The 144,179-nt window shown below is 44.7% G+C and overlaps 1 protein-coding gene and 1 long non-coding RNA gene across 3 annotated transcripts; one reads left to right on the forward strand and one right to left on the reverse strand.

Annotated features, from left to right (window-relative positions):
• Positions 1-30,816: 30,816 nt before the first annotated feature.
• Positions 30,817-72,008, reverse strand: MAF (MAF bZIP transcription factor). 2 transcript variants are annotated; one of them, XM_030204502.1, is made up of 2 exons: positions 70,758-72,008; positions 30,817-30,876 (listed from the first exon to the last, which is right to left on the reverse strand). In XM_030204502.1, exons 1-2 carry the CDS (start codon positions 71,867-71,869, stop codon positions 30,843-30,845), a joined length of 1,146 nt encoding a protein of 381 aa, XP_030060362.1. In that variant the 5' UTR covers positions 71,870-72,008; the 3' UTR covers positions 30,817-30,842. The 2 variants fall into 2 exon arrangements, with proteins under 2 accessions (XP_030060362.1, XP_030060363.1); XM_030204503.1 differs by lacking the exon at positions 30,817-30,876 and adding an exon at positions 40,354-40,407.
• LOC115470892 lies at positions 71,870-95,733 on the forward strand. Its single transcript, XR_003942256.1, has 3 exons — positions 71,870-71,941; positions 83,500-83,531; positions 95,554-95,733. It is a non-coding gene; the product is annotated as an uncharacterized LOC115470892 (long non-coding RNA).
• The last annotated feature ends 48,446 nt before the right edge of the window (positions 95,734-144,179 follow it).

Here is a 144,179-nt window from a genome sequence, read left to right on the forward strand (position 1 = left end):
TAGAATTAGGGGGTACGTGCAGATCTGTCTCATACGTATCCTGAAAATCCAAGGGCAAGGGGTGCCTCCAGGAGAGGGTCGAGAAGCAGTCACTGTTCTAATGCTTTGGGGATGTCATACTTGCACTTTCACACCGGTCCATTAGCCAATCTGTTTGATCTTCGGCAATCATTATCCAAGTCTACGCTCTGATTTCCATAGAAGACTCCTTAGAACACGTCAGCGGATTGAATTAGTTTCCTTTCAGCAATGTGTCATCCCCCCATTCTGACTTCCACGCTCAGTTTTGAAATGCACCACACCGGTGCTTTTATTCATGAGGCTCTGCGGTGGAAGTTAAGCTAAAATATAAACCTTCTCTTAATGATGCACCATCTTTCTTGTATCGACAGACTCCAGCGCTTAGATTTATTACACAACTTTAATCAGGCTACAAAATATATATACTGCATCTTTAATTCATTAATCACTTTAGAAAGGCAGTAAACTGATGTTTATTTGTTGGGCTATCCCCCCTCCCCCCTGCCAAAATGGGAGAGCTAGCACACATACGAGCATTTTATCCACATGATCAAAAATCAGATTGACACTGAAACCTGAAAGGAAGGACAGTGGATTACAAGAATTTCCACATTCACAATATATCACACGTAATTAGGGCAACCATATAGTTGCATTATCAGGAGGGATAAGTGGAGTCAGTCTGGATTTTTTGTTTTATCCCAGTGCAAGGAGATGCAGTTCTGATTTCCTCACTACATTCCCTAAGGAAAATAGGGCTACCGCTCCCTTCAGACAATGGGATAAGACTAGGATTGGATCTTGTTTTGACCCTAGAAATTGAGCTATATGGTCACAGTAAACACAATGCATCAGTGGTTGTTTTTTTAGGAGCAGTTTCCTTATTAGAAATGATGCTTGGGCTAATACACGGTTTGCATTACTTCTTACCTTTAGAGACTACAATTCCTGAAAGCACAACTTAGTTTAGATAATATTCTCGTCCAACTCATAACAACGAAACAATATAAGAAGCAATGTACGGATGTTAGTACATAAGTACTGCCACACTGGGACAGACCAAAGGTTCATCAAGCCCAGCATCCTGTTTCCAACAGTGGCCAATCCAGGTCACAAATACCTGGCAAGATCCCCAAAAAAGTTCAATACATTTTGTGCTGCTTATCCCAGAAATAAGCAGTGGATTTTCCCCAACTCACTTTAATAATGATCTATAGACTTTTCCTTTAGGAAGCTGTCCAAACCTTTTTTAAACCCCGCTAAGCTAACCGCCTTTACCACATTCTCTGGCAACAAATTCCACGGTTTAATTACATGTTGAGTGAAGAAAGTTTCTCCAATTCGTTTTAAATTTACTACTTTGTAGCTTGATCGCATGCCCCCTAGTCCTAGTATTTTTGGAGCGCGTAAACAAACGATTCACCTCTACCCGTTCCACTACACTCATTATTTTACAGACCTCTATCATATCTCCCCTCAGCCGTCTTTTCTCCAAGCTGAACAGTCCTGTCCAATGATGAAAATCCACAAGAATTGTGAGATGTAACGTCAGAAAAGTTAAAAATTAATCCTCAATATTGCAAGGGGAGAAATCTCCCTCAGAAACATGCAATGAAAAGTCATGGATTAGATGTATTACACAGTTCCTCCTATCTCGTGTTTATGGGAAAAATGCTTCATACATCTGGTGCTATATTTTCTAGGAGAGCAGCTCTCTTAATCCCCATGTCCTTACCCTAATCAGTTCCACCCTGCCTATGGCTGCTGCGCCCCTTTCCAGATGGTCAGGTCAACTCTTTTACATGCTACAAAATAAAAATCAGATTTCCCACAGCTACGACGCCATGAAAGCAAATCTTAAAACGTGATAATTTATTTCAACTCTGTATAACACAGAAAGCCATTTTCATTACGATGCATTAAAAACACGGCGCAGTATCGTATATTTACCCGTGTCACACTTAAAATTATATTCTGTCCATAAATTATGCTCCTTGACATCAAGTAAGGCAAGTAAAAGCATGTGAAAAAGTGTGACAAGAGGATACCGGCTTTAGAATATCTATGATTAACAGCTGCCTGCAGTCCTAAGATTGTGGTGTGTGCTTTCCAATGACTTCATTTTTTGGCTTAGAAAAGTTCGCTTTGCCTCTGCGTTCGCTTTGGCATTTACGAAGGCCTAAAACCGGCGGCGAGCAACGGAAGGTAAAAATAGCGCAGGAAAAACAAAATCATCAAAGCTTTATTACAATATAATTTTATAAATACCAGGTTTCTTTTATTAAATTAGAAACGCTAGATGAGCTGCATATTTCAGGCAAGGCGGGGAAAAAGACTGTGTGTTTGGGAATTTTAATGCTCTCAGAGCACAGAAATTTATTTTCGGGGAACGGAAAACAGACAGGAGGCATAAAAATACAACCAGAATCCTGCTTGGAAATTTATTTATCAGGCTAACTGGGGTAGAACCCTTTCCAGCAGCAATAAGCCAGAGAGGGAAAAGATGTACCTTTATCTCTACCTTTGGGTTAGCACATCGGTAAAAATGCCAGCCGTCATGCAAGTCTCATAAACATTGCTTCCTAAATGAGCTGCCTTGTTAGAAAACAACACCAAAATTGCGAGGAGAAATCCCACAGTCACCAAGCTTGACAGATCAGCCCAAAATAGCACAGGCTATACACTGCACAGCACAGAAAATGCCAATGCAGGAATGAATTTAAATCATTGAGATTCATTTTCCAGTTCTATTTTTTTTTTATTATTCTCATTACTGCTTTTAGGAATCTGCCTGAGTGAATGCTTTTTACAGGAAAACCCTTATTGCAGGAATCTACCATCCAATATTAGCATTCATTTTATTTCTGGAAAGCCGTCAAGAGCCCACTTGGCTCACGAGCAGAAGCCTCATTGCAATATTTATCACGTATTTATTTTATTACTAAAACCTTGTAGTGGGTTTTACAGTTTAACGATTACCAAACTTTTCATAAATTACAAGTGAGTTCATGGCACACTGCAGCTGGTGTTTGGAAGCTTCTACCTTCCAATCCCCCCCAAAAACATCTGGAAGCAGTGAAGAGCAGTCTCTTCTGGAAAACTGTATTCGAAGCAGGTTTAACCTGGATTTTATAAACCAGTCCTACGGAGGATACTCCAGTGCTGCATGGCCAATACTGTCCCTATTCAGAGTCAGAGTTTGGATAACCACAATGTTTTCATCGTAAGTTTCTTTACTGAACTTTCCAACATAACCATCCATCAATATGTCATGGACATTCTCCATAAATTTATTTATTTATTTGTTGCATTTGTATCCCACATTTTCCCATCTATTTGCTGGCTCAATGTGGCTTACATAGTACCGTTAAGGCGTTTGCCCAGTCGGTTGATAGCAAATACAAGGTGATCGAATGAGGTATATGTGGTGGGTCGGAAGGGATGAAGATTGTGTGTTGTCCAGCACAATCATTAGGCATGCTGTGTTTCGGGTGAAAAGGTTTACATGGGGTCGTTGGGGTAGGCCTTTTTGAAGAGGTTGGTTTTTAGTGATTTCCTGAAGTTCAAGTGGTCATGGATTGTTTTCACAGCTTTTTGGGAGGCCATTCCATAGTTGTGCGCTTATGTAGGAGAAGCCGGATGTGTAAGTTGTATTGTATTTCAGTCCTTTGCAATTTGGGTAGTGTAGGGTTAGGTATGATCTTGACGACCCGACTCTGTTTCTTATTGGTAGATCTATGAGGTCTGTCATGTATCCTGGGACTACGCCATATATAATTTTGTGGACTAAAGTGCAGATTTTGAAGATGATCCGTTCTTTGATTGGGAGCCAATGCAATTTTTCTCGAAGGGGTTTGGCACTTTTGAAGCGTGTTTTGCTGAATATCAACCTGGCTGCTGTATGTTGGGCGGTCTGGAGTTTTTTTGTGTGAGTTGTTCTTTGCATCCCATAAGGTAAGATATCCAGAAAATCCTATACAAACATTGTACTGAAAAACCAACACATAATAACCCAACCATTTCCCCCTTCAGTGGGTTAGTAAAATGGCCCCTGTGTATCTGCAAAGGGGGGTGTGCATGTGGGCATGGGCAGGTCACACACATAGGTGCCAAACTTATAGAATACTGGAAGTTGCACATTTAGGGGTCCTTTTATTAAGCTGTGGTAAAAGGGGGCCTGTGCTAGGGTCAGCACATGTAATTGACGCAGGCTGAGGCCCCCTTTTACTGCAGCAGGTAAAAGGCTGTCTTTGTTTCTGGAAACAAAACGGTCATGTGGTAAGTGAACCGTTTGCCGCGTGGCTATTTTTGGGAGGGAGCACTTACCGCCACCCATTGAGGTGGCGGTAAGGGCTCCTGTGCTGTCCTGGTGGTAACTGGTGTATATTCCTTCCTATACTAGGCCTGTAATATGGCTCTGCTGGCCCTCAGTATTCCTTGCTTTGCTGCCATCAGCATATTTTTAGTCTCTTCCTGCAGCTGCGTTGTAAGCTACTTTCTCAGTAAATGGAAAGTATATGTTACATGTCAAGGTGACACTTAGGAGGAACTGAGGCTATGCAGCCCATATATGGCAGATACTCATGGATATAACCTTGGTGGTGGTGATGAGAGACTGAGGACTCCGCAGACTCCAAGATGTTCCAGTGGAAATATGTGTTCAGAGAGGAAGGACGCCAGCTGTGTTTCATACTTCCTATTTGTTAGCTGGTTTTCCACGCTGTGATCACACTTTACTGATAAGGAATTAGCCAATTGCCACAAAGTACACACTGGGCAGCGCATGGCGCTTCCCGATTACCACTGGGTAAGCACCAGCACTACCCAAATAGAAAATATTTTTGTAGCACCGTAAATGGCACATGCTGGGGGGTGGGGACTACTTCCGGGCTCCTGCGATATCTCCGGATTGGCGCGCGGCAAGCCTGTTGCCACTCGCAAACCCTTTAGTAAAAGGGCCCCTTAGGTACCAATGTTTAGGTGCTAATATTTATACCCACCTTTTATATGATGTAAGTGTTGGTGCCTACAATTAGGCACCCAAATACCAACGTAGGTTCTATTCTATAATGGAATCTGAGTGCCCAGATGTTTATTTATTTATTACATTTGTATCCCACATTTTCCCACATAGCAGTAGGCTCAATGTGGCTTACAGGTTCCGGAGAGGAGAGTACCAACTCCGGGAATATATACAGAGTGGAAAATAAAGTAACAGTAGGTGCAAGGAAGCTGATAAGGTTCCGGAAAAGAGAATACAACTCTGGGACGAACAATATAGTAGCATATAGAGAGAAGTAATCCCAATGAGGCTGATAAGTCTCCAGGGATGGGACTACAGCTTCTAGTGAGCAATACAGAGTAGGATAAGGGTAGAAGTACACTTAATTATAACTGGGGTGGTAAAGTTCGTACAGTTTGAAGTAATAGGATTATGTGGAAGGGGTATTGTTCATTTCTTAGTTCGATAGATGTGATTCATTGTTCATGAATTAGTTCGGGTCTGTTAGGTAGGCATTCCGGAATGTTGTTATATAAAGGATCAAGGATTTGATATACCACCATTTTATGGTTTAACCACAACAGTTTACATTATCATGTGCAGGTACTTTGTGCGCTGACAATTTAAGCTTTGTACCTGGAGTAATGGAGAGTTAAGTTATAGAATATTATCTTGGCTTGCAGATTTTGGGCACCTCTAGGTTGATATTCAAAATGATTTAACCAGCCAGAAATGGCTCCTGAATGGTTAAATCACCTGTTCAGGGCTAACCACTAATTTTCAGTGGAACTTAACCAGTTAGTGCCACTGAAAATAACTGGTTAGTGCCAAACTGAAAACTGGCTATTTGGGGGGCATTCCAGCAAGTTAAGTGCCGATATTCAGCATTTAACCAGCCAGGTTAACCACATAAATAAAACCAGGGGTCTAGCCAGACCTTGAGGTGGGAGGGGGCCAGAGCCCAAGGTGGGGAGGAGCGCATTTTGGTCCGCCTCCCTGCCAACCCCCGCCCCCCCCAACTGCCGCCCTGCCACTCCCCACCCACCGCCGCCGGGGGTTCCCAACCTTCGCCAGCTGAAGCATTTGTTCAGCGCTGGTCTCTGGCGCTGCCACATTGCCTGCCATGCTCTCTCTTCCCCTCATGTCCAGCATGCTCGTTTTAATGAAAGTGAACATGTGCGTATACTCAGTTTCACTAGAACAAGTGTGCCAGATGTGAAGGGAGGAGAGAGCAGGGCAGGCAATGCGGTGGCGCCAGAGACCAGTGCTGGATGAACGCTTCAGATGGCAGGAGTTGGGGACCCCCGCCAGCCAAATCAGGGGCACAGAGCCAATTTGGGGGGGGGGGACCCAGGCCCCTGTGGCCAAGCCACTGAATAAAACTGCCTAAAAGTCAGTCCTATCTTTATGTGCTGCCCCATAGCCGGTTAAGTACTGAATATCGCACTTAACCGGCTATGCGATAGCCAGCTCCGCAAACCTATAAATTCAAAGGTGGTGCCCAGACATGGTCCAGCATTGAGTTTCCGGATTTAATGCCAGCAGCAGCCAGCAAAATGCTGATCGCCGCTAGCTGAATATCGTGCCCTGTACTAAGCCGCGTAAGTGTCTACGCACACCCAACGAGCGCCAAAATCGAGTTACCGCTCAGCTACCGAGTGGCTTTTGTGGTAATTTCATTTTTGGTGCGCGTCCAATACACGCGGCCAAAAAATAATTTCAGATGCGCGTATCGGACACGCGCCAAGTGGCATTTGGCGCACGTAGGTCATTACCGCCCAGTTGCTGTGTGAGTCTTTACCACTAGGTCAACGGCTGGCGGTATGGTCTCAGACCTAAAATGGACACCCGGCAATTTTGATTTTGCTGCACATCCATTTTTGGCAAAATTTTTTAAAAAAGGCCTTTTTAACAGGCGTGCTGAAAAATGGAGCGGCGCATGCCCAAAACCTGCAAGTCATTTTCCAGCGCACCTTAGTAAAAGGACCCCTATGTTTTTGTACCTGGGGCAATGGAGGGTTAAGTGACTTGCCCAAGGTCACAAGGAGCTGTAGTGGGAATTAAACCCAGGCTACCAGGATCAAAGTCCACTGCACTAACCATTGTGCATGCCTTTGCAACTGAAACACAAGCATTTACACCAGCTCTGTGGCTGGCATAACTGCTCTTGCCTAATGTTTATGCACCTATATACCCAGTGGTCCCTATAGGAAAGTAGGCACCTATGGGTACATAACAATAGGTGCACTGTTATAGAATTGCCCTCCTCCTGTATGAGAAGGCACACAGGCAGATCTAATGTTAAAGAGCAAGGGTTCTCGACCCAATCCTTTGGACACAACCAGTCCAACTAGTTTTCCAGATATTCACAAAGAATTTGCATAAGTTAGATTTGCATGTACTAGTTCCTCGATATGTGAAATCTCTCTCATGCATATTCATTCATTGTGGATATCCTGAAAACTTGGCTGGCTGGGTATGTCACACAGACTCACATCCGATCTGCTCAAAAGTTAAGTTTTTTACGTATAAAAGCGATAAATGAAATAAAATTGGACTTAATTGCTTGCAAAAAAGATTGGAAGGTGGAATGTTTTTCAGCCGGTGATGGACTTGAAACAGGTGGAATAATATTTTCCTCCTGTGATAAAACTGAGGCTTTTTGTTTGATTGTTCCTTCTTGGCTGTTGTGTACTCATTTCAGCCGCTTGGCTGTCAATACAGACCTCCTCTGAAATTAAAACTGAGGCTTTTCCTTTCCACCATAATGGAGGTCCTGAGAATTATTTAAACACTGAACATGTGATTAGTGAGGTTTTTTTTGATGTGATGGCTGGGTGTCTCCCAGGGGCGTAGCCACACAACAGATTTTGGGTGGGCCTAGGCAAGAAGTGGGTGGGCACCAAATGTTCTCCCCCACCACCACCAAAAGACATCTCAGCTGGCAGGAAAATGCTTCTTTCCACCTTGGCAGTCCGCAGCAGGCATGCGCTGAAAACTGAACATGCGCAGGTGCCAGTATCGTGGAGAGTAGCGTTTTCATTACCATCAGGGGGAAGTCTTCAGCTGGTAGAGCTTGGGATCTCCACCAGCTACCGCTAAACGTGTGCTGCTGTTGGGTGGGCCTGAGCCCTAAGTGGATGGGCCCTGGCCCACCCAGGCCCACCTGTGGCTAAGCCACTGGTGTCTCCACAGGACTGGATTGATAACCTCTGTTGTAGTATAAGGAGATCACAATAAAACCTGGACTGTATTTTGGGTAGGATTAGACCACTGTACTGGGCAGTTGAGAATTCTCCTACCTGAGCGTTATGATTCTCACATGAATGACTCTTCTCTCTGAGGAAGATTAAACTGGAGCTATCAGAAGTGGGCTTTCTTCTACGCATGCTTATTTATTTAATACAGATTTATATTCCACCCATCAATGACATTTCTGAGCAGGTAACAAAGCAGCATTAGACATTAATAAAACACAAACAGTACGATACAGAACAACTAATTAAATACTAGAAATAATGACAAATCATCACTCATCTTTAGATCAACAAAAAGCTTGGGAAAACGAAACAGCCTTCATGCCTTTACGTCTATGGCGTTGCAAAATTTTGGAATGTACTCCCTAAAGAGGCTAAGAGGATGTAGGATTTGCGAAGTGTTAGACAGCTAGTGGAAGCTGCTTTATTCTGTCTGTTTTCTTTTTCCTCTGTTATTTTCCGACACCAAGCACTCCTTTACATGTTTTCAGAAACTCTGTTTCTCCAGTAGACTCCTTCTGATTATCAGGTGCCATTTTGGATTCACGACCGACTTTCCCCCCCCCCCAGATAACTAAGCTATGCAAAACTGTTTTTTTTTTTTAAATTTTCATCCTGAGACAACGACGATTGTTCAGAAGGTAGTTTGATCGTGACACTTTGCGTTCGCTGATCCTCTCTTTACTAATTTCTAGAATTGATTACTGTAATATAATGTATCTAGGATCCTCTCGCTATTTTATCTCACTACAATCAAGTCATGGCATGTTTTGATATGCTGCGTCTTCAAAGATATTTATTGACGCTGGAGAGATGTGGGTGTTTTGTAAGGACCATGGTCCTGACATTGCATAGCGAAACATGTCATGTTGGTACAGGTCCTAGTCTACTGCTGAAATTGTTTCGAGTTTATTGACGCTTTTAAGATAAGTAAGTTTTTCTGTAAGGTATTTAAATTGCTTTGAGACAATAAAGTTGTAATGCTGTGTGAGAAATTTCTACGCCGATGATGAGATAAGTGAGTCGTCGGGCAGTGGTTGCGACGTGAAATGAATCACTGTCGAGGCTTTTCTCATAGTAGTTTATGTGCATGTACCATCACTTAAAATTCTTTTTTGCGCTGGGTTGAATATATGTATATGGTTAAGAATAGCCCCCAGGGCTGCCGAGAGACTAGGCCGGACCCGGGGTAAGGCCGCCCCCTGTCGCTCCCCCCACCGCTGCCGCTCCCGTTGCTCCCCCGCTGCTGCAATCCGCGGTCTCACCTGCCTGCCTCCACGGCTCCGGGCCCCCTGCATTCAAGGCGGCAGTCGCAGATCGCCTCTCTTCTGGCCTTCCCTCCCTGTGTCCCGCCCTCGTCTGATGTAATTTCCGGTTTCCGCGAGGGCGGGACACAGGGAGGGAAGGTCCGAAGGGAGGCGATCTGTGACTGCCGCTTCGAATGCAGGGGGCCCGGAGCCGAGGAGGCAGGCAAGTGAGACCAGGAACTGCAGCGCCGGCTGCCTGACCCCAGCGCCGGGCCCCCCTTGGAGGCCCGGGGAATTTTGTCCCCCCTGCCCCCCCTCTCGGCGACCCTGATAGCCCTGCATGATAAGGTGTTTTGGGACATTTAATAGTTGATAGAAGTCTATCTTATACATCTTTATTGTGGATATTTTGAAAACCTGATGGGTCTAGGTGTGCCCCGAGAACTGGGTTGAGAATGGCTGGGTCAAAACTAATGTCAGCGGTAAAAAGCAATTAGCACTGGATGAGCGTACACTAATGTCTGCTGAATGCACAGAGGGCTTGAGCGTGGGTATTAAACATCAGCGCTAAATACAAGCTGATGTATGCCACTACCTTCTCTTACATGAGCACGCAGTTATGGAATGCGTTACCCACAGACCTGAAAACAATTGAAGAAATAACTAACTTTCGCAAATCTCTAAAGACATATTTCTTCAACAAGGCCTACAAAGAGAACCTATAACCCCAACAATCCACCTCACCAATCCATCCAGCTATGAAAGTCCACCTTCTAAACTTACCCGCCCAATCACTTCCTTCTTCTTCCCCGTACTTAATCGCTACACATTACTAATTGTATCTGATATCCTGGAATGATAATGTCATAACTAAAAACTATGTAAGCCACACTGAGCCTGCAAATAGGTGGGAAAATGTGGGATACAAATTCAATAAATAAATAAACAAATAAATTTAAATGTATTGAAATGGATGTAAATGGGGTAAGTAACTATTCCTTCAAAATTCACTGACGGTAGCCCTTCAATGAACAGAATGAAATGAAGGCTTTTACTGCTGAGAAATTAAGGCCGGGCAAGGGGCAATGTTAAGGGTTTCGAGGACAGGATTTCTCATCAGCGTTTCAGACTGAACGTCCAGTTTTGTCCTTTTGTACAAGCCCGTGCAAGTATTAAGTGCTGAAGTGAGGACCATATGTGCGAGCCCAAGCAAAATAAAAGCTTATTTATCTGTGCTTAAACATGAACCTTTGAAAAATTAAAACTGCAAACAATTTTTGAAAGACTCATATTTAAGAGTGCAGAAGAACAGTGCCGATGTGTGCTTGCACGTCCGGTTTCCTCTGGACATATGCAAAATCCTTGTGCACATGTGCCAGGCTCATTCCTCTCCTTGCTTTCGGTCTCATAGTGCGAGTTAACCGCATATAAAATGTAAATATAATTAGCTTTGAGCAGTGGCGTAGGAAGGGGGGGCGGTGGGATGGTCCGCCCCGGGTGCACGCGCTGGGCGGGGTGTCGGCTCGCTGGTTCCCTGCTCTTTCTGCCCCGGAACGAGAAAGCAGGGAAGCAGCAGAGCCGACGCAGCTCCCAGTGACATGCACTGGGGGCGGATCGGCCCTCCCGCCTGCCCCCCGCTGAAAGGTAGGGTGCGTTTCGGGGGGTGCACTCCGGAGGGGGGGGGGGCGCTGTGCCCTGCACCCGGGGGGGGGGGGGGTGCGCAGCGGCGACCCACCCCGGGTGTCAGGTACCCTCGCTACGGCACTGGCTTTGAGCAAACCCCTATTCTATTGTGTTCTTGTTGCCTTGTGCTCTGTTGCGTTGTGGGCTTTGAGCATCAGCCTCTAGAAACTTTTGTCTGGAACTGCCAATTTAAAGGGTGGGGAGGGGGGGTTGGGTAGTACGAGATAGGGTGGGTGAGGCATAGCGTTATATTTGTTTAGAGGGGGGGGGCTTCGGAGGGGGAGGGGAGGGATAGGTTGGGTTTAGGGAATATCGGGCTATGGGCTCTCTCTAGAGCACTTGGTTGACGCTGGGTGCCCTCGGTATTGGGGATAGAAGTATGCCGCGGGCTTTAGTCATTAGGAACCAGCCATTCATGGTCGGTGATTTGGAGGGCAGGCTGGAGGTTATAAGAGACAAGGCTTCTGGCCTGGCCGGGAATATGATAGGATGGGGGGGCTCCTATATCGGGTATAATATACATGATATATAGACCAATGGGTCTCTGCCATAGAGTCCAAATATTTTTCATGTTTCAGATTGTGTTATCTTCTGGTTTACTGACTGTTGAGGAACTTTTGGAAATTGGAGAGGATAGAGGGGGGGATTTAGGGGGGGGAATTAGGGAGGGATTGGCGGTTTTGCTATTGTGTAGGTTATTTGTTGAAAGAGTTCTATTTAGTTAACTAATTTGATAATCATTACAGCATATCGGTGGATTGGCGAGGTGATCTAGTTAGGTTATGGGTTCTCTTTGTAGGTCTTGTTGAAGAGATACGTCTTCAGAGATTTACGAAAGTTAGATATTTCGTCGATTGTTTTCAAGGCAGTTGTTAATGCATTCCACAGCTGCGTGCTCATGTAAGAGAAGGTAGTCGCATGTATCAGCTTGTATTTTAGTCAATTCTCACTTTCGCTACTACTACTACTACTTAGCATTTCTATAGCGCTGCCAGGGTTACGCAGCGCTGTACAAGTTTAAACACGGGGAGGGACAGTCCCTGCTCAAGAGAGCTTACAATCTAACGGTAACAGACTACGTAGTCAGTGTAGGTAACAGGAATGGGGAAGGTGGTTAGGCGCCAAAAGCAAGGGAGAAGAGATGGGCCTTGAGTAAGGACTTGAAAATGGGCAGGGAGGGCGCATGGCGTATGGGCTCAGGAAGTCTGTTCCAGGCATAAGGTGCTGCGAGGCAGAAGGGGCGGAGTCTGGAGTTAGCGGTGGTGGAGAAGGGTACAGATAGGAGTGATTTGTCCTGAGAGCGGAGGTTACGGGTGGGAACATACGGGGAGAGGAGGGTAGAGAGGTAATGGGGGGCAGCAGATTGAGTGCACTTGAAGGTCAATAGAAGAAGCTTGAACTGTATACGGTAGTGGATTGGGAGCCAGTGAAGCGACTTGAGGAGGGGGGTGATATGAGAGTATCGGTTCACGCGGTAGATAAGACTTGCGGCGGAATTTTGGACAGATTGAAGGGGGGATAGGTGGCTAAGCGGGAGGCCAGCGAGGAGAAGGTTGCAATAGTCAAGACGAGAGGTAACGAGCGAGTGGACGAGGGTGCGGGTGGTCTGTTCAGAGAGGAAAGGGCGAATTTTGCTAATATTATAGAGGAAGAAGCGACAGGTCTTAGCCATGCAAAGCAGTAAAATGAACAAGGTAAAATCGCTCATATTCATATCAGATGATGCATGGAAAAGAAAAATTACATTTCCTTTCCCTTTCTTTTCAATTTATTTAGTTTATTTTTTTTCCGATTGTCGTTCTCATTTAACCAACGATTAGGAGGTTCCTCAGGTTGATAATTAAGTGTTAATATCTTCAGGCAAGACAAGCACCTTCTTCCACCTGAGGTCATTTTTTTTTTCTTTCAAAAGCCCATCCAATTCCCAATGCTAGCCCCTTCCCTCTCAACAGCTGGAGCAGCTGTTTCCTGCAAGTCTGCTTTCATTTCCTGTGCACGATGATAGGAGTCCTAATGTCTTTATTAGACTTCTGACAGTGGTGTGTGGTTTTCAGCAGCAGGACGGCCACATTCAGCATTTTCAGAACTGTTCTTTGGAAATACTAATTTCTTTTCCTTTTTTTTTTTGCTGATGATTTTTTTTTACAGAGTGGATGAAAATAAAAACTGGCAATAATTTTGAACTCTCAATAAACAAAATTTACTATAAATGTTACCACAGAGCAGTGGTGCTCAGCCCAGTCCTCGGGACATAACTAGCCAGTCAGGTTTTCAGGATATCCACAATAAATATGCAAAATAGATTTGCACAGAATGGAGGTGGTGCATGCATAATTATATCTCATGCAATTTCATTGTGGGTGTCCTGAAAACCTGATGGGCTAGGTGTGTACCAAGGACTTCGTAGAGAACCTCTGTTATAGAGAGAAAAGTAATAGACTTCCCGAGCTTGTATGTCTAGCCCCGTCTTTGGCCATTTTCAAATCCAGGCTAAAAGCCCACCTCTTTAACGCTGCTTTTGACTCCTAATCACTACTCACTTGCCCTGTACCCTCTTATCCCCTCTTTATACCTCTTAGTTGTTCTGTCTGTTTGCCTGTCCTATTTAGATTGTAAGCTCTTTGAGCAGGGACTGTCTTTTCATCTATGGTGTACAGCGCTGCGTATGCCTTGTAGCGCTATAGAAGTGATAAGTAGTAGTAGTAGTAATGTAGAAGCCCAGTGACGTTCCGTGCTTGGCTGACACCTGGGGCGGATCGCCGCTGAGTGCACCCCCCCCCCCCGGGTGCAGTGCAACACGGTGCCCCCCCCAGCGTGGAACGGCACCCCCCCTGGTGTGGACCCTAACCCCCCCCCCCCCGGCGCAGCGCCTCTCACTCCCCCCGACAGTCCCCACCTGACTACCAGCTGAGCTCCGGCCGGCACCTCCAATCTGCAGCGCTGCTGACTTTAAATGAAGAAAACCGTCTCATCGTTGGCCCTTCACTCACTGAGTCCCACCCTCGAGGAAATAGGAAGTTATATCAGAGGGTGGGACTGTCGGGGGGAGTGAGAGGCGCTGCGCTGGGGGGTGTATGGACGGAGCACCCCCCCACCCGTTGACACCTTGGGCGGACCGCCCCCACTGCCCCGCCCTTGCTACGCCACTGTAGAAGCCTGCCCTTGCAGATCAGCAATGTGGCCGCGCAGGCTTCTGTTTCTGTGAGTCTGACGTCCTGCACATGCAGGACGTCAGACTCACAGAAACAGAAGCTTGTGCGGCCGCGTTGCTGATCTGCAAGGGCAGGCTTCTTCATGGAATGTTGCTAGTGGAGGAGTAGCCTAGTGGTTAGTGCAGTGGAACATGGGATGTTGTTACTATTTGAGATTCTGGAATGTTGCTATTACTTGAGATTCTACATGGAATGTTGCTACTATTGAGATTCTAAAAGCCCACCTCTTTAACGCTGCTTTTGACTCCTAATCACTACTCACTTGCCCTGTACCCTCTTATCCCCACCTCTTTAATTCCCTTACCTCTTAGTTGCTCTGTCTGTTTGTCTGTCCTATTTAGATTGTAAGCTCTTTGAGCATGGACTGTCTTTTCGTGTATGGTATACAGCGCTGCGTATGCCTTGTAGTACTATAGAAGTGATAAATAGTAGCAGTAGTAAAGTTCAGTAATAAAAACATAACTTTGGTTGAGCAAATGAATACAGCCTCGCGAGACTTCAACTTTCGGTGGCCATTTTGAATCGGCGCCGAGCTCAGGAACAGGAAGGAGGCATGCAGGGCAGCGCTCCGGGCAGGAAAGAGGGGGCTCTTTCCTACCCCGAAGAGGTCACTAGACCACCAGGGCAGTAGTAAGGTAAGGGGAGGGGGTGACAGGGAGGGGGAGTGACGGGGTGTGTGACAGGGGGGGAAATGTGACAGGGGTGGAGCGAGGGCGTGAAAAGGGGCGGGGTGGGCGTGATAGGGGGCATGGTGGATGTGTGGTGGGGCGGGGCATGTGTCCTTCTTTTGGGGGGACAACATATGGTAAACCTAGGTTGACTAATTACTCAGTTGGGTGACTGAAAGAGAATGTTAGGGATTATCTGAAAGGGAATGGAGAACAAAATTTAGAATATCATTATGCCTCTAAATAGGTCTCTGGTGCAGAACAAAACGGGCGATAACAATGGTAGAGAGGATAGAGCACCTCTCATGAGGGGAACTTAAACAGTTTAGAGCTCTTCGGCTTGGAGACAAGATGACACAGGAGATATGATCCAAGCTTATAAAAACATGAGTGGGGTTGAATGATTAAATAGGGGCAGTTCTTGAAACTTTCAAACAAGATAAAAACAAGAGAACATTCCATAAAACTAATGACCAGTCCTCCTTGCTACTGCTCCACTGCAATGGCTGCTGAGACATCCTGTGGTAGCCTCGTAAGACTGCTCTGAGAGGTTCTGGCAGCCATTTTGCGATTGGAACCATCATAAGCTGCCGGTGCAGGTTCCAATTGTAAAATGGCTGCAGGGACTTCCTGTGGCAGTCTTGCGAGGCTGCCACGGGAAGGCAGCCATTGTGATGGAGCAGTAGCATGGGGCAGGAACAAGTGTGGTTTGTTCCTGTCCCTGAAGATACCACTAGAGCACCAGGCCTTCCTATGGGTGGGACTATGGGTGGGGTGGGGGGGGGGGAGTGATTGCGGGTGAGGGAGGTGGAGAGAGAGGGGTCAGCTCAGGATGAGGAGTTTCTTATTCAGGTATAGGAGAAGGATGGGGGGAGTTTCATATATGATTTTGGTTTCTACTGAAACTTAGTGGCCAATTTCAGTCGCAGATTCGGTTTTGGCAGAAACGGGAAGATCCTCGGTTCAGTCGGGTCTATTTTTGGGATCTGGACTAGGCCTGGACTAGGCTCGATGGATGTTGGTCTGACTCAGCATGGCTTTTGCTCTGTTCATATATCTTTTTGTTTTGAGACTAGCCAGTTGGGTGTTGGAACTGGTCCCACAGAAGGCAAAAGTAGAGACCAATAGACGATTCACTTTTGCTCTGATAGTTTGTGTCCAGCATTTTCTGTTTAGTGCTATGTGATTAGTGAGTTGACAACACACATACAAGTAGGACTCCTCATTTTGCATTCACTACTTGGTGTATTTATTGACCCCTGATGCAGACGCTTTTTTAGCGTCGAAACACGGCCTGTGTCGGGTCGTTATCTTTGATATAATAAAGACTGTTGGACTCACGTCTCCAGTGGTGAATCGTCTATTAGTCTCTACTTTTGCCTTCTGTGATTCGTCATCGTAGAGAACTTTTCCTGTTCTATATTTTGGAACTGGTCCCACAGCTTGATAGGAATGCTGTAACTTGGCAAAACTGTTGTGCTGGGTCTGTCTCTGTGACTTGGCATTCCTGTTGGATGCAGCCCAGTTATTTGGCAACAGTAGTGAGTAGTGAGGCGGGCCTTGTGTTTGCAGAAATGCTTGTACTTACCACCAGCACTGGCCAGTGGGATTCTGGTCATCATAAAGATGATACACTTGATCCCAGATGTAAGGACAACTGCAAATCACCAGGACAACATCCAGGGGCGTAGCCACGGGTGGGCCTGGACGGGCCCAGGCCCAGCCGCTTTTGCTCCAGGCCTGCCCAGCCTCTTTTGCCCGCTCTCCCCGTCCGCGTGGTCTGCTCACTTTTACTGCCCTGAAGCGCTGTTCTCCCTCCAGCACCGGCGATTCCCATAGCCAGCCTTCTGCCAGCGCGCGTCATCGGAGCCACTTCTCAGGCGCATCCTGCCTACTCTGCAACTTCCTACACCCCACCTTTGCGGAAAACAGGAAGTTGCAGAGTAGGCGGGATGTGCCTGAGAAGAGGCTCCGATGAAGCGCGCTGGCAGAAGGCTGGCTATGGGAATCGCCGGTGCTGGAGGGAGAACGGCGCTTCAGGTCAGTAAAAATGACCAGAACTGACCATATGCAGGGGGCTGTCACGGGGGGGGGGGTAGAGGGTGGAGAGAAAATGTGGCGGCGGCGGGCGGGGGGGGGGGGGGTAGCGGGTGGAGAGGAAATGCGAGGCCTGTGCCCACCCAGTCCACCTACAGGCCCATCTAAAAATTAAACTCTGGCTACCCTACTGACAACATCTACTGACAAAAAAAAAGCACTGAAAGTTGAAGCTTCGGGCTTCCCTCCCAACTAGATCTATTATGAAAGTATATCGGGCATGGCTGTTAGAGGGAAAGGGATGAAAAAAGTCACTTTGTGCACACCATATTATGATAATGTGACTTTATTTATTTAACTACCTTTCAAAATCCAAGCTTAAGCTGACTTACAAAATCAAGTACGGAGGAGTAGCCTAATGGTTAGTGCAGTGAGCTGAGATCCTGGAGAGCCGAATTCAATTTCCACTGCAGCTCCTTGTGACCCTGGGTAAGTCACTTGACTTTTCATTGTCCCAGGTACAAAAAAAAACTTGATTGGGGGTCCAGTAGTGTCTGCATATAGGACTCAATTCTGTAAATGGCGCCCAAATTTGGGCACACAAAAAAAAAGAGCACTAAGCACTTTTCTATAAACAGCACTCAAAGTTGGGCACCATTTATAGAACAGCGCTTAGCGGCAGGATCCGCGTCAAATCTTAGGTGCGGACATTTACACCAACTGAAACCTGGAGTCAATGATCACGCCTCAATTAGGTGCAAATCAACCTTATTCTGTAACACTGCATGCAAATTCAAGGAACACCCCTGATCCGCCTATGTTCCTCCCATGGCCATGCCCCCTTTTCGGATCTGTAAAATTTACGCACAGATCTCGGCACCTACAGATGCATGAGTAAGTTTAAATTGATGGCAATTAGTGTCTAAATGATTATTAGCATCCAATTATCAGTGCTAATTGGCTCATTTGTCAATTATATTGCACACACAAATTGGGTCTGTGCCCAAATTTGCATGCGCAATTTTGAGTGCCATATATTGAATTAGGGTGATAATGTGTACAGCCAGAGACATAGCTACCATTGAATGAGCCTGGCAAAATACCCAGGGCCACCCACCCGCAGCTAAACCCTCTCTTGCTCTCTTCTCTACCCCCCAATCCAGCTCCCCTACCCCTACTTCTCCCCAATGACCAGGTCCATCACCCCACCCACCCACCAGTCCTGCATGCCAGGGGCGTAGCCAGACTTCCGTGGGAGGGGGGTCCAAAGTCCGAGGGGAGGAGGCACATTTTAGCCCTCCCCCCGGTGCCGCCCCCCCCCCCCCCCCGCCACCATTGCCGCCCCCTCACGTCTTTTCCGACCCCCCTCCCGCCGCAAACCCTCCCCCGCCGCCGCCTACCTTCACTTTTGCTGGCGGGGGACCCCACTCCCCGCCAGCCGACGTCCTCTCCGTCCTACTCCTGCTCTTGTTGCATGCATTGCTGACGTCCTGCACGTTGTACAACATGCAGGACGTCAGCAATGCATGCAATAGCAGGAGCAGGATGGAGAGGACGTCGGCTGGCGGGCAGTGGGGTCCCCCGCCAGCAAATGTGAAGGTAGGCGGGGGCGGGGGTGGGTTCGCCGGGAGGGGGGTCCAGGCTGGAATCTCAGGCCCCACGTAGCTACGCCACTGCTGCATGCACTGCAGTGGGTCGTGGCAGAGAGCGTTCTAAAAGCTGCTTCTCTCTGGCAGGTGTAGCCTTACCTCAGGTTGTGGAGTGGGAGGAGTAGCCTAGTGGTTAGTGCAGTGGACTTTGATCCTGGTGAACTAGGTTTTTGATTCTCATTGCAACTCCTTGTGACTCTGGGCAAGTCATTCAAGCCTTCATTGCCCCAGGTACAAAATAAGTACCTGTATATACTATGTAAAACACTTTGAATATAGTTGCAAAAAAACCCACAGAAAGGTGGTATATCAAGTCCCATTCCTTTCCCTTGTTTCTGTTTTTGGCACTTTCTCTGCTGTGACCTGCCACAGAATTTGGAGGACTGATGGGTGGATGAGGAGGTGGAGAGATGCTAGACCTGGGGGGGGGGGGGGGGGAGGAAGGAGAGAGAGAGAGAGAGAGAGAGAGAGACCTGGACCAAAGGAGAGAGAGAAGATAGGGGGCAGATCCCGCGGGAGGTGGTGGAGATGAAAACGGTAATGGAATTCAAAAATGTGTGGGCTAAACATAAAGGAATCCTGTTCAGAAGGAATGGATCCTCAGAAGCTTAACGGAGATTGGGTGGCAGCGCCGGTGGTTGGGAGGCGGGGCTATTACTGGGCAGACTTCTACGTCTGTGCCCTGAAAATGGTAGATACAAATCAAGGTCAGGTATACATATAAAGTAGCGCATATGAGTTTATCTTGTTGGGCAGACTGGATGGACCGTACAGGTCTTTTTCTGCCATCACCTACTATGTTACTATGTAGATCCTGGACTGTGGGGTGGAGAGAGAATGAGACCCTGGACCAAGGAGGGAAGGAAAGAGAGCAAGAGACTTCCTTAATCAAAGAAGGATGGAGTAGGGGACAGTGGGATAGAAAGACCCTTGACTAAGCTTGGACTACGGAGGGGAAGAGAGAGAGAGAGAGAAAGACTCTGGACTAAGGAGGGAGAAAGAGAGAAAGAGAGAGAGAGAGAGAGAGAGATCCTGGAGCAGGGAGACAGGGAGAGACAGAGACCCTGGACTAAGGAGAGAAGGAGAGAGACAGAAAAAGAAGAGATGCCGGACCATGGAAAGGAGGGTCGGGGGTGGGAGGGTCAGGAGGAAGGGGAAAAGAGGAGAAAAATGTGGACATGGGGGAAGTACAGGAAGACAGAGAAAAGGTGCTGGACATGAAGGGAGCATAGAGACAGGAACACAGAAGGGTGATGCTGGGCAGAGTAAGATAGGGATCTTGAGAAGATATATTGAACAGAAGGGAAAGAATAGGGATAGAGAGAGGGACACAGAAGGAAGGCAGTGGATAGGAGGGCTAAGGATGCAGAGGAAAGATGGACAATGGACATAGAGATAGAAGAAATGTCAAAAGGACAGTAGTCCCTGGAGAGAGTTAAGAAAAAAAAAAACCAGAGAAAAGCAAGAGGTACTGGGACCAAAGCAGTGCTCAGACAGCAAAGGTAGAAAAATAAAGTACTTTTTGTTTCTGAATTTGTTAATTATAATATGTCAGCTTTGGGAAATGTGCATCTCTGATATATGTCTACTATTGTGACATGGTGGGCCCGGGGCCCATTCAGTCCTAGCTACACCATTGTCTACAGCACTCTGTAGGTCTAGTAGCACTATCGAAATGATAGGGCTTACTATCGACAAGGTAGATTGAACACAGTATTACACATTGGGGGGGGGGGGGGGAAGTTATCAAGCTGTGTGAGGGCTTTAAATTATTATCTTAAAGGGGCCACTGGGCTGCTGTTAACTCCCTCCATCACGCCCTCCGATCCAAGCTACCCCTGCAGCTCCCCCATTCCAAGACCCCCAAAGCCCCTTGATCCAAGTCTTCCCAACCTGCCAAGCCCACCCCCCTTCAGCGAGGGCCTCTAGGCCCTTTTCTGGTGATCCCGTGGGTGACAGACAAGAGTAATTCCTCTTCGTTTCTGCCTGGCGCCCCTAGTGGTAGTCTTTAAGATCAGGCCTGGGAGCACTGGTCTACACATAGAATAATACTGCATGCGAAGTGGCATGTAAAGATCATTATTCAACAACCTGTGGTACTGAGATACTACAGGTTGCTGAATCCCATAGTACATCAAGTTGCAGTAAAAGCTTGCCTTTTACCCCACCTTGTTAACTTCCCTTCTCGTAACGTGCTCTAACATCCATTATTCGATGCAAGGGCCATTAGTGTCAATAAGGCCTGTGTACTACTACTACTACTACTATTTATCATTTCTATAGCGCTACAAGGTATACGCAGCGCTGTACACCATACACAAAAAAAGACAGTCCCTGCTCAAAGAGCTTACAATCTAGATAAGACAGGTAAACAGACAGAACACGTAAGGGTAAAGGGATAAATAAGTGAGGATAAAGGACAGGGCAAGTGAGTAGTGGTTAGGAATCAAAAACAGTGGTGAAGAGGTGGGCTTTAAGTTTGGACTTGAAAACGGCCAAAGACGGGGCTAGACGTACAGGCTCGGGAAGTCTATTCCAAGCGTGAGGTGCAGCGAGACAAAAGGAATGGAGTCTAGAATTAGCAGTAGAGGAGAAGGGGACGGATAAGAGAGATTTATCTACAGAACGGAGTACCCGAGGGGGGGGGGGGCGTAGGGAGAGACGAGAGTGGAGAGGTACTGGGGAGCGGCAGAGTGAATACACTTATAGGTCTACTGTGTACTAAGAACAAGCAAAATTCTGGCTTCTCAGTCAACTGCACCACTCCATGATAAAGTCTAGGAAACGGTTCAGGTAGTACTGCTTATACTACTGAAATAAAATACAAACTAAAAATTTTTTCTGTCTCAGAGCTCATCTGTGTAATGTCTAGATAACCGGATCGAACATTTTTATGAAATATTTCAGTCCTTACTTGAAATATCTATCTATCTATATATCTAAAGCTATATCTATCTATAAATATCAGAAAATCAACCATATGTTGCTAAAAAAAACTTACCCAGTTATTATTTATATATATCAAAGGCTAAAAAGCGTTCAGTCAATAATTTTCCCTTGTAAAATGTACCTTTTCTGCTACTGTCAAAGGATGCTTCATGAATTGCACACTCGCCCACACCTCTCTTAATCAAACAGACATTTTCAAGATAAGGTAAGCAAGCCTCGAGAGAGCATAAAGTCCTAAGCTTTTCATATAACGGCTTATGATTCCTAATCTCTCAGTAAAACTTTCCTAAATTGTCCTTCTCCTTCCCAAATTCCCCATCTGACCAGATGTCTTTCTTTTCCTTTCCCTCACCTGTCAATCATGCTCACAGCTGAAATTTGATTTCTCTCCCAGCAGTAACCTGAGATGAAATATCGCCACGGGGTCAGGCCAACATGAACTTTACTGTAAAACTGCATTAACTCTTCCTAGCTACAGGGCCCATTTATTTCATCGTACCAGGCTTTCCTTCTGCTTTTTTAATAAAGACATTAGATCACTAGAGTCATAGAAATTTAGCCAGCGTGTTGGCTGTGTCCATGTCTGAGTGGGAGGTCAAAGACGAGAGCGTGTGGGAGTGCCATATTTTTATGCATATACCCCCAAATTCTATAAGAGTCGCTAAAAGTTGCACAAGCAAAATTTCGGCATGTACCGAGGGGCCCTTTTACGCCCAAAATGCAGTTACCGCCCGGGTACCGCATGGCTCTTGTGGTAATTTCATTTTTGGTGTGTGTACGATACGTGCATCCAAAAAATAATTTTTATTTTCTGGCCCGCTTAGCGGACGTGCGTCAAGTGGCGTTTGACGCGCGTAAGTCATTACCACCCGGTTACTGCGTGAGACTTGACTGCTAGGTCAACAGCTGGCGGTAAGGTCTCAGACCCAAAGTGGACAGGCGCCAATTTTCATTTGGCCGCACGTCCATTTTTGACAAAAATTTTAAAAAGGCATTTTTTTACAGGTGAGTTGAAAAATGATTCTGCGCATGCCCAGAACATGCGCCTACACTACCCCAGGCCATTTTTCTACACACTTTAGTAAAAGGAACCGTAAATTTCTGTGCGGAATTTAACTGAATGACAAGCAAATTAGTGCTGATAATTGGCTTCTTAACAAGCAATTATCGGTGCTAATTGGATTTAAATAAAAGTTATATATGCAAATTTATGTATAGGATCCAAAAGGTGGCACGGCCATGGAAAGATTAAGGTGTTCTCATGATTTGTACGCGTTGTTATAGAATAATGGGGATCCGTGCCTAATTTAGGTGTATGGATTTACACCAAGGTTTCGTTGGAGTAAATGGTCACGCCTAAATGTAGTCATGTTTCCCGTGCTAAGCTCTATTTTATAAACAGCGCCTAATTTTAAGCGTCATTTATAGAATAGTGCCAAGCATTACTTTGCCACAAGGGCATAGCCAGACTTCGGCGGGAGGGGTCCAGAGCCCGAGGTGAGGGGGCACATTTTAGCCCCCCCCCCACCGCTGACACCACCACCAACTTTGACCCCCCCCCCCCCCGGCGACGACCCTCTCGACCACCCCTTCCACTGCCAACCCTCCCCCGCCATCGCCTACCTTTGCTGGCGGGGGACCCCAACCCCCGCCAGCCAAGGTCCTCTTCTTCCTTCGTTCTGTTTCTGAGTCTGACATCCTGCAGACAGCGACGGCTGGTTGGAGGCGGGAGGGGGGGGGGTCAAGAGGGTCGTCAGCAGGGGGGGTCCAGGGCCAAATCTACAGGGGGCACAGGCCCCTGTGGCCCCATGTAGCTATGCCCCTGCTTTGCCAGCACCAATTTTTTAGGTGCCATTTATAGAATTTAGTCCATAATATGCACTTTATGGACTAGATTCTATATATCACGCCTAAAACTTCAGCGCCAAAATGAAATTTGCCTAAGCGCATTCTATAAAGTGTGCCTTAATTTAGACATGCTTTATAGAATATGCCCAAATTTCTGCACTGTTTATAGAATACACTGAGTGCCGGTCCAAGCAACTAAATATAGTCACGGGCAGTTACTCCAAGTAAAACCTGGTGCAAATGCCAACGCCTAAGTTAAGCATGGACAGGGTATATTCTATAATAACACACATACGTAGATTCTAGAAATGTCCATGACCCGCCCATTCCACGCCCATGGCCATGTCCGCTTTTCAACTATGTGACTTGGAATTTACGCACAGCACGTTATAGACTACACTTAGATGGTTCTGTGTGTAAATTCTAATTAATGCCAATTAGTGCCAATAATTACTTGTCAATTGGCACTTAGTGCTGATCCGCTTGCTAACCAATTAGGTTATGCGTATTGTTATGAAATATGCTTCAATTTCCAAACAGAAATCTCGGAGCGATATAGAATCTGGGAGTATATGTGTTTTTTTTACAAACCATGTGCCCCCCCAAGCTACATGCATGAGCACGCTATACCAGTTTATTTTACATGTTTTTGCATGTTGTTACTTACTGTGTAAGCTTAGCCCCAAATCCAGTATCTTTCTTTCTGATCCCCTCGCCCCCCCCCCCCCGCAAGTCCTGCATCTGTCCCTCTCACTTCCTCTCCCCCTCCCCACATCCTCTGTACTTCTTTCCCATCACAGGTAGTATCAGCGATTCATACAGGCCAGTGGCGTAGCTAAGGGTGGGACTGGGTGGGCACAGGCCCAACCATTCTTGCCTCAGGCCCACCCAGTCAGCAGCCCATGAGATCCCCAAAACTCTTCAGTGGTAGCGCCTCACTAGTCTCTCTTCCTCTTCTCCACTCTTGACCTGGCATATGCCCGTTTCTCTCTGAAACCCCCCTCCCGACCTACCTCAGAGCTACTGCTGGCGGCAATTCCTATAGGCATCCTGCACCGGCCCCGCAGACTTCTCTCTATCATGTCCTGCCCTCAGTGATGTCACTTCTTGTTTCTTTGGCGGGGACGTGGTAGAGAGAAGCCTGCAGGGCCAGCGCAGGTTACCTATGTGAATTGCGATGGGCAATGGCTCTGAGGTTGGACCAAGGGAGGGGGTTCACAGAGAAACAGGCAGACGTTGGGTCATACTATATTGTATGTGTGTACAGGGGTGGGGGTGGGAAGGGCCCACCCAGGTTAACTCTGGGCCCACCCAAAATGACAGATCTGCCTACACTCCTGATACAGGCAGCCTGCTACTGGCATCGGAGATTTTCCTCTACAGTGGGAACAGGATGCTGTGTTAGAGGAGGCGGGACAAAACAGAGGAAAGGCTCTGATGCTGGCAGAAGGCTGCCTGTCTGAATTCCTGCTACTGCTGGTGGCGAGAAAGAAATAAAAGGACTCTTACGAAGGGAGGAGAATGAGAGATGCAAGACTCAGTGGCGTAGCCAAGGGTGGGCCTGGATGGGCCTAGGCCCACCTACTTTGGGCTCAGGCCCACCCAGTAGCAGCACACCTATGATGTGTCTGGCAGGGATCCCCAAGCCCCACCAGCCGAAAACTCCCAACAACTGCATACCAGCCTTCCCTCTGACGTATTCCCGCCTATGCGGAAACAGGAAGTTGCATCAGAGGGAAGACTGTGGGGCCAACATGAGCAGTGTGTATTAGTTGCTGCTCGCTGCCGGTGAAAATCTGCTATTTAAAAGGTATGCGGGGGAGGGGGGATGTTTGAGAGACCATATGGCATGCAGGCGAGAGAGTGAGAGACCAAATCACTTGTGGGACAGGGCGGAGTTCTTCTGCCCACCCATCTTGGGCCCAGGCCCACCCAAATGTGGGTGTCTGGCTACGCCCCTGGCAAGACTCATGGGGGGGGGGGGGTGCGAGGATCATGCGTACCTGCGTTCCGTCAGTTTATTTTTTCATAAGTATGCAATTTCCAAATATTATATGGGTGTGTACATTATATGCATAAAAATACTGTAAATTATTAGGCAATTATTGAAATGGTGAGAGGAATCTTGTGAGCCCTGGCCAGTAGGATGAAATTCACCTATCGTTTTCCGCCATGTTGTGCCACTAGGGGAAAATGGTAATTCCTTAGCAGGATTTGATTCACTGTTTCAGGTTCAGAATGGTCTCAGCTGAGATGTTTCTTGACACTGCAGGCAAGGGGGGTGATTGTATATGGAGGGAGCCAACATCTAGGTGCCAAAGAACACACATAAATGACCAGAATACCAGCACGTGTGTATGCGTGTGCATGCTGATATTTCTGGTACGTTCTATTCTATACACTGGCAGCTAAATGTAATGGTGCATAGTTTGATGGGTGGAGTCTGGGCGGGGCCTAGTTGAGATGCACAGTTATACATTTAAATTACAGAATGCTATAATTTACACATGCATTTTTTAACCAATCTAAATATGAGCATTTACACTAGCTCTTTGGTTGCTCTAAGTGGCCATGCCTAAAATATGCACATATATATGTCTTGACTACAAAAAGCTCCCGACAGGCACCATCTTGACACTTCAATGTAGATGTCCCTTTATAGAATTGCTTTCAAGAAGTCTTTGGGTTGCCAAAGCCTTATGTTTCAAGTCTTCTCTTTAAGGTAGCTTTTCTTCAATGGCTATCCATTAAAACACTGCAAAATGACACGTGTTCTACTGAGCATGCTCAATAGATTCTTTGCCATACTAGCAAGAGGAAGGATGACTGGGATCATGGGGGACCAAGTTTTGTATGTACTTATTTTCTTTCTTGCTTCCAAAACATGTTGGGGTTGATATTCAAAGTGATTTAATCAGCCAGATATGGCTCCTAGCCAGGGCCGCCGAGAGACTGGGCCAGGCCCGGGGCAAGGCCGCCCCCCCGGGGCCCCACCCCTGCTGCCCGCACCGTCCCGCCCCCCAAGGTCGCCGCTGCCGCTGCTCCCCCCTCCACCACCCCGAGTTCGCCACCGCTCCCCCCGAGATCGCCGCATCCACTGCTCCCCCTCCACCCCCTGAGGTTGCCGCTGCTCCCCCCTCCACCCCCCCCCGAGGTCGCCGCCGCTGCTGCTCCCCCCTCTGTCCGCCACTGGGCTGGGCCCCCTGCATTGAAATTGTAGTCTCACCTCCGTGAAAGCAGCGTTGTAGACAGCAGGACACCTCCCTTCGGCCCTCCTTGTGTCCCGCCCTCGCGGAAGTTACGTCAGACGAGGGCGGGACACAGGGAGGGATGGAGGGCCGAAGGGAGGTGTTCTGCTGCCTGCAGCGCTGCTTTCACGGAGGTGAGACTGTGATTTCAATGTAGGGGGCAGATGGTCGACGACGGAGGGCGGATGGGACTGCGGCGCCGGGCCCCCCTTGGAGGCCAGGGCCCAGGGAATTTTGTCCCCCCTGCCCCCCCCTCTCAGCGGCTTTGCTCTTGGCTGGTTAAATTGCCTGTTTGGGGGCTAACCACTAATTTCCAGCAGCGCTTAACCGGTTAGTACAGCTGAAAATAACCAGCTATTGCTGAACTGAAAACGGGCTATTTGGGGGGGGGGGTGTTCTGGGGCTGGAGTCAGCACTTGGCCAGTTAAGTGCCGATATTCAGCACTTAGCGGGGTCCTTTTACAAATCTATCTTATGTATATTCTTTGTGGATATCCTTAAAAACCCGAAGGGACTAGGTGTGTCCTGAGCAGTGGATTAGGAATGCCTTGGGTCTCAATTTACAGAATAAGTATGCTCTATAACAGTAGTTCTCAAACTGTCCTGGGGTACCACCAGCCAGATGAGTTTTCAGGATATTCTTAATGGATAAAGGTGAGTTGGTTGATAATGTGTATCTGGATGTTCAAAAGGCATTTGACAAAGTACCTCATCAAAATCTCCTGAGGAAATTAGAAAGTGATGGGATATGAGGTAATGTCCTATTGTGGATTAAAAACTGGTTAAAAGAAAGAAAACAGAGAGTAGGGTTAAATGGTCGGTATTCCCAAGGAAGAAGGGTAGATAGGGGACGTTCCACAGGGGTCTTGTACTAGGACCGCTGCTTTTTAACATATTTATAAATGATCTAGAGATAGGAGTAAATAGCGAGGTAATTAAATTTGCAAAGTTATTCAAAGTTGTTCAATCACAAGAGGATTATAAAAAAAAATTGCAAGAGGACCTCATGAGACTGGGAGACTGGACGGCCCAATGGCATATGACAAAGTGCAAAGTGATGCATGTGGGAAAGAAGAACCCAAACTATGGCTACATGATGCAAGGCTCCACATTAGGAGTCACCGCCCAGGAAAAGGATCTAGGCATCATTGTTGGTGATACTTTGAAACCCTCTGCTCAGTGTGCAGTGGTAGCTAAGAAAGCAAATCGAATGTTAGGAATTATTAGGAAAGGAATGGAAAACATAAATGAGAATGTTATAATGCCTTTATATCGCTCCATGGTGCGACCATACCTCGTACTCTGTGCGATTCTGGTCACTACATCTCAAAAAAGATATAGAAGAATTAGAAAAGATATAAAAAAGGGCAATGAAAATGATAAAGGGACTGGGGCGACTTCCCTATAAAGAAAGGCAGGGCCGTGCCAAGGGTCTGTGGTGCCCCCCTGCAAGGGATCGGGTGCCGCCCCCCCCTGCAAGGGATCGGGTGCCGCCCCCCCCGCAGGGGATCGGGTGCCGCCGCCCCCCCCCCCCCGTGTAGATGATCGCTGTCCTCTCTCCCCTGCCCTCCCGCTCCCATGTCCCAACTGCCCGCCCTCTTCTCCCCCCAACAAAATCTCTTTTAAATGTACCTCCGTCCGGCTGGCAGGGCAGCGAACGGCGCAGCATCGGTGAAGGCGGGACATTGAGCGAAGGGAAGACCAGTAGAGACGTCGGGAGCGCCGCCTCCTTCACTGACGCTGCGCCGTTCGCTGCCCTGCCAGCCGGACAGAGGTAAATTTAAAAGAGATTTTGTTGGGGGGAGAAGAGGGCGGGCAGTTGGGACATGGGAGCGGGAGGGCGAGGCAAGCATGGCGCGGCGGGGCGCCCCCAGAGGACGGCGCCCCCCTGCCAGGCTTACCTCGCTTACCGCGTTGGCACGGCCCTGAAGAAAGGTAAAGCAACTAGGGTTCTTTAGCTTGGAGAAGAGATGGCTGAGGAGAGATATGATAAAGGTCCATAAAATACTGAGTGGTGTGGAATGAGTAGAGGAAAATCGCTTGTTTACTCTTTCCAAAAATACTAGGACTAGGGGGCACACAATGAAGGTACTAAGTAGTAAATGTAAAACAAACTGAAGAAAATATTATTTCACTCAAAGTGTAATTAAACTCTGTAATTTGTTGCCAGAGAATGTGGTAAAAGCAGTTAGCTTAGCACGGTTTAAAAGAAAAGTCCATAAACAATTATTACAATGGAATTGGGAAAATCCACAGCTTATTTCTAAGATAAGCGGCATAAAATCTGTTTTACTGTTCTGGGATCTTGACAAGTATTTGTCACTTGGATTGGCCACTGTTGGAAACAGGATGCTGGGCTTGATGTACCTTCAATCTGTCCCTGTATGGCAACACTTATGTTCTTAATGAATATACATGATAGAGATTTACATATAATGGAGGTAATAGGCATGCAAATCTCTCTCATTCATTGTAGATATCCCGAAAAAGCTGGCTGGTAGTCTCACAGGACAGGTTTGAGAACCGTAGCTCTATAATATCAAATACGGCCACTATCAGATATTATAATTCACATTACCTTGACACAATGGACAGCGGTAAATGAAGATTTCTCACAAACTCCAGTTTATGATTGATTTTCTTCTTTGGCTGATTAATATTAAGGAGAATTTAAACTCCCTTGTGCTGCAGATTGTTCTAACATAGGGTGGCAAACTTAAAAAAAAAGGAAGGCTTCCCTTGTCTAAAGGGCATTATTTACTGCACATTGTATCATGCCTTGAAAACGTTGTCACCAGGGACGTAGCCAGACACCCAATTTTGGGTGGGCCTGGGCCCAAGATGGGTGGGCAGAAGAACCCCACCCAGTCCTACAGGTGATTTGGTCTCTCCTTCTCTCGCCTGCACGCCATATGGTCTCAAACATCCCCCCTCTCCCGCATACCTTTTAAATAGCAGATTTTCACTGGCAGTGAGAAGCAACTAATACACACTGGTCATGTTGGCCCCACAGCCTTCCCTCTGATGCAACATCCTGTTTCTGCATAGGCGGGAATGTGTCAGAGGGAAGGCTATGGGGCCGGAGTGAGCGCTATGTATCAGTCGCTGCTTGCTGCAGGTGAAGATCTACTATTTACAAGGTATGCAGGAGGGACAGTTGTTGGGAGTTTTCAGCTAGTGGGGCTTTGGAATCCCTGCTAACCACATCATAGATGTGCTGCTACTGGGTGGGCCTGAGTCCAAAGTGGGTGGGCCCAGGCCCACCCTTGGCTACGCCACTGGTTGTCACTACCATAAAATGCTTTCCATTAATCGATCGGAGTGACTCTGTCACGGAAGCCACATGGAGAGGATCTCTTACCTAACAGACCCCACGTAATCACTCTGAGATTGTGGATTGTGTACCTAATGGTCAAGACTCTGGTCTATAAGACCACTAGGCGTTCTTTTGCGCTTGAATGAAATACAGATCCTCTTTGCTAGAACTGAAGCGAAAGTTTGAGATTTACTAAGGAGGGTACCACAGCGATGGCAACGTCTGTCGCAGTTTACTTTTCCTTGATGAACAAGTAGCAGTGAAAAATACTGGCCCTGCCCTCTATAGACATAAATGAGAAGACATGATAACCGGGTTTAAAAACAGAACACACAATACACCATTTCATCACCAGGGCACACAATTCTGAAACATTATTTACCCTCCCAATGAACGCAGTTTTTTAAACTGCAAATTGTCGGCCTCTGTAGTCGCGAGCTGAACTTAATATAGAAATTGCAGGTCGAGGTTCAAAGCGGTCCATCATTTCTTCAGATCTCAGCACACCAACCATTTAAGATCGTGATATAAGAAGCTTTTTATTTTTTCAGCTACAACAAATAGAAGGCTATTTTCATGGGGGAAAGGGGGGAAGTGGCAATAGAAAGATGAAGACAGACTATCTATTTTCTTAAATGCTACCTACTTCCTCAAAGTACAGATAAAATGTAAAATGTACCTCTGGTTTCAGACAATGGAATCTTTTCACATCACTGATGTAGAGGATTCCCTTGGATACCTAATTCAATAAAATATATTAAGAAAAAAAATAGTAATCAATCTTAATGGTATTCACATTGGAAAATAGGACATTATTAATAGCCTACCAAAGATAAAATAATTAATGACAAACTGACTACATGAGTTTGGATACTGCTCAGCGAAGTGTCACACTATTAAACTATACCATTCCTAAACCGTTTGTATCTCCCATCGTACTAAGTATGATATTGGAACAAGAATATGTTTTCTTGCTTAAAGCTTAGAACATGTGATCAGCAGAGTTAAATTGGTTCTTAAGAAAAGATTTGAAACTCAAGGGGCACCGTCATTCAAGGAATCACAGCCCAAAGCAAGTGCACTGAGCCAAGTCATGCACGGATGTCGGCCATGCTCATATTTCACTCTCACCGAGCATGCAGGTATATTTTATTTTTTTCTTTGTTTGTTTGTTTGTGACATTTATATCCCACATTATCCCAAACAAGTTTGAGTTCAATGTGGCTTACAATAAACAGTATAGGATACATAACAAAGAACAATGCATAAGAAAGTAATTTGTTGTAAGCATCCGATTTTACAATACAGTATCATCAACGTACTGGGATAGCTACGGATGTTTAACGTTTAGAAAACCTTTTATGAATGAGAAATTGTACATGAAGCAAAGAGAAAGTTAATGTTAAATAGAGTAATAACCAATTCAGGTAATAACTAATTGTTTGAGATTTGGTTGTTCTTTGTGAGGGTTTGTTTGAATGGGAACGATTTGAGGATTTTGCAGAATCTAGTATCTTCCTGTATATTTCTTATTTTGGGTGGTGAGGAGTTCCACCATTTGGTTCCTCGGTAAGTGAAGTCTGCAGAGTGGACAGTTTTGGAGATCACTTTTTTGCAATTTGGGAGGTGTAGTCTGAGATAGTTTCTTGCCTCATATTTAGCATTTCTTTGAGGTAAGTTTATTAATGGTACCATATAGTCTGGAGCTGTGCCCTTTCGGATTTGAAAAGTAAAGATACATAATTTGAAGGTGATTCTCGCTTTGATGGGAAGCCAGTGTAATTTGATTAATAAAGGGGAGGCACTTGCAAAATGAGAAATTTTGTATATGAACCTGGCTGCAGTGTTTGCTGTTTGGCGTTTTTTCAACAGGTACTCCTGACAACCAACATATATAGTATTACAATAATATATGAGTGCATGAGCTCAGAAACTGCATAGATGTTCAAAATCTGTTTTGTGTAATGATGGGCGTAACTTAATTGAGCAACTTCAGCAGGGGACTTTATTTATTTGGCTTTAATTACCACCTTATTGAAGAAATTCACCAAAGGTGGTATACAGGAAGAACAATCTGGATATAGGCAACAGAGAATTTCAGCAGAAAAAAATTCACATAGGTCCTGGAAAATCCATGTAGTAAAAAAAAAATATGCCTAGGCATATTCTTTATAGTACGCCTAAATTTTATAGACTAGGTTTAAATTTCCACGCAGTATATAGAATTACACCGAGCACCTCTTCGTGTGATCAAATTTGGTCACAGCCATTTAGGTCTTGTTTTACTTGGCGTAAATCCCGACACCTAAATTAGATGCTTAGATTTAGGCGCCAAAATCGGTGTGGATTCTATAACACCACATGGAACTTAATTGGCTTAACAAGCTAATGAGTGCTGATAACAGCACTTAACAAGCAATAATGAGCACTGATTAGAATTTAGGCGCACAACTCGCTAAGCGCATTCTGTAATGATGTGCGCCAAATTTCTAACATGCGGAGGCAAAAAGGGGCGTGGTTATAGGCGCAGAAATGTGCATTTCATGGGCATTCCAAAATGTAGGCGCCTAGTTATAGAATATGTCCCAGTGCACCTAAATCTATATGCTGAGATTTACACCAGGTTTTTGTTGGCGTAAATAGATGCTTAGTCGGCACTGATTTCACCACAGATTTTCTAGGTACTATATATAGAATCTCCTCCACAGCAGATCTATTCTATAATAATGCATATACATTTTAGAAATGCTCAGTTCCCACCCATGGCTATGTCCCCTCTTCAACTCTGAGGGGCATAATCGAACGGGGCCGGCCATCTATATGGCCGGCCCCGTAAAGCGGCGTCCTGACCGTATTATCAAAATAAGGTGGCCGGCTATCTTTCGTTTCGATAATATGGTTGGAGCCAGCCAAATCTCTGCATTTGGGCCAGCTTTAGAGATGGCCGGCATCGGTTTCCGGCGATAATGGAATCTAATGCCGGCGATCTCAAACCCGGCCAAATCCAAGGTATTTGGTCATGGGAGGAGCCAGCATTTGTAGTGCACTGGTCCCCCTCACATGCCAGGACACCAACCGGGCACCCTAGGGGGCACTGCAGTGGACTTCACAAATTGCTCCCAGGTGCATAGCTTCCTTACCTTGGGTGCTGAGCCCCCCCAAAACCCACTCTACACCACTACCATAGCCCTAAGGGGTGAAGGGGGGCACCTACATGTGGGTACAGTGGGGAGGGGGGGTTTGGGGGGGGGGGTTGGAGGGCTCCCATTTACCACCACAAGTGTAACAGATAGGGGGGGATGGGCCTGGGTCCACCTGCCTGAAGTGCACTGCACCCACTAAAAAATGCTCCAGGGACCTGCATACTGCTGTGATGGAGCTGGGTATGATATTTCAGGCTGGCATAGAGGCTGGGGAAAAATATTTTTTATTTTTATTTTTTTGGGTGGGAGGGGGTTGGTGACCACTGGGGGAGTAAGGGGAGGTGATCCCCGATTCCCTCCGGTGGTCATCTGGTTAATTGGGACACTTTTTGAGGCTTGGTCCTAAAGATAAATGGACCAAGTGAAGCCGGCCAAGTGCTCATCCGAGCCGGCCTTCTTTTTTCCATTATTGGTCGAAGCCAGCCATGTCTTAACCACGTCCCCGTCCCGCCTTCCATACCCTGCCGACACGCCCCTTTGAACTTTGGCCGGCTCTGTGACGGAAAGCAGTTGGAGCCGGCCAAAATCGGCTTTCGATTATACCGATTTGGCCGGGTTTAGGAGATGGCCGGCCATCTCCCGATTTGTGTCGGAAGATGGCCGGCGATCTCTTTCGAAAATAAGCAGGCATGTGACTTTAGAATTTATGTGCACCATGTTATAGACTAAGCTTAGCGAGTTCTGTGCGTAAATCTTAATTAATGCCAATTAGTGCTGATAATTGCTTGTTAACATGCAATTAACAGCGTTGATGAGCTAGTTAACCAATTAAGGTCTGTGCATGGTTATAGAATATGCTTCGATTTCTACGTGGAAATTAAGGTGCAAGAATTTGGGGGATAATACGTAGTATGGGACAGTATCGCTACTTACAATATTGATGCAATGCACGATAAAACATCTTAAAAGGCAGTATTAGGTATAAATGGAGGTAGAACATACAGAGATAAAATAGAGGAGTTAGAAAATAAGAGGAATAACTTAAAGGAGGTACGTGAATATGATATCAGCTAGGGCAAGTCGTGCTACAGTAATGTGGGTGTGACTAGCAAGTTAGTTGTTTCTTCCATTAAAGACTTGAAGTAGAGATAGTCTTACATTGATCAAAGCCTTGCTGGGAGTCCATTCCAGAGTGGGGGAGACTGTTCTGGGAGAAGGCTTGTTGGTGACTGTAATATCATGTGATGTCCTTTGGAGAGGGTGTCATTACGGATACGTCTTGGGAGGACCTTGCAATGCGCAGAGGGATATCCTGTTTTTCAACTACTCCGGCCCATTACCACTAAGGGCCTTGAAAGTCAGACACAAAATTTTAAATTTAGCCCTGTATTGTACTGTTAGCCAGCGAAGTTTTTGCAGAAATGGTGTGATGTGATCATGTCGCTTACAGCCATCTATCAGTCTTGCAGCAGGCATTCTGAACCAACTGGAACTGGTGCAAACATTTTGCGGTCAGACCATCGTAGAGTGCATTACAGTAATACAGACTTGATGTTATCATGGTGAACGTAAGAACATAAGAATAGCCTTACTGGGACACCAAAGGTCCATCATGCCCAGTATCCTGTTTCTAACAGTGGCCAATCCAGGTCACAAGTACCTGGCAAAATCCCCAAATCAGTAAAACAGATTTTCTACTGCTTATCCTAGAAATAAACAGTGGAGTTTCCCCAAGTTCATCTTAATAATAGCTTATGGACTTTTCTTTTAGGAAATTAGCCAAACCTTTTTTAAACCGTGTTAAGCTAACTGCTTTTACAACATTCTCTGGCAATGAATTCCAGGGTTTAATTACCCTTTGAGTGAAGAAATATTTCCTCTGGTTTGTTTTAAAATTACTACTTAGTAGCTTCATCTTGTGCCTCATAGTTCTAGTATTTTTGGAAAGTGTAAACAAGTGATTCATGTTTACCCATTCCACTCCACTAAATATTTTATAGACCTATATCGTATCTCCCCTCAGCCGTCTCTTCTCCAAGCTGAAGAGCCCATCTGCTTTAGCCTTTCCTCATAGGGAAGTCGTTCCATCCCCGTTATCATTTTTGTTGCCCTTCTCTGTATCTTTTCTAATTCCACTATTTTTTTTGAGATGTGGTGACCAGAATTGCACACTGTATTCGAGGTCTGATTGCACCATAGAGCAATACAAAGGCATTAAAACATTCTCATTTTTGTTTTCCATTCCTTTCCTAATAATTCCTAACATTCTATTTGCTTTCTTAGTCGCTGCTGCACATTGAGTAGAGGATTTCAACATATCATCGGCAATGACATCTAGATCCTTATTCCTGACTCCTAATTTGGAACCTTGCATCACGTAGCTATAATTTGGGTTCCTCTTTCCCACATGCATCACTTTGCACTTGCTCACATTAAATGTCATCCACCATTTGGATGCCCAGTTTCCCGGTCTCGTAAGGTCCTCTTGCAATTTTTCACAATCCTCTTGCAATTTTACAACTTTGAATAACTTTGTGTCATCAGCAAACTTAGGACCTCCTTTACCAAACTGCAGCTTTGTTGGCATGGCCACACCTGGAACCATAGCACGGTTTAGTAAAAGGGGCCCTTAATTACCTCACTAGTTATTCCCATCTCTAGATCATGTATAAATGTGTTACAGCAGCAGTCCCAGCACAGACCCCTGGGGAACCCCACTATCTTCCCTTCTCCACTGACTATTCAATCTTACGCTCTGTTTTCTATATTTAACCAGTTCTTAATCCACAATAAGACATTACCTCCTATCCCTGTGACTTTCTAATTTCCTCAGGAGTTTTTCAAGAGGTACTTTGTCAAATGCCTTTTGAAAATGCAGATACACAATATTAATCAGTTCACCTTTACCCACGTTTATTCACACCTTCAAAGAAATGTAGTAGATTGGAGACAAGATTTCCCTTGATATAGTAACATCGTAAATGACGGCAGATAAAGACCTGTACGGTCCATCCAGTCTGCCCAACAAGATAAACTCATTTTACATGGTATGTGATACTTTATATGTATATCCGAGTTTGATTTGTCCCTGCCTTTCTCAGGGCACAGACCGTAGAAGTCCGCCCTGCACCGGTTTTATTCTCCAAATACCGGCGTCACCACCCAATGTCCGCTAAGATTCCATAGATCCATTCATTATAAACAGGATTCCTTAGTGTTTATCCCACGCATGTTTGAATTCCATTACCGTTTTCATCTCCACCACCTACCGCGGACCATGTTGGCTTTGTCTCATTAATCCATCCTAATGTATTTGCTCTGTAATTTTGTTCTTTATAATAGTCTCTACCATTTTGCCCGGGACCGACGTCAAGCTTACTGGTCTATAATTTCCTGAATCACCTCTAGCACCCTTTTTAAAAAATTGGCGTTACATTGTCCACCCTCCATCTTTCGATACTATGCTGGATTTTAAATATAAATTACTAACAATAGGTCTGCAAGTTCATTTTTTCACTGTAACAAGACTTGCCCTCTAAATGTATGGCAGGGGCATAGCCAGCAGATCCTTTTTGGGGGCCCCAGGTTGGACCGGGGAACCACCCATTCCTCTCTGCTCTCTCTCTCCCCTCTCCCTCATTAAAAATGTTACCTCTGCTGGTGGGGAAACTTAAGCGTTCACCAGCTGAAGAGATCTGTGCGTGAACCTCCCTTGGTGTGAGGAAGTCAGCTGCATGCTTTCCAGCTGCCAATGCCAGCACTCCTTGTACATGCTCAGATCATGAACATGAACTGACCATGCTTGAGGAGTGACAGCATCATGGGATTGAAAACACACAGCCAACTTCCTCACACCCACCGGGGGAGGTTCAGCCACAGAACACTTTGGTTGGTGGGATTGGGCATTCCAATTTCCTGCCAGCCATTCAGGATATTGCAGATTGGGGGTGTCTTCATCCCAAAGTGGGAGACTCAGAGGCATAGCTAGGAGGGCACAAGGGGAGCAGCCACTGCCCTCAAACAGATTTTATACAAAAATGGCACCAATGCATCACAACCAAGGGGGTTTGATTGAGAACAGGAGACGTCATGATTTCAAAAATTTTGATGCCACTTAGGTTAGTCTGTGTTTACCTTTCCCTGTGCACAGGGCCGGTCTTAGCAATTGCGGGGCCCTTTGCAGACCAGTTCAGTAGTCCCCTCCCCCCCCCCCCCGGCTGTAATGGAAGACTTGTTTTTGGAGCCACGAGAGGCTTGATTTTTGTAAGGGGCAGCTTTAAGAAATGCCCCAGCTCTGCCTGAGCCTCAGACCGAGTTGTGGGGGACTTCCGCGGCTCCAAAAACAAGTCTGCCACTCTGGAGCGCCTGCACCCATGGCGGGATTGCGGTTCACACTCCAGGACCCCCCACAAGGTAAAAATAAAATAAATTTAAAATCTGTCAAAACAAAACCACACATAGGCAGTCATGAGTGCTTGATATTACTTTTATGTAAAAATATCTTTATTGTCATCATAAGCAAAAATAAAGGCATATAGCAAAGACTGAAATCCAGAATACAGCATTGGAAATAATAAAGCAAGCTTTTGAGCAATGACAAAACATATATAGTAATATAGTAAATGACGGCAGATAAAAGACCTGAACGGTCCATCCAGTCTGCCCAACAAGATAAACTCATTTTACATGTTTTATATAGTGTCATGGTTTTCAAAAAGATGCCCACACAACTACAAAAATAAGGAAAAGCAAAGAAACTAAAACAATCCTATATAATAAAAGGCACCTCCAACATTCTGAAGCTGACTGCATGGCTGAGGCATTCCTGCTCTCTGTATCCATCTCCTGAATTGACATCACGTACTTCCGAGTTCGTCACCAGCAGAAGTGACCAACCACACGAGGTTTCTCGGCTTCAGAATGTTGGAGGTGCATTCTATTAAATAGGATTGGTCAGTTCCTTGAAGCACAGCCAGAGCTCAGCGTCCTGCACAGTAACGCTCAGACACCAGAGAGAGAGGGGGGACCTGACACCAGAGAGGGGGGGAGGTATCTCTGTCATATTCATACTCTCTCTCTCACAGTCAATGTCTTTCTCTCACTCTCACACACTGTCTCTCACACACTCTATGTCTCACACTGTATCACATTCACTCTCTATGTGTCACAGTCACTCACACACTCTCATGGTCTCATACATTCAGTCTCACAGAGAGTCTGTGTCTCACACACACTCTCTCGCACACACTGTATCTGTGTGAAACACACTCTCTCTCTCACACTGTGTCTCACATACGTACTTGCACACACTCTCATTGTCACACACACACTCTCTCTCTCACAGACACACTCGCACCCAGACTCACTGTCTCATTGAAATGAAACGGGCGCTAGCAAGGTAATCACCTTCTGCCATTAATGTTTTTAAGGGAAGTTCCAGCATCCCCCCTCCCTCCCTCCCAATTCCAGGGTCCCTCCCTCCCTCCCAGTTCCAGGGTACCCCCTCCCTTCTTCCCAGTTCCAGGGTCGTCGTCCCTCCCTCCAAGTTCCAGGGTCATCGTAGGTGCAAGGTGCCGAAATAGGGCAGAAACGGCAGATCTACATGAAAATTCACTTCCATGCCCACTTATAGAATAGTACCTAAGTGTATCCACTTGGATCTGCATAGGGGCGTGGCCATGGGAGGGGCATAGGGCAGGTCAGGGGTGTTCCCTTAAAATGCACATAGAGGGGCATAATCGAACGGCGCCAGCCATCTACATGGGCGATCATCTATATGGCCGGCACCGCAAACAGAGGTCCCGAACCGTATTATCGAAAAAGATGGCCGGCCATCTTTCGTTTCGATAATACGGTTGGGGCCGGCCAAATGTCAGAGATGGCCGGGTTTGAGATGGCCAGCATTGGTTTTCACCGATAATGGAAACTGATGCCGGCCATCTCAAACCCGGCCAAATCCAAGGCATTTGGTCGTGGGAGGAGCCAGCATTTGTAGTGCACAGGTACCCCTGACATGCCAGGACACTAACCGGGCACCCTAGGGGGCACTGCAGTGGACTTCAAAAATTGCTCCTAGGTACATACCTCCCTTACCTTGTGTGCTGAGCTCCCCAAATCTCCCTCAAAACCCACTCCCCACAACTGTACACCATTACCATAGCCCTTATGGGTGAAGGGGGGCACCTACATGTGGGTACAGTGGGTTTTCGGGGGGGGGGGGGGTTGGAGGGCTCCCATTTACCACCACAAGTGTAACAGGTAGGGGGGGGTGGGCCTGGGTCCACCTGCCTGAAGTGCACTGCACCCACTAAAAACTGCTCCAGGGACCTGCATACTGCTGTCATGGAGCTGGGTATGACATTTCAGGCTGGCATACAGGCTGGCAAAAAAATAATTTTTAATTTTTTGGGGGTGGGGGGTGGGAGGGGGTTGGTGACCACTGGGGGAGTAAGGGGAGGTGATCCCCGATTCCCTCCGGTGGTCCTCTGGTCATTTGGGGCACTTTTTGGAAGCTTGGTCCTAAAAATAAATGGACCAAGTGAAGCCAGCCAAGTGCTCATCAGAGCTGGCCTTCTTTTTTCCATTATTGGCCGAAGCCGGCCATCTCTTAACCATGCCCCCGTCCCGCCCTCGGTACACTGCCGACACGTCCCCTTGAACTTTCGCTGGCTCCGCGAAGGAAAGCAGTTGAAGCCGGCCAAAATCGGCTTTCGATTATACCGATTTGGCCGGACTTGGGAGATGGCTGGCCATCTCCCGATTTGTGTCGGAAGATGGCCGGCCTTCTCGTTCGAAAATGAGCTGGATAGTGTTATAGATTTAAACCTGGTTTCAGCTGGTGTAACTCCTCATGCCCAGAGCTGAACGTGTATCCCAGTGCTAAATGCTGTTCTATAAAGGGCACCCACACTGGAACGTCCCTTACAGAATACCATTCCGCATCGATTTTTTTCAGCGACGAATTTTGACTGCCATCTACTGAATCCAGCCCTAAGTAGAAACAGATAGGACTGAACAGTGTTTTGAAGTTATGATTTACTTTTTCATTGCAACTCCAGCGATGATTACTTGTCACGATCCTCTGTTTCAATCTCCGCATCCTCACTCTTCATTTTCCCCTCTTCAGTCTGTATTAAAAGAATTATTCTAATAAAAACACTCCTGAATCCAGATCACAAAAAGTTTGCAGAAAGGAAATTTCTTCCATAGGAACTTGTTCATTGTAGGACAGAAACATTTTTTTTTTTGGTGAGTGCAGCTCTTAGAAGTGGAACCAGATTCACAGGTCTATTTGAAGGGAATTCTGTTCTCCAAAGGCTTCAGCCACACCATAGAAAGAGCAAATGCACTTTTGTTGTACAGAACCCCTGGTGTATATATGTGTAATATCCCAAACCACTTCCATGGGATATTTCCCAATATTTTTTATTACATTTGTATGCTGCACTTTCCCACTCATGGCAGGCTCAAGCAGCTTACATATTGTATACAGGTACCTGGGGCAATGGAGGGTTAAGTGACTTGCCCAGAGTCACAAGGAGCTGCCTGTGCCTGAAGTGGGAATTGAACTCAGTTCCCCAGGACCAAAGTCCACCACCCTAACCACTAGGCCACTCCTCCACTGTTGCTACTAGTTGAGATTCTACATGGAATGTTGCTATTCCACTAGCAACATTCCATGTAGAAGTCGACCCTTGCAGATCACCAATGTGGCCGCACAGGCTTCTGCTTCTGTGAGTCTGACATCCTGCACGTACTTGCAGGACGTCAGACTCACAGAAACAGAAGCCTGCACAGCCTTCTACATGGAATGTTGCTAGTGGAATAGCAACATTCCATGTAGAAGGCTGCAAAGGCTTCTACGTGGAATAGCAACATTCCATGTAGAATCTCCAAAAGTATCTATTTTATTTTTGTTACATTTGTACCCCGCGCTTTCCCACTCATGGCAGGCTCAATGCAGCTTACATGGGACAATGGAGGGTTAAGTGACTTGCCCAGAGTCACAAGGAGCTGCCTGTGCCTGAAGTGGGAATCAAACTCAGTTCCCCAGGACCAAAGTCCACCACCCTAACCACTAGGCCACTCCTCCAACATAGCTCACTGGAAATGAAATTGGTTTGGGTTTGCACATTAAACAAAAGGTGTCAAATCCTTCTACACTGAGGAGATTGTGCAAATTTTTGACGCAAGCCGTTCAAGGTACTTTGACGGTCACGAGTGCCTGCCGATTATAGTCATAATGCTGTGCAGTGTCACTCTGCATTTCCTCTCTACACCAGACAGTCGGCACCAAGCAAAAGTCTGATCTTGTAACATTATTCTGACACAGCGTCATGTTATATATAGGGCTTCTAGGTGTTTATTTTCCAACTATTTAGGAATTCTTTCAGAGTACAACATTTATGCTTACACTCTTTCAGAGTACAACATTTATCCCTACACTCCTCCCCGTGAACTCCGTTAACTGGGTAAATGTCTCCTGTCGTCCCCCTTCTCCCCCACTGCTAACTCCCGGCTCCGTTCCTTCTATCTCGCTGCTCCCTATGCCTGGAATAGACTCCCTGAGCCAGTACGTCAGGCTCAGTCTCTGGCTGTCTTCAAGTCTAGGCTTAAAGCCCACCTCTTTGCTACTGCTTTCGACTCCTAGCCATGACTCTCTTACTCAACACCCTCACTTATCACCCCTACCACTGCAATTTCCCCACCCCTAGCTGTCTGTTCGTCTGTCCAATTTAGATTGTAAGCTCTGTTGAGCAGGGACTGTCTTTTTCATGTTAATTTGTACAGCGCTGCGTAAGTCTAGTAGCGCTATAGAAATGTTTAATAGTAGTAATAGTAGTAGTATGCTTATTGGTGTTTTGTGTTACAGAAACTAGTGCAGGTTCTCTTTTTGAACTGAATTATATATGTATGTTTGTATCCCTTAAAATTCATTAGTGCAAAAAAAAAAAAAATACAAAAGCACTGAGCAGAGAGGATAGAAGACAAACCAAGGGAGGGGTGAGAGAGTACGATGGAAGTGATGTTTTCCCACTGTTTATCTGATAAACTCCTATTTTAATTTTTTTTTTTTTTTTGCATGAAGGATATTTTAGTAGTTAAAACCTAAACTAAGAATTCCTAGTTATTTGAGACCTCTTCTGGCATGCAATTCTCTTTATTGGAAACTAGTTTTTTTTTTTTTTGCCTGTTTCATTCTAGAAAAGGACCAGCATAATTTGTAGTCATTTTTTTTGTCTTTCTTTTCCTGATAAAGTCAGGGGGAGGGGGTAGCTATCTGAATAATCGTTGTCTTTAATAAACAGTACAAAGCCCTCAGTCTTTGATCCCTTGATTGCATAACAGTCCTGCTGCGTTGCTACCATATCCAGAGCATCTGATTAAAAAAAGGTTACTATTACCGTGGGAACCCTAATACATACTGTTGCCTGTCTGTGGCAGGAACAAGCAAAATTGTCCATGCTGGCATCTGTTGTTTAAAACTCTGCTCGTCCCCGTGAGTGACTGTGTTACAATCTGAAATACTTGTGTTTGCAGGTTAATCATACATTACTGACGTGCTCGAATTTTGGAATAGCTGTACTATGAGTGTTTTCCTTTGCCACTCACACCATTGAACCTTCAGGATTTATTTTTTATTTTTAAGTGGGGATGGGAATTCACTAACACAAATGTTAACATTTGGAATTCTGCCCAGGATCTCAGGCATATAACTTTTGGGATGCATGTTATTTTTTATTTTATTTTTTTGTTTCTGTAAACAAATTCTTCTTTTGCTCTTCTGGGCTATGTTATAGTCAATTAATGGTGCTCAAAAACCGGAGCTGAAAAAAAAATTGGTGCTCAATGCTATTCTCTAATGCCCATTATAAAATAATATTGAGGGGTCCTTTTACAAAGGCATGCTAGCGTTTTTAGTGTGCGCTAAAAATAAGCAGGCAGTAAATGCTAGAGACGCCAATATACTTCTATGGGTATCTGTGGCATTTAGCACGCATTAATCATTAGCGTGTGCTAAAAACGCTAGCGCACCTTTGTAACAGGACCCCTGAGTGCCGGACATATGCCTGCTGAACAAGTGCAATTCCTGGTGCCCAATTTGGGTGCACATCCTCGGTACTCTATAACACTGTGCATAAATTTTGGGAATGCCCCTGAGCCATTCCTGTATCTCCCATGGCCATTCCCCCTTTTGGGTTGTGCACAATGAGATTTCAGTGCATTTTGTTCTCGAGTAGTGCGTAGCAAAATGTGCCCCCAATTCCATAATTGCTTCCAATTAGCACCCATTTGATGGCCCTAATTGGTTCCTTAGCCAATTTAATTGGACATACATTTTTGTTCTGCATCCAATTTTGAGTTTTATATATAGATTAGGGGGTGGGGGGAAACAAATCACTAGCTGGGAGCAAAGTTCAACCCAATGTGATTTACAGCAAAAATACCAGAAGGATAATGCCAAGCAGAAAATCTGTCCTGTTTGAATGCTTTCAGTTTTACAAGAACGAGGAGATGGGAGTGAGGGTGAAAATACCTCCCCATCAATGTTTTCTCTAAATTTTGCTGGCCCACGTGCGCATGAAAAAACATTTTCCCCTGCATTCTATATATCTGGCGCCAAAAATTGCACTCCCAAGTTGTGTGCACATTTTGACTGATAATGAGCCGATCACTAGCAGTAATTGGTTGCTAGAAACCAATTACTGCAGTTAATTGACTCCAATTAGGATTTGCACACACATCTTGCTAAGTGCTATTCTATAAAGATCCACATGCAAATCTTTCAGCACATAACTGAAAAGGAGTTGGACCATGGGAGGAGCGTTCACTAAAGATGCCACGGTATTATAGAATTTGGGAGATCCATGCCTAACATATGTGCCAGAATTCACACCAGGTTTCATATTCGGTAAAACTAAATATGAAAGTGCTAAACCCCTGCGAGAAAAGCTACACTGGCTCCCACTTAAAGAATCGCTAAAAGATCATCCTGAACTTTCCTCAACCTCCACTTCCCTAACTGCAAGGGCCTGAAATACAAGACGCTACACGCATCAACCTTTACTTACATGAGCACGCAGTTCTGGAACAAACTACCGCGGAACCTGAAAATGATCTACGAACAAACCAACTTCCGTAAATCACTGAAGACACATCTTTTTGATAAAATTTATGGAAAGAACCAAAACACATAAAGCTCACACTCACTGTTCAGTAATACATCAATACAACCACTTATGAATTCTCAACCCCTAATCTCACCACACCCATACCTCTACTCACAGAAAAATGTATACCATATGCTTCATATAGCGCCCCTTAATTTCCTGTTGTCTCCTTCCAATGTCTCAATGTTCTTTTCAATTGATTTATTCCTTAACGATTTTGATTTTGTTTCGTTTAACTCGTCACAATGTAATCCATAACCTGAATTGTAACAAATTGTATTTCCATTATTCATGATGTATTGTAAGCCACACTGAGCCTGCAAAAAGGTGGGAAAATGTGGGATACAAATGCAATAAATAAAAAAATAAAATAAAATGCATCACGTTCAAAATATGCTCCCTAGTTCACAAAATCATTCACCGAAATGCACCAGCCTACATGTCAGACCTGATAGACCTACCACCCAGGAATGCCAAAAGATCATCCCGCACATTCCTTAATCTGCACTTCCCCAACTGCAAAGGTCTAAAATACAAACGAATGCACGTGTCAAACTTTACCTCCTTGAGCACACAGTTATGGAACGCACTACCGCGCAACTTAAAAACGATTTACTAACTAACTTCCGCAAACTACTGAAGACCCATCTCTTTAATAAGGCATACCACAAAGATCATCAAATGTGAATATACACAACTCCTCCACATATATTCAGAACTGTCTTACAATATCTGCTTATTATATTACTATCATGTTTTATCATTATCATGTTACCCAAGATCCTTCTGTAACACTAAATGTCTATTTTCTAATATATTTCCACTATTCATGAAGTATTGTAAGCCACATTGAGCCTGCAAAGAGGTGGGAAAATGTGGGATACAAATGGAATAAATAAATAAATAAATAAATAAATAAAGAAATTAGTTAAATCCTCAAGCACAAAGTTGGGTGCAGATCCCATGCTATGTACTATTTTTTTCGGTGCCCTCTTGAAGGAATTCACTCAAGGCGGTGTGCAGTAAGAATAAATCTAACATGAGCAATAGCCAATTACAGCAGTAAAAATATTCGAATAACAATACAAAGTATGGCATAATATACTACTTACAATGTCAACACAAATTCACAGTGTTGAGTATAAGCAAAGATGGAATATACAGATACGTAAGAGTATAAGAGAAGTTAGATAATAAGGTGACTAATTTAAAGAAAGTTGCGCATGAGGTCAGAGAGATGTTTAAAATTTATTTATTTATTTGTTACATTTGTATCCCACCTTCTCCCACCTTTTGCAGGCTCAATGTGGCTTACGTATAACCGATTAGCCGATTACGGTCTGAACAAATGCATGGTATGAATGAATACAATATAGATAGGTAAGAGAGTAAGAGGCGTTAGAAAGTACTACTACTACTACTATTTAGCATTTCTATAGCGCTACAAGGCATACGCAGCGCTGTACAAACATAGAAGAAAGACAGTCCCTGCTCAAAGAGCTTACAATCTAATAGACAAAAAATAAATAAAGTAAGCAAATCAAATCAATTAATGTGAACGGGAAGGAAGAGAGGAGGGTAGGTGGAGGCGAGTGGTTACAAGTGGTTACGAGTAAGGTGACTAATTTAAAGAAAGGTGCAGATTTACTGAATCTAGCCCTTTGTGTGCAAGTTTTCAGCTTCGACTCTATGTGTGCAGTACAGCCTATGGTCACAATAAAGAAAGCCAGCAAAATTTTTTTCTCAGTTGCAAGGCATGCGTGCTCCCTTCCTGACACGTGTGTGCATGCACAGCTTAGAGGGAACACGACTCCCTATCCCCCCCAAACTCCTATTTCTGCAGCTGCTGGTATCGATAGTCACTGATCTGTTCTCTTGTGTGGGAGCACAGCATGTGGAGGTGGTAAAGGGCCGGGACCTTTCAACTCCTAGCTGGTACCTAAAGTCGGCCTTTACGTAAATCAGCAAGAGCAACTGGTTCTTGCCTCGTCTCCTTCTTGTTTTGATCGTACTCCTGGGTTACCTTCTTGCTTTCTTTCTCATATCTGTACTTTTTTTTTTTTTTTAATTATGGGCCACTCTGCCCCCTGCTCCTGTTTCTGCAGAATTTGCAGGTGGTAGTGTAACACCCCACGTTCCAATATGGATGAATGTGGCAGCTGAAGTAGGAAGAATACTGAAGAAAAAAAAATCCAGTGTTTCCTTGTAAATATAATAAAAAGCTTTACTCATACTACCCCTCTCCTCAAGACCCTTCACTGGCTCCCTATCCGTTTTCGCATCCTGTTTAAACTTCTTCTACTAACCTATAAATGTATTCACTCTGCTGCTCCCCAGTATCTCTCCACACTCGTCCTTCCCTACACCCCTTCCCGTGCACTCCGCTCCATGGATAAATCCTTCTTATCTGTTCCCTTCTCCACTACTGCCAACTCCAGACATCGCGCCTTCTGTCTCGCTGCACCCTACGCCTGGAATAAACTTCCTGAGCCCCTACGTCTTGCCCCATCCTTGGCCACCTTTAAATCTAGACTGAAAGCCCACCTCTTTAACATTGCTTTTGACCACTTGTAACCACTCGCCTCCACCTACCCTCCTCTCTTCCTTCCCGTTCACATTAATTGATTTGATTTGCTTACTTTATTTTATTTATTTATTTTTGTCTATTAGATTGTAAGCTCTTTGAGCAGGGACTGTCTTTCTTCTATGTTTGTGCAGCGCTGCGTACACCTTGTAGCGCTATAGAAATGCTAAATAGTAGTAGTAGTAGTCTCTTGTAATCAGAGGTGATATTGTGATGTCATAATGCCTCAGGCCACCAATAAGAGCCAACCTCATCAGTGATGTCACAATGGCTTGATTGTCCTATACTTGGCTCACTTTTATTACATAGCTCTTTGAGCAGGGACTGTCTTTCTTCTATGTTTGTGCAGCGCTGCGTAGGTCTTGTAGCACTATAGAAATGCTAAATAGTAGTAGTAGTAGCTCCAAATGCTGCTGGCTTCTGCCTTTACCAGGTCCTTGGAAAAGCAAGAATTTCAGTCTGTCAGCATCCTGACAAAAACCATTTGCCTTTTTGGTAGCGGTGTCATTTGAATGAGAATCTGGCACAGTGCTGCATTGATGTGCTTTTTGCTGGCTGTGCACTTGCAGACACAGGCGGATGTATCAGCAGGGAAAAGCTGGATTCCTAGGAAAAGGAGGTGGGGGGGGGGGGGGGGGGGGAGAGAGAGATAGCGATGTTCAGCATGCTTTTTTGCAAGCAGCTCCTCAGATCATTAAGAATCTGCAAACCGCTGCGGGAATCCAGGAGGCAATTTCACAGAGCTGCGTGGAGCCTGCCCTCTCGCACCACGGTTTGGTCCACACGGGCTCCCACGGGGCCCCTGCAACTTTTCTGAAGTTCTGCATGGTGCACGCGCAAGATTTTGCGGAGCTCGTGCCGTCCTGCAACTTTTTTTTCAAGCGCAGAGACATCGTGTCTCAAGGACCTGATGAGATTATTCTAGATGCCATTATAGTTAATGGGTTCTCGCACAATATACTGTGTGTGTGTGTGTGTGACATATTAATGGACAGAGAGCGACTACGGAATGGATGCGTGCGAGTCTTTCATATAACTACACGTACAAAATGTGTATTGCGATTCTTAAAGATATATGCGCTTTGAAATATTTTCTTTTTTTTTAGCCTTCACAGCTGGTGTTAGGAATTTTCTGACGGGTGGACTAGTACTAGGGGAATAGTTTGCATCTTCGTGGATAAAGAAAAAAAAGAAGTCTGTACGGATGTGAGATTTATTTTCAAATTGGGTTCCCTCTGCAGTTATGGCTGCAATGAGGCGGCGTGTCAGAGAAATCAGGGAATCTCTTCTGCAAAAGATGTCAGTAATGGGGGTGTGAGTGGGCAACCATCTCGTAGCATTTCCTGTGTCGTTAACGGGAACGTTTTCATGTTCGGGATCTCTCCCCCCCCCCCCCCCCCTCCCCGCTTAAGTTGTTACAGGAGGCGCAACGCCAGACTTTTTCAGAACAGCGCACACGAGTGACCGCGCATGAAAACGCGCTAAATTCCACGGTTTTCTTCCCCTCCCCCCTGCTCTTTCTCATTTGCCAACAACCTGAAATGACATAGGATACGTTGTTTCAAATAACTGTAGATCCCTAGCTGTCAAATTACTCTTCGGCCAGGAGCAGAGCTCTTTCTCCCTCTCTTCCTCTATTTATTTTTTGAATTTCGAGTTCACGGCAGGACTTTACCCTATTTTCACGCTTTTATCGACCTGGGAACTGTTCTCATCTTTTAGAAAAATTAAAAAAAAATCCTTCTTGCTATAGTAGCGCTCTAGAAATGTTAAGTAGTAGTAGTAGTACCGAGTCTGTTTGCCAGACCCTTCCCTCAGCACATCTGATCAGGAATATATACTCTGCTGTTTGGAAGGCCAAATCCCAGCCAAGCAAAAAAAAAAAAAAAAAATGCAGACCCGTAATTGCCACAAAGGGCGATCAGTCAACAGCAGCCGGGTGATACGATGCTTTTGGGGTTTGACAGACGGATCCTTGCTTTAGTGCTCAAATCTCTTGTCCTGCAGGATACGAATTCCAACAACGCCTCGTGGTATTCAACGTAATTAATCTCTGTCTCATCTTATGTGGGCTAATACATAACTGAGGACATGCAAAAATGACAACCAGCAAGAGTGAAGAATGTCAGAACTTTTTTTTCCCCCCTTTCTGTTCCCTAATAAGAGTGGCTTTAACTACATAACTATACAAATGAAGCAGGGAACAGGGTGCACTTGGATTAAACCTATCGCCCTACCTACAAACACCCCCCCCCCAAAAAAAAGGAAAATGTCTTGCACATTTTTTTATCTGCTGGTTCTTGTCCATAACGCGCTATAATTCCTCTGCTGTAGCTACCTAGTGTCCATTTCTGCTCTTCGGTGTAACCCAATGTCCGTTTCTGATAGTGGAAATAATTTTTTTGCAAGAGTAAGGTCATTTCTTGCCACATGAAATCTGAAGATGAGACAAGTGCCCCCCCCCCTCATTTTCAGTTTGGAAATATGGATGCACCTGCAAGACTTGGAAGATCTAGGTCTGAATCAGAAAAGTATGGGGGGGTGTGGGGGGGGGGTGTGGATGACTTCACCCTGTTTGCTTGTGATGGTTTGATTTGCAAGCACACGGTGATTGGAAAGAATTGATCAGACAAAGCGTGTAAATAGTTACTTAGGGTTCATTTTTAGAGCTAGCCAGGAGAAGTAGAGGCTGACCGGAAAAGGCGAATCCACATCCCTGGAGATATTGTGCAGAAATACTTGATTATTGCTGATAACAGGGTGACCCGACACGGTCCGTGTTTCGGCCGCCTACATCAGGGGTCAAACAATAGCTCCTCGGAAAACACTTAAGCGATTTCCACTCGGGGGGACTATGGTGCAATCAAAGGGCAGGCACACATCAACGGACAAACACTAACAACCACAGACCCCTGATGTAGGTGCTTTGTGGCGCCGAAACACGGACAGTGTCGGGCCACCCTGTATCAGCAATAATCAGGCATTTCTGCACAGTATCCCCATTGGTGGATTCGCCTTCTCCTTGCTTGGACTTTTTGACCTAGAGGTTTCCCCCTGCCCTTCGTTTTGACTCAGTTTTAGAGCTGTTACCCTAAAACTGTTTCAAGCGAGACCCTTCCCTCTCTCCAGAGCCAACCCCATTTCTGGATGGAGAGATCTGACAGGCAGCATAATGTCTGTCAGAGGTCATTATTTTACAGTATTACGATTACAAGTCAAAGGATAAGAATCACAAAAGATGCACACAAAAAGCAGATTGCATGCTTTTTTTTTTTTTTTTTTTTTCCAAACATACTTGTAAGCACTGTAAGAAGCTACTTCCTATAAGCTGCAATTCTCATGACCCATTTACCCTTCACCCCCACTTGCAATGTTCCCAAGTGTGCGTTGGTTAATTAGCAAACCACCAAATGCAGGGTTCATTATTTAATGGGAGACATTGGGTTGCTTTTCTTCCAGTTCTGCATAAAAAGTACTCAGCTCAGGATTTTCTGATATGGCTCAGAGCAGAAGATTTGGATACATGATTGGAAATCCCTCAATGTCAAACTATTGTGAAGCTAATTTCCTCTTAAGGGAAACTATTAAAAAAAAAAGCATCTGAATGGTGAAGTTATTAAAAAGAAACCTTTTACTTGCTTGGAATTAACAGGAAGTGCACTTTTAAAACTGTAAAGCACAAGTTATGCAGACATTAGGAAAAAAGGCCTGAACTGATTTTAAAAAGGTAAATGGGATTTTTAAAAAAAAATATAGGGCTCCTTTTACAAAGCTGCGCTACCATTAGCAGCACGCTAATCTACTATAATAAAACGCCTCAACGTTCTGAGGACACTGATGTCACTGAAGTCACTCACACATCGGTTCGTGGTTTCATGGTGGTGAAGCCACAAAACCTCTTCATGCCCCGCCCTCGCGTCACACGTGATGACATCGAGGGCGCAACACGAAACAAGGCTAATTAACGTTTCCCTACTCCTCCCCTTCCAAAAAATCCCAGCCGCCCAGGACGTCCACATCAACCCGGCCCCTTTCCCCACATAGCCCCGCCCCTTAGAAGTTACCGCCCCGCCCACGGTACCACACTCACCCTCAGCAACGTCCCTCCCCCCCCCTGTCACCTCCCCTCCCCTTCCCTTACGCCTGTCTCCCTGGTGGTCTAGAGGTACCTGTTCGGTGGGGGCAGGAAAGAAAGAGCCCTCTCTTTCCTGCCCTTAGCGGTGGTGGTAGCATCCTTGCTACATTGTGTGGGAGTCCGGCTCTTGGCGTTTCAAAATGGCCGCCGACAGTTCAAGCTGCATCAAGAGACCAACTCTCGGCAGCCATTTTGAAATGCCGAGAGCCAGACTCCCACACGATGTAGCAAGGATGCTACCACCACCGCTACGGGCAAGAAAGAGGGGGCTCTTTCTTTCCTGCCCCCACCGAACAGGTACCTCTAGACCACCAGGGAGACACGCGTAAGGGGAGGGGAAGGGAGTCCCCTGCCCGCTAGTGCCCGTTTCATCGCCGCCAGAAACGGGCCATTTTTACTAGTGGTATATAAAATAATGAGTGGAGTGGAACAGGTGGATGTGAAGCGTCTGTTCACGCTTTCCAAAAATACTAGGACTAGGGGGCATGCGATGAAACTACAGTGTAGTAAATTTAAAACAAATCGGAGAAAATGTTTCTTCACCCGACGCGTAATTAAACTCTGGAGTTCGTTGCCGGAGAACGTGGTGAAGGTGGTTAGCTTAGGAGAGTTTAAAAAGGGGTTAGACAGTTTCCTAAAGGTACATAAGTACATAAGTATTGCCATACCGGGAAAGATTAAAGGTCTTTTCCTTTAGGAAGCCGTCGAAACCATTTTTAAACTCCGCTAAGCTAACCACCTTTACCATATTCTCTGACAACAAATTCCAGAGTTTAATTACACGTTGAGTGAAGAAACATTTTCTCCGATTCATTTTAAATTTACTACATTGTAGCTGTATCGCGTGCCCCCTAGTCCTAGTATTTTTGGAAAGCGTGAACAGATGCTTCACATCTAAGCAATAACGAGCTCTAACTGGCAAAAATGAGAATTTATGTACGTACATTGCTAAGCGTGTTCTGTAATGTACAGCACCTGAATTCTAACATGCACAGGCAAAAAGGGGCATGCTTAGGGGTGTGGAAAGGGGTGTTTTGTGGGCATTCTAAAATCAACACATGGTGTTATAAAATTTGGCCCAGTGCATGTGTTAAATCTACGCGCAGGGATTTACACCAGCTTTTTGTTGGCGTAAATGGACACGCGTAGATTAAGTCGCATGAACTACACCTAAGCGCATTCTAAATACCACACGTAGATTTACATGCGGTATTTAAAATATGCTTAGGCGTGATTGCCTAATGCACGTTAATTTTAGACACAATATATATAGAATCGGGTCCAAAGTGTGGTACGTTTTGCAGTTAATGCAGCTTAATGCAGGATTTTCCCGTGTATTAACTGCAAATCAAATGCAGCAATTTTTAATATTTTTATTTCATTTTTATTTTGCAGGTCATGCGCTGCACTACTATTGTTATTAATGTGTTGTATCTGCCTAAACGCAGGAGGACTTACTGCCTCCTTTTTACATAAGTACATAAGTATTGCCATACTGGGTCAGACCAAAAGTCCATCAAGCCCAGCATCCTGTTTCCAACAGTGGCCAATCCAGGTCACAAATACCTGGCAGAAACCTAAACAATAGCAACATTCCATGTAGAACCCCAAAGAGGAGCAACATTCCATTCAGATTCTCAAATAGTAGCAACATTCCATGTAGAACCCCAAAGAGTAGCAAGATTCCATTCTGAATCTCAAATAGTAGCATAAGTACATAAGTATTGCCATACTGGGAAAGACCAAAGGTCCATCAAGCCCAGCATCCTGTTTCCAACAGTGGCCAATCCAGGTCACAAATACCTGGCAAGATCCCCCCAAAAGTACAAAATATTTTATGCTACTTATCCCAGAAATAAGCAGTGGCTTTTTCCCAAGTCCAATTTAATAATGGTCTATGGACTTTTCCTTTAGGAAGCCGGCCAAACCTTTTCTGGCAATTAATTCCAGAGTCGAACTACACCTTGAGTGAAGAAACATTTTCTCCGATTCATTTTAAATTGACTACTTTGTAGCTTCATCGCATGCCCCCTAGTCCTAGTATTTTTGGAAAGCGTAAACAGACGCTTCACGTCTACCCATTCCACTCCACTCATTATTTTATAGACCTCTATCATATCTCCCCAGCCGTCTTTTCTCCAAGCTGAAGAGCCCCAGCCGCTTTAGCCTTTCCTCATAGGGAAGTCGTCCCATCCCCTTTATCATTTTCGTTGCCCTTCTCTGCACCTTTTCTAATTCCACTATATCTTTTTTGAGATGCAGCGCAAAGTGCTCCATTAACTCTGGGTTAGCCACTTAGGACTAGATTCTATATATGGCACCTGAAAAATCGGCACCGAAAAATATACGCCTAAATTTAGGCATTCGTTTTACAATAAGCCTAAATTTCCATGTAGATTATAGAATACGCTGAGCACCCATCCGTGCGACTAAATTGAGTCATGGGCAGTTGTGTCAAGTAAAATTTGGTGTAAATATGAATGCCTAAATTAGGTGCGGACCGGGTGTATCCTACACCAACGCACATAGATTTTAAAAACACCCATGGCCTGCCCATGCCAAGCCCCTTATTCAAATATGCAACTTAGAATTTACGTGCATCATGTTACAGAATTTGCTTAGACCAGTGGCATAGCTACGTGGGGGCCACGGGGACCTGGGGCCCCTTAGATTTGCCCCTGGACCCCCCTGCCGATGACCCTCTCTACCACCCCTCCCACCGCCAACCCACCGCCGCTGCCTACTTTTGCTGGTGGGGGACCCCAACCCCTGGCAGCCGAGGTCCTCTTCCCAATCCCGTGCATGGCTTCGTTCTGAGTGACATCCTGCACGTTGTATGTGCAGGATGTCAGACGCACAGAAACAGAATGAAGCCTTGGTCTTCTTTCTGTTTCTGTGAGTCTGACGTCCTGCACGTACAACGTGCAGGATGTCAGACTCAGAACGAAGCCTTGCGCGGGATTGGGAAGAAGAGGACCTCGGCTGGCGGGGGTTGGGGTCCCCCACCAGCAAAGGTAGGTGGCGGCAGTGGGTTGGCGGCAGGAGGGGGGTCGAGAGGGTCGTTGACAGGGGGAGTGAAAGTTGTTGGTGGTGGCAGCGGGGGGGGGGGGGGTCGGCAATGGCGGGGGGGGGGGGTAAAATGTGCCCCCTCACCTCGGGATCTGGACCCCCCTCCCGCCGAAGTCTGGCTACGACCCTGGCTTAGACAACTGTGCTCATAAATTCTAATTAATGCCAATTAGTGTCACTAATTGCTTGTTACATAGCAATTATCAGCACTGATTGGCTTATTAAAGTAGTGTGCGCAGATCCAGAATAAGACTGGGTTTGCGTGAGCAACTTAAGTCATGCTATATTGAATCTGGGAGTTAGTGCGTGTTGCATGTAATGCGCTAGCTGGCTAATGTGTCTGTGCCCACTCTCCACCCGTGCTATGCCCCCTCCCAAAAATAGTTTTGAAAATGTACTGTCATGCAGTTTAACAGTCAGAAACAGGACAAGTACCATAAAACACTTTAACATGTTTGCGCAGTAGCTTGTTTTCACGTGCTAACCATACGTTAACGGTTTAAGGCCCTTTAGTAAAAGGCTTTTGATTCACTTGTTAAATAGTTTTTCTATTTTTTTTTCTTCTTCATCTTTTCCTTGTGCGTTTCTGCTTTATTTATGCATGCATTCACTCTACCGCTCCCCAGTACCTCTCCACTCTTGTCTCTCCCTATGCCCCCCCCCCCCCCGGTACTCCGTTCTATACTGCTAATTCCAGACTCTGTTCCTTTTATCTTGCTGCACCTCAAGCCTGGAATAGACTTCCCGAGCCTGTACGTCTAGCCTCGTCTTTGGCCATTTTCAAATCCAGGCTAAAAGCCCACCTCTTTATCGCTGCTTTTGACTCCTAACCACTACTCACTTGCCCTGTCCCTTATCCTCACCTCTTTATTCCCTTACCCTTAATTGTTCTGTCTGTTTACCTGTCTTATCTAGATTGTAAGCTCTTTGAGCAGGGACTGTCTTTTTTGTGTATGGTGTACAGCGCTGCTTATGCCTTGTAGCGCTATAGAAATGATACGCAGTAGAAGTAGTAGTATGTATATGTTTGTTTTAAGGTATTTTATTGTTGTGCTATTCATCCCCTTCCTTATGTCTGTGTTGTGGTATATTGTTGTTTGTTTTTAGTCAGTTTTTATCAATTTTGGTTTTGTAAACGTAGAAAGAGAAAAATGTAGGCAGATAAAGACCATATGGCTTCTCCAGTCTGCTCATAAAACGCCTTGCTGTCCTTTCGATGATATGATGATAGAACAAAAAATAGATAGTAAAAGGGCCCCAATGTCCTAAAAAAATCAATTGTGTTAACTTTTTTTCCCAGGAAAATAATCAATTGAGGTGCAATCATTGCCCCCCCCATCCTACTCTACCCCGTCTACTCAGTTCCTCACTGACCCTCTATCCCTATCCCCTCTGCTTCTCTGTCCACTCTCAAATCCAGGCCCTCCCTTTGCTGCTGAACTGTCATTGGAGATAAATAGAAGGATGTTATTTATCTTAAATTAGGCTCATGCCTTTGTCAGTTGTATCTCAAGGTGAGTTACATTCAGGTACAATCAGTGGCGTTCCTAGGCTGGCTGACACCCGGGGCGGATCGCCGATGCGCTCCTCCGGGTGCAGCGCCCCCCCCCCCCCCCCGGCGAAATTACACCCTCCCGGGTGCATTTTTACCTGCTGGGGGGGGGGGGGTGCCGTGCGCCTGTTAGCTCCGAGTCTGCTCGTTCCCTGGCTGCTGCTCCCTCTGCCTTGGAACAGGAAGTAACCTGTTCCATGCAGAGGGAGCAGCAGGGAGGGAACGAGCGAACTCGGAACCAACAGGCGCACGGCACCCCCCCAGCGGCGTGCGCCCGGGGCGGACTGCCCCCCCCCCCCTTGGTACGCCACTGGGTACATTAGGTGTGTTTTAGTACAACGGTGGTGTCTGTTGCACACAGTAGACAAAGGAAGCAAACAAGAAGCCCCTAACTTTTGTTGCAAGGGTAAGGTCATTTCTTGTCACATGAAATCTGAAGAGGAGACAAGTGCCCTCATTTTCAGTTTGGAAATATGGATGAGAATCAGATGGATCCCTTTCCCATATGGTTTTTTACTGTAAGAACGTAAGAGCATACTGGCGACTCATTTGGGCTAAGTTGCGCCTTATTTTTCAGTTGCCTGCGTCAACCGTGATCTCTTATGATGTTGTGCTTTTAAGGGCCTCTTCTCCTAACCTCTCTCTCTTAGAATCCGATAAGAAATTGTTTAATATTTTGTTACCTGTTGCTTTACACTTAATTGTTTCAAACTGGAAAAATAATGTACATCTCAATTATAATGAATGGTGGAGTAACATGTGTGTGATTAGGAAATATGAAACTATTCTAGCCCATAAGCACCATTGTGTTCAATCTGTCTTGAAGACCTGGGCTCATTTAGACTCATTTTGTCGGACTCCTAATAGCACTACCTGATAATTGTATAATTGCTGTTTTGCTATGGGTATTGTCATGGTATGTTGTTCTGCCTTTTTATTTTTGGTTATTAACTTTGCCATGGATTATTGTTACTTTTGGTTTTTTTATTTTTGTTTTGTGTTATGCTTGAAAACCTTAATAAAAATATGAAGGAGATGGAAATATGGATGCACCTGCAAGACTGGGAAGATCTAGGTCTGAATCAGAAAACTGTGTGTGTGTGGGGGGGGGGGGGGGTGGATGAGATCAAATGATGCTGTCTTACTTTGAGGTTTTACCCTGTTTGCATGTGATGGTTTGATTTGCAAGCCCACGGTGATTGGAAGGAATTGATCAGCCAAAGCGCGTGGTGGACATCAAGGGGCCTGTCTGGGACAGTAACAAGAACACATGTGACCATCTCTGGGAAAAGGTGACTAAAGTTACCAGAAACAAACAAAAAAAAATGAGGCCTTAATAAATTATTTGAGAGCAAACAATTTATAATACAACAGTCCAAACCCCATCCTTTTATGTTACCAGGGGCTAAATTTAAAACTCGCTGTTTGATTTTCAAGGCCCTCAGCTAAAATGGGCCAGAGTACTTAAAGAATAAGTTAGCTCTTTATACACCTTTGAGACCTCTAAGAGCCTCTCAAGGAGCATCACTATCTGTCCCATCACCGACGGAAATTGTACGATGTGCTACCCACCGGCGAACCTTCTCAGGAGTAGCCCCCCACGCTCTGGAATCTACTCCCAGAGGGGCTGCGTATAACTTGAGACTAGCTCTACTACAGGAAGCGGGTGAAAGCCTGGCTCTTCTCCCAAGCCTTTAATGCATAGGGTGACTGACAACACACCCTTTCTGCACCTGGACTAGCTTAGACCAGCTCCTTATATCGTAATTAAGTGAACAAAGAACTTGCCTTTAGTTTAGCCACTAATTTCTTTATCCTAACTCTCTGAACCACTTATTTTGTCCCCATCTATATATCTGCACTCGGCCCTTCAGCTATATGGTAAGCTGTAATGTGAAAAAAGCAATGTTATTTCAATGTTTTAATTGTGTGCTTATGAGATATTCCATCGCTATTATGCTCACATCCTATTATATATCTCTGTTATTTGAATTTGAGTGCTGTTAAATGGGTATATTTTTGATCCTATTATTAGGTCTCAATTTACTGCTTTCAAGTTTTCCTCTTTCATTCTCTGTTTTTACTTGTTCATTTTACTATTTTGCCGTTAACAAAACTGTAAGTTTGATGTTAAACTCTATCTACTGTACAACACCTTGGGTGAATCTCTTCATAAAGGCGGTTAATAAATCCCAATAAATAAGTAAATCATGTACATTTTTGTAAACTGCTTATGGACCCATGACATGAAAAGGCCTAGTGGTTGGGGTGGTGGACTTTGGTCCTGGGGAACTGAGTTCCAGTCCCACTTCAGGCACAGGCAGCTTCTTGTGACTCTGGGCAAGTCACTTAACCCTCCATTGCCCCATGTAAGCTGCATTGAGCCTGCCATGAGTGGGAAAGCGCGGGGTACAAATGTAACAAAAATAAAATAGATACTATTGGAGATTCTACATGGAATGTTGCTAGCAACATTCCTTGTAGAAGGCTGCACAGGCTTCTGTTTCTGTGAGTCTGACGTCCTGCAGCAGAAGCCTGCGCGGCCACATTGGTGATCTGCAAGGGCCGACTTCTACATGGAATGTTGCTAGTGGAATAGCAACATTCCATGTAGAATCTCAAATAGTAGCAACAGTGGAGGAGTGGCCTAGAGGTTAGGGTGGTGGACTTTGGTCCTGAGGAACTGAGTTTGATTCCCACTTCAGGCACAGGCAGCTCCTTGTGACTCTGGGCAAGTCACTTAACCCTCCATTGACCCATGCACCTGCCATGAGTGGGAAAGCACAGGGTACAAATGTAACAAAAAAAAAAAACCTGGCCATTCTCAACATTTTGGGTGTGAGGCTTTAGCCATCCTTTTGCTAAGGATGGTCACATTTTCAATATTTCCACAGCCAGCTTGCAGAACACTCTTTATGAACATGGATTACATAAATGTGGCGCGCAGTAATTTTTTTAAAAAGGGGGGGAGAAATCATTTAGAAGCAGCTGTTTAAGGGCAGTGCTGGGATGAAATTTATTTCACAGGATTCCGCACCAAATCAGACATCTGGCTACCCCCAAAACCTGGTTTCCAGGAGGGTGAGAAGAAGGTGTCTTTTAAATAATAATTTGAAGCCAGACATAGTGCTGGACAATTCCCTTCATCTCTTATATATATATATATATATTTTTTTTTTAGTTACATTTGTACCCCGTGCTTTCCCACTCATGGCAGGCTCAATGCAGCAGGCAATGGAGGGTTAAGTGATTTGCCCAGAGTCACAAGGAGCTGCCTGTGCCGCGAATCAAACTCAGTTCCTCAGGACCAAATTCCACCACCCTAACCACTAGGCCACTCCTCCACTGTTGCTACTATTTGAGATTCTACATGGAATGTTGCTATTCCACTAGTAACATTCCATGTAGAGGTCGGCCCTTGCAGATCACCAATGTGGCCGCGCAGGCTTCTGCGAGTCTGACGTACGTGCAGGACGTCAGAGTCACAGAAACAGAAGCCTGTGCAGCCTTCTAGTGGAATAGCAACATTCCATGTAGAATCTCCAATAGTAGCAACATTCCATGTAGAATCTCCAATAGTATCTATTTTATTTTTGTTACATTTGTCCCCCGTGCTTTCCCACTCATGGCAGGCTCAATGCGGCAGGCAATGGAGGGTTAAGTGACTTGCCCAGAGTCACAAGGAGCTGCCTGTGCCGGGAATCAAAGTTCCTCAGTTCCCCAGGACCAAAGTCCACCACCCTAACCACTAGGCTGGTGGATCCAAATCCTGGCTAAAGCAAGAGGAAATTGGCACGTGCCATCACTATGCTTGTTTCTATCCTGTTTTGTAATGTCATTAATATTAATTTTATCCTGTCTTGTACCACCTTTAGATTTGACGTGAACACCTACTAAATAGACTGGCAAAACCAGGCAACGAAAGAGATTCTAAGGCACAGAATATCAATCATCAGCTCAGAGAAAGTGTGCCACAAGTCAGCTTTACAAGAAAACATGTATGAGAGGCTGCATTTTGCAAGGCTTGTGCTGTCAGTGGATAGAATGTGTTTTGAAAGGGAAAGTGCCGTTCACACAGTGTTCAAGCCTGTATTTTCCTTTTTGAACCAACTCATGTGGGATAATGTGTGATCTCAATCCCTTTCACATGCGCATGCACGCACGCACGCACACACAGACCGCATTTCCACCTGCTGCCCCTTAGCCCCTTCGTTAAAGAGTGATTATTGCCGTTTCGGTAGGAAATCATCCATTCACCTCCACAAACAGTGGCATTTCTTCTGTGGAATTTGGAAGAGTGGATGATAAGGAGCACCGACACAAGTATACCTAGAAGTAAAGCTCCCCTCAAGCTTGGCTGCATATCTTCTCTACCGTATGATAGAAAAACACTAGAGGAGTAGCCTAGTGGTTAGTGCAGTGGACCTTGATCCTGGGGAACTGAGCTCGATTCCCACTGCAGCTTCTTGTGACTCTGGGCAAGTCACTTAACCCTCCGTTGCCCCTGGTACAAAATAAGTACCTGAACATATGTAAACCGCTTTGAATGTGGTTGCAAAAACCTCAGAAAGGTGGTATATCAAAGTCCCATTTCCCTTTCCCTATTTGAGATTCTAGATGGAATGTTGCTACTATTGAGATTATGTTGCTACTATTTGAGATTCTACATGGAATGTTGCTATTCCACTAGGAACATTCCATGTAGAAGCCTGCCCTTGCAGATCAGCAATGTGGCCGCACAGGCTTCTGTTTCTGTGAGTCTGACGTCCTGCATGGCCGCGTTGCTGATCTGCAAGAGCAGGCTTCTACATGGAATGTTGCTAGTGGAGGAGTAGCCTAGTGGTTAGTGCAGCGGACTCTGATTCTGGGGAACTGGGTTCGATTCCTAGCTCCTTGTGACTGTGGGCAAGTCACTTAACCCTCCATTGCCCCTGGTACAAAATAAGTACCTGAATATATGTAAACTGCTTTGAATGTAGTTGCAAAAACCTGAGAAAGGCAGTATATCAAGCCCCATTTCCCCTTTCCCTTTCATTGTTTGCACAGCTCTGGAATTTGGAAGAACTGAGGTGTAAAATGAGTTGGAGATTCATATCCCCAAAATAAAAGACTTATGTTCTGCTATGTCATGAGTCATGCTAAAGACACAAGGACTCCTAAAAAGCTGTTACATATTAAGAAGAACACACAGCAGCCAGTCCACTAACTGTGTAATTATTTAAAGGGTCTGTGCCAGAGCCGGTGGTTGGGAGGCGGGGATAGTGCTGGGCAGACTTATAGGGTCTGTGCCCTGAAGAGCACTGGTACAAATCAAAGTTGGTTATACACAAAAAGTAGCACATATGAGTTATCTTGTTGGGCAGACTGGATGGACCGTGCAGGTCTTTTTCTGCCGTCATCTACTATGTTACTGTTACTATGTTAAAGGGACTATAGTATTTAAGTTATACAGCCAGGCTGCATTTTACATTTGTACAATAATTCCCATCCATGTCACCACTCAGGCTTAGCACAAATTCACTAACACAGTTTGGAATTCCTATTTGAACCCCCCCCCCCCCCCTCCCAACAACAACTTTAAATCTGAAGTCGAGGTATTGCATGCAATCATTAATAAAAAAAAATACTGATTAATCAGCTGTAGCAAAACCACAATTACTCTTACAGGTGAATTAGCCAGTGTGGAAATCAATAAGATGCAGCAGCAGCTCATTGCATCATATGAAAAACTGGAGGAATTACACCAGCTTTTCCTCCAGATAGCCGCTCAGAAGTAGCCAGGATCAGGTGCCTGTGCTTTCACATGAAGGCTGAGCTTCATGGATAGTGCAGCGGACTTTGATCCTGGGGAACTGGGTTCAATTCCCACTGTAGCTCCTTCTCCTGACTCTGGGCAAGTCACTTAACCCTCCATTGACCCAGGTACAAATAAGTACCGGTCTATGTAAACCGCTTTGAATGTAGTTGCAAAACCCACAGAAAGGCAGTATATCAAGCCCCATTCCCTTTCCTTCTGCTTTGCGTTATTGACACCTTACTTACAAATGAGGTGCAGTAAAAGCAAACAGGAAGGATGGATGAACACAGGCAACAGAAATTTGGTCCCTTTTAGTTTTTTTGTTCCCTGAATTTTCAGGTGCTTTTTCACACATTTTTGATTTCATAGAAATGTTTTAAAATGCATTATAGCTTTGTAACATACACTAAGTGGCCCTTTTACAAAGCAGCACTAAAATGAAGCACGGCAATGCCAACACAGCCTATTCAAAGTGAATGGGCTGCGTCGGCATTAGCGCACGGCAGCCACTGGCGTAGCTTAGTAAACAGGGCGGTTAGTGAGTACTTATGCAGGTCTTTCCTACGTACTAAGTCTATTTTCAGTGCTACAGTAAAATGGTTAATTTTTGAATTAATGCCCATGTGCAAATGTTGGTATTAGCGCATGGCCATTAAAAAGGATTAGTGTGTGAGCCCTTACCATCACCTATTTTGTGGGCAGTAAGGGCTCATGTGCTAATCAATTAGGGGGTCTTTTACTAACGTGCGCTAGCGTTTTTAGCTCGTGCTATAAATCAGCTGGTGCTCAACGCAGAGACGCCCGTAGGAATAGAATGGATGTCTCAGTGTTTAACGCCAGCTGCGTTTTAGCGTGAGCAAAATATGCAAGCGCACCTTAGTAACTCCTTAGGGCACAGCACTGTAGCTGTGTTAACTGTTCATTGCAAAAAACACCCACTCTGTGCCTGACACCCCCTTCCACGTTAAAAATAATTTTTAGTGGGTGATGTGGGTGCGCTAACCCGGAACTTACCACAGGATTTCTGAGCATGCACAGCAGTAAGCTCTTTTAAGCTGTGTTAAGCACGCGCTACTGCTTACCACAGCTTGGTAAAAGGACCCCTAATTGACTTACACACCCTAACGCAGAGCTTCTCAACCCAGTCCTCAGGGCACACCTAGGCAGTCAGGTTTTCAGGGCACCCTGACATAATAGACCATTCAAAAAAAAAAACACGACAAAAAACCCCCAACAAAACAGACCAAAACCAAAACAGACCATGACAAAAAAAAACCTCCCCCCAAAAACCCCACAACAAAACAACCCAAGACAAAATAGACTCTTAATCAAGCTGGATTATGTTTTCAAGCAGATTTAGGATTCTCACTAGATAACCAAGTGTGGATAGTGAAGTCAAGCCGTAGGCAGGTGCCAGGACTTTGAAGTGACGAGCCGTGGACTTTCTCAGTAATTTATGGCTCCTCCACTTCTTTGTACCCTTCAAATTCGTACCACTCAAAAAGAAATCTATTTCATCAGGCCCTTTTTTTCGGGAGTCTATTTTGTCAGGGAACTTTTATGTCGGGAACATTTTTTTGTTTGGAACTTTTTGGTCTGGTTTCTTTTGACCAGGTGCCGGTTTTCAGGATACCCACAATGAATATGCGTGCAGGGACTGTCTCTCTTTGTTAAATTGTACAGCGCTGCGTAACTCTAGTAGCGCTCTAGAAATGTTAAGTAGTAGTAGTAGATAGATTTGCATACAACGGAGACAGTGCGTGCATATCTAGCTCACGCATATGCATTGTGGGTATCCTGAAAACCTGACTGGCTGGGTGTGCCCTGAGGACTGGGTTAAGAAGCACTGCCTTAACGCATAGGTTAGTATACATTTATTTATTAGAATTTATTTACCAGCTTTTTGAAGGAATTCACTCAAGGTGGTGTACAGCATGAATAAGTCAAACATAAGCTTAAATCATTTTAGCATGCACTTTGCAGTGAAGTTATCAATGTGGGCTGCCGTTAAGTGTTATTTTACTGTGATCTAATTACTAGTTCTTATTGCATAAAATGGGATCTGTGCTACAATAGCATGTGTTATTAGTAAAATGATGCCTTAACTGTAGCCCTTTTACTAAAGGGCATTAAGTTTTAATGCACACAGTGCAGGTTACGGCTACTTCAAAACATATGAAAGCACTTTGAGGTATTGAGCCTATTTGTCCATGTTAAGCATGCGTTAACTATCTTCTAGAAATATATATATTTTTTTACAGAGGCTGTGTCATGGATGGAGAGCGAGTGTTTCCGTTTTATCCAGCTAGCTCATTCGCATTAAGTGCAGTAACTGGATATTACAGGGTTAACGTAGGAGTACTGAGCACCTCCTAAATAGGAGGCAGCGAGTGCTCCTGTGTTAATATTTTGCAGGTGCTGCATGCTAATGGGAACATTAGTGCATGACCTGCAAAAAATATAAATAAAAAATGCCTGACTTTAATGCCATGATACATCTGGGCTTAGCGGGTGAGAAAGTTCCTTAGTAAAAGGGAATGGGACTTGATATATTGCCTTTCCATGTTTTTTTGCACCTACATGCAAAGCGGTTCACATAGTATATACAGATACTTGGGGCAGTGGAGGGTTAGGTGACTTGCCCAGCGTCACAGGGAGCTGCAGTGGGAATTGAACCCACTTCCCCAGGATCAAGGTCTGCTGCCCTAACCACTAGGCTGCTCCTCTGATAGAAACATTCCATCTGGAATCTCAAATAATAGCAACATTCCATTTAGAATTTCAAATGAGGAAAGGGAAATGGCACTTCATACACTGCCTTTCTGTGGTTTTCGCCACTACATTCAAAGTGGTTTACATGGTATATACAAGCACTTATTTGTACCTGGGGCAATGGAGGGTTAAGTGACTTGCTCAGAGTCACCGGGAGCTGTAATGGGAACTGAACCCAGTTCCCCAGGATCAAAGTCTGTTGCACTGACCGTGAGGCTACTCCTCCACTCCCAAGCCCTTACAGGGTGGAAGTTTATTTATTGCATTTGTACCCCACATTTTCCCACCTCTTTGCAGGCTCAATGTGGCTTACAATACATCATGAACAATGGAAATGTGTTAGAAAATATACATTTAGTATTACAGTAGGATCTTGGGCAACATGATAATGAAGAAACATTATAGTATTATAACAAGCAGATTTTGTAATACAGTTCTGAAAATATGTGTAGGAGTTATCCACAGAGGCTACTGTTAAGAGGTTATTATACCAAGAGTCAGGTTATTTTAGTACAGGGTCCAATTTTATGTGAGACCCTGTGCTAAAATAACCCAGCTTAACAGCAGCCCATGCTGATAACTTCCCTTTTTAATGTTTTAAGGTGCAATAGCAAACTGACTTTCACTAACATAATTATTTCCAGTCCCAACAACTGTCAGGAGTGATCTGATCTAGATATTAATGAATTCTCATCCAGAAGCATAAGACTCCCCCACCCCCACTTATCTGCCCATGCATGTTCATGTCAAGGATTATTTCTATAGCATTAACAGGGATATTAGGAAGATCAAATATCTTAAATTTACTGATTTATCTACAGCACCCCCCTAAAAAAAAAGAATATATTGAAACTTGTACTCTCCTGTCTCTTGGAAATTTTTATAGTTTCACAAACCTGATCCCGTTGTCCACCGATAATATAAAAATCTACACTCTTCACAGTGTGCATGGCCCCCCCCCCCCAAATTATTTCTAAGCTTCTAAAATATGCCTCATTTGTTGCCACTGTCACTGAAATGTGCACTTGATTATTGGACTTGCCTAAATGAACAGTATCGATCCAGTGCATCATACAAATGCAAGAAATACATAAATAAATATTTAGGGGGGGAGGGGAGTACAAGGTAGGCAAAACTCAGCCTTCAAAACTGGTCTTAGCATATGTGCATTTATTTATAAACACACAGACACACACATGCATATAAATAGACACACACACACACACACACACACACACACACACACACACACACACACACACACACACACACACACACACACACACACACACACACACACACACACACAAGATGTATGGAATCCTAAACGTATACATTGCTTAAACAAAGTGGGTGGCAGAAACAGTGAGTTTGCTACATTGGGTTTACTAAGAAACATATTGAGCATTTCCCCTCATAACAACACTTGTCGAAAGGAGAATGAAGTTCTGATACTTGAACTGATAAAGCCAATATACACCGCATTTCCTACTAGAAATCCACAGACCACTGGTACCCGGTAAGTGTGTTTTACAACATCAACAAGACATGGATCTGAAAAATTATGAATTATCCCCAGCCCAAATACTACTGCATCGCAGAAGCACAGGCTGTAATTGAGAAAAACAGCTGTGCTGGACCCTTTCACAGCTGCCACTGAATTTTGTTCCCCTAAACTTAACATTTGCTGTCAATATTAATTGTGCTTCCAGTTTGTTACTCAAAGCTGCTATTGATAGTAAATTTAGTTTCATGGTACATATGCATCTGATGTAGCACAGAATAAGCAAACTGCTGAAGACCTCAACAGTGAAACTTGTATCACCATTTCAGAAAAATTACACTTATTTTCACTCTCTCCCCCCCCTTTCAAATAATCTTATCTATAAAGGGTCCAATTTTTCAAGGTTTCTGGTGGCAGGACACCTTCTTTGAAACGGAAATACTGTTTCACAATAACGGTTCAACTGTTTTTAGTAAAATATGGAGCATCTCTTAAAATGTTGCAAGACAAAAAAGGTCTCTTGTCTGAGTTTTTTGGGCTTTTTAAAAAAAAAAAAAAAAAAAACCCTGTAAACATCAGGGCCAAGAAAGGAATAAAAAAAAGTATTCACTGTCCCCCAACAAATGTGCATCTTAAAAATCGCAGTCACCTGAAAACACTCTCTGATAATTGTAATAGATAGGGGAAAAAGAGAGAACTCTGGAAGAAATGGGGCATTTTAAATGATGCCCTAATTAGTTATTCAATATCCCTTTCTGCAGCAAAAACAAAACAAAAAAAAGCACACTTCAAAACAACTAAAACTAATATATGTGACCATCCCTGCGGAAAAGGTGTCTAAAGTCACCAGAAACAAAAAATGAGGTTTTAATGAATTCTGTTAGAGCAAACAATTTGTAAATAGAACATTCCAAACCCCATCTTTTTATGTGAAAAAAAATAAAAAAAGTTACAGAAATTCAAACATCTAATCTTTTCAGGCTGCTATGGATCCATGACACGAAAAATCTGCCCTTCTCAACATTTTGGATCCGCTACATTAGTCACCTTATCCCAGAGACGGTTATATATATATAAGCTGGGGAAAGCAAATTATAGCATTTTTTGAATATAACTCACACCTTTATCACTAAAAGCTCAAGCTGAGTTAGAAATTTATGTCCTGAGGTCCTGTGGCACACACTACGCATTGAACGGTTTGTGTTTCATTCAGGAAATATTTTTTTCAGTATAAAAAGTGTTTCTCGTATGGTGCTAGTAAGGTTTTATACTGTGGAGTAACACTTCTGTGTCCCAGTAATATCTGTCTGTTAGAAAGTAGCTTAAACCAGGGACTGGATCAAGGGACACCTCAACCTTCATTCTACAACTTTGTGCTTTAACATATAAAAATGTAGCTTATTTATATGTATTGGAGATTTCTTTTAAAAAATCAGTATAAGAAGTATCATGTCTCTACTTTCCTTTGGCTGAGCCTTCATTTAGAAATAAAAGGCACTTAGCAAGTTCGACAATTTAACAGGTCTACGGTGTAAGAGGTCAGAGTTCTATAATAAATGCGTACTGGGTTATTAAAGAATATTATTTGCCTTCACTTCTGATTAGCTATAGTCTTTACCAGGTACTTTGCCATTTTAATTGTTTGGTTATGAAAATGGGACCCTATTAATCCTCACCAAATGCACAGAAGAAGACAGGAGCAGACAGACAGAAACTCAATGAGACGACTGAACTGCATTGGAAAGAGATTTTCACGTTTTAAATGAAAAAAGAGCTGGTATCTGTCCAGGAGCAGATCATTTTCAGATTGTCTTTCAGTTACCCATTAACTAAAATATGGAGCTTGAACCATTTATTCAAATAGTGATGTAACAGGAAAAGATCACAGGCCAAAAAGCATTGTTGATTTGTGGACCAGAAGGGCTAAAGGAAGCTAGCCAGTAAGGTGGGATACCTGAAGTGCATTAGATATCTATTTCCCCCCCCCCCCCCCAAAAAAAAAAAAAAGAGCCTGTTTATCTCAAGAATGTAAACTTCTTCCTCCTTGGCTGAACAAATCATATCATGATGGAAAGCAGTTTCAGAAAATGTGCCCAGCACATGTGTTTATTACGCCTTTGTGATTATTTTAAAATTTATGGGTACTGCTGTTTTACAACACCCCCCCCCCAAACATATGTGCCACCCAACCTGAGGTGGATATGTGATGGGCTTCTAAAATCTTATTGAAACGCAAAGCAAACAGCAGCAAAACCACAGAAGACATATGTGGCAAAATACTGTCACATTGAAATACCAGATTCTAAAACTAAAAACCTACCAACCTTTTTGAAGGAGTTAATGCACATACACATTTGAGATTCAGAATAATTATTTGAAGCTGGAGTGTGCTTTGTGTGTTACAAATTGTTGTATGTAATCTTACAAAAAAATTTTGAAAAATGGCATTCTGCTGGGTGGGTGTTCTTTAAATGCTGACTGCAAATCAACCTTTCTGGGAAAGTTAAGATTATGGGCACTGAGAATTAAATCTTTGTTTTCAAAGATTGTCTATCACTAAGGTTAAATCATTATACAACAGGAAAGCTCACCACCCTGGTGCTGGTCCATGCCAGAGAGCTGTGCCTTTACCTAGATCAAATGGTAAGACCCCCCATAAAGACAGCAAAGTGAGCACTTTATGAAAACTGCTAGAAACAAAAATTCTCCGACCTTGATAAAAGATAAATATTCAAACTTTTATCTTGTCAGACTTCTAGGTGGATCTGAACAACTTGCCAGTCTTGACATAAAAAAAGGTCTCAAGTTGAAGCAGCTGATCCTGTATTATCTGTTCTTAACCCCGAGTTAACAGACTTCTCCCAGGCACTACCCACAAACAGACCATGCATACACTTCAATACTGAGTACAGAATCAAAAAAACTTGAGTTTATTATTGTAGATTCTTATTTGATATAACCATAGAACTGAGAATGAAAAAATAAAAGCACATAAGAACATCACACGTTCAGTTAGTAACTCAGGATATAAAACAAAATTTTGCACAGCAAAATATGGAAGAAAAAAAAATTTGTAATTGAGAAGACATGTTCATATTTATTGTGGTTAAGTTTCGCTTTTCATTTTAAAAGACAGGATCAGTCCCTGAAAATAAAATTTACTGATTATTGCCTTTAAGACTGAAATTGTGACATCACAGAAAATCCAGTTCTGCACCACAATGTAACTGTAAAAAAAAAAAAATCTGCATTCTCTTAAAACTGTGCAGCAATGCCATTTCTTTTTAAAACTGCATAAGAATGTATTAGCGTTCTAAACATTTTTGTAATATTATATGCTTGCAGGTTATATTTTTTTTTAGTGCAATTCAGTCCCAAATACTTCGGTAAGAAAAAAAACAAACAAACAAACAACCCCATACATTTTTGAAAGTGAAATCCCCCTCCCCCCCCAGATATAAACAGGGTTACCTTCCCTTGTAATACTTTGGTTTTCAAATACAGTCAGTGGTATAGAAGGAACTACTGTACATACACTCAACTTATATTTAACTTGCAAACACATGCTGCATTAGCTACATATCTTTAAAAAAAACAGTTCCATTGCAAATTCTGACTCCCCCTTTATATCAGACAGTAAACAGATTAGTGCATCAATCTTTTTTTTAAAATCTACAACTAAACAAACCTAATTCGTTTTGAACATATCTATAACATTCCTTTATCTGTAGCATACATTTCATCTGGGCTAACAGATTATAAAAACTAGAGTTAAATTATGTACTAGGAACCCATAAGCATTCCACATTTGACAGCGTTCTAAATGGGAAATGTGGTGGTGGTGGTGGGGGGAGGGGGTAAATCTCTTTTAAAAAATAAATTTAGACCGAGATAGGCAACAACACGATTTTAGTCCCAAGCTGAGAAACTAGTTAAAAAAAAAAAAACACTTTTCAAAGTTCTTTTTTTTTTTGACACATTAAATTATCAAAATTCATCTTGGCATCTTTTCTGAGGAAATTGCCTTCAGTGCATTTAAATGGCAGTCTAAAGTTTTGCACAACTCAAAGCAGTTTTTTTTTAGCAGATGCAAACTTGCATGGGGAGGAGCTAGGTCGGCCAGTTTATTTATTTATTTTTGCTTTCAACTCAAACAAAAACGATGAAGCGATAAAACAAAATGATGAATTGTCATGCCACAATAGTCTTCAAAAGTCCATGTCCAAGCAAAAGGAAAAAAAAAACCCAAAACAACAACAAAAAAATAATTATACCTTACATGTCCAGCATGCAGGGTTCTTAATATCTCTTTTTTTCATCAAGTCCTTCCAAACAGTTAAAAGTCCATTGTTGCTAAGACAAAATAGCAAGCATAATGCATGAGATGGATTATGGATGTCTAAGGGCTGGCTAAAGTCTCACTTGCGGCAAAATAAGGCCAAAAAAAAAAAAAAAAAATCCCTCACATGAAGCTGGAGAAGGATCGATTTTTGGGCAGATTGGTCTAAAACGCTAAAACTGATGAACTCAGCGAAGTGGCGTCTACAACTTCACATTTCGCAAGCTCAAACTCATAGGAAGAACTCAGGATGCCAAAAATCTTTGATTTATTTGACAGGGCAAGCTGATGAACTTAAACATAACGACAAGGTGGATGGCAGCCTTCACACAGAGCAAAGCTTCACATGCTGCAGTGGGGAAGCTGGCTCTGTACAGAAAACTCATGAAAAACTTAAAAGGTGGGGTGGGGGGGACGAACAACTCATGAAGAACTTTGTTTCTAAAAGAAAGCAAAAAAAGTTGGCAAGCCCCGACAACCCCCACACGGGAGAACTTATCTGCAAGGTGGCAAAGTGAGGGGGGGGGGGGGGGGGGAATTGCAGGCAAACTCACATGAAAAACTCTGGAGAGGAAGGGGTGTCGCTGCTGGAGCCGTTTTCTCGGAAGCCGCTGCCGACCAGCTTCTCGTACTTTTCCTTGTAGGCGTCCCTCTCCCGGACCAGCCTGGAGATCTCTTGCTTGAGGTGCTCGACCTGCTGCAGGAGCTGGGTCTTCTCCGACTCCAGCACGTGCCTCTGCTGCACCCTCTTGAAGCGGCAGGACTGGGCATAGCCTCTGTTCTTCAGGGTCCTCCTCTTCTGCTTCAGCCGGATCACCTCCTCCTTGCTGACCCCCCGCAGCTGCCGATTCAGCTCCCGCACGGACATGGTCACCAGCTGGTCGTCGGAGAAGCGGTCGTCGAAGTGCAAGGCGTGGTGCTGGTGCAGCCCGGCCGGAGCGGCCACTACCGAGGAGGAACCGCCGCCTCCTCCTGGCGCTTGCAAGCCGCCGCCGCTCCCTTGCACGCCGGCCGGCTGGTGGTGGTGGTGGTGGTGACCCCCGCCGCCGGGGGGGTGATGGTGGTGGTGGGGGTGGTGGTGATGGTGATGGGGGCCACCGTTCTGGGCGGCGGCGGCGGCGATCACCGCCGAGACCACCGCGGCGGCCGAGCCCATCTCCTCGCCGGCCACCATGGTCGCCCCCGGGCCGCCGCCGCCTCCTCCCCCACCGGCCGCCGCGGCCGCCGCAGCCGCCGCCGCGGCAAACTGCTGGCCCCGGGCGAAGCCGTCGTAGCCCTGCAGCGGGTGGTGGTTGTTGCTGCCGCCGTTGCTGATCAGCGCCTCGACCGCGTCCTCCGGGCTGAAGCCCAGTGCCTCGGGGTTGAGCTGCTGCGGGTAACCGGTCATCCAGTAGTAGTCTTCCAGGTGGCCCTTCTGGTCGCTGCCGGAGCCCGGGCTGGGCGCCGAGAAACTGGGCGACGGGGGCACCGAGCTGCAGGGCGTGCTCATGGGGGTGGAAGACAGCGATCCCCCGGCGATCAGGCGGCCGCACTGGCTGATGATGCGATCGGTCTCCACCGGCTCCTTTTTCACTTCAAACTTCATCAGATCGAAGTCATTAACATATTCCATGGCCAGGGGACTGGTGGGCAGGTCGGAGTTGCTCATTGCCAGTTCTGATGCCATCTTTTTGCTGCTGACAGTCCTCCAGAAGGGCTGAAGAGGAGCGAGCAAACTCTTCTGAGTGGAGAAGAGCGGGTGAGCCAGCTTTGCTTATTTCCAGGTTGCCTCGTCTTCTTCTCCCCCCCCCTCCCCACCCCACCCCCCCTCCCGATCTGCAGCTGCCTTGATGCTTCTTTAAAAAAAAAAAAAAAGTCGCTACCGGTGCTGATTTTTTCGCTCCTTTGCAGAGTCTAGCTCAGGGATGCGCCAGAGCTGTGCCTTCCCCTCCGAGGGCTTTTGCATAAGGTTTACAGGCGAGCAGCAAAAGCCAGAGTTGATTTTTTTTTTTTTGGTGGGGAGGGAGGGAGGGGGAGAGTTGTTAACACTTTGTGCCTTTTCTTTCTCTTCTTTAATGCAAAGTAGAAGAGTTGCATCGGGGAGTGAAAAACAACCCAAACAAACCATGCATACCGAAAAGAAAAGGGGGGAGGAAAAATAAAAAATCAGTGCAGTGTAAAAAGAACGCCAAAGCTGAGCAGATGAAGGGAAATTTTAAAGGCTCTTCCAACAGAAGAGTTTAAAAGCACTTCTGACGTCAGGTTTCAAATGGGAAATCGACTCCGGCTCCGGACCAATAGGCTGCGAGCTGGATCTCGAGCGCCGATTAGCATAATAGTATAGAAACAAGGAAACTTTTCGGAGCTGTCAATCAGGGCCAATCAGCTGACTGTCAGCTGGGAGCACAGGTTTAACTCTTTCCTGACTCTCGGCCGCTTCGCTGACATTTAGTGAAGAAGGCTGCGTTTCGCGGGGTGCGTGCAACCGAGAGCATTTATTTTGGGGGCTACCAAGTTAAATGCAAAGTGGCAAACTTCAACTGGGGGGAGTAATTAGAGCTCCGGTTTTCAAGCAGGCAAAAACGTATCGCAAGCATCTCCGCTTGAAATCGTGTTTTTCGGTATTTCCCATTGCATTTTTTTACGGTGCCTTGCTTTTTACTCTTGGTATTCTCTGTGCCATGTGAATCAATGTGAAAAGCACAGCGAAGCTCTTTACTCTGAAGGGCACCGTGTGGGAAGATGCAAAAAAAAAAAAAAAAGTCAAGATGCTTAAAAACTTCGTGATCATGCGTGGGTGGTAGATCTGCTCTCCACGTGTGACTTTTCATGCTAGAATATCTGCTTTTATGCTAACATTGTCTTTAAAGAAACGGTTGTTTATTTATTTTTTTTTTAAATTGTGCCGTCACACACAGTGTCAACCGGTATAACGTGGAAACGTTAGCTGTTCTGGTCTTGTCTGCTATCCAAAGGTTAAGCCGAATTTGCACAGGCCGGGAAGATTCTGCTAAACTGTTTTTATCCCCTCCCCTCCCCCCCCCCAATGGAATCGGAGCGAGTCATTCAGTTCCTTGGAACTTGCAGCAGCCCACTTCCAGCCTTCGCCTGTCACATCTCAGTCCAATTACAAGTACAGTACTCGCAGTCCGATCCCTCTTTACAGGGGGGTTCGTGTGACCTTTGAACTTTCAGTCTGTTAATATTTTTTTTCTACTTGACAATCGCCACATGCAAAGGAAAGTGTTGGGGGGGGGGGGGGGGGTGGGGGGAGAGAGAGAGAACCTAAGCTTCTCCTACCCCCGATCTCCTTGAAAGGGGTTACACAATTCAATAGAGGTTTTCGTGACCTGCCTTTTACTACCCCTAAGAGTTTCCCAAAATCGAAAGTCAAGGAGATCGGCGCGTTTATCTCGTTGGGGTTATACTGTAAACGCAGCGCGTGATATCTTTGATTTCCAAGGATTTTGAACCTAGGGTCAATTAGGTGCTCCTGAACAAAGTCCGGGAGGAAAGGAGTGGAGTGCGATGGCATGCTTTGCGCTTCTTATGTAATTGAACCTTTCCAAGAGCAGAGCCTGGCCTATATTTGATTCATTTAGTAAATTTGACTTTAAATGGGATTTGTTTTATTCGTTTCTAGTTGTATTTAAAACTGCAAACCTCCTGGATGCAAAAAGTGAAAAGCAGCCTGTGCCTAGTAGTAAGATGCTGGGTTTTTAACTTCCACAGCGCCACCTTTTGGCAAGTACCAGAATGAGTGGAGGCAAGACAAAAGTTTCTCGTGCCTGACAACTCGAACGCAGTCCTGGAAAAGTAGTACAGACGATATGTAGATATGCTTTTTTTAATTTTCAAACCCACCTGCACTTCAGGGTTAGGTGCATGGATTACTGTCCCAAAGTGGTTGGTTTTACTGTTTCCAAAATTGGGAGAAAAGAGGGGGGGGGGGGAGAGTGTATTTTTTTTTTTTTTTTTTTTAGACGTGGGGCCCTTTGGGCTGTACAGAAAGCAATAAGGGAAAAGTCCTTAAAGCTGCCAGGTATGATTTTCAGCGGATTTTTTATTGCAACATCAATAGAATTAAAGTTACTTATAATTCAGTAATACTGAGATGTCTCTAGTGACTAAGATTAAGTGTGGGGCTATAAAGTTGTTTATCTGAAAAGTAATTCTCAGAAACCTGACTTCTGACACTTAGTCATATATTAAACCCTGCTTCTTGAACATTGCACTTAAGAATCTGTTTTTTTTCCTTTCTCAAGGTTTGTTATTTATATCATGTCCTTTCAGTAAAAGCTTTTTTTTTTTTTTTTTTACATTTGAAGAACGGTTCATCCTTTTTCAGGTATTTGTTCTAAGGAATTCTCCTATTCTATAGCATTCCCATGGAAGATCTTTTGTGAACACAGCCCCCAGTCAGCAGTGACATTTAAATGGGAAATATTGGAAAGGAATTTTTCTGCAAGCAGGTGTACAGAAAACTCACTAAAAAGTCCTGAAATGATAAGATGGACAAATTATAAATGAAAGGTTACTTAAGGCAGAGAGGGGTATTTGCACTCTAATCACCTAATGGCGTGGACTAGATGGACCGTACTGGTCTTCTATTTGCTGTCGTTAACTATGTTACTCTTTTATATAAATGTTGCAACCATCACATGGTATATTTTGTGGGAAGACGTATCTATGTGGTGGCAATATCTTTTTCTATTGTATAAAGTCGCATATGGAGTGATTGACCTTCAAGCCACACACACGTCCTTTCTGCTTCATTCAGGTGCCACAATAAGAAAGAAAGATCCCCTTCTTATTATTTAATTTCTCCCAAAGGTAAGTACCCTATATTCTGACTTTGCAAAAGATAGCAGGAACATCGTATTTCATTTGCAACGTCACAAAACAGTCATAGTTTGCTTCTGTGAAGTTTCACCTAAACTGTGCTTCCCCTGACATCTTGTGAGTTCCTAGTAGGTAATAATAAAACAACAAAACTGTATCTATCATTATTATTGTCATTATTTTCTGAACACCTCACCGACAAGGGGCTTCCCTCAGTCCTAGCCAAACCCAATAAGGTTCTTCTAACTGCCCAGCAGAGGGAGAAAACATGTAGACCTGGCCCTTTAAAGGAGCCATTACCCGGTGAGGGGTTCCCACCAATATCTAAGCTTAGTTCTGAGAGGAATGTGTCACTCCAGAATCACTGCTGGGAGAAAATATACATTGATACGTAAAGCAGAAAAAGTGGCAGCCAAAAATGAAAAGTGAATGCAGTTGTGACAATGAAACACATTTGCTGTTTAAGATAGATAAAGTCCTGCTTTCACCCTGTTTTTTTTTTTTTTTGTATCTGCCTGTCTAGCAAAGGGAAAAGTCTAAACTTAGTTCGTGCTAAGTCACGGTAGCCACTGGTGGCTGCTGTGGACTCTGTGTGGCTCCAAGATGCTGTTCACCTGATACACATTCTCTTGCCTTCTTTTCCGAAGTTTTCTTGCTAGTGTTGCTTTATTTATTTATTTATTTATTTATTTATTGCATTTGTATCCCACATTTTCCCACCTATTTGCAGGCTCAATGTGGCTTACAAAGACCTGTTATGGCATCGCCATTCCAGGGTGGCAGACACAATTGGTGTTACAAAGAGATCAAGGATGAGAAATAAGGTCTAAGCAGACAGTTATAGAAAGGTGACTTTCAGAATGAGGGGAGTGGTGAGGTGTTGTAGTTAAGCTATGGATTTTCGTTGTAGGCCTTGCTGAAGAGATAGGTTTTCAGAGATTTGCGAAAGTTGGTTATTTTGTTAATTGTTTTCAAGTCAGTTGGTAGTGCATTCCACAGCTGCGTGCTCATGTAAGAGAAGCTAGTCGCGTGTGTTAGCTTGTATTTTAGTCCTTTGTAGCTGGGGAAATGTAGATTAAGAAATTTGCGGGCTGATCTTTTAGCATTTCTGGGAGGGAGGTCCACGAGGTCTAGCATTTTCTATTTCCTAGCTGCATTGCACAGACTCCCGCAAAATGTTTGTGAGACAAACAGTGAAGGAATGTGGTTATTGTGCGGTTTGCGCATTGCGATCCCTGTGATACCAGAAAAAGCAAGATAACTAACTACTCCAGAGGCAGAGGGAATTAACAAATTATGGGGAGAGTCAGCTAGAAGGGGATGAGGGTGGAAACAGGATGGTAGAGGCAGACTGGTGGATGGAGACTGACACTGGATGAGGTGTGGTTGGTAGGAATGTGCCTTCATTTGAGGAAAAAGAATGATACAGTTCTTCAAAGAACTAGCTGCAAAAATAAAGGCAAAATAGTTGACGTTCACAAAATAGAGAAGATCTCAATAAGGAACAACACAGAAAAGAATACTAGATACCACTGAAAGAGACAGAGAAAAATCAGCATGGCAAAAGTACATACAGAAGAAAAAATAGCTAATAATGTAAAATGAGGTGCATAAGTACATAAGTATTGCCATACTGGGACTGACCAAAGGTCCATCAAGCCCAGCATCCTGTTTCCAACAGTGGCCAATCCAGGTCACAAGTATCTGGCAAGATCCCAAAACATGACAATACATTTTATGTTTCTTATTCTAGAGATAAGCAGTGGATTTTCCCCAAGTCCATTTAATAATGGTCTACGGACTTTTCCTTTAGGAGACCATTCAAACCTTTTTAAAACCCTTGCTAAGCTAACTGCTTTTACTACATTCTCTGGCAATGAATTCCAGAGTTTAATTACACATTGAGTCAAGAAATATTTTCTCTGATTTGTTTTAAATGTACTATTTTGTAGCTTCATTGCGTGCCCCCTAGTCCTAGTATTTTTGGAAAGAGTAAACAAGTGATCACATTTACCTGTTCCATTCCACTCATTATTTTAGAGACCTCTATCATATCTCCCCTCAGTCGTCTTTTCTCCAAGCTGAAGAGCCTAACTTGTTGGGGCTCATTTTCAAAGCACTTAGACTTACAAAGTTCCATAGGTTACTATTGAACTTTGTAAGTCTAAGTGCTTTGAAAATACGCTAGTCACTTTAGCCTTTCCTCATAGGGAAGTAGTCTCATCCCCTTTATCATTTTCGTTGCCCTTCTCTGTACCTTTTCTAATTCCACTTTATCTTTTTTTGTGAAGCGGTTACCAGAATTGAACACAATATTCGAGGTGCGGTCACACCATGGAGCGATACAAAGGCATTATAATGTCCTTATTTTTGTTTTCCATTCCTTTCCTAATAATACCTAACATTCTATTTGCTTTCTTTGCGACTGCTGCACACTGAGCAGAGGGTTTCAACGTATCATCAACGATGACGCCTAGATCCCTTTCCCGGTCAGTGACTCCTAACTATAATTACATAACTATAATTCAGGTTCCTCTTTCCCACATTCATCACTTTGCACTTGCTCACATTAAACATCATCTGTCATTAGGTGACAAGACTATTTTCAGGTACATTGAGGAGAAGAAGAAGAAAGCTAGAAGAGGTGGAATTACAAGACTGAGATGCTGCCATGCCAAGTCAGCAGCGCTGATGTCAGTGGTAAAAGCTACAGGAAAGATGCATGGGAACCCTTTCCTTGTCTGTGCCCCCACTAGCTCTTCCTGCTCCACTCCTCTGATGCAGGAAGTTTACATCAGATGGGGCGGGACCAGCAAAGCTAGCAGTGATGCATTCAGGGAATGGTCTTGCATGTCTTTTCTTCTGATTTTACCATTGCTACTGTAACTGCAGCTGACCCAGGAAGGTAACAAGAGGGTAAGCGAGAGGGGAAGAGAAAGGAGACCATGCTGAATGAGGGGAAGAAAGAGAGACACATACACATAAGGCAATTTGGCATGGGGGGGAGGGGGTAAGAGATAGAGAGATGGAGTGATGCTGGATGGGGGGACAGCAAGAGAGACAAGGCAATGCTGGCTGGCATGGGGAGGGGGAGAGAGAGAGAGAGAGAGAGAGAGAGAAAGAATGAAAGAAAGAAAGAAAGAAAGAAAGAAAGAAAGAAAGAAAGAAAGAAAGAAAGAAAGAAAGAAAGAAAGGAGATGTTGCATGGTAGAGGGAGAGAAAGAGAGAAAGGAGGTGAGGCTTGGGGGGGGGGTGCGAGAGACAGTGATAAGATGCTTCATGGCTGGATGGCTGGGGTGGGGGGAGAGAGAGAGAGAGAGAGAGAGATTAGAGCTTGGGTGTGCTCAGTTGAAATTTGGAAGTACTTGGCTTGAAGAAGTTGAGAAACATTCCTTTAAAGATGTATTTAAAAGATCCTCAGAGAGGGGAGAAGTTCCATGGAACTGGAATAGGTCCTTTTCATAAAAGTAATGGAAAACACTTGGGAAACTAGAGACCAGTAAGCCCTTCCTCGATAGTGAGAAAAGTAATAGAAACATTGCTCAAGGCAAGGATAGTGAAATTTCGAGTACTGCATTCAATTTTGGGGTCCGCATTTTACTAAGGATAGAAAAAGACTGGAAGTGGTTCAGAGGAAGGCAACTAAAATGGTATGGGGTCTGCAATAGAAGACGTACGAGGAGAGAGTTGAAGGTCTGGATATGTATAACCCAGAAGAGTGGACAGACTGGGGTGATATGATACAGACATTTAATTACTTGAAAAGTATTGCTGAGCAAACAAATCTTTTTTTTTTTTTCAAAGACAGAAAAGCTATTGAATGAATTGCAAGGAAGTAAATTTAAGAGCAACACCAGGAAATACTTTCTTCACAGAAAGGGTGCTGGATGTCTGGAACGCCCTCCTGGTGGAGGTGGTGGGAACAAAAACAGAGACAGAATTCAAAAAGGCGTGAGACAAACACAGATGATTCCTCTATAGCAAGAGTAGGTGATCAAAGCAAAACAAATGACATAGAGGGGTGTAACTGTATGGAGAGGCAGACAAAATCCTAAACAAAGACATTGAGGAGGTAACCTGCAGGTTCTGCACAGAGCAGCAGGTATGACTCTAACCATCTTGTCAGGCAGATTAGATGGACCATGATGACCTTTATTCATCATCTGTTACTATGCTACTATAAAGGTCATTGCGTCCGTCTAGGTCCAAAACTCTGTATGAATATTTTGGTGAGCTGTTGATGTTCACTTCTGACAGGACAGAAAGGAGGGAGTGTGTTGGGCTACTGCATTTCAGATCATTGTCTTAGATTGGAGCAAATTCAGGAAACACAAATGCACACTCCACTCGAAGAAATCCACAAAACAAAAAAAAAATGCTTCAAATATTATATCAAAAAGGAAAAAGCCTCAAGGAGCTCGAATCTAAGCAGATTAGCGGAGCTGCAGAGATTAAAAAAAAATCATTGGCCAAAAAACCTTCTGATTTTTTAAATATAGGTATTTTTGATATAAGTATTGCAAAAACCATTATAAGCTCAACTGTTTGCATTCATGACATATGACGAAACATAATCTGACCCAAAAGAATTTATCTTTAAAGAGCTGGGTAAGATGATGATGAATGCAGGAACCGAACCCAACCGCTGCTTCTGAGACGGTATGCCGTCTGAGAAGCAGCGGTTGGGCTCGGTTCCTGCATTTGGAAGTTTTTTTTTGCCAATGATGAAAGAGTTAGAGATTTTTAAAATCTCTGCAGCACTTACATGCCAAACTGCCTACAGATCGGTGTGAGCATTTACATCATCCATGTGGCTGGCGTATGTGGTCACACCTAAAGTTAGGTATATAACTTCAAGACTTATGCTAGTATGCTTTGATAATAGTTCTGCACACAAATGCCATTATAGAATTTGTACAGTGCACATCATCCCGATACCTAACCTCAGGTGATGTATAGAGAATTACTCTTATATGTGTGCAAAAATGTGGTTAAGTTCTACTCCATAGTTCAAATCTGACAGGTGGACGTGCACATGGGTGGAGTCTGGGGAGGGACAAGGAGAGGGAGAAAGATCAGAGTGACAGTGCTCTGTTTCTAAACTGCAATGCGCGTCTTCTCAGAATTTTTGATTCATGTGAAACAGCATTGCATATCCTCATTGGACAGATGGTAGAAGACTCCTGAGGAAGGCCTTTTGTGCCGAAACACAGCCCATGTTGAGTCAAGTCACTTGCTGTGAGTTTGTGAAAATATTTATTAAAGGACTTTAGCTCACCTTTGGTTCACTGTTGTCTCCACTGTGTTGTCTCTGTGTTCTGGAGTCCGGGTAGAGCATGGGTGGGAATCACAGTTTGGCAAGCTAAACCTAACAAAGCAGATATTATTTTTTGTACTTGGTTGGCACGACGTACTGTAGAGGTGTCCTTGCAATGGCTGAGTAGTACAGCTCCTGATGGGACAGAGTGGCCTAATTTGGTATATGCTGTATTGATTTTGGAACGTCATAAAGTGGGCTTGGATCATCCTGGTCATTGGAAGAGGTTCCAATAACTTTGGGAACCGTTTTGGGCTGTCGTGCTGCACAGAGCTCGCAGTTGGATTTTGAACTATTGACGGTTTATTGGTATCCTGGATATTGGTACTGTAAACTTGGATAAGAATACACCAGGTCAGGTTTTCTTTTCTCTTTTTTGACTGGGGGGGAGGGGGTTGAGCAGGGGGAGGAGAGGGACTTGGATAATAATGTCAAAACCTTGTGTTGTGATGGTTTGGTTTCTATGCTTGTTTCACTAAAATTTATAACAATGCATATTATACACACATTTCTCTGGAATTTATTTATTTTCTGCACTTGTACCCCACATTTTCCAATTCAGTTGTCGGTTCAATGTGGCTTACAATTTAGTGCAGTTAAACATTGTTGTTAGGAGTCGATGCCTAACTGTGAGTGATCTGGCTTCATGGTGTGTTGGTAGGTGTTCATTTTGACTGTGTGGGATCATCATAGAAAGATTTTCTGAAGAAGTGGCCTTTCAGGAGTTTTCGGAAAGTTATGTGGTCATGCATTTTATGACTTTCGGGACTGAGTTCTTTATCTTGGGAGAGATGTATGTGAAGCTAGTTGAGTTTGAGGATTTACAGTTACCACATTGGAAATTTGGCAATTACTGCGCAGTAACTACAAAACATTAATGTAGTTTAGTTTATTATTTAGCTGTGGATATAATAAAGTCATGACAATAGTGAAAACTGGGCCCCATTTACTAATGTGGAAGTTACGACGCACATTTTCTCGTTTTATATTGGCTCCTCTGTGAGAGTTGTGTTGAGTGGGTGTCACGAAACACCTAGCAACCCACCTGGGGTTACTTGGAACAGTGGACAAAACAAAACAAAAATGTGGAAATAGCAAACAGTAACAAGTACCTGAAAAATGGATCAATTAGAAAACTATCTAAACATTTGCATACTTCCTAGAAAGTACCTGGGGAGATCAGGACATATATCTGTTCACAGAGCTTCAGCAAAGAGATCTCTCTCTCCTCCTGGGCTGAAACTGAAGCAACAGCCAGCATCTGCTGGGTAATTTCAAACTCCAGGCCAATCAGAATCCAGAACAGTCAAGTTTCAAATAAAAACTGGTTATACCACTACAGGCACTTTCTATTATCTGTGTGCCAACTAAAAGAAAGAGAAGTCAGTCCTCTGTAACAGCTTTAAGCATATGCATGCACCATCTGCTGGCCAAACTAGAGAAATACTCTTCAGAACATAATCAATGTAGGAAAATATCCAATACATTTTTCAGGCTTAAAACAATTTTCTTCACAGTAGGGTTCAGAGTCTACTTCAAGTGTTTATTGCTTCTTTAGTCCTTCTGGTAATGTGAACAAGGATGGGCCTGGAGCCTTAATAAATGGAGCCACACAATGGGTTAAAGGTGAACACAAAAATAATATTTTATTAAAGGTGCCGAGTAAGGGGGGTCATATTCAGTTCACAGATATGGGAGAACATAAACATAAAAACTAGTTCTTAGATGTAGGAACCTCCTCTTGTGGCCTGTCCCTGCAGGGCCATGGTATCCATTATTACCTTTCAGCATGACAGTACACTGTGCTTGACTCTGGCCTGGGCCCCCAGTTACCAGTACGATCTTTAGTAAATAACATATGCCAGCCGGTCTATGGCTGGGTCAAAGACACAGTTCTTTAAGGTCTCAAGTTGAACTTGGCCTACCTGTCTGTCAGGGTTGCAGTTCACACATACATGGAAAAGCCATAATGCAGTGGGGCTTTGCTGCTTCCCTCTGGGCCTCGTCATTCTAGCTGTGCCCTGAGCTTTTATACACTCCCTGGACCATACTCTCCTGGCTCCGCCCCTCCCATGTGACTTCCCCCTGGGTGGGACTTGAGTTTTAAGGTAGTTCTACTGTGAGGGAGTACCGTTAAGGGGGGCGTGTTAGCTTTCTATGGACTGTCTTACAGTCCTGTTATTGGTTCATAGACAACTTATTGTATAAGTGCTTGTGTTTTGAAAGCAAAAATCCAATTTTCTAAATATTTAACAAAGGTACAGATGAAGGACAACACGATAATGTATGAGGTATCCCTTCATATCAAGAAAGTGCACTAACACCAACCTCCAGAAAGAGTGTTTAAAGCAGTGGTTCCGAATCCAGGCCTTGGGATACTCCATGCCAGTCAAGCTTTCAGGATACCCACAATGAATAGGAATGAGATAGATTTGCATACAATAGAGGTAATACATGCAGATTTATCTCATGCATATTCCTGAAAACCACTATGGGCATGGAGTGTCCTGAAGACTTGAATGAGAATTCTAGTCTACAGCAGTAAGTTCAATATACGAGAGCAGAGCTCTGTAAGGCCATTGTCTTGGAGAAAGCTTTACTTAGGACTAGGGCTGTTCATTTAACACGATTAATCGCGTTAAGATTGTTAACTCACACTGATAATTTTAACTCGATCGCATCATGCTGCTCTCTCCTATAAGGAGGAAGAAAAATGGCAGAAAGTTGGATGTGAAAGATGTTGTAGAGGAAGAAGTGAAGAAGAGAGGAGGAGAGAAAAGAAATAGTGAGGAAAGAGAAGGCCCTGAAAATAGAGTTCAGAGCACAGACAGAGGAACAGAACCAGAGACAGGGAATAAGATGATTAGAAAACTAAAATCACCGGACAACAAAGGTAAGAAAAAATGATTTTATTTTCAGTTTAGTAACTGAAGTACAATATGTCAGTTTTGAGAATTGACATCTGCAGTCTATATTTTGCAGGTGAAAATGTGAGGGGGACACATCATGCAATTAATCGCGCGATCAGAAATTTTAATCACGATTAGTCGTGCGATTAAAAATGATTTGAGAATTAGATGTAAAAGTGTCTGTGCTACTTTTTGCCTTTGGCACAAGGGCTTTGGACTCAAGGCTTTTCCTACTTTTTTACTCCTCAGGAGGAAACAGCAGGCACCCAGGCGGGCTGCAGGTAATATAACCTGATTGTTTATTCCACATCTCTGTCAACTTACTATCTTGCTGACCTGTAGGAGTCCTTTGACCCCTGATGCAGGCGTTCGTACGCCGAAACACGGACCGTGTCGGGTCTCTATTATAAATAAAGAACTACATTTTTCTCAATCCTGAAGGCCCAGTGTTTGCTTTGTTTTTTCATTTGCCTACTTTTTTACTGACATTTTCATGTCAACTTGACAAAAAAAAACAAAAAACAAATAGTGAAAGAATGGGAAGCTTTGTAATGCATATCAAATCGAGTCAGTTTCTGAGATCCAGAAATTGCTCAATGGCCCACTGAAAAGGTTTAAATTCTCTCTCTCTATATATAAAAGATATACACTGATTTATATATGTGAATTATGCTGTTTGAATGGGTCAGATTCTTGTAGTTTTTAAGATGATAATAGATTAATAGTTTCATTACAAGGTGGTTAATACCTATGAAAAATTACAGTTGTTAGATGTGTTTTGCTTCTTTTGTGAAAAATTTCCAGCGATTAGTTCCGTAATACAGAAATTACTTGATTGATTGGTTAATTGGCTTTTCCAATAGAAAGCCATTCATCTTCTGCTGTAAAATTCTTGATGCAGGTTTATTTATTGAGAGTTAATAGGAAATGCAATGATCAATGCATAAGGAAGGTAAGGTGTATTTCGGTGGCCTTAATGGATTCTGTTTACCCACCATCTGCTTGCTCAACTAGGGTGCAAAGTTACAAGCACAATTTATAGTTACATGTATAACTTAGCTAATGATTGGGGTTAATTGTGCTAATTGGCAGTAATTAGTTAAGGGCCAAATTCTATAAGTAGCGCCTAAAAATCGATGCTGAAAACTTAACACACCGTGATTCTATAAGGGGTATTTGTCCTTCATAGAATCACGCTTACCCCTGGATTCTATATAGCGCGCCTAGAGATCTGCGCCGAAATCCAGGCATATGATATAATAATGTGTGTAACTTAATTAGCTTAACAAGCTAATTAGCGTTGATAACAGCACCTAATCAGCAATAATGTGCACTAATTGGCAGTAATTAGAATTTACGCACACAACTCACTAAGCATATTCTGTAATGCAGTGTGCCTAACTTCTAATGCACGGGCAAAATGGGGCATGATTATGGGCAGGGAAATGAGTATTTTGTGGGTATTCCAAAATTTACACGCGTAGTTATGGAATATGGCCCTCTGCGCCTAAATCTATGTAAATGGAGGTGCGTATTTTTAGTCGTTAGGATATCAACTAAGCGTATTCTATATATCGCGCCTAAATCTAGGCGCTTATAGAATACACTTAGTTAGAAACATTTTCTGCGTGGATTTTTTAAGCACCATATGTAGAATCTGGCCCTTAGCGCCTAACTGCACCTAACCGTAGGCCCCTGCAGTTAAGCCCGCTATGAACAGGCCTAGTTGAAGGCACCTACAGTTTATTTTATTGTAGAAGCGTGGTCACTAGGTTTGCGTATGTTCCACTGAAAGGAAACTTTTTTCTGGACTCTTATTGCTTACTTCTGCCAAAGTTACCATCAGTAATGTCACTTTAGATTTGGGAATCACAAAATGATGTCTCGGATGCTGATTTTACAAAGGGATACTCAGGGGCGGACGGACTGACCATTCGGACAACCGGGCAGTGCCCGGGGGCCCAGAGGCTCTGCCCAGATGCCCGCTGCATGCTACAGCCCTCTCCGTTCCTGCCTTTATGTTTCAACATTTTTTATTGAAGGAACAACTTAGCATGTACAACCAGTTAACTCAATACAAGTATAGTATAATATACAGCTTTCAGTAATACAAATGAGTTAATAATTGCCATCAACATTTTTAACTTTTTAAGAAAATATTTTACCCCCCCCTCCCGTCTTACCCTTTACCTCCTCCCCCCAGCTTTCCAAATTTACAAATCTAACAAATTAGCAGTTAACGAGAATGATCATAAGGTTGCTTAATGATTCTAATAGTGTTCTAGACCCGTATCTTGGTCTCATCTCATTTGTTCTCACTACATTTTGTGACCCAAAAAGCCACTGCAGTTCTGAAAAGGAGCCCTTACTCTTGTGGCTCCCTGTCTAGAATTCAACAGAAATTTCTAGCTATTATATTATTGACAACCGGGTCATATATATCCATGCTATAACACATTACTTATCCTTAACACAGATTGTCTTCTGCATTTATATAATAATACACACTTTTGGTGTTATTTGGTCATTCCTCTTTCTTCTTCCCCCCCCCCCCCCCCACATTCCTTGCCTCCCCTCCCCTCCTCCAGCCCTCCCACTTCCCCCCCTACAATGATCTGCATCCTCCTTACCCCCCTAGATTACGCTCCAAAATTTCATATAGACCCTCCCTCCCCCCTCATGCCAACCTGTACTGGGGAAAGAGCATTCGTAGTTTGTTGTTTTCCGGGACAAGATGATAACAAATTTAGCAGTAGACTTCGTCCATGTGGGCTAAGCCCCTGTAGTAGTGATTCCAGATTAACATAAATTGCTTTTTCCGCTTCGGATTTCCTTTTGCCTCCCTAACTTCCCAGGTAGCTAGCTCGTGTACTTGGTTCCTCCATTTCCGTTCCTGCCTTTAAAGGCACACCTCTGTGTGTGTGTGTGTGTGGGGGGGGGGGGGGGACATGTTCTTTCCTGCCCGTTGTGCTGCTGCTTTTCCCCCTGCCCGGCACCACTGTACTTTAAAAATAGCAGCCGAGACTTCCTGCGGAAATTTCGTGAGACTGTCGAGACCAGAGAGCAGTGGCGTAGCCAAGGTTTTGGGCTCAGGCCCACCCAGTAGCAGCACATCTATGATGTGGCTGGCAGGGATTCCGCAAGCCCCACCAGCCGAAAACTCCCAACTGTCCCTCCTGCATACTTTGTAAATACCAGATCTTCCCCTGCAGTGAGCAGCGACTGATATATACTTCTTGCACTAGCCCCACAGCCTTCCCTCTGATGTATTCCCGCCTATGCGGAAACAGGAAGTTACATCAGAGGGAAGGCTGTGGGGCCAACATGAGCAGTGTGTATTAGTTGCTGCTCACTGTCAGTGAAAAGCTGCTACTTAAAAGGTATGCAGTGGAGGGGGTGATGTTTGAGAGACCATATGGCATGCAGTTGAGAGAGGGAGAGACCAAATCACTTGTAGAGTACTTCTGCCCACCCATCTTGGGCCCAGGCCCACCCAAAATTGGATGTCTGGCTATGCCCCTGCCAGAGAGACAACCGTGGGAAGTCTCAGCTGCCATTTTGAAAACACAGTGGCACCAGTAGGCAAGGGAATAGTGGCAACGCAGAGGGCATGAAGGAACATGCTCCCCCCCTCCCCGCAGAGACCACTAGACCACCAGGGCCCTTCAGGTAGGTCTGGGCTGGGGGGCCGTCGGCTGTTGTAGAGGGACCGCAGCGTGGAGGTAGGGGGTGCCGGGCAGCAGCTGAACAGGAGGCCCAGACCACCCTCAGTCTGCCCCCCCGGAGAAACTTTAGTCACTTGGAAGCTTTACAGTAAGATCCATCCCTTTCAGGGACAGCCCCACTGTGTGAAAAGTGTAGCCAGCCGGTTACACAGTAAAACAGGTTATTGATCAGCATCTCTTTCCATCTCAATTACCTAAATGAATACTCATGTTTGAGTAACTGGCAGGTCTGGTTACCTACCTTCTAAAGTCTTCCCCTTCAATTTAAAAGAAAAAAAAAAAGGAGCAGTGTGTAGCTAGTTCCATATTGACTTTGCCTATCATTTTTATTACAACTTGCTTCAACACATAAATCGCTGAAAGGAAATAATTACCATTACAACACTCTTTGGATGTGATTTATCAACATTTCCTCCCCCCCCCCTCCCATACACACACACACACACACGCTGGCACAGATGTAAAGAAAGCCCACTTGATTAATCACAGACCGTGTTTGTGTAGTGTCATATTTAATGGCGCAGAGCAGAATAGCATTCACCGAGTTTTAACTATTGAACCGACTCAATTTTAGGGAGATGCCATCTGGCCTACAGTGCTCTTAGGTGGAAGGCTGGATAAATCCCTTTGCGCGCCTTCAGATCAGTTACCAGCATAAGTAAATCACAAATCAGGGTTAGCAGATTCCAGAGAGAGAATTAATCGAATCAGAGAAGATAATCTGATAAGCACCAGAGTGCCAAGGGAAGGGCTTTCCTGGAAGCAGAGGGCATGAAACAACATTGTGAGGATTTGGAAGCATTACGAATGCTTGAATTATGAGCTAAATACCCAGGCAAGTAAATTCCGTGTTTATTAATTCGTCATCTCTTTAGACGTTTCATGCTGGAAGGTTAAAGCTTCTCCACTTTTGAAGATACATTCTCTGTGTAATGTTATTAGAGGAAAATTTATGCTTTGTGTTACCTGTATTTACCTCATAAATGAACATTTTACATTCAGATTTATACAACACATTATGCTGGAGAATATATTTCTGCCTGATTAGCATAAAGAGTCATTTATCTCATGAGCTACTTAGGTTTATCTTGAAATATAGATGTTTTGATTAAGCTTAATACAAACATACACAATACATTCACAAGTAGATGATCAAAAGCCCTGCGCTGTTCCAAACAGCGCTCTAAACTAGCGCTGGAACAGTGCAAGGCTTTACCGCACCGATGATCAGAGATAATGCATGCAAATTTAAGCAGCGCAATTATCTCTGATCATCGGGTAGAAGTGCGGGAGAATTGTGCCTGAGCATACGCTCAGCACAATCCTCCCGCACTTGTTTGACAGGTCTGGGCTGTCAAAATCCCAAACCTGTCAAACACAGGGGCCGGAGGTCCATGGGACCACCAGGCCCCAACTACCCCTGCCCTGAGCATCGGGGGCTGGAGGTCTGGCGGACCTCTGGTCGCCCCGATGATCCCCCCCCCGGTTCAGGGAGGCCTGGAGATCCGGTGGGTCTCCAGCCCCTCCTAACTCCCCTCAACATGTGTCCCTGGTGGCCCAGTGGGCGACCAACCCCCCCCCCCCCCCCAGCGACAGGGGGGCTGGAGGTTCGCTGGACCACCGGTCCCCCCCAACGATTCCCCCCCCAGGTTCAGGGAGGGCTGGAGATCCGTTGGGTCTCCAGCCCCCCCAATCCCCCAGCAAAGTGTCCCTGGTGGTCCAGTGATCAATCTGCCCCCCCCCCCGACCTTGTGGGTTGGAGGAGGGAGGTAGCCTGCCTCCCTCCTCTTTCTTCGACGCCTAGCCCTGCCCAGTGTATCCTGGGATGCGCTGGGTGGGGCTACACACCATATAAGGGAGAAACTCCCTTATATGGTGTGTAGCCCTGCCCAGTGCATCCCAGGGGGGGTAGGGAGAGGGTGGGTGGGTAGAGGGGGGCAGATTGATCACTGGCCCACCAGGGACCCTTTGCTGGGGGGTTGGGTGGGCTGGAGACCCACCGGATCTCCAGCCCTCCCTGAACCTAGGGGGGATCATCTGGGGGGGGGACCAGCGGTCCAGCGGACCTCCAGCCCCCTGTCGCAGGGGGAGGGGTTGGTCACCCACTGGGCCACCAGGGACACATGTTGAGGGGAGTTAGGGGGGCTGGAGACCCACCAGATCTCCAGCCCTCCCTGAACCTGGGGGGGGGGGGGATCATCGAGGAGACCGGAGGTCCGCCGGACCTCCTGACAGGTTTGCCTTGTTGGGGGGGAATGGGGGCCTGCCAACATGCAAATCCATATTGGACAGGGCTCACCATTCCTCCCCAATGATCTGCAAACCCTAACGCCAGCTTGGAGCTAGTGTAGGGTTTGCCATGGCCAGCGATCCAATCTTTGGCGCACTGGTCGCTGATCATTGGGGATGAATATGTTTAGCCATGTTTAGCATGCATTTGCATGCTAGTTGCGTTCAGAACCCTCGAGCGCGTTGTTTCACGCACTCAAGGGCTCTGATCATGGGGCAGTAGCAAACGCCGGCGCTAGTATGGCGCTAACAGCCTCTAGCACCGGCGTTTGCTTCTGATCACCCCCCCTGTCAGAGACTATTAAACTATGCAAGTGGGGTATGATTGTAAGAACAAAAGTATGAGGGGGGGGGGGGGAAATCCTAAACCTCACCCCTGCCCCTCTCTCCAGTGGCCTGGGTTCCCTTTCAAGTAGTTTGTTTTCCCCAAAATGTCTTAACTTTCTCGCAACTAAGCACTTTCCTTATGGGAAAGCCCAGTAACTAACTTTCTTCTGGCAGAGTCATACCTGAACTGTTTCTCCCTTCAAGATTTGCTAGGATGACTTTCAGAAAGCTGACTTCTTCCTCCACCTTCTGGATTTACACACCTTACTACTTTCCTACAAGCAGAGTTTGGAGACTCTGCCCTCTCTATTCTGAGTCTCCAACCCCAGAGCCCCTTTGCCTCCTGGGACTTGAAGTCTTTCTCACCAGCTATTTTTCTCCCAGCAAATCAGATCCTATCACCTGCTCTTGAGGATTGCTCCCTGCTTTCCTGCAGGATGGAATGTAAATTCCATCACAAGTGCCTTAGATTGATTTTGTGCAAGTCACTTAACCCTCCATTGCCCCTGGCACAAAATAAGTACCTGCATATATGTAAACCGCTTTGAATGTAGTTGCAAAAACCTCAGAAAGGCGGTATATCAAGTCCCATTTCCCTTTCCCCCTTTCCCTTATGACATCACAATATCAGAAGTGAGCCAAGTATCGGGCAATCAAGCCATTGTGACATCACTGATGAGGTTGGCTCTTATTGGTGGAATGAGTTGAGGAGTAGCCTAGTGGTTAGTGCAGCGGACTCTGATCCTGGGGAACTAAGTTCAATTCCCACTGCAGCTCCTTGTGACTCTGGGCAAGTCACTTAACCCTCCATTGCCCCTGATATGTAAACTGCTTTGAATGTAGTTGCAAAAACCTCAGAAAAGCGGTATATCAAGTCCCATTCCCCCCCCCCCCCCCCCTAAGGGCCAGATTCAGTAAATGGTGCCAAATACTGGTTTAGCTTGCTTGTCATACAAGCACTTATACCTGCCCAAAAAATTAAAAAGCTGGTATAAATTTTGGTATATTCTTTGTTATGTATCCTATACTGTTTATTGTACACTACATTTAACTCAAACTTGCCTCTCTATATAATAATTGGTCAATCTGCGTCCCTGGATGGCTAACTGGCTGGGTTTGTAACTGCATGCAAATGAGCTATACGTAATCGGCTCGTCTCCAGCCTTCCCTTCCCTCTCAGTGTCCCGCCCTCGTGGAAGGAGGAAATTATGTCAGAGGAAGGCGGGGCTCTGAGAGGGAAGGCTGGAGTCGAGCCGAGCTGAGCCTGCCACATTCACTGACGCCGCTGCAACTTCAGGTAAAATAAAACTTTTAAAGGAAGGGCGGCAGGAAGGAAAGGAGGGCTGTTGTGGGAGAAGAGGGCGGGCAGGTGAGGGCTGGGGTTGAACTGGAACTTGGGTGCTTAAAAGGGGGGCAGGTGGGGGCTGGGGCGAGTCACTGGACATGGATGGATTGGAGGGGAGGGGAGAATCGCTGGACATGGATTGGATGGGATGGGATGGGAAGGGAGGAGTGAATCGCTGGACATGGAGGGGAGAGAGGAGAAATCACTTAGACGATAGCCTTCCTAAACATGTATACCCTGGAGGGAAGGAGGAACAGGGGTGATATGATACAGACGTTCAAATATTTGAAAGGTATTAATTTTTATTTATTTATTTATTTTATTGCATTTGTATCCCACATTTTCCCACCTATTTGTGGGCTCAGTGTGGCTTATTAATCCGCAAACAAATCTTTTCCGGAGATGGGAAGGCGGTAGAACGAGAGGACATGAAATGAGGTTGAAGGGGGGCAGCCTCAGGAAAGATGTCAGGAAGTATTTTTTCACAGAGAGGGTGGTGGATGCTTGGAATGCCCTCCCGCGGGAGGTGGTGGAGATGAAAACGGTAACGGAATTCAAACATGCTTGGGATATGCATAAAGGAATCCTGTGCAGAAGGAATGGATCCTCAGAAGCTTAGCCGAAATTGGGTGGCGGAGCAGGTGGGGGGAAGAGGGGTGTGGTTGGGAGGCGGGAGGCGGGAAGTACTGCTGGGCAGACTTGTACGATCTATGCCCTGAATAAGGCAGGTACAAATCAAGGTAAGGTTTACACATATGCTTGTCTTGTTGGGCAGACTGGATGGACCGTGCAGGTCTTTTTCTGCCGTCATCTACTATGTTACTATGTTACTAAGGCTCGTTTCATTTTTGGAGAAATGGGCTTTTTTTTTGCTTGTTTGGGATAATGTGGGATATAAATGTCACAAATAAATAAATGCTTGTGTCCAACTGATGGTAGTTACACGTGCACCTGCCAGTATTCTATAACAGCGCACCTAATTTCTGGGAATAACCCTGACCTGCCCGTGCCCCTCCCATGGCCACACCCCCTTTTGAGTTGCACACTATGCGCAATCTTGTGTATTTTATTCACGTAATCAGACCCAGTGTACCCCCTGTACCTTATGTTTGTTTATTTATAAAAAATTATACCCTGCTTAGACCTAAGTGGTTTACAGCACAACATACATACATAATAATAAAAACATACATCAACAATATAACATAATCTATATAAACCCCCTCAAAAAGAACAACAAAGAACTGCTGGTGCCCAACTACATTACGTGGAGAAAGCCAGTTGGGTTTGTGAGGGCAGGAAAGCAGTGGCGTACCAAGGGGGGGGACGGTGCGTACCAAGGGGGGGGGCGGTCTGCCCCGGGTGCACGCCGCTGGGGGGGGGTGCTGCGGTGCGCGCCTGCTCCGAGTTCGCTAAACTTCTTTGCTCGTTCGCTGAAGCTCCCTCTGCCCCGGAATGGGTTACTTCCTGTTCCGGGGTAGAGGGAGCTGTAGCGAACGAGCAAAGAAGTTTAGCGAACTTGGAGTAGGCGCGCGTCGCGGCACGCGCCGTGGCACCCCCCCCAGTGGCGTGCACCCGGGGGGGGGTGTCATTTCGCTGGAGGGGGGAGAAGGTGTAATTTAATGGGGGGGCACACTGCACCCGGGGGGGTCGCATCGGCGCTCCGCCCCGGGTGCCATCCAGGCAAGGAACGCCACTGCAGGAAAGTTAGCATGCATATTTCTTGTTAGTACTTGTTAGTTATTTTGGTGAGTAATTTATTTATTTATTTATTGCATTTGTATCCCACATTATCCCACCTCTTTGCAGGCTCAATTACTCTTGAATGTCACAAATGCTGCTTTATGTGAGATATTTGATAAGCTGGGAGCAAAGCTCTTTCTTGTGGTGCATCCCAAATTACAAAAGGGTCCTTTTAATAACTACTACTACTACTACTATTTAGCATTTCTATTGCGCTACAAGGCGTACGCAGCGCTGCACAAACATAGAAGAAAGACAGGCCCTGCTCAAAGAGCTTACAATCTAATAGACAAAAAATAAATAAAGTAAGCAAATCAAATCAATTAATGTGAACGGGAAGGAAGAGAGGAGGGTAGGTGGAGGCGAGTGGTTACAAGTGGTTACGAGTCAAAAGCAATGTTAAAGAGGTGGGCTTTCAGTCTAGATTTAGAGGTGGCCAAGGATGGGGCAAGACGTAGGGGCTCAGGAAGTTTATTCCAGGCGTAGGGTGCAGCGAGACAGAAGGTGCGAAGTCTGGAGTTGGCAGTAGTGGAGAAGGGAACAGATAAGAAGGATTTATCCATGGAGTGGAGTGCACGGGAAGGGGTGTAGGGAAGGACGAGTGTGGAGAGATACTGGGGAGCAGCAGAGTGAGTACATTTATAGGTTAGTAGAAGAAGTTTGAACAGGATGCGAAAACGGATAGGGAGCCAATAAGCCACAGTAAGCACTAACGCATGCTTACTGCAGCGTAAAGTGGCGACATTTTTGAATGTGCATGCGCAAACCACGCACTGAAATATTTAAATAATATTTTTGTAGAGGGGGTATGTCTAGGGGGGGTGGAGGATGGGCATGTCTGTTCTAATCAGTTCATGCAATTACACTGCCACACGCTAACTGATTAGAACCTGATTGGCGCTCCTGCCCTTAACACCTACAAAATAGGTGGCAGTAAGGAGTCACATGCTAATCTTGTTCAATGGAAAACTAAAAAAGAAGGCGTAGAGGGTGACTCACAAAACGGGATAATTTACATGACGTCTGATGGCGACAGCACTCCTTCTGTACGCTGCCACTTTTTGGTGGGATTTCCCGTGATTTCTTCAGCTTGGCAGCTTTGTAAACTGAATATCATAGGCAGTGTGTTTTTTTCTACCAAAAAAAGGTGCCGGTACTCAAATGCTAGGCTACCCTTCAAGAGTGGGGGTGATCACTGAGGGACCCACCCCATAATGGCCAGGCCCTCTGAAACCAGTCACAGAATCTATGACGAGACAGAATTGGTGTGTAGACCCTGAGGTCTATCAATAAAACTTGGGTTCCACGGGTCAATTTTAGCAGACAATGGAAAAGGTGCCGGTACTCAGTACCCCCCAAGTACCCCCCTCACTAAAAGCCCCGATCATAGGTACCACTCCAACATCAGTGACTACAAAGAGTCTTGTTACCCCTGAAGCAGGCGGTTTCCTCACCGAAACACAGGCCCGTGTCAGGTCTTCATCTTTGGTGCATAATAAAGACTTCAGATGTAAATTCTCCCGTCTTGTGAGCCATTTGTCACCCTTTACTCTTTCTTTTATGGTTTTCCGATCTTTTTTAATGGTCACACACTAGTGGAGGATTAGCGCATGGAATCACTATGCCCATTAAGTTTATAACATATTATCAGTAAAACTATATCTGTGAATAATACACAACACAATACAAGTTTACTGTTTGTAAATTTCTCCTTCAGACCATCAGAGCTAGACCCAAATTTAATTAGTAATCACCATAAAACAATTTGTGTCTTCTCCTCATAAGTCAGATGGTATATATATTTTTTCAACTCAATAATATATTTTAATGTTTTTCTAATCTTTATATCCGAAAAAAGCTAGTAAAAAAATCTTTTACTTAGCTTTTAAAGATTCAAATGCTAGGCTACCCTTCAAAAGTGGGGGTGATCACTGAGGGACCCACCTCATAATGGCCAGGCCCTCTGAAACCAGTCACAGAATCTATGACGAGACAGAATTGGTGTGTAGACCCTGAGGTCTATCAATAAAACTTGGGTTCAGTAAAACTATATCTGTGAATAATACACAGAGCTGGTGGTTGGGAGGCGGGGAGGCGGGGAGGCGGGGCTAGTGTGGGCAGACATATACGGACTGTGCTGGGGCTGGTGGTTGGGAGGCGGGACTAGTGCTGGGCAGACATACGGTCTGTGCCGGGGCTGGTGGTTGGGCGGTGGGGATAGTGCTGGGCAGACTTATACGGTCTGTGCCAGAGCTGGTGGTTGGGAGGCGGGGTTGGTGGTTGGGAGGCGGGGATAGTGCTGGGCAGACTTATACGGTCTGTGCCGGGGCTGGTGGTTGGGCGGCGGGGATAGTGCTGGGCAGACTTATACGGTCTGTGCCAGAGCTGGTGGTTGGGAGGCGGGGTTGGTGGTTGGGAGGCGGGGATAGTGCTGGGCAGACTTATACGGTCTGTGCCAGAGCCGGTGGCAGGGATAGTGCTGGGCAGACTTATACGGTCTGTGCCAGAGCTGGTGGTTGGCTACACACCATGCCCATTAATACAAAAAAATAGGAAATGTTGCCATTTTCCTGCAGTGGTAAAAATGGCCTTAGCATGTGGGGAAAGACCTGCTTAAGGGCACGCTAAGGTCACTTTAATCACACTTTGTTAAAAGGTCCCCAAAGTGAAGAACACCAGAGAAAATGATTGATTTTAAAATGCTGCAGGGCAGCACCTAAAGATGTGCATGAGAGAGAGAGAGAGCTTTCTTTCCAGCGTATTTCCAGCGCTGCATTCATGCTTCGGTGACGGCATCACGTCACTGTTAATCCTTGTTGATCTCTCCACTGGCTTCATTCTGGGTTTTGTTTGTTTGCTGTCTTCTCTTTCCAGGCCAGCACTTCTCTCTGAGGTCTTAAAGGGTTGACACCGCCCCATAACTCACCATTTGACAATCTTAGCTATGTATGAAGGGGAACATGGCCAGAGACTGCCCCATCCTCATTCAAGTTTTTATGCTTCTGACGGAATGGCAAGATTGGTACGGAGGTGGTGGAGCTCAGGGGCATCACAGAGACATAACATAGTAACATAGTAGATGACGGCAGAAAAAGACCTGCATGGTCCATCCAGTCTGCCCAACGAGAAACCTATAAGTGTATATCTTACCTTGAATTTGTACCTGTCCCCTTCAGGGCACAGACCATACAAGTCTGCCCAGCAGTATTTCCCTCCTCCCAACCACCAGTCCCGCCTCCCATCAGCGGCTCTGGTACAGACCGTATAAGTCTGCCCTCCCCTATCCTCGCCTCCCAACCACCTCCCCCTCTTCCCCCCAACTGCTCATAATGGGAAGAGAATTTCATTCGGTTGGCTTCTATTTGATGATAGACTTAAAGTTCCTTTGTTATTTCATCCCTCCTAAATGATGTACACTTACCATTCCTATAAAATACATGTTATTTCAGCAAACAGTTTGTTATCAATAGAAATCAAACAAAATAAAACATGGAAAAGAAAATAAGATGATGCCTTTTTTATTGGACATAACTTAATACATTTCTTGATTAGCTTTCGAAGGTTGCCCTTCTTTGTCAGATCGGAAATAAACAAATGTGGTAGCAGATAGTATATATAAGAGAAACATCAAAGCATTACTTTGACAGTCTGACAGAGTGGGAGGGTGGGGGTATGCATGGGGACATCAAAGCATTTCACTGATATTCTAACAGGATGGGTGTTGGTAGGTGAGAGGAGGGTAATAAACAGAGAAATACAGCTTTATGGTTTATAATGGGTTAGAAAACCCAGATCCTTATTAAGTCCTGTTTGTTGGGTGTCAACATATTCAATCATTCTTATTTCAAAGGTCCTACGTTCCTGTATTGTTTTAAAATTACCTTTCAGTATTCTTACTGTGAAATCACTGGTGCAGTGTTCTGGTCTTGTGAAGTGTTAGCAAACAGTTTGAAAACAGTAGTCTTTTGTTTATGGAATAATAAAGAACTAGGGAAGGGAAGAATTAGCTGGAAGTTAATGCACTCACTAGTGGGGGGGAGGGTGTCAGAGACTGAGGCAAACCTCAGGTTTTAACCCAACAAGGAACACTAGCAGAATATTTCTGACTGTGGAGGTCATTAACACCGTGATAAATCTCCCCCTGGAAATTTCAATTAAAGCAAGCTAAAGAAATTGTCATTTTAATTGAAAATGTGTTTTAGAACTCCTGTGATGAACTGTTTACTTCACTGGTCCTTTACTGGTGAGATAATTCATTACCTGAAATAAAGTGAACACTAAGCCGCAGGCAGTCAGTCAAAAGTCAGGCTTCCTAGGCCTCTCCTAGGAGGTTTATAATTCGTGGCCTGCTGCTATTCCTGTTCCTTGGAATGTGCTCTCAAACTCTCAAGATGGACAGCTAAGGACTGTTATGGCTACAGATGTAGCACCTTTCGCCCAGGTGCAAAGGACGTAATAGCCAGTGCCGAGGGAAGTCATCTGTAGCTGGAATGAATAATGGCTGCTGCTTGGGTACTCTGGTTCAGCTCTTTCACAGCAAGCAATGTTCCACTCGTTAAAATAACTCCACATAACATTAAAATTTAAATATGTCTGCACTTCATCTTACAGTGCACTTAAGGGCCTGAATTTGCATACAACCTGGCAACATAAATGAAAATCGAGCATGCCGTGCCTCTCATTTGACCACTTGTCCTCAGAGATGAAGAATAGGGTGAAAAATAGATCAGCTAATACAAGAAGAAAAGGAAGAGACTAGAGAGAGAGAGAACTGAAATGGAGAAGACTTAAAGAGAAAAGACTGAGCTCCTCGTCTTTCCACCAAAACCCACGTCTCCTCTTCCTCCACTTTCTATCTCAGTTGATAACACCCTCATCCTCCCCGTCTCATCTGCCCGCAACTTTGGAGTCATCTTTGACTCCTCCCTCTCCTTCTCTGCGCATATCCAACAGATAGCCAAGACCTGTCGTTTCTTCCTCTTTAACATCAGCAAAATTCGCCCTCTCCTCTCTGAACACACCACCCGAACTCTCGGCCACGCTCTCATTACCTCTCGCCTTGACTACTGCAACTTACTCCTCACCGGCCTTCCACTTAGCCATCTATCCCCCCTTCAATCCGTTCAGAACTCTGCTGCACGTCTTATATTCCGCCAGAACCGATATACTCATATCACCCCTCTCCTCAGGTCGCTTCACTGGCTTCCGATCAGATACCGCATACAGTTCAAGCTTCTCCTTCTCACCTACAAATGCACTCAGTCTGCCGCCCCTCACTACCTTTCTACCCTCATCTCCCTTTACGTTCCCGCCCGTAACCTCCGTTCACAGGACAAATCCCTCCTCTCAGTGCCCTTCTCCACCACCGCCAACTCCAGGCTCCGCTCATTCTGCCTCGCCTCACCCTATGCTTGGAACAACCTTCCTGAGCCCTTACGCCAAGCCCCCTCCCTGCCCGTCTTCAAGTCTTTGCTTAAAACCCACCTCGTCAATGCTGCGTTCGGCACCTAACTCTTACCGTTCAGTAAATCCAGACTGCCCCATTTTGACCGCCCCTATCGGACTGACCGTTCATTTGTCTCTTAGATTGTAAGCTCTTTGAGCAGGGACCGTCCCTCTATGTTAAATTGTACAGCGCTGCGTAACTCTAGTAGCGCTTTAGAAATGTTAAGTAGTAGTAGTAAAAGAATAGAACAGAAAGAGAGAGAGCGTAGAGTGGATAAATGAAACCAGAGTCATGCGTTAAGGTCGGAAAGCAGTTTATTTTCTTTTTTGGTTGGAATTGTCTGATGTTTTGTTTTGTGTGCTAATTGATTTGGCTGGGCTAGTTTTTTGGTTCTCGGAGCCAGGCTGAACTTTTTCCCCAGCTCTATAATAAATGCAAGATGGTTAACTTAAAGACACATTTTTTCCCCCTGTACAATGGCTGCTTGTGTTTTAATACAATACACATCTTTGCTGAGTTTATTGTTGATATACTTTGTGTGTGTGTGTGTGTGTGATGCACTTTCCCACGCTGTTGTACAGATTTTCCAGCAGGCCTTCTGGTACAAGCTTTAGCCATATTGGGCTTTTAAGTCTCCGTGCCAACACCCAGCGTTATAATTTCCTGATTGTAAAGTCATTAGAGGTGGCAGGGAGGCATTTTTGAAAAACGGTTTGCTTTCTTGTTCTCCAAATCATCGTATCCCAGGAAATGTAGACTGCCCAACTTGACATTTCGTTCTTTAGATTGTAAGCTCCTTTGAGCAGGGACCGTCCTTCTTTGTTTAATTTGTACAGCGCTGCGTAACCCTAGTAGCGCTCTAGAAATGTTAAGTAGTAGTAGTAGTATTACATATAGCAGTGATTTACCCAGAACTGAGATTGTGATGTCATAATGCCTCATTCCACCAATGCCTGAGAGCCAGCCTCATCAGTGATGTCACAATGGCTTGATTGTCCTATATTTGTCTCACTCTTATCTATTAGATTGTAAGCTCTTTGAGCAGGGACTGTCTCTCTTTGTTGGATTGTACAGCGCTGCGTAACCCTAGTAGCGCTTTAGAAATGTTAAGTAGTAGTAGTAGTATTCCAAGAGGAGTTCTCCCAAGTTGTATTAAACACACATTAAAATTAGAATGCATTCAACATTCTGAGGGTCATTCTGTAAAAGGACACCTAGGAAAAGCCTGTTTCAAGCCTATTCTATAAAGAAAAGTAAGCGCCTACTTTAGGGATACTAGCAAAGAAGCAGAAATGTGCTTACATTTAATGCATGATCACTTATACCAACCCTATAGCTGGTGGAAACGTTCATGCCTAGATGTTAGTCAGAACATGTGCAAATGATCGAATGCTATGATTTACACATGCGTTTCACTGGCAAAGTATGCATCCTCACCCCCACCCTCTTCATTGTATTTCTCTCCACTCTCCTTATGTTGATTCAGGAACAAGGCTGCACTCCCTTCTGTTACTGCTGATGATATTCAGATCCTCTGTCATGTCTTTATTTTTGTTACATTTGTACCCCGCGCTTTCCCACTCATGGCAGGCTCAATGCGGCTTACATGGGGCAATGGAGGGTTAAATGACTTGCCCAGAGTCACAAGGAGCTGCCTGTGCCTGAAGTGGGAATTGAACTCAGTTCCTCAGGACCAAAGTCCACCACTAGGCCACTCCTCCACTGTTGCTACTATTTGAGATTCTACATGGAATGTTGCTACTATTGAGATTCTGTTGCTACTATTTGAGATACTACATGGAATGTTGCTATTCCACTAGCAGCAACATTCCATGTAGAAGTCGGCCCTTGCAGATCACCAGTGTGGCCACGCAGGCTTCTGCTTCTGTGAGTCTGACGTCCTGGCAGGACGTCAGAGTCACAGAAACAGAAGCCCGCGCAGCCTTCTACATGGAATGTTGCTAATGGAATAGCAACATTTCATGTAGAATGTCCAATAGTATCTCTTTTATTTTTGTTACATTTGTACCCCGCACTTTCCCACTCATGGCAGGCTCAATGCGGCTTACATGGGGCAATGGAGGGTTAAGTGACTTGCCCAGAGTCACAAGGAGCTGCCTGTGCCTGAAGTGGGAATTGAACTCAGTTCCTCAGGACCAAAGTCCACCACTAGGCCACTCCTCCACTGTTGCTACTATTTGAGATTCTACATGGAATATTGCTATTCCACTAGCAGCAACATTCCATGTAGAAGTCGGCCCTTGCAGATCACCAATGTGGCCGCGCAGGCTTCTGCTTCTGTGAGTCTGACGTCCTGGCAGGACGTCAGAGTCACAGAAACAGAAGCCTGTGCAGCCTTCTACAAGGAATGTTGCTAGCAACATTCCATGTAGAATCTCCAATAGTATCTATTTTATTTTTGTTACATTTGTACCCTGCGCTTTCCCACTCATGGCAGGCTCAATGCAGCTTACATGGGGCAATGGAGGGTTAAGTGACTTGCCCAGAGTCACAAGGAGCAGCCTGATTCCGTTGTCGGCTCCTCTTTCTTTGTTCTATACCATATTCGGCCCTGCACACTTTACTCGAGCCGCTACTTATTCACACCCTTCTTCTTTCCCTTGTCATTTCCCACATCAATTATTGCAATTCCTTATACTCTGGTCTCCCTCTTGGCTCAGTCAAATGTTTTCAACTCATCCAGTCCATTTTTGTTAAACGTCTTCACTCTGCTAACTGCTTTGGCCATGTTATCCCCCTCTTCCGCTTAGAATATTGGCTTCCGGTATCAGCCCGCATTAAATTCAAAACCCTCTGCCGGGTCTTCAAATCATGGCTCCTTTCTCCTTATTCCCTATGCCCCCACATGTTCCCTCTGTTCATCCACCGCCAGTGGCGTAGCAGGGGGGGCTGCCACCCGGGGCGGGGCGGTTCGCCATTGCAACCCCCCCCCCCCCGGGTGCAGCACGATGACATCCCCCCCCTCGGCGCATCGACACCCCCCGACCAGCTCCCGCAGCCTACCTTTAAAAAGAATGTCGGAATCCGAGGTGCAGACCCTCTCGCCTACCCTGCATGTAAAAGAAATGTGGACCGTCGGGCCTTCTCTCGCTCTGTCTGTCCCGCCCTTGCGGAAATAGGAAGTTGCGTCAGCGGAGGGTGGGACAGATAGAGCGAGGGAAGGCCCGACGGTCCACATTTCTTTTACGTGCAGGGCAGGCGTGAGGGGCTGTGCCTCGCCTCGGAGTCTGACATTCTTTTTAAAGGTAGGGTGCGGGAGCTTGTTGGGGGGGTGTCGATGCGCCGAGGGGGGGGAGCTGGCAGGGAGCACACCCCCTGAGCTGACACCCGGGGCGGACCGCCCCTGCCGCCCCCCCTTGCTACGCCACTGTCCACCGCTAATCTACTTATGGTCCCATCCCTTCCTGCCTTCTGTTTAAGTATTTCGCGTGAGACTAGCTTCATCTATCTTGGACCAACCCTCTGGAACTCTCTACCTATCCAAAGTTCAAAACACTACTCAAAACTCATCTGTTTGATGATCCTTTTTGTTTTTCTACTCCTTGACCTCGTCTCCCCTCCTTCTTGTCTCCTCTCCTGATAATCTTTTTTTTTGTTGTTGTTGTATTGTTAGCCACATAGTTGGCTTTGGGGCTCATTTTCGAAAGAGAAAAACGTCTAGAAAGTGGCATAAACCGGCGGATGGACGTTTTTCTCGCAAAAATGTACAAATCGCTATTTTCAAAACCCATATTTTAGATGTTGTTCTATGCTGTTTGTCTGCAGTGAATCCAAATCTCAAGGGAGCGTGTTGGGAGCATGGTAAGGGTGGGATTTGGGCACGTCCATTTTCGGCAAAAATGTTTAAAAAGGGATTTTTGGTACGTGCCCTGAAAAATATTTCTGTCTGCGCGTCCAAAACCCATGCCTACACTATCGCAAGCCATTTTTTTTTACCGCAGCTTAGTAAAAGGAACCCTATGCGTTTATATTACATGAAGCTGGGGGCAGCACACCCTGGTCTCTAGGGGGAGCCAAAAGCGGAAGTAAAGTTTGGGTAGTCACAGTGTGCATATGCGTGTACTAAAGTGTTTCATTTCGTGTCCATGGGGAAAGTGCTGAGGGCACCAGGGTATTTGAAAGAACTGACTAATTGCCGCCCTAGTCATCGATAAATTCTGCTCATTGGGTCACATCTGAAGAAGAAATCTCGTTGGTTCAGAAGACTCCTGTGCAAGTATGGCTAATTCTTAAGTCAGCCCAGCAAAAACCTTCACGACTTGCAAAGACAGCAAAAGCATGACGAATTTTCATTACAGGCAGTAAGAAACGTCTGACATACTTAGGGAGAAAGTTTCTATAGTCTTCCCTTGTTACAGGTTATACTAGTTCATGGTACAAGGAGTTTCTTATAAAATTCAATAATGTGGGTTGCATGAAGTTAGCATAAAAAATGCATAACATATTTGCCTGCGTAGACAGTGTTATTGTAAATAATATAAAGGAATTGGGGGGTATATGAGGTAATGTAATACAGACTGTGAAATTTAATATTGACTGCAGTGATAAGGAGGTTCCAGGAACTATACTGAAGTTATTTGTACAGCTGGTATATCAGGGCATTAAAATAAAATAAAAACTGAAGCGGTCAGGATGTACCCTCCCTGTTCTTCTGTTTGAGACAAGTTCTGATTTCATCAGAATGCATGCCCAGAGACCACCCAGCGACCTCCACTACCCGGTGTCTGTTGCTGGCCTAGATTTGGAAAAGTCAAAAGCCGTCATTTACATAACCAACTTGTTCTACCACAATACCATCATGTCAGGTTCTCCATGCTTCCTGTAAGATGTGGGGGCCCCGGGGGCACTCACTGTGGTAAAGGCACACATTTTGAAATAGCGCACTTTTTAAAATGTGTCAGAGGGGTTTTATGGCAAGGTGAACAAATCAAGGGAGAGATAAGAGTGCTCAGGCTAAAACAGGGAGTGGAAAAGAAATGGATCCCTCAGCTCGGTGATAAGATCACTTGTTTAAAGTCAGTGCGTCCCCGATTCAGATCCTTGGATTCTCAGTTAGGAGATTAAGCTGAGGGGTGCAGCTGCAAGATCTGTGGGGCTAGAGATTGTGTCTGTGCTCCCGGCCTTTCAGTGCTGGTATTTCTGTGGGCTTCTGCCAAAATTCTGCATTCAATATCCCAGATAAAGTAAGTGGATCTGTCCAAGTTAACTGGGTGGCTTATTGAAATACAACATATCGGCCTGACAGTTTAAATGGATTCGCTTAGAAGTTCTACATACTCTGTGTTTTGGTTTTGGTAGGGTTTGCTTTTAGTGGTGGGGGGATGGGAGGAGGTGGGGACAGGAAGGTAGTTTCCAGGTTTTTCATTTGAAATATGGTCATGCTAAATTCAAAGGGGGCAATTGCATAATGTGGCACCCCCCAATGCTGCGTGGGGAGTGCCAATTCCATAATGGAACCAGGGCATACTAGTGCAAAAACCCTAAAAGGGAGGCACAGCCATTTATGTCACTACAATGGCAGGTATAAGTGGAGACACCTAAATGCACCACTTAAAGTGTGCATCTGATACTACTCTTTAAGATGTGCACGTTCATGGTGGACACGCCCACGCCCTGCTCATGTGTATTCCACTTGCATGTGTGTACTAAGGTACTTATGTGCTACCTTACAGAATAGCACATAGGGCTAGGTTTACTAAGCAGCGCTACGGGCGCATTAGCCAGGGCCGACCCAACCCGGTAAGCGTGGTAAGCACCGCAGGGGGGGGGGGGGCGCCTGCCTACAAGGGCGCTGCATCATGCAATTTTCCCCGCCGGAACCGGAAGCTGGAAGCTCCCAGCTAGGAGCCAGCCCAATGCCCAATCTGTTCTCCCATCTCCCTCGAGTCCGCCTGCCCCTCAGCTCTGCCTCTATGAGGGCGGGACCAGAGGCAGAGCTGAGAGCGAAGAGAAGGGAAGGCAGCCCGTTGAAGCGCCGACTCGCCGAGCCTGCTCGACTTTCACTGCTGCTGCCGGGAGTCTGGGACCCGGTAAGATGACTTTTAAATTCTGGGCGGCATGCAGGAAGGCGAGGGGCAGGCGAAGCACTGTTGTGGGAGTGGGAGAAGAGTTCGGGCTGCAACTCGAGTCGGAGGGAGGGCGGGCCACCTGGGCTGAAAAAGGGGACAGGGTGGGAGAAGAAGGAGGGAGAAGAGAGAAAGAAGATGCTAGATGGGTGGGGGGGGGGGGCGCCAACTGATAGTCTGCAGGGGGGCACCAGAGACCCTAGCGTTTTTAACGCGTGTAAATGGTGTACGTAATTGTAATCAATGTGTCTTTTTGAGGTGCTGAGTTAGATTGAAATCTAGTTTGGAGGTTGTGTGGGGGACATGAACTACAACTTCTATAAATTATTTATTTATTTATTTGTTACATTTGTATCCCACATTTTCCCCACCTATTTGCAGGCTCAATGCCACTAAATCAAGGACAGCTTTATGGAGCAACTGGTGCAGGAGCCAACGAGAGAAGGAAAAATTCTAGACTTGGTCCTTAGTGGAGCGCATGATCTGGTGAGGGACGTTATGGTACTGGGGCCGCTTGATAACAGTGACCATAATATGATCAGTTTTGACATCAACCTTGAAGTAACTGTACACAGAAAGTCAAATACGTTAGCGTTTAACTTTAAAAAAGGAGACTATGATAAAATGAGAAGAACGGTAAAAAAAAAACTTAGGGGGGGCAACTGAGAGAGTAAAAACTGTACAACAGGCGTGGACGCTGTTTAAAAATACCATCCTGGAGGCCCAGGCCATACATATTCCGCGAATTAGAAAAGAAAGACGGAACTCCAAAAGACACCCGGCCTGGATGAAAAGTGAGGTGAAGGAAGCTATTAGGGCTAAAAGAAACGCCTTCAGAAAATGGAAGAAGGAACTGTCTGAAAATAACAAGAAACAGCATAAGGAGTGTCAAAGCAAATGCAAGGCGCAGATTAAGAAGGCCAAGAGGGAGTATGAAAAAAGATAGCATTAGAGGCAAAAAAACATAGTAAAATTTTTTTTCGGTATATTAAAAGCAGGAAGCCGGCAAAAGAATCGGTTGGGCCGCTGGATGACCGAGGGGTAAAAGGGGCGATCAAGGAAGACAAAGACGTAGCGGAGAGATTGAATGAATTCTTTGCTTCGGTCTTCACCGAGGAAGATTTGGGTGGGATACCGGTGTCGGAAATGGTATTTCAAGCGGACGAGTCGGAGAAACTTACTGACTTCACGGTAAACCTGGAGGACGTAATGGGGCAGTTCGGCAAACTGAAGAGTAGCAAATCTCCTGGACCGGATGGTATTCATCCTAGAGTACTGATAGAACTGAAAAACGAGCTTGCGGAGCTACTGCTAGTGATATGCAACTTATCCTTAAAATCGAGCATGGTACCGGAAGATTGGAGGGTGGCCAATGTAACGCCCATTTTTAAAAAAGGCTCCAGGGGAGATCCGGGAAATTATAGACCGGTGAGTCTGACGTCGGTGCCGGGGAAAATGGTAGAGGCTATTATCAAAAACAAAATTACAGAGCACATCCGAGGACATGGATTAATGAGACCAAGTCAGCATGGCTTTTGTGTGGGGAAATCTTGCCTGACCAATTTACTTCAATTCTTTGAAGGAGTGAACAAACATGTGGACAAAGGGGAGTCGGTTGATATTGTGTATCTGGATTTTCAAAAGGCGTTTGACAAGGTACCTCATGAAATGCTACAGAGGAAATTGGAGGGTCATGGGATAGGAGGAAATGTTCTATTGTGGATTAAAAACTGGTTGAAGGATAGGAAACAGAGAGTGGGGTTAAATGGGCAGTATTCACAATGGAGAAGGGTAGTTAGTGGGGTTCCTCAGGGGTCCGTGCTAGGACCGCTGCTTTTTAATATATTTATAAATGATTTAGAGATGGGAGTAACTAGCGAGGTAATTAAATTTGCTGATGACACAAAGTTATTCAAAGTCGTTAAATCGCGACAGGATTGTGAAAAATTACAAGAGGACCTTACGAGACTGGGAGACTGGGCGGCTAAATGGCAGATGATGTTTAATGTGAGCAAGTGCAAGGTGATGCATGTGGGAAAAAAGAACCCGAATTATAGCTACGTCATGCAAGGTTCCACGTTAGGAGTTACGGACCAAGAAAGGGATCTGGGTGTCGTCGTCGATAACACACTGAAACCTTCTGCTCAGTGTGCTGCTGCGGCTAAAAAAGCGAATAGAATGTTGGGTATTATCAGGAAAGGTATGGAAAACAGGTGTGAGGATGTTATAATGCCGTTGTATCGCTCCATGGTGCGACCGCACCTTGAGTATTGTGTTCAATTCTGGTCGCCGCATCTCAAGAAAGATATAGTAGAATTGGAAAAGGTGCAGCAAAGGGCGACTAAAATGATAGCGGGGATGGGACGACTTCTCTATGAAGAAAGACTAAGGAGGCTAGGGCTATACAGCTTGGAGAAGAGACGGCTGAGGGGAGACATGATAGAGGTATATAAAATAATGAGTGGAGTGGAACAGGTGGATGTGAAGCGTCTGTTCACACTTTCCAAAAATACTAGGACTAGGGGGCATGCGATGAAACTACAGTGTAGTAAATTTAAAACAAATCAGAGAAAATTTTTCTTCACCCAACGTGTAATTAAACTCTGGAATTCGTTGCCGGAGAAAGTGGTGAAGGCAGTTAGCTTAGCAGAGTTTAAAAAGGGGTTGGACGGTTTCCTAAAGGACAAGTCCATAAACCGCTACTAAACGGACTTGGAAAACTCCAAAATTCCAGGAATAACATGTATAGAATGTTTGTACGTTTGGGAAGCTTGCCAGGTGCCCTTGGCCTGGATTGGCCGCTGTCGTGGACAGGATGCTGGGCTCGATGGACCCTTGGTCTTTTCCCAGTATGGCATTACTTATGTACTTATGTAAGGCGTACGCCAATTCCGGTATGAACAAATACAGTAATGTTGTGGTAGAATAAGGTTCGTGTGTACAGACACATTAGGGAATCGTAGAGAGGAAGAGTTATTATATGTCCATTACGAGCTTTGGTTTCGTTGTGTTGCAGGGTTCAGGCATTTAAGTTGGGTCGGTAGGGTATGCCTTTTTGAACAGGTTAGTTTTTAATGATTTCCGGAAGTTTAGGTGATCATAAGTTGTTTTCAAGGCTTTTGGTAATGTGTTCCACAATTGGGTGTTTATATAGGAAAAGCTGGATGCATAGGTTGATTTGTATTTGAGTCCTTTGCAGCTTGGGTAGTGGAGATTTAGGTATGTTCGTGTTGATCAATTAATGACATCTAGATTTCAGATTAAACATGAACTGAATTAGGTTGAAACCTAGTGGGGGGGGGAATTGCCCCCCCCCCCCATGCACAAACAGCACATCTGGAAGGGGAAAGGGATGTGTAAAAGGTAGTGTTTCGGGGGAGGGATGTGAGGGTGTACTGTTCCCCCCAAAGGATCTCGAAGAGGAAAGGAAGGGAGATTCACTTGTGCTAGTGTGTTTTGTATTTTGGGGGTTATGGGTGGGAATTGTCCTCCTTGGTGTGGTGTGAATTGGTTCAGTGGGAATTGTCCTGATGGGTATTGGTGAATGGGAACAGTCCAGTGGGAACTGCCCAGGTAGGAACTGTCCTAGAACCAATTCCAAGATATGGAAGGCTGATCCCTAGTGGTAGGTACCACAAGACTACTGCTAGAGATCATGATCTCCATTGGTCAACTGGAGCCAGCAAGGGTTTATTCCTGACCAGAGTACCCCTAGACCACCAGAGTTTCTCAGGTAGGCTTCAGGTAGGGGGAGGATGCAGGAGGGGGTCCTGGAAGGAGTCTTCTCTTGAAGGGGGGGTTAAGAGGGGGCCTTTTCTTAGGGGGGTTCAGGAGGGGGCCTTCTTTTGAGGGAGAAAGGGACTTCTCTTGGGGTAGACAGCTTCTCTTAGGAGGGCAGATCAGAATCAGGGGGTAGTGATAGATCCATTTATGCAGATGAAGGCTGATATTCAGCTGGGATCTGCATAAATGTCTTATGTGGATCCCAGCTGAATATCGGCCAAGGCCCAGATAAGTGCCAGCAGCCAGTACATCTCCAGTCAGATCTAGATGTTCAGTGCTGGTGCCCGAGCATAGCATTTATTTATTTATTGGGCTATGTTAACTGCTGTTATGAAGAGATTCACCCAAGGTGGTGTATAGCAGGTACAGTTTGACATAAAATTCACAATTTTGTTATAAAAATAAATACGTTAAATGAGGTAAACGTGAAAACAGCATATTGAAACCAAATAATAGGACTACCATGAAACAGTATAAAAAATATACACATTTAACAGCACTAGAATTCAAATACCAGATATATAAAACAATGTTAGCCTAATACTACTGATACACCTATTAAGCACGCATTAAAACATTCAATTAACATGGATATGATGCTAAAGATTTTCTACAATATGGCTTCTCACAAATAAACAATCTGCAACGAGTGTGTAGTTATAACAAAGAAACTATCAAACACATCACTCCAATATAGTGTCACACTGGGGTGGAGTTTCTCTGAAGGCGTCTCATACAAACGTTAGCCATTTTGAGCACATTGTTTGCTATGGATAATTTGTAAAGCAGTTTTTATGCACTGCTATGTATTTCTCCTGATGAAGATAGCGAAATAGAAGGATTTCCTACTGTCAAGAAACAAGGAAATTGGACATTTTCTGCCAGACGGATAATATAAATTGGACACTTTAATTTTGGAGAAACCCCACAGACTGTGAAAATCCTATGAGGCTGCACTTCTGTCAGGACAATTTGGATGTTCTGAGCTAAGTAAAGTTTACTTTTTGTCAGAATTAGAATCCATTCATTAGTAAGGATGGAAGTTTAAGCAATTCTAGCGATGTTATAAGAGTTTTTGCTCTATTTTGAGTTTTCTTTACTTGCAGGAAGGCTTCTCTGTTTGAATGAGGATTTTAGTCTAGTGAGGGATTGCTAATTAGTGTCTATTTGGGTGATTTATATTCATAGTGAGATTTAGTGTTGTGGGTATTTGGATCTGTATTGTGTTAAATTGTGTTACCCTCCCTTCTGTTTTTTAAACAGACTTTTCTCCCACTTCTTTAGAATTTTTGAAATATTCTGGGAGTTTTTCTTTGTGCTTTTTTTCGGAAGGTGGTGGAAGCCTGTGATGGTTATATTTACAGTGGAGCATAAAAGTCAGGCTCCCTGTTACACTGAGGGTATTTTTTAAAATTTAATATATTTTATCCTTCAGATTTGAATCCCCAGTGTGACACTATATTGGAGTGATGTGTTCTACAATATGGCTTACCATATAGCTGAGGGACCAAGAGCAGATATATGATGGGAACAAGATACGTGGTACAGAGTCAGTTGGGATAATTTAGTGGTTAGCTAAACTCAAGGCACATTCTTTATACAGTTAAGCAAGATATAAGGAACTGATCTAAGGTACAGTGTGTGCAGCAAGCTAGTCCAGGTGCACAAAGAGTGTATAGTCAGTCACCCTATGTATTAAAGGCTTGGGAAACGAGCCAGGCTTTCACCTGCTTTCGGAAGTAGAAGTAGTTTCGAGTTATACGTACCTCTTCTGGGAGTAAATTCCAGAGTACGGGTGCTACTTCTGAGAAGGCTCACTGGCGGGTATCACATCGTACAATTTCTTATGACGAGGGTACAGATAGTAATGATCTTTGAGAGGACCTTAGAGGTCTCTAAGGTGTGTAAAGGGCTAACTTATTCTTTAAGTACTCTGGCCCATTTTGTCTGAGGGCCTTGAGAGTCGAGCATAGAGTTTTTAATATACCTCTGTAAGTTACTGGTAGCCAGTGTAGTTTTTGCAGGGAGGGTGTGATGTGGTCACACCGCTTGCAACCTATCAGTCGTGCCGCAGGATTTGAATTAGTTGGAACTGAGGCAAACTCTTTTTGTTTTGACCAGTGTACAGGGCATTACAGTAGTCTTGTTGTGATGTGATTGTAGCATGGACCATTGTGGTCAGACTCGTGTTTTCAATATATGGAGAGAGATTCCGTAGCTCCCGTAGGTGATAGAGACAATTTTTGAAGGTTGTTTGAATTTGTGAGATCATAGTGATGAGTCTAGCAGTATCCCAAGATTCCTGATCTGTGATTTTAGGGGGAGTTCATATTTTCTGAAGGCATTGAATATCCAGGTCTAATTTAGCTAGTGACTCTCAGCGCTTTAAAAAAAATCATTGATCGTCTCCGGCAGAATGTTGACCGGTAAGATTCTAACCTTCTTTATCTTTACAAAAATAAAGAAAAGAAGATATTGTAAAACTTTCAGATTCCAGGTATCCACAGAACTGTGAGAGTGTTCCAGAGCATACAGCAGTGAAAGTGCTGTACCATAACCCCAATTTATTTATTTATTTGTTGCATTTGTATCCCACATTTTCCCACGTTTTGCAGGCTCAATGTGGCTTGCAGTATGCCGTAGTGGCGATCGCCATTTCCGGAATGAGAAATACAATGTGGAATTTCATTGAGTTCATAAATAATAGAGTAACTTATAGAGTAAGTTAGATATGATACATTTAAACACCTACGCAGCACAAACGCACAGGAGGCGAGTCTCATTCCATTGAAAAGAAGCTCTGGACCGAGGGGGCATAGGACAAAGGTGAAAGGGGGTAGATTCAGAAGTAACCTGAAGAAATACTTCTTTACGGAAAGGGTGGTGAATTCATGGAGCGGCCAGGGGCGTATCTGGACTCCGGCGGTAGGGGGGGCCAGAGCCAGAGGGAGGGGGCACATTTTAGCCCCCCCCCCCGCCGCCGCCGCCGCCGCCGAGCCCCCACCGCCGAGCCCCCACCGCCACCAATGACTCTCTCCACCCCCCTCCCGCCGCCAACCCTCCCCCGCTGCCGTTCTTACTTTTGCTAGCGGGGGACCCCAACCCCCGCCAGCCGAGGTCTGCTTCCACCTGCCGCTGCCGTAAAAACGTCTTCTTCAGCCGGCGGGGAACCCCAAACCCCCGCCAGCCGCCCCGTGGTGTTTAAACTTCATCTTCGGCCTCCGTGGCCGTGCTGCTGTGATAGGCGCTGTTGAAATCCACTTCGGAGTCTGACGTCGTTGTACGTTGTACGTGCTGTGACGTCAGACTCCGAAGTGGATTTCAACAGCGCCTATCACAGCAGCACAGCCACGGAGGCCGAAGATGACTTTTAAACACCGCGGGGCGGCTGGCGGGGGTTGGGGTCCCCCGCCAGCAAAAGTAAGAACGGCAGCGGGGGAGGGTTGATGGCGGTAGGGGGGTCCAGGGCAAAATCTGCGGGGGCCCAGGCCCCTGAGGCCCCACGCAGATACGCCCCTGGGAGCGGCTATCTCTCAATGTAAACCATTAATCATTTAGGTGAAGGCGAAGCTGCAACTCGAGTCGACAGTGATGTACTCGTTATGGGACAGGAACCACATAGGAAGTGTCAGTACGGGACTGACTATAAGACCTGGGGAAAATCCCGACAGCAGATATTTTTCACACTACCAACTATATATGTACCTTGGTTCACAAAATCATTCACGGAGATGCCCCAGCCTACATGTCAGACCTGATAGACCTACCACCCAGGAATGCTAAAAGATCATCCCGCACATTCCTCAATCTTCACTTCCCCAACTGAAAAGGTCTAAATTACAAAACTAACGCATGCATCAACCTTTTCCTACGTGAGCACACAATTCTGGAACGCACTGCCACGCAGCCTGAAAACGATCTATGAATTAACTAACTGCCGCAAACTACTGAAGACCCATCTTTTCAACAAGGCATACCACAAAGTTCAACAAATGTGAACTCTTACACATATATCCAGAACTGTCTTATAATTTTGCTTGCTACGTTACTGTCATGCTTCATCACTATCATGCTACCCAATATCCTTATGTAATACTAAATGTATATTCTCTTATATACATTCCACTTTTCATGATGTATTGTAAGCCACATTGAGCCTGCAAAGAGGTGGGAAAATGTGGGATACAAATGCAATACATAAATAAATAAATATACCTATCAAATGCTAATCCAAGCATTATGTCCAGGTGTTTAATTTCAAGAATAGAAGATGTATCCTTGGCTATTCTTCAAGTATGGCAACCTGCTGATGAAGTAACCATGGCTTGTTTTCTTATGGGTTAGAGGTGAAGTGTACACTTAACTGTGGAATAAAAGAAAGATCAACAAATGTGTTTTCTAACAGGTTTTTTTTTTTCTATAGTCTGGATTGTCTGTCATCTGTACAAGTTGGTGCTGGCACCAGGTGTTGAAATTGTTGTGACCTGATCAACCATAACAGATTAGGTAATTACTTTCCAATTCATGTTGATGTGTTATGTGTGTAACTACTACTGCATATGCTCTTCATTACTGCAAATTTGTCACTGTGAGCCCCAAATTTAAAAAACAAACAAACTGGGAGGAGGATGTATGGACTCTTGCAGGATCCTCACTAGTTCTGTTTCGTCCTATGTTCATGATTCTACCAAGTCAGAATAGATGTATAACTTCTGCTTAGACTTAGACTTGCTGAACCCTGGTTGAAATATTGGCACCCAAGTTGGGCCATGCTGACTCCATATTCTATAAATACACACAACTTTCTGGAACATCCCTGACACACCCATGCCCCTCCCATGGCCACATCCTTTTTTTCAGATACAGTGAGGGGCATAATTGAACGAACACGTCTATCTCCATGGGCGTTTATCTCCGAGTTCGGGTCCGTGAAGGGGCGGACCGAACCATATTTTCGCAAAAAAATAGACGTCCATGTTTTATTCGACAATGTGTGAGCTGGGCGTTTTGTTTTTCAGCGATAATGGAAAATGAAAGCGCCCAGCTCAAAAATGAATAAATCCAAGGCATTTGTTCGTGGGAGGGGCCAGGATTCGTAGTGCACTTGTCCCCCTCACATGCCAGGACACCAACCGGGCACCCTAGGGGGCACTTTTACAAAAACAAAAAAAAAAAAAGGTAAAAGAGCTCCCAGGTGCATAGTACCCTTCCCTTGTGTGTTGAGCCCCCCAAATCCCCCTCAAAACCCACTGCCCACAAGTCTACACCATTACTATAGCCCTAAGGGGTGAAGGGGGGCACCTACATGTGGGTACAGTGGGTTTGGGGGGGTTGGACGACTAAGCATTAAGCAGCACAATTGTAACAGGTAGGGGGGGATGGGCCTGGGTCCACCTGCCTGACGTCCACTGCACCCCCTAACAACTGCTCCAGGGACCTGCATACTGCTGCCTGGGAGGAGGGTATGACATTTGAGGGTGAAAATAAAAAGTTGTGAAACATAATTTTTTTGTGGTGGGAGGGGGTTAGTGACCACTGGGGGAGTCAGGGGAGGTCATCCCTGACTCCCTCTGGTGGTAATCTGGTCATTTAGGGCACTTTTTGGGGCCTTATTCGTGAAAAAACAGGGTCCAGGAAAAGTGCCCTAAATTCTACCTACAAACGCATACTTATTTTCCATTATCGGCGAAAGGCGCCCATCTCTGTTCGGGTGATAACCACGCCCCAGTTCCGCCTTCACCATGCCTCCGACACGCCCCCGTCAACTTTGTCCGCATCCGCGACGGAGTGCAGTTGAAAACGTCCAAGTTCGGCTTTCGATTATACCGCTTTATTCGTTTTTGTGAGATAAACGTCCATCTCCCGATTTAGGTCGGAACTTGGGCGTTTTTCTCATTCGATTATAAGCAGGAGTGTATAGGAGTTAGTACATATAAGCATAAGTACATAAGTACCACCATACCGGGAAAAGACCAAGGGTCCATCAAGCCCAGCATCCCATCTCTTCAACAGCGGCCAATCCAGGCCTCAAGAACCCTGCAACCCCCCCCCCCCCCCCCAAAAAAAAAAAAACTTAATTCAGGAATCTGTCCAAACCCCCTTTAAATTCCGTAAGGCCAGCTGCTGTCACTACATTTTCCGGCAACGAGTTCCAGAGTCCAACTACACGCCGAGTAAAGAAAAACTTTCTCCCATTTGTTTTAAATCTACTATATTCTAGCTTCATCTTGTGTCCCCTGGTTCTATTATTGTTCAAAAGTGTAAACAAACACTTCACATCTGTCCGCTCTACTCCGCTCATTATCTTGTAGACTTCTATCATATCACCCCTCAGCCCTCCCTGTCTTATAGAGTAATATGCAGCCAGATGCGCACACAAATTCTAATGAATGCCAATTAATATAAACAGCACCCAATTATTGATGGTTCTGAGCTCATTAATCAACTAATTTGCGTGTACATCTCAGAAGCACGCCCAAGTTTTGGTGCACAAATCTAGGCACCATATATAGAATCGGGGGGGGGGGGGGATGTACTGGTTGGGAGAAGCCATGTGCGTAGTCCCAGCCCTTGGGCCTCCTTTATTCTTTTTGTAGCTTGCGTGGAGATTCCCTTGACTCTTTTAGTTTTCATCCAGTGTGAAGTCAGTGTAACAGGACAGAGGTTTTACCCACCCCTCTGCCTGCTATTCGATTAAGGTGTGGCGCAGCAGCTTGGCTCTCAATCCGAAGGGACGAGAAGTCCCACTCAGGAGTTGAACTACATAGGAGGTACAGTGTGCAAGATTATTCCTCTTAGGAAGAGTCTGTATGGAAGTGGGTCCCAGGAAGGAGAAAGTGTGTGGTTGACACAGAAGTAATAAGTTAACCCCAGAACCTGGGAGACCTGTTACCTCCCCAAAAATAGATACACAGAGAGAGGACGCTTATGAAACATTACAGTGTTTATTCAATGATGTATAATCTCACTACTACTACTACTACTACTACTATTTAGCATTTCTACAGCGCTACTAGGGTTACGCAGCGCTGTACAATTTAACATAGAAGGACAGTCCCTGCTCAAAGAGCTTACAATCTAATGGACAAATGTATAGTCAGTCAAGTAGGGGCAGTCAAATTGGGGTAGTCTAGGTTCCTTGAGAGGTATCAGGTTAGGTGCTGAAGGCAACATTGAAGAGGTGGGCTTTGAGCAAGGATTTGAAGATGGGTAGGGAGGGGGCTTGGCGTAGGGGCTCAGGAAGTTTATTCCAAGCATAGGGTGAGGCGAGGCAGAATGGGCGGAGCCTGGAGTTGGTGGTGGTGGAGAAGGGTACTGAGAGGAGGGATTTGTCCTGTGAGCGGAGGTTTTGGGTGGGAACGTAAGGGGAGATGAGGGTAGAGAGGTAATGAGGGGCTGCAGACTGAGTGCATTTGTAGGTAAGAAGGAGAAGCTTGAACTGTATGCGGTATCTGATCGGAAGCCAGTGAAGTGACCTGAGGAGAGGGGTGATATGAGTATATCGGTTCAGGCGGAATATAAGACGTGCAGCAGAGTTCTGAATGGATTGAAGGGGGGATAGATGGTTAAGTGGGAGGCCAGTGAGGAGTAGGTTGCAGTAGTCAAGGTGAGAGGTAATGAGAGCGTGGATGAGAGTTCAGTTGGTGTGCTCAGAGAGGAAAGGGCAAATTTTGCTGATGTTAAAGAGGAAGAAGCGACAGGTCTTGGCTGTCTGCTGGATATGCGCAGAGAAGGAGAGGGAGGAGTCGAAGATGACTCCGAGGTTGCGGGCAGATGAGACGGGGAGGATGAGGGTGTTATCAACTGAGATTGAGAGTGGAGGAAGAGGAGATATGGGTTTTGGTGGAAAGACGATAAGCTCGGTTTTGGCCATCTCACTACAGAAAGACTTCCTCAAAGCAGTATATGCTATGCATTTAAGTTCAGTTAAGAGAGTGGGAGCACCCCACATATCTCTGAGCTATCTTTTGGAGGAACTTTTATGCCAGGGCCCCCCCCACCACCACCAGTGGCACCCCAACCTGTTCCCTTGGAGAAGAGTGTATGTGATTGAGAATAAATAAATGTTTTGTGGGGGCCATGGAGAGTGAATCTGGAGAATGACCACCCCATGACTGGGACCAGGAGTGTAGTCAGAAGAAGTCCATGGGGGGGGGGCAGGGATAGACTGGGGGGGCACACATTTTTTTCCAGCTCTTCTGCTCCCCCCTGGCAGTATTGTTAAGTCTTTCTTTTGCTCATGGGGATGTCCAAGCCCCATCTTCTGAAGACGTCTACTGCTTGAGTTCCCTCCAGTGCTGCCTGAACAGCGATGAAGTCGGTTGCTGAACTGAGCATGTGTAGGAGTGCTGGCATCAGCAGCCAAGCATGTCACTGACTTCCTCACTGCTCAGGCAACCCGGAAGGGGGCTCAAGCAGCGGACCTCTTCCACTGGCAGGGTTTGGGCATCCCCTCTATCTATTTCAAGGGTGCTACTGTTGTGGAAGGGGCATCATGGCAAAGTTTGGGGCCTTGGCCCATGAGGCCCCCTCATAGCTACACCACTGACTGGGACACCCCCCCCCCCCCCCCTTAGAGTTGCTGTAAAGGTTTTTCTTTTATGTTTATTTTTATATTAACAAAGGAAACAATTCAGGTTGAGCTGCAAGTGTTCTGCATTGATCAGAATGAATTTGTCGTCCTCTTTTGGCAGACTGTTCAATTCTCTTTCTTATTCCAGATCAGGTTCAAACATAATCAGTACCAGTGCGTTCATGCCTAATAATAAACTGTGACCTTATTTGTTTGTTCTCTCCCATTGTTGAATACGTCACACAGTTCATACACCACGAATGTGCTGCCTGGAACTGCAACCTAGACACGGCTGCATTATAAAGCACATTTACAGTCTGTTTGCATGACAAGTACTAAAAATCCAGTTATTATGCATAAATAAGTGATTGGTGAGTACCTGGCTGTTGTGTTACTATTATTATATCTCACACTAACATCTTCTTTTTTACAGAACACCATAGTTTGCACGAGCGTTCAGTGCTTCCCATAAACATACCAGACAGCCACATATATACGATGAAATACTCTGAAAAGGAAGACCAATGTGAGATTGTGTGAGAGGAGAAATAATCTACTTCCCCTTCCAAAACCACAATATCATTGCTTTTGCAACCTGTAAAAAAGGTTGAATATTTGGTAAAGCGAATCAAAAGTGTCTGTCTGCAGTGGGGTCAAAACACAATCCCCCCAAATCTATAAAAGTCACTAAAAATTCAATAGGTAAATTTGGGTGCACACTCAATTTACCCATGCAATTTAATTGAATAACAAGCCAAATAGCACCGATAATTGAATGCCAACAATCAATTATCAGTGCTAATTGGCATGAATTAAAATCTGTGCACTTAAATTTACATGGCGCAGAAAGGGGGCGTAGTGCATGCCAGGGTCATGGGTGGATCCGGGGCATTCTCATAATTTATGTGTGTTACAATAGTAACATAGTAGATGACGGCAGAGAAAGACCTGTACAGTCCATCCAGTCTGCCCAACAAGATAAACTCATATGTGCTACTTTATGTGTATACCTGACTTTGATTAGTATCTGCCATTTTCAGGGCACAGACCGTAGAAGTCTTCCCAGCACTAGCCCTGTCTCCCAACCACCAGCTCTGCCACACAATCTCCACTAAGCTTCTGAGGATCCATTCCTTCTGAACAGGATTCCTTTATGTTTATCCCACGCCTTCTTGAATTCTGTTACCGTTTTCAACTGCACCACCTCCCACGGGACGGCATTCCATGAGGTGGAGTCTGGGTGGAACACGGGCAGGACTCATACTTACATATGTAACTTATAAAATACTATAATTGATGTGCTTATCACAGGCACATGCCTGGTCCTGAGTGGGTCCAGTGGCTGGGTAAAAGCCCAGTGGGAAAGCTTGCCAGGAAAAGAACGGGAAGCCAAAGCCTTGGATTGTCCAGCCATGAAGGATGGGTATTGGAGGACTGTTGGAAGTGTAAATATGTAAATATTCTAGGATTAAAAAAAAAAAGAGACCATTAATTTAGTAGATGAAAGTTTACACCAGAAGTCTTGGATAGGCACAAAAACCTCCTTCAGCAAAGTGAACTGTTTGATATAAAAGTGTTATGGAATGCTAGCAAAAGTCTGCAGCTACACGCCAAATTTTAAGCGTGGCCACTTAAGCTCAATCTATGGCTGGCATGAATGGGGACACCTAAATGCTGCAGCTGGGCGTGTAAATGTAAAGTGTGCAGAAAAACAGAATTTCCCAATATGCCCATGCCCCTCCCACTTTAATGCCCCCTTTGAATTTGCGCAAAAGAGAAGTTAGGCACGTTGTATATACTACTACTACTCAGGGGCGTAGCCAGACCTTGGCGGGAGGGGGGCCAGAGCCCAAGGTGGGGGGGCACTGTTTAGCCGCTGGCGACCCCCGCCACTTTGGAACCTCCCCCGCCGCCGCAACCCCCCCCCTTCCCCGCTGCCACACGGGGCTATGTGCATGGTGCTGGACGTAAGGCATCAGAAACAGATGATCACACAATGAAGGCGCCGGAGTCAACCGGCGCTGAAGAAGACTCTTCAGCTGGTGGGGATTGGGGAACCCCGACAGCAAACAAGGTACCTGATGATGTGGCGGCGCAGCGGGGGCGGGTGACGGTGGGGGGGGGGATAAAATGTAGAGGGGGCCAGGGCGTAATCTGTGGGGGCCCATGCCCCCGTGGCCCTACGTAGTTAAGCCCCTGCTACTACTGCTAATCATTTCTGTAGTGCTACTAGATGTACGCAGTGCTTTTTTCTGTCCCCAGAGGGCGCACAATCTAAGTTTTTGTACCTAGGTCAATTGAAGGTTAAGGGCTCCTTTTACTAAGCTGCTTCAAAATGGGGGCCTGCGCTGGCATCAGCGTTTGATTTTGATGCACACAGAGGCCCCCTTTTACCACAGTGAGTAAAAGGTATGTCTTTCTTTTCTTCAGGAAATGACCATGCAGCAAGTGATGCCGCATGGCCATTTTTTTGGGGGGGGGGGGGGAGCCCTTACCGCCACCCATTGAGGTGACGGTAAGGGCTCCCACGCTAACCCAGTGGTATCTGGGCAGTGGGCGGCACTGCACAAGTACTGCCGAGTACACACCGGCGTTACAAACATACAAATATTTTTGTAGCACCAGATATAACAGCGCTGGGGGTGGGGACTACCACCGGGCTGCTGTGGTAGCCCGGTGGTACTTCCGCCCGCATTGGGCTTATCGCTGCTTTGTAAAAGGGCCCCTAAGTGACTTGTCCAAGGTCACAAGGAGCTTGCGGAGGGAATTGATTGAATCGATGTTGTCAGGATCAAAGCCTACTGCCACTGGATTGGCCACTGTTGGAAACAGGATGCTGGGCTTGACAGACCTTTGGTCTTTCCCAGTATGGCAATACTTTTGTACTTATGTACATTCCTTCTGTTTTCACAAAGTGTAAATTATGAATTACAGTAAGGTACCCTGGCCACATACCTTGTGGTTCAGGAACATCTTAAGGCTGAAGGTTAACATCCTTTGTCAACTTTACAGGATTCCTGAGGATCCCAAGCAAATAGCATCTGAGCTCAGCACCCCTGAGTCTCTCTGCTGTTATCTTCAAAACTGTAAAATTAAATCCTACAAGTGAACTGATGTATCTTGTTTGCCCTCACAGCAGGAATTACAGATAAAGAGAACTCTGTTTAAATCCCTGCCACTTCCAGGAGATTAAACATTTGAGATAGGAGAATGAAGTACCTGAGAGACTTTCAGCCAGATGCATTAACTCCATGGAAAGAGCCCTTCCCTTACCGATCCCTTAGCGAATCGGTAAAAAACGGGCATGCATGAAGGAAAACGCATGCAAATGAGCTGCTCGCTGTTCCTTCTTAAGGAAGGGAAGCCAGTCGGCCAGCTGAGCATGCGCAGAGCAGCCAATCATGCCTGCTGCTCTGCGCATGCCAAAGACGGCTTCATACATGCCACTCTCAAAAAAAAAAAAGGACGTCCCTGACGAGCACTTGGAAGTTTTTTTCTTCAGATTTTGTGATGGGCGTCCTTTTTGGACATGTTTTTCTTACATGCCCGAAATGACCACCGCCAAAAAGAATCGGGGATTGGTTCGGGCATGGACGTCCAAATCAAAACTATTTGGACGTTCCTTTCGATTATGCCCCTCCAGGTCTCTCAGCCAATCACAGCGCGTTTAGCTGTCACTGGTGTCAGCCATCTTCAGCGCCGGTCTCCGGTGCCCCATGCTTGCTGATCTGTGCTTTTTTGAGTCCTGACATCCTGCACGTTCCTTCCTTTAAGTGAAACTGAGCACGCCACGTTCACTGATCCGTGCTTTCTTCCTCCTGATGTCCTGACGTCCTGCATGTCCTGTACGTTTTAACTTAAAGGAACGTGCAGGACGTCAAAACTCAGGAAAGCACAGATCAGCGAACACGGTGCGCCGGAGATCGGCGCTGAAGAAGACTTTGGCTGGCAGGGGTTGGGGATCCCCGCCAGCAAAATCAGGGGCCCAGGCCCCTGTGACCCTACCTAGCTACGCCCCTGAAACACACATGCATACATACACAGAGGGACTGGAAAGAATTCATGAGCCATGCTTCGCATGCTTTCTTCGCTTGTTTTCATTTGGTAGCCTTTAGATCTGTGCTTTCAGTTAGACCCACTGCTTTCTCCAGAATAGATGGGCTGTGCTGTTCCTCTGTCATCTGCTTCTAAATCTTTATGCATCTGGGACTCTTTTTCCTGACAGTTTCTGTCAGTTTTATGTTCCTTTAATTCAAAATGCAATAATAAAATCTTCGCAATTCATTATTCCTACTGGTTCTTTGCTCTACGTTGAAAATCTTTACTGAATTAAATTAAAAGAGACAAGAAAATATCACAATTAGATTTTACCTAGATGATCAAGTAGTGAATCAGTTTTTCCTTCAGCAAGGGAAACTAGGGTTTCTAATAAAATGTTTTAGTCAGCCTGTATACAGGACAAACTTTTATTCTGACAATGTCAATAACTGTGAAGTCAATGATTTCCAAGGATCTTCCAAATATCCTGTAATAGCCAAGGTAAAAGTTCACCTTTCATATGTGTATATAACTTTTTTTCATTAAGATTCAACTTTTGACTAATATGTAATATTACATCACCCTCGCAGTTTGTGGAAAGAAATACCTGTAGGCATGCAGGACAGCTTTCAAAATGTGTACATTTCAGTAAAGTCTGCAGGACTTTTCACCTGTAGACCAGGCATTTCAATATCCCTATGATGAGTAAAACACCAAAAGGAATGCAAAGGGAATGGGAATTGATATACTTACTTTCTGAGGTTTTTGCAACTACATTCAAAGTGGTTTATGTGTATTCAGGCATTTATTTTGTACCAGGGGCAATGGAGGGTTAAGTGACTTGCCCAGAGTCACAAGGAACTGCAGTGGAAATCGAACTCGGTTCCCCAGGATCAAAGTCCACTGCACTAACCATTAGGCTACTCCTCCACTCCAAGTGAAAGGAATCACTAGAAAAACAAATCTGTTACAAGAAAGTTGACAAACAAGTAATACACCGACCTAGCAATGCCTCAGTTGTTCTTAATAGTTAATAAGGGGAGTTGGCATCAGTACTGCAAAGTAAGCACAGAAATGCAGTTCCTTAATGCCATAAAGTACACCATTATATATTCTAAGAGGCCCTTTTATTAAGCTATGGTAAAAAGTGGCCTTAGCACATGCTTATGTGTGTCATTCACGTGTGCTAAGGCAGTGGTGGGGGTAGTCCGCACTGGGTGCACGCTGCAGGAGGGGTGCAGGGAGCAGCCACACAGCTGTCAGCTCCGCCGGTTCCCTGCTCTCTCTGATGTAACTTCCTGTTCTGGGGTAGAGAGAGAAAGGAACTGGTGGAGCCGACAGCCGCATGGCTGCTCCCAGGGAGCACCCCAAGAGGTAAAGGCAAAGCACCCCGGGGGGGGGGCGTTGGAGCTGATGCGCCGGGGGACGATGACACTGCACCTGGGGGGGGGGGGGGTGTTGATGCTGCATCTGGTGTGTGTGTGTGTGTGTGTGGGGGGGAAATGCTGCACCTGGGGGTGTGTGCAGCGGTGATCCACCCCGAGTGGCAGTCAACCAGGGAACACCACTGAGCTAAGGCCATTTTTACCATGTGGGAAAAATAGCCAATTTTTCTATTTTCATCATTATCGGCCATGTGCTAAGTTTTCTATTAGTGCATGAGCACTTACCAACCCCTATTTTTGTAGGCGGTAAGGGCTCATGCGCTCACCACACACTAATCGGTGAGCGTGCAGCAATGCAGCTGCGCTAACCGATTAGCACAAACACGCCTGCTCCACACCCCCGACCTGCTCCAGTGCTCAAAAATAAAGACTATTTTTTAGCACATGGGTAGCACACGCAAATGCAAAAATTACTGTGAGATGCCTGAGCATGCATTAGTGCTTAATGAAGCTTAGTAAAAGGAGCCCTGAGATATCATCATTGGCCAACAATCCTGGCCAGTCCAACTTGTATTTTTAAATATCAGATGTCTATATATTTAGGAGTAGATATTCAACCAATGGTGGTCAGTGTTTTGCTGAACGCCACCCTTTATCCCCAGACATTTAGTACCTGACTGTGTTTGGGCACTGGCATTGACTATTCACAGCTGGATAAAAAATAGCTGGTTAAGTGCAAGGCAATAGCATGTACCATTATTCAGTATCACATTAATTATCAATACACATACTATTTCCCAAAAGTGTGTCTATTGAGCAATAACACTTACTATTTGCTCAGTAATGTGTGGCAGTGAATGATAGTGCACACTAATGATTACATCATTTATTAGTTTAGATTTTGCTCACACCTTCTTCAGTAGTAGCTCAAGGTGAGTTACATTCAGGTACACTGGATATTTCTTTATCCCAGGAGGGCTCACAATCTAATTTTGTACCTGAGGCAATAGAGGGTTAAGTGACTTGCCCAGGATCACAAGGAGCAGCAGTGGGATTTGAACCAGCCACCTCTGGATTGCCAGACCGGTGCTCTAACCACTAGGCCACTCCTCCACTATAGCAACATTCCATGTAGAATCTCAAATAGTAGCAACATTCCAGAATCTCAAAAAGTGGCAACATTCCATGAGGAATCTTCAGTAGTAGCAACATTCCACATATTTATTTAGATTTTGCTCACACCTTTTTCAGTGGTAGCTCAAGGTGAGTTACATTCAGGTATACGGGATATTTCTCTGTCCCAGGAGGGCTCACAATCTAAGTTTGTACCTGAGGCAATGGAGGGTTAAGTGACTTACCCCAGATCACAAGGAATAGCAGTGGGATTTGCACCTTGCACCTCTGGAATACAAGACCAGTGCTTTAACCACTAGGCCACTCCTTCACATTGACTCCACTCTCTATTTTAGGCTTTTTCCCCCCTGTTTCAGGCTATGACATGACATGGGAAATGTTTCAAATGAATGCACATCCCTAGCAGTTGTAGACAGAGAAAGGTTGATATTTAGTGTGGTTTAAGTAGGCAGATGTTCCTGGTCACTTAAACCATGTTGGGTTAGCCAACCACAATATCCAGTTGCACTTAATTAGGTAGTGATGCTGGATATTGGCTTTAACTGCCCAGGAGGAATCCAGGCAATGCTGGAGCAGTCCAGGGTCAGAGTCGGAGGAGCTGGCAGATATGTGAGCATGGGCCATATTCAGTTCTGGTGCCTGCATAATTAAGTGGACAGATAGGACCACACAAAAGGTTGTCCTATCTTTGATTGCTTAGCTATGCAGATGTCAGCATTCAATATCAGCTATACCCACATAACATCCAGGTTGCTGCCTGATTCTCCAATCCCACAGCCCGCCCCAGTTCTGATCTTCCCTCCAACCCTCTCCCCTGTTTTGATCTCTTCTCCAACCCCCCCTCAGATTCTAATTTCCCCTCCAACCCCCTCCCTGGGTTCCAGTTTCTTCTCTAGCCCCTCCCAGGTTCCAATCTCCTCTCCAACCACCAGAGGGTCTGATCTCCCCCAATCCTCCCCCATCTCCAGGACCCTTACTGAACCGCCTTCCACACCTCGGACTTACACAGAGTGACCTCTGGTGGTCTAACTTCCCAAGTTGTAAAAGCCTGAAGTATAAATCAATATACGCGCCAAATTTCTCTTATTTATGCACACAGCTCTGGAATTCTCTACCAAAATGCCTGAAATCTACGAATAATCATCTAGAATTCTGAAAAAAACCCTAAAAACTCACCTGTTCAAGAAGGCGTACCCCACACTATCTGACATAAACACTGAATAATGAAATATGGCATTTTAATCAGGAAACGGACAGTTTTCAACCCCGATGCATGATCACACCCTAACATTTTGTCTGAATCACCCCAACCTATTTACCGATACTTTTTTACTGTACTTGTCACTGTAATAGTACCCCTATACTGTATTTGTTCACACCGGAGTCTGTAACCACCTCTCTGGAACTATGTAAGCTACTTTGAGCCTACTGTAAAGGGTTGGAAAAAAATAAAAAAAATAAGAGTGTGTCCCCTTTAAAAGGGGTTTTACCTGGGTGTGTGTGCTGAGGGTTAGAGCTATGGAGAGGGTTCTAAAGTGACATCACTGGGAGAACAGCTGAGCAAGCTGGCCTGATTGCCTTGGCAATGGCTTGCTGGGCAGTTGGGAGATAGATTTGATGCTGAATAGATCTGTGTTGATGGTCTCTGGTCAGCTGTGAGGAAAAGTCTGTTTTAAAATGGATTAAGTGATTTTTAAGAACTGTTGGTGTGTTGAGAGTGTGACTTTAATTAATTAATTAATTTTAAAAGCCTCCCGCGTCTTTTAAGGCTTTTAGAGTTGTGGTTGAGAGCTATATGGTAAAGGTGCTGTTTTAATAATAAAATAATTTAATTTATCAAACAATATTATTCAGTCTGATAAGCTGGGGTGGCTTGTTCAGCTAATAATTGGTCACACTATGTGCACATGACTAAGGTAACAGTTTAAGTGCACATTCCTTGCTGTCAGGCTTAAAGAGGGGTTTTGTGAAATATTTATGAGGGAAAAACCCTGCATATACTAAAATAAATTACTCTGGTAAGAGAAAAGTAATTATATTGTTTAAAAGTTTCGGGGAATTCTGAGCTGTTGTGAGAAGTTCTGGACAGAGGATTTTAAGACCTCTGGTGGTTTTTTTTAGTAGTCTCAGTAAGTTTGATCTTAAAGAAATTGTTTTGCTGAGACCATTTAAAAATCTGAGAGCATTGTTGATGGGAAGGAGTAGAACAGGGATAATTAATTATATTTTTCTTTACTTGGGGAAGCTAGTTAGGGAAATAAGTGAACAATCATATAGGGAAATGAGTTTAAAATTATAAGAAAAAATTGATTTGATGAATTAGACAGGGATAGGGTTTTGCCTTTTTGATTTTTTCAAAGCATAGAGTAGAAGGTACTCAAGTTCCGGGTTCCTGCTCCCTGGCAGAGTTGAACCAAAGTACTGGCAACCTCAAAGCAACAAGTGCACCAACGTTAAAGAAAGACCAAAGTTAATACTATACAAGAAAGGTCTACAAAACAGCTAAGTACAACATCTATAGTGGTTCAGAGACTAAAATTACTTACCTGAAGGTATATAAGTGTTTTTTTTTCATGTCCAAGTGGAGGAGGTTTAATCCTTAAAGAGAAAGAATTGAGACAAAGAATCAATTTCTTCATTAAGACTTTCTGGATAAAGTAAATTTTGAAGAATAGAGAACAGAAACAACTGTACTATTTATCTGACTTGTGTTGTGAAAGTTGTTAGTGAGTCTATTTATTGAAGGTATATACAGTTTCTGAAAGTGAGAAAATAATATTTTAATGCAATTGAACAGCTGTCTTATTAATGAAAATTATTACAATTTTATATTGAAATTTTAAAGAAAACACTTTGCACAATAAATTAATTTAATTTCAAGTCTAGTGTGCAATATTGTCATAGCTTTGTAAATTTGAATCATCACCAAGGGAAATTCATTTATTAATATCTTGACTTGCACACTATACCAACTATAGAATTTCCTTATTTTTTTTCTCTGTATTTCCTCAATTGGTGAGTGTTGAGTGTGGGGCCTTTACACCGTGATTATATACTCTTACCATCTGCTCTAAACCTCACCCAGAGGGGATCTACAAATGGCGTCACGGACACAGGATATCTGAACATTCTAATTCAGAATGTTCTATTTCTGAACATTCTGATTTTGAATATTTTATTGTTGAACATTATAATTCAAGTTTTTTTCTTAGAGGGAGCAAAAGGTCATATTTGCCCTTGTTCCTGGAGGGTGGTGGTGCTTTTGAAAATTAATAAGTGTGTGAAACCCTGTTTTCCTTGGAGAAATTGTGGTGAGCCAGAATCATGGAAGACTGGAGAACTGAGATGGAGAGCCTGCGCCAACGGTTGGGAGAGCAAGAGAGACTGACTCGAGAACAGGCAGAGGTAATCCGAACATTTCGGGGAGGTCATGGGGACGCTAGTACTTCGCGTCCGGAGGAAAGTATGCGGTACCCTGCTTTGTACATACCTCGAGACAAGCGAATTTTGGATTTTTCGGGACAGCCTCTGAAGGTGGGGGAACCAACCGTGGAGGAGTGGATTAAGATGACTAAATCAGCTTTGAAAATTTTGAGAGTGCCACCCGAAGACCAGTGGGAAGTGGTCCAAGATCACTTAAAAGGAGCAGCAAGTGATGTTATGAAATTGTACGCCGGAGATCAGAGACATGTGGAGGATATGTTTCAAAGACTGTTGAAGGAGTTTGGAGACCGAGCGCCCTTAAATTTAAGGAAACATGAGTTTTATGGTAGGAAACAGCTACCTGGGGAGTCGGTGCGTGCCTTTGGCTGTGACCTGTTTGAACGAATGAATAGAATTTTGGCCCGGAAGCCACAGGCAATCCTGGATGTGGAGGATGCACTCAAAGATCAGTTAATAATGGGATTAAAAAGCGACAGTCTGCATCGGGAAATGAAGAGAAAGAACAAAGAAAATCCAGGTTTCACGTTCCAAGAACTACTTGCAGCGGCTATTCAGGGAGCTGAGGAGGAAGAGAGAATTTTTGGGGATGGAGATCGGGATAGGCTGCGAATGTTGCCAAGAAGAAATGAGGGGTTGGTGAGAGCCACTGCAGTGGAAGCAGATCAGACACTGTTGGCTATTCAACAGCTGACTCAGGCAGTTGATAAGATGGGTAGGAGTTTAAGCCTACAGCAACAGGAATTATTTAATGTGATACGGGATAGAGAGGAAGATACCAGGCGAGAATCTTCGAGGTGGAGAAGAAACGATAATCGCCAGAGTGGGAACTATGGACCTTCGGATTGGAGAGGATCCCGAAGAAATAACAGAGAAGACATAATTTGCTTCAAGTGTCACGAGCCGGGACATATTAGCCGGTTTTGTCAAAATGAGAGAGTAGTGGAAAATAAAAAAGGAAAAGTGACAAAAAATCAGGAAGATGTCGAAGAGACAAGTCGTACTGTAGTGCGGAAGGAAGAGAAAAAAATGGAGATGAGATCGGAGTCCCCGAGACCTTCCACTTCCAGAGGGGGAGTGAAAGTGGTGGTTATAGATGAAACATCCTCTATAGATGGATTAAAGGAAAATGCAGTGGGCTCTAAGCCCATAATGGAGGTATGGATCGGTGGGGTTCCAGTTCGCTGTCTAATCGACACCGGATCCGCGGTGACCACTTTAACAGCCACTTTCTTCTACCAGAACTTGGCAGAAGGGAAGCGGTTGAAGGATGCGGCCTGGATAACCTTGACTGCAGCGAATGGGTTAGAAATTCCCGTTGTTGGATGTCTGGAGGTGGATGTGGAGTGCTTTGGGCAGAGGATCCCACAAACGGGAATTTTCATCATTCGGGATGACCCTTGGGATGCGCAGTCCGGAGAGGAAAAGATACCCGGGATCATTGGAACCAATGTTTTGCAACATATTAAGGGTTGGCTGCAAGACATGACCTGCTTAAGCTCAAAAGGGGAAAAAAGGTTGAATGGAAAAAATTATGAAAGGGGTAGACTAGTAGATGATGCAAAAATGGTAGATGTAGATGCAATTAATCTGAAAGACTTTTTGGAATCTGAAAGAGATCATAAGGAGAAAATTCAGTTGACTTCTCCTCAGACATATACAGATCTGGGAAGTATGCAGGAAAAGTACCAGCAATTAGAGAAAAGAAATACAGAATTAAATAAACAAGAAATTAAACTGGAGGATTTGCAGAATAAATTACAATCTGTTCAACACTCCCTTCAAGAGAAGAACAGAGAGGAGGAAATAAAGAAGGAAGGAATTGAACATTTGAGGAAGGAACTGGAAGATAGCTCTGCTCAAGTGAAAACTCTAACAATAGATCTGCAGAGGAAAGCTGAAGAGTATACAGATTTGAAGGAGAAACTGGCTGATGCCAAAAAGCAAATTCAGCAAGTTGAAAAAGAGGTCTCCACAATGCGGGAAGAGACAAAATTACTGACTAACAAAGTTAATGAATATGAGAAAAGCAAAGAATGGATGTCTCAGGAACTTGATATTAGGCAGCGAACAATTCAGCAACTTAAAAGAGAACAACTGGCTAATGAGAAAGTAGAAGAAGTTTCAAAGCTATACCATGACGCATGTGAAGGCCTACATGAAAAAGAAAAGAAAGTTGAAGACAAGCGGTTGACACTAATAGAACAGGAACATTGGCCTAGTTCACTCAACACCCATTATTTAAAATGGGATAAAGCATGTCAAATAGCTCCGCAATCCATGGCCAAAAGTGGAGAGATGAGGAAAAAATATTATGACAGGCGGGCGGCAGGCTCTCAGCTACGGTTGGGTGACAGAGTCCTGTTGAAGGTTGGGAGGTACTCAGGAAGACATGAGATCCAAAATGATTGGGAAGATGCAATTTATGAAGTAATACAATTGGATGGGAATGTGGTTGGGATCAAAAATGAGCACAATACTAATGTCAAAAGGGTGCACAGGGATCAGCTAAAGAAAATGCCTCTGCCTATTGAAAGTTTTTCGGAGGAATCGAATTTGGTTTGTGAGGAAGAAGGTGTGGATGAGATAGAGGAACAGCCCGATTGTATCTACTTGCTGGTGGAAGAACAAGAAAATCCAGTCCTAGATCCTGACATCAGAGAAGTGTCTGTTGAAGGAGTTACTGGTCCTGAAGATCGACAAGCGGTTTCTGGCTCGCGTCGATTTCTTAGAGAAAACAGGGGAGTACCACCACAATACTTAAGGGAAAATTTTTATTTATATTAACTCACCATGAAGTTGTGTGATATAATATGTTATTGTAGATAGAGACAAATGTCGGGACGACATTTATGTTGGGGCGGAGATGTGTAAAGGGTTGGAAAAAAATAAAAAAAATAAGAGTGTGTCCCCTTTAAAAGGGGTTTTACCTGGGTGTGTGTGCTGAGGGTTAGAGCTAGGGAGAAGGTTCTAAAGTGACATCACTGGGAGAACAGCTGAGCAAGCTGGCCTGATTGCCTTGGCAACGGCTTGCTGGGCAGTTGGGAGATAGATTTGATGCTGAATAGATCTGTGTTGATGGTCTCTGGTCAGCTGTGAGGAAAAGTCTGTTTTAAAATGGATTAAGTGATTTTTAAGAACTGTTGGTGTGTTGAGAGTGTGACTTTAATTAATTAATTAATTTTAAAAGCCTCCCGCGTCTTTTAAGGCTTTTAGAGTTGTGGTTGAGAGCTATATGGTAAAGGTGCTGTTTTAATAATAAAATAATTTAATTTATCAAACAATATTATTCAGTCTGATAAGCTGGGGTGGCTTGTTCAGCTAATAATTGGTCACACTATGTGCACATGACTAAGGTAACAGTTTAAGTGCACATTCCTTGCTGTCAGGCTTAAAGAGGGGTTTTGTGAAATATTTATGAGGGAAAAACCCTGCATATACTAAAATAAATTACTCTGGTAAGAGAAAAGTAATTATATTGTTTAAAAGTTTCGGGGAATTCTGAGCTGTTGTGAGAAGTTCTGGACAGAGGATTTTAAGACCTCTGGTGGTTTTTTTTAGTAGTCTCAGTAAGTTTGATCTTAAAGAAATTGTTTTGCTGAGACCATTTAAAAATCTGAGAGCATTGTTGATGGGAAGGAGTAGAACAGGGATAATTAATTATATTTTTCTTTACTTGGGGAAGCTAGTTAGGGAAATAAGTGAACAATCATATAGGGAAATGAGTTTAAAATTATAAGAAAAAATTGATTTGATGAATTAGACAGGGATAGGGTTTTGCCTTTTGATTTTTTCAAAGCATAGAGTAGAAGGTACTCAAGTTCCGGGTTCCTGCTCCCTGGCAGAGTTGAACCAAAGTACTGGCAACCTCAAAGCAACAAGTGCACCAACGTTAAAGAAAGACCAAAGTTAATACTATACAAGAAAGGTCTACAAAACAGCTAAGTACAACATCTATAGTGGTTCAGAGACTAAAATTACTTACCTGAAGGTATATAAGTGTTTTTTTTTCATGTCCAAGTGGAGGAGGTTTAATCCTTAAAGAGAAAGAATTGAGACAAAGAATCAATTTCTTCATTAAGACTTTCTGGATAAAGTAAATTTTGAAGAATAGAGAACAGAAACAACTGTACTATTTATCTGACTTGTGTTGTGAAAGTTGTTAGTGAGTCTATTTATTGAAGGTATATACAGTTTCTGAAAGTGAGAAAATAATATTTTAATGCAATTGAACAGCTGTCTTATTAATGAAAATTATTACAATTTTATATTGAAATTTTAAAGAAAACACTTTGCACAATAAATTAATTTAATTTCAAGTCTAGTGTGCAATATTGTCATAGCTTTGTAAATTTGAATCATCACCAAGGGAAATTCATTTATTAATATCTTGACTTGCACACTATACCAACTATAGAATTTCCTTATTTTTTTTCTCTGTATTTCCTCAATTGGTGAGTGTTGAGTGTGGGGCCTTTACACCGTGATTATATACTCTTACCATCTGCTCTAAACCTCACCCAGAGGGGATCTACACTACTAATAAATGGGAAAAGGTGGGATACAAATGTAACAAAAAAATAAAATAAAAGTAATGGGATGAGGCAGGAATGGCTCCCATTCCTTCTTTCTCCATCAGCTCCAGGTTCAAAATGGCTGCACTGACCCCTAGCAGTAGAATCACGGTACTGCCACTAGGCGTCAGCCTTCCGATTTGCCTTTATATAAGTGCCAGTAGCTAGATTCTGGCTAGACATGTCTGGATATTCAATGCTGGTGCCCGAGTCTAATTTAGGTAGAGGCAGTCGGAGCTTAAAAAAATACTGACCGCCACCAGCTGAATATTGACTGGAGAAAGCATACATGTACTTTTCCTTTCAAAAATTGTCACTATTTACAGAAACACTGGCCAGATCCACTTAGCCAGATCTTCAATGTCGCTTTCGACACCTAACCATTGTACCTCTATCCAGGAAATCTAGACTGCCTCAATCTTGATTGACTGCACTTTTTGTCCTTTAGATTGTAAGCTCCTTTGAGCAGGGACTGTCCTTTGTTAACTGTACAGCGCTGCGCAACCCTGGTAGCGCTTTAGAAATGTTAAATAGTAGTAGTAGTAGTAGAAGAATTGCCATTCTTAACTTATCAGGCAATTGGCATGCAAACAGCATGTTTATTAAATATCCCAAAGCTGCAGACCAAAATGCCATGTTTATTAATGTAGGAAATTGAGCATTATCTATTGCCAGTGTTAAATCAATACTAACACTAACAGTAATAACTTGGAAAAATATTATTATTTCAAAGCAAAAGATTTGTACAAAGGCTACACTTGAGCTGACAGCATCCCAAGTCGCAAATTTAGTTCAGACCTGTAAAACCTATATTACAGTTCCAACGCAGACCTGATCTTACGTCAATGCAAGCCTCTGGACATGCAAGAGCATAGAGTAGACTTTAGCATGCCAGTGCATGTCTCTGGAAACTGTATTACAGCGTCCGTGCACGTCATTGGAAAATCAGTACAAATGTTTGTGAACCTTGCCAACATATCAAGAGTCTACATAAAGCAAGCTCTAATGTTCTTATTTTATATTTAAAATAAGTTGTAATCTGCGTCTAGACTTCTAATAATATGCAGTAACACTCTAAATAAGTCAATCAGAGACAGTTGATTTAATACGTTGCTTTATTTTAAACCATTTATATTCCACTAGTCTTTCCTAGCTCTGAGCATATTCCATAAAAAACATATGATACAATGATAAAACGTGTTTCTAAGACAAGCTAGACAAGTGAATAGACAAAGCAAACATATATAAACAAGATGAAGTGATAATCAAATGTTTACTACAAAATGTCTAATTAGCTAGCCCCGCTCACAATATATTATCTCCTTACATCACAGAGTAGCAGCAGGAAGCTCACCTCTTAACAGCCTCATGAGTTGTGCAATCCACTGATAATGAAGGGGGAGGGAAACATGCTGTCATTGCTGGTTACAACAGAGCTTAATTAAGAGCTCTGCCAGGGTCCCCTTAGAATACCTTTTTGAATGTGTCTTCACCGACATGCTGTTTCCATGTAATTCCCTTGCATTTAAAACCAGACCATGTGAACCAGATGTTAAGAGACTGATGCACTGTAGACGTTCAGCTCTTCATCATGAGCTATTTCAATTTAATGGTTTCATTTCAATGTCTGAGAGCAAATAAGGCTAGAATAGACATGTTGGGTTAGAGTACGTACCAGATACTGTCGTCCCGTCAAACTACCTAATACGCAACGCTATGAGTGCACCTATGTTTACACACCATTAGCGTTGAGCATTAGGAAGTTGTGTTGGCGCACTGTTCATGCTTTATTTCGCCGGTGCTGTTCAGTACAGTGCTGGAGGTTTGAGCATCTGCCCCTGAGAGTTACCCAGCTGAGCCTGAGAGATCCACTTCCTGTTACCTCCTGTTACCCACTAGGGATGGGTTGACATTTTCAATGACATGTGATAGTTCTACGACATATACCATGTTGTTAAACCAAAAATGTGAGGAAAAAAAACACACGTAATTTATGTTTTTTTGTCGATAATAGCGCGCACTCTTTCAGAAAGAGTCCAACTCTTCCCTGATAGTGCTCCCGTTGCCCATGCATGAACCATTGTGTGTGTGTGTGTGGGGGGAATTCTGTATATTTATTTATTTATTTGTTACATTTGAATCTCACATTTTCCCACCTACTTGCAGGCTCAACGTGGCTTACATTGTACCGTGAAGGCATTTGCCAACTCCGGTAGAGAAACAAATACAGTGAAGTTATAGTCGAATAAGGTTCATATGTTACGGACACATTGGGAATTGTAGAGAAGGAGTAGATAGTAACATAGTAGATGACGGCAGAAAAAGACCTGCACGGTCCATCCAGTCTGCCCAACAAGATAACTCATATGTGTTACTTTTTGTGTATACCCTACTTTGATTTGTACCTGTGCTCTTCAGGGCACAGACCGTATAAGTCTGCCCAGCACTATCCCCGCCTCCCAACCACCAGTCCCGCTTCCCACCACCGGCTCTGGCACAGACCGTATAAGTCTTCCCAGCACTATCGCCGCCTCCCTACCACCAGCCCCGCCTCCCGATCTTGACTAAGCTCCTGAGGATCCATTCCTTCGGCACAGGGTTCCTTTATGCTTATCCCACGCATGTTTGAATTCCGTTACTGTTTTCATTTCCACCACCTCCCGCGGGAGGGCATTCTAAGCCACTGCTTAGCCACTGCGTAGCCAGAAGGCAATTTTTGGGTGGGCCAACAGGTTGGATGGGTGGGCACTACAACTTTTTTGAAAGAGAAAAAACAGAAACCTGATGCACCCATGCTCTATCCCTACCATGCTTCCCATAACTTCAATGAGGGTAGCAGTGCAGGCTTCAGTGGCTGCAGGCCAATTGAGAGTTAAGGGCAGTACAATAGACTGCAAGTCAGCTCCATTGAGCCATGGTCCTCCAACACACATATGGTATTGAAGACAAATACATTCTGCATCCAGAGGACCTCCTGGCCCTCCACGAACAATGGATACAGAGCACAGCAAGGACATTTCCACATAAAACTCATCATACAAAGACATTTTGGTTTCTAGTGTAATCTCAATAACAGACATATTATAAATTAATTTTTAAAAAATCTATAAAACAAAAGTCACTGAGAACCCACAGCAACTCTACAATGCCAACGCTAACTTCCAAAAACAAGGATCCTACCTATGAAAAGGAAGTGCATTAAATATTATAGTGGGGCCCTAAAATACAAGGAAAGCTGAACAAGCCAAATTACTACAGAATGCTACATAGAAACGTCATGCTAACAGAATACTTCACTCACACACAGAGAACTGTCAAATACAGAATAAGTGACCACAAACTCTAGAAATATAATTTAAACAAAAACCCCAAGAAACTAGACCTTGCATGTAGTACAACACCAGAGAAACATGAAAGAAACGCATTTCCTCCTGGGCAAAATATAAAGACAGCACATGCCAGGGATGGTGTTAGGGGCTGCAACTAGGGCAATTGTGCTTGGTTCCCTGGCCAGAGAAAGCCCGCCTGCTGGAAGCTGAAGACGCAGTCTCGTAATAGACTTTGGGGTCCTTTCCTAGATTTCTGTCCTGGACCCCAGCCATGTTTAAAATCAACTCTGGCAAGATGTACATTCCAAATTCAACATATTATATTCACAACATTGAAAATAAAATAATTTTTTGTACCTTTTTGTTGCCTGGTCATTTTATTTTTCAAATCATATTGGTCTCAGTCTCTGGTTTCTGCTTCCCTCTGTCTTCTCTGAACTCACTTGCCAGGGTCTCCTGTCTATTTGACATTTCTTCTTTATCCATGTCCATCATCCATCTCTGTTTTCCTATATTTTGTCCAGTATCTCCCCTGTGTTCATATCCCCTCATCCATCATCATTCCTCTGTGCACCTATGCACCCCATGCCCAGCATATCCCTTCTGTGTTCCTATTCTCCCACTTGTCTGGTATCTCTCCCCCCTCTCTGTGTCCATATACCCCCTTCTCCAGTGTCCAGCATTATTTCTCTATTCCATATCCCCCCCTTGTCAGGCATTGCCCCTCTGTGCCCATATGCCATTGCCATCCCCATACAGCATCTCACATTTTTGTGCCTGTCCCCATGCTCCCACCTAATGCCTATCATCTCCCTTCTGTATCTGTACATCTCCCTATGTCCCTTTTCTCCGTCCTCCACACCAATCTGTCCCTCTCCTCTCTGATCCCTCCCCAACCAGCTTCACTTCCTCTCTCTTTCCTTCCACTTATGCATCTGGCTCTTTCTGCCACTATGGGTTCAGCATTTGACTCCCTCTTCCTTTATCCCCATTGTCCAGCATCTCTCTCCCCTCCCTCTAACCCCTCCCATAGGTCCAGCACCTTTCTCTCTTTGCTCCAGCCCTCTTTGCAGGTCCACATCTCTCATTTCCCTTCAGCCACCCCCTGCATATCCAGTACCTCTCCTCCAGCCCCCCCCCCCCCACATGGCCAGCACCTCTTTCCCTTTTATCCAGCCCCCCTATGTGTCCAGCACCTCTCCTCTCCCCTTCATTTCAACCCTCTGCATATCCAGCACATCTCCCCTTTCCCTCCAACCCCCCATATCCAGCTCCTCTCCCCTTCCCTCCAACCCCCCTGCAAATCCAGCACCTCTCCCCTTCCCTCAAACTTCCCCCCTGCAAGTCCAGTACCTCTCTCCCTTCCATTCTCTCCAACCCCCTGCCCCTCACAAGTCTAGCACCTTTCTCTTCCCTTCAGGCCCCTCCCCTCCAAGGGCCAGCACCTCTGTATCTTCCTTACCCCCCAAAAAAAGTCCAGCACCGCTCCCCTTTGTCCTCCTCACCCCCCCCCCCCATACACACAAACATCCAGAACCTCTCCCTTCCCTTCAGCCCCCTCCCCTTGCAGAGCCCACTCCCCTTTGTCTTCCTCACCCCCCCACAAACGTACGTCCAGAACCTCTCCCTTCCCTTCAGCCCATTCCCCTTTGTCTTCCTCACCCCCCCAAACGTCCAGAACCTCTCCCTTTCCTTCAGCCCCCTCCCCTTGCAGGATGAGCAGACCACTGTCTTCCTACCCTCTCCCACCCCTGCCACAGCACTTGTATTCAACGCTATCGGTGCTGCCTCCTCCACCTCACAGTCTTCATCTCCCACCCCCGTGGCAGCGCTTGCGATTCGCTACCGGCGCTGCCTGACATCACAGATGCGGAGCCGACGACCTGCTCCAGGACCTTCCCTCTGCCACCTTCGTTCCTCTGCCCTGCGTAAACAGGAAGTTGAATCAGCACGGCAGAGGGAAGGCCCCGCCCCCAGAGCAGGACATTGTGCCGCGTCTGTCAGCTGTCAGGCAGTGCCGGTAGCAAATCGCAAGCGCTGCCACGGGAGTGGGAGACGGACTCGGAGACTGTGAAGTGGAGGAGGCAGCGCCGATAGCGTTGAATGCAAGCGCTACGGCGGGGGTGGGAGAGGGTGAAGAGACATGGTGACATCTGGATGGGCCTGACTGAAAACTGGGTGGGCCTGGGCCCATCCAGGCCCACCCGTAGCTACGCCCCTGATTCCAAGCATCCACTACTCTTTCCGTGAAAAAATACTTCCTGACATTTTTCTTGAGTCTGCCCCCCTTCAATCTCATTTCATGTCCTCTCATTCTACCATCTTCCCATCTCCGGAAAAGGTTCGTTTGCGGATTAATACCTTTCAAATATTTGAATGTCTCTATCATATCACCCCTGTTTCTCCTTTCCTCCAGAGTATACATGTTTAGTTCAGCAAGTCTCTCCTCATACGTCTTGTAACGCAAATCCCATACCATTCTCGTAGCTTTTCTTTGCACCGCTTCAATTCTTTTTACATCCTTAACAAGATACGGCCTCCAAAACTGAACACAATACTCCAGGTGGGACCTCACCAACGACTTATACAGGGGCATCAACACCCCCTTTCTTCTGCTGGTCACACCTCTCTCTATACAGCCTAACAACCTTCTAGCTACGGCCACCGCCTTGTCACACTGTTTCGTCGCCTTCAAATCCTCAGATACTATCACCCCAAGATCTCTCTCTCCGCCCGTACCTATCAGACTCTCCCCGCCTAACACATACGTCTCCCGTGGATTTCTATTCCCTAAGTGCATCACTTTGCATTTCTTCGCATTGAATTTTAATTGCCAAACAGACCATTCTTCTAGCTTCCTCAAATCCTTTTTCATGTTTTCCACTCCCTCCCGGGTGTCCACTCTGTTACAGATCTTAGTATCATCCGCAAATAGTGTTCATTACGAGCTTTAGTTACATTGTGTTGCAGGGTTAAGGCACTTAAGTTGGGTCAGGAGAGTATGCCTTATTGAACAAGTTGGTCTTTAGTGATTTCCGGAAGTTGAAGTGGTCATACGTTGTTTTCACAGCTTTTGGTAATGCATTCCACAGTTGTGTACATATGTAGGAGAAGCTGGATGCATAAGTTGATTTGTATTTGAGTCCTTTACAGCTTGGGTAGTGGAGGTTTATTTGATATCCCGCTTAGGGTCAGACCATCATAGCGGTATACAGAATGAAAAAACATAATAGTACAATGAAACATAAGACATAAGACGGTACAAATCAAAAAAATATATAAGTGCAAGGCAGAGGTAGAGAAACAGAAAATTCTACTGTAGTTGGACAGGCTCTGACTAGATTAGCCAATTGCACTCAATTAAGCAAACATCAGCAGTTGAAAGCTGCATGGAATAGGTGGGGTTTAAGCATAGCTTTAACCTCAGCGAGGGAGTCCACTGTTCACAGAGCTTGTGGTAAGGCGTTCCACAGAGTGGGGCCCAGTACACTAAACATTGACGTGCGATGGGTGGGCATATGGAGACTAAAGTTGCATGCCCAAATTTGGCAGTGCGGCCAACCTGCATGTGCAACTTAATTGATTAACAAGTCAATCAGTGTCAATAATTAGCCAATAACAAGCAATTATTGGTACAAATTAGAATTTGCGTGTAAAACTTTCTAAGCGTATTCTGTAAAGTGGTGCGCATAAATTCTACTGCATGGATCTCAAAAGGGGGCGTGACCATAGAAGGGGCATGGGCGGGTAAAGGGCATTCCTAAAAATGACAGAATGTGTCCGATCCGCACCTAAGTTAGGCACTTGCACCAGGTTTTAGTTGACAGAAATGGCAATGCCTAAATTTTAGTCACGGAAATGGGCGCTTACATGTATTCTATAAACCATATGTAATTTTAGGCGAGATTTATAGACTAGCGCTAAGTGTGGATTTTTTGGTGCCATATCTGGACTTCCCCCTTGTGTGTGTACAAACCACTGACCATGTGCAAATAATGTACACATACATGTACCACTGGGAAATCTGCTCCTTCTGAAAGGGTACACTCTCTTTTCAAAAGAGTGTGCCCATTTTTCGAATAGTGCCCATCCTCTTGAAAGAGTGAACACTCAACAACATTGCTCCCTTAATGAAAAAAAATGACCAATAAAAAATGATTGAAACAAACATTCCCAGAAGCAACACAAAATGAACCTTTCTGGCTGCTCGCCCCTATTGCACACAGAAGAGATGGTGATTCCCAGGTCTATTGGGGTTATGTTAGCTAACGAACCTGTACTCCAGTAACTTATCCAAACCTTATTTCAATCTGCTTTGTTCTCTGCATGAAGTCTGGCTGGTTTTTACCAGACATCTCTCCATCCAGGCTACATGTCATTCAGCTTTTTCTTCATGACCCCTTGCTTGTTGAATACACTATCCTACTCTACCTTACACTTATCCTTTTCCTAACATGTTCCCTGGGTGCATGATGCAGCTGGGTGTTGGAGTGGCTTTGCAGTGGCTGCCCTTCTCATTTCTCTCTGGTCTCTATTACTTCTCTCTGCTCCTGTTTCTCCTGTATTCTGTAGGGTGTTGGCGTTCCTTTCTTTGTAAACCTTATGGTTGTACATTTTTTGACATTGATTGTGAAGAGCATTGTATCAAATGCTGTGTGCGAGAAATTGTGAAGCTACAGAAAGAAGTAGGACACCGGTTTCTGAGGGCATCATTAAAGTGGGATGAATTTGAAGAAGAAAGAGATTTGAAGCAGAGTATTCTTCTCGATCTGCTCTATGACAGCCTCACCTTTGCAGCAGAGAAAGGATTCTTGGGATCTGGAGTGGCCCTGGTAGGAAAGTAGTCAGAAGAACTTAGGAAACAATGCAAAGTGTGATCAATCACATCATGTGAGTTGACCAAGGTTTCTCGTTCATGACTGATGTTTTTACCCGATGTATTACTTCTTGGAATCACATGACTCCTGACATAAGCACTGTTTGCCCAAACATGGCCGTGTTGAGTCATTAACTGTTGTGTTACAGACGCTGGTTGACACTATTGTGCATTGAAGTCTCTTTAGTTCTGTATTAGACTCATCAGTAGTGTGGTTTTTCCTTCACTACTGCATCTTTCTCCTATATACCATCAATAAATAAATAAATAAATAAAACTATACTATTTGATTACATCTTTTAGTAACAAGTTATGCCACTGAATTGCACGTTGACTGAAAAATATTTTTGTAACTTTATTTTAAATCTGAAATCAGTTATCCATTGTTCTATTACTACATGGAGTGGCCTAGTGGTGAGCGTGCCAGTCTTACAATCCAGAGGTGGCTGGTTCAAATCCCACTACTGCTCCTTGTGATCTTGGGCAAGTCACTTAACCCTCCGTTTCCTGAAGAGCAAACTTCACTTATGACCCCTCCTGGGACAGAGAAATATCTAGAATACTTGAATGTAACTCACCTCAACCTACCACTGAAAAAAGTGTGAGCAAAATCTAGATAAATATGTAAAAGGTCAAGAACCATTTCCTATTAAGCTTTTCCGCACTACTCAGGATTTTGTAAACTTCTGTCATATCCTGTCTCTCTTACTGGTCTCTTTCTAAACTGAACGGCATTAATTTGTTAAGTCGTTCTGAACATGTTATGATTGACCTGTGTGTAGAGCTCTAGATCCCTACTCATCATCGTATGTAAAAAAAAAAAATCATATTTTCCGTGAACCATTAACTTTCCTTAGCGTCAAAAAATGATCAATCAAAAGTTCATTTCTACATAAAAATGCAAATCGGGAGTTTAGGAAACATGAATATTAATTCTTCAAAGTAAGTGTTCACGCAAGTACTAGTCATTAAAAGCATTTCCAACATGCATATCAGGCTGTCCTTTAAAAGACTGTTCAGACAAATATGTCATCAAGTTATTCAAAACCCATGCAATCTTATCTAAAGTTTCATCTATCAACAGCATAGTTTTCATCTCTTGCAGCTGTGTGTCAAAATGCTCGCAGATCAGTTGGCAGATAGGGAAGGGGGAAGCGGCTGGCACAGTTCTATCAGTTTGCACAGGATTGTAAGAGGACTTCAGAAAAGAAATAATTGTTTGATCATTTCCTATGCTTTCTAATCACACTGCAGAAAATAGTCTGTATCTTTTACAATTTCTCTCTCTCTTCCCCCTCAGGAGTGGAGGAGTAGCCTAGCGGTTAGTGCAGTGGGCCTTGATTCTGGGGAACTGAGTTCAGTTCCCCCTGCAGCTCCCTCTTTTGCCCCTGGTACAAAAATAAGTACCTGAATATATGTAAACTGCTTTGAATGTAGTTGCAAAAAAAAAAAACAAAAAACCTTAGAAAGGCAGTATATCAAGTCCTATTTCCCTTTCCCTTTCCTATACGTTTGTGTGCACAATATTAAACTAAGCACATGCATAAGTTATAGAATAATTCTAGTTAGGCGCAAAGCTTCTAATATAATAATTCGCACCTCCAATGTTCTGAACCTGACTCCGTGGCAGCGTGGCAGTGAAGCCGTGTAGTGTTCGCAGGGTTCGTAATTGCACTCTCGATCACTGCCCCGCCCTCGAAGGAACTCTGTGGTTTCGCTTCTGTTTCTGCAGTTCCTGTGGTCCCGCCCTTCTGCAAACAGGAAATGAGGGCGGGACCAGAGGAACAGCTGAAACAAGCGGCATCTGTACTTGCTGCACTTCAGTGTTGTCGGACGAGCAGGAGGTAAAACATTTTAAACAACAGCTGCCACGTACGAAGGGCTGGGGCACCTGCATGCGTCCTCCTTGCTGTCGGAGGCCACAGAGATAGAGGGAGGGAGGCGCTGGCCGGCGGAAATGGGAGGAGGGGGGCACGAACATCAGAGGAGAGGGGGGCCCGGATAGAGGGGGGGTCCTGAGACGACAGGGGGATCCTGAGATGAGGGGGGAGGGGTAGGGGGTAGAGGAGGGGGAGAACATTAATGGCAGAAGGTCATTACCGTGCTAGCGCCCGTTTCATTTCAATGAGAAACGGGCTTTTTACTAGTAATTTAATATTTTTAAAAAATTTTAATTTTCCACATTTATATCCTGCTTTCGACCAAAGTGGGTAACAAATCAAACAGACATAATAAAATGACATTATACAGCATCAAACACTACTACTACTACTATTATTTAGCATTTCTATAGCGCTACAAGGCGTACGCAGCACTGCACAAACATAGAAGAAAGACAGTCCCTGCTCAAAGAGCTTACAATCTAATAGACAAAAAATAAAGTAAGCAAATCAAATCAATTAATGTGAACGGGAAGGAAGAGAGGAGGGTAGGTGGAGGCGAGTGGTTACAAGTGGTTACGAGTCAAAAGCAATGTTAAAGAGGTGGGCTTTCAGTCTAGATTTAAAGGTGGCCAAGGATGGGGCAAGACGTAGGGGCTCAGGAAGTTTATTCCAGGCGTAGGGTGCAGCGAGACAGAAGGCGCGAAGTCTGGAGTTGGCAGTAGTGGAGAAGGGAACAGATAAGAAGGATTTATCCATGGAGCGGAGTGCACGGGAAGGGGTGTAGGGAAGGACGAGTGTGGAGAGATACTGGGGAGCAGCAGAGTGAGTACATTTATAGGTTAGTAGAAGAAGTTTGAACAGGATGCGAAAATGGATAGGGAGACAGTGAAGGGTCTTGAGGAGAGGGGTAGTATGAGTAAAGCGACCCTGGCGGAAGACGAGACGGGCAGCAGAGTTTTGAACCGACTGGAGAGGGGAGAGGTGACTAAGTGGGAGGCCAGCAAAAACCCTGTCTTTAAGCAATACACAGAGGTAAAATCACTGAGACCCATCTATAACCTTGCAAAATATTGATCAATCTTCTAAATAAGCCTTAACAAATTAATGTGTTTTCAACAAGTGCTTAAACTGTTGAACATTATTGCACAGTCTCATATAACCAGGGAGACTATCCCATAAACCAGGACCAGTAGCAGAAAAGGCATAACGAAAAGCTGTCGCCGAACATAAACATAACTGTAGATTTTTCGGACCACTAGGACCGAGTAGGCTGATACATTTTTAAAACATAACTGAAATACAGTGGAACATTCACATAAACTCTTTGATGAATCAAGATCAAAACCTTGAACAAGATTCTGAACGATACCGGCAACCAATGAAGGTATTTCAACACTGGAGAAATATGTGTTTATCTATGTACTCCAGCAAAATCACACATGCCATTGCATTCTGCATGACCTGCAGAGCCTGGAGTCTAGCTGATAATAAACCTAAATAAAGAGAATTACAAAAGTCAAGTTTAGCCAATACCAGGCTTTGCATGGTCACACAGAATTCAGAGGCAGGCACCATGTTCTTCAGCTTACTGAATGTACGAAGCTGGAAAAAAGCTGACGTAATAACATGGGTTCACTTGATTTTGCATAGTTACAAAGAACAACTTGTAAAGAAACTGCAGACTGCCCAAAACACAGCAGCAAGACTAATCTTTGGTAAATCCAAATTTGAAAGTTCCAAACCCCTTCGAGAGAAATTGCACTGGCTCCCAATAAAGGAACGAATCAACTTCAAGATCTGCACCTTAGTCCACAAAATTCTTTATGGAGAAGCCCCAGGATACACGAGTAACCCAATCAATCTTCCAGCCAGGAATACATCAAGCACATGCCGTTCATTCCTAAATCTCCATTACCCTACCTGTAACGGCCTCAAATATAAATCCACTTACGCTTCCTCCTTTTCCTTTATCAGCACCCAATTATGGAATGCGTTGCCAAAAGCTATCAAAACTATTCAAAACCATCTCAACTTTAGGAAATTACTCAAGACCAACCTGTTCCGGAAGCCCTACCCCCATGATCCAATATAAAACCTAAAGTCCTGCAAAACAGCTTATAAATGGACCATTTTGGACTCTCTTATCTTTACCCACTTTCCCTTTACATCCTATTCTTTCTATCCTTGTTGACTACTACAATCTATTGTATTTGTATAAGTACCAGATTGGCGATAACCCTTTCGGTTTATTGTAAGCCACGTTGAACCTGCAAACATGTGGGAACATTGTGGGGTATAAATGTGATAAATAAATAAATAAAATCTAGCATGACTCCCAAATGAGATACTAATTAGCATTAACAACCAATTATTGGCTATAATTTGCGCTAATTGGCATGAGTGTAACTGCCCTTAGTCAGGATCAGGGCCGTGCCTAGGGTCTCCGGTGCCCCCCTGCAGTTGACCTCTCCGGCGCCCCCCCCTGCAGTTGGCCTCTCCGGTGCCCCCCCCCCCCGAAAACGAGCGCTACACTACCCGCGCTCTTCTCCCCAGATCCTTTTTTTTTTGCTTAAATTTACCTCTCCGGCGCGCGGCAGCGTTAGTGAGAAGGAGGCGGTGCTCCCCCGCCCCGACGTGTCTTGCCTTCGCTGTGTCCCGCCTTCTTCTGACGTCAGAAATGACGTCAGAAGAAGGCGGAACCGAGCGAAGGGAAGACACGTGGGGCGGCCGGGGGAGCGCCGCCTCCTTCTCACTAACACTGCCTACGCTGCCGCGCGCCGGAGAGGTAAATTTTAAAAAAAAAAAAGGATCTGGGGAGAAGAGGGCGAGGTAAGCATGGTGCGGCGGGGCGCCCCCCCAGAGGATGGCGCCCTCCTGCTATGCTTACCTCGCTTACCGCGTCGGCACGGCCCTGGTCAGGATTTTAGAAATTGTGCAAAATCCATCTTGAGCA

Source organism: Microcaecilia unicolor, chromosome 5, assembly GCF_901765095.1.
Source record: "Microcaecilia unicolor chromosome 5, aMicUni1.1, whole genome shotgun sequence".
NCBI classification, from domain to species: domain Eukaryota; kingdom Metazoa; phylum Chordata; class Amphibia; order Gymnophiona; family Siphonopidae; genus Microcaecilia; species Microcaecilia unicolor.

Coding starts and splice junctions, on each gene's coding strand:
- MAF (XM_030204502.1), bottom strand. CDS start 71,869: ATGGCATCAGAACTGGCAATGAGCAACTCCGACCTGCCCACCAGTCCC. Junction 30,877..70,757: donor TCCTCTCCAGAGTTTTTCAT/GTGAGTTTGCCT, acceptor TTATTGAATTAG/GTATCCAAGGGAATCCTCTA.